At 36.0% G+C, this 144,179-nt stretch overlaps 10 protein-coding genes and 2 non-coding genes across 24 annotated transcripts; 1 reads left to right on the forward strand and 11 right to left on the reverse strand.

The window, feature by feature from the left end:
• Positions 1-2,632: 2,632 nt before the first annotated feature.
• Positions 2,633-7,496, reverse strand: LOC133882238 (uncharacterized). Of its 2 annotated transcripts, none has more exons than XM_062321361.1 (5): positions 7,226-7,493; positions 5,824-6,075; positions 5,146-5,289; positions 4,014-4,754; positions 2,633-3,047 (listed from the first exon to the last, which is right to left on the reverse strand). In XM_062321361.1, the coding sequence occupies exons 1-5, from the start codon at positions 7,334-7,336 to the stop codon at positions 2,817-2,819; spliced, it is 1,479 nt and encodes a 492-aa protein (XP_062177345.1). In that variant the 5' UTR covers positions 7,337-7,493; the 3' UTR covers positions 2,633-2,816. The 2 variants fall into 2 exon arrangements, with proteins under 2 accessions (XP_062177345.1, XP_062177344.1); XM_062321360.1 differs by having other exon boundaries at positions 2,905-3,367; positions 7,226-7,496.
• A 3,620-nt stretch (positions 7,497-11,116) lies between these two features.
• LOC133880825 (pentatricopeptide repeat-containing protein At2g17033) lies at positions 11,117-13,436 on the forward strand. Its single transcript, XM_062319794.1, has 2 exons — positions 11,117-11,479; positions 11,572-13,436. Exons 1-2 carry the CDS (start codon positions 11,129-11,131, stop codon positions 12,634-12,636), a joined length of 1,416 nt encoding a protein of 471 aa, XP_062175778.1. The 5' UTR covers positions 11,117-11,128; the 3' UTR covers positions 12,637-13,436.
• On the reverse strand, positions 13,426-41,101 carry LOC133880823 (serine/threonine-protein kinase ATR). Of its 11 annotated transcripts, XR_009902423.1 has the most exons (18): positions 40,879-41,100; positions 39,695-39,839; positions 39,487-39,599; positions 38,935-39,269; positions 38,653-38,777; positions 32,794-32,938; positions 32,064-32,642; positions 31,906-31,981; positions 31,091-31,406; positions 27,486-28,739; positions 23,662-27,061; positions 22,992-23,561; positions 16,781-17,404; positions 16,101-16,295; positions 15,163-15,371; positions 14,936-14,997; positions 14,051-14,068; positions 13,926-13,978 (listed from the first exon to the last, which is right to left on the reverse strand). XR_009902423.1 is itself a non-coding variant. In XM_062319791.1 (17 exons), exons 1-17 carry the CDS (start codon positions 41,033-41,035, stop codon positions 13,912-13,914), a joined length of 8,181 nt encoding a protein of 2,726 aa, XP_062175775.1. In that variant the 5' UTR covers positions 41,036-41,101; the 3' UTR covers positions 13,426-13,911. The 11 variants fall into 11 exon arrangements, 4 of the variants coding, with proteins under 4 accessions (XP_062175775.1, XP_062175776.1, XP_062175777.1 ...); XR_009902424.1 differs by having other exon boundaries at positions 13,426-14,068; positions 38,653-38,702; XR_009902420.1 differs by having other exon boundaries at positions 13,426-14,068.
• Positions 41,102-43,221: 2,120 nt separating this feature from the next.
• On the reverse strand, positions 43,222-48,011 carry LOC133882447 (mechanosensitive ion channel protein 6-like). The gene is made up of 5 exons (XM_062321633.1): positions 45,987-48,011; positions 45,318-45,441; positions 44,576-44,869; positions 44,296-44,498; positions 43,222-43,750 (listed from the first exon to the last, which is right to left on the reverse strand). Exons 1-5 carry the CDS (start codon positions 47,906-47,908, stop codon positions 43,462-43,464), a joined length of 2,832 nt encoding a protein of 943 aa, XP_062177617.1. The 5' UTR covers positions 47,909-48,011; the 3' UTR covers positions 43,222-43,461.
• A 9,137-nt stretch (positions 48,012-57,148) lies between these two features.
• On the reverse strand, positions 57,149-63,094 carry LOC133881023 (serine/threonine-protein kinase ATR-like). Its single transcript, XM_062319990.1, has 7 exons — positions 63,049-63,094; positions 62,820-62,919; positions 61,931-62,075; positions 61,201-61,779; positions 61,043-61,118; positions 60,369-60,543; positions 57,149-57,352 (listed from the first exon to the last, which is right to left on the reverse strand). Exons 1-6 carry the CDS (start codon positions 63,092-63,094, stop codon positions 60,449-60,451), a joined length of 1,041 nt encoding a protein of 346 aa, XP_062175974.1. The 3' UTR covers positions 57,149-57,352; positions 60,369-60,448.
• Positions 63,095-64,985: 1,891 nt separating this feature from the next.
• LOC133881024 (mechanosensitive ion channel protein 8-like) lies at positions 64,986-69,251 on the reverse strand. The gene is made up of 5 exons (XM_062319991.1): positions 67,759-69,251; positions 67,192-67,315; positions 66,445-66,738; positions 66,165-66,367; positions 64,986-65,461 (listed from the first exon to the last, which is right to left on the reverse strand). Exons 1-5 carry the CDS (start codon positions 69,249-69,251, stop codon positions 65,173-65,175), a joined length of 2,403 nt encoding a protein of 800 aa, XP_062175975.1. The 3' UTR covers positions 64,986-65,172.
• A 7,174-nt stretch (positions 69,252-76,425) lies between these two features.
• Positions 76,426-89,992, reverse strand: LOC133881639 (serine/threonine-protein kinase STY46). Of its 2 annotated transcripts, XM_062320614.1 has the most exons (16): positions 89,537-89,978; positions 88,965-89,079; positions 87,735-87,835; positions 87,409-87,528; positions 84,070-84,124; positions 83,003-83,113; positions 82,629-82,679; positions 82,275-82,450; positions 82,064-82,171; positions 79,402-79,475; positions 79,102-79,277; positions 78,266-78,361; positions 77,608-77,688; positions 77,458-77,511; positions 77,099-77,233; positions 76,426-76,762 (listed from the first exon to the last, which is right to left on the reverse strand). In XM_062320614.1, exons 1-16 carry the CDS (start codon positions 89,734-89,736, stop codon positions 76,682-76,684), a joined length of 1,734 nt encoding a protein of 577 aa, XP_062176598.1. In that variant the 5' UTR covers positions 89,737-89,978; the 3' UTR covers positions 76,426-76,681. The 2 variants fall into 2 exon arrangements, with proteins under 2 accessions (XP_062176598.1, XP_062176599.1); XM_062320615.1 differs by lacking the exons at positions 76,426-76,762; positions 77,099-77,233; positions 77,458-77,511; positions 77,608-77,688 and adding an exon at positions 77,804-77,903 and having other exon boundaries at positions 89,537-89,992.
• Positions 89,993-102,606: 12,614 nt separating this feature from the next.
• LOC133882492 (F-box/LRR-repeat protein 10) lies at positions 102,607-106,226 on the reverse strand. Its single transcript, XM_062321681.1, has 4 exons — positions 105,969-106,226; positions 105,538-105,746; positions 105,201-105,294; positions 102,607-104,214 (listed from the first exon to the last, which is right to left on the reverse strand). The coding sequence occupies exons 1-4, from the start codon at positions 106,197-106,199 to the stop codon at positions 102,751-102,753; spliced, it is 1,998 nt and encodes a 665-aa protein (XP_062177665.1). The 5' UTR covers positions 106,200-106,226; the 3' UTR covers positions 102,607-102,750.
• A 4,664-nt stretch (positions 106,227-110,890) lies between these two features.
• On the reverse strand, positions 110,891-112,944 carry LOC133882551 (heterodimeric geranylgeranyl pyrophosphate synthase small subunit, chloroplastic). Its single transcript, XM_062321752.1, has 2 exons — positions 112,383-112,944; positions 110,891-111,720 (listed from the first exon to the last, which is right to left on the reverse strand). The coding sequence occupies exons 1-2, from the start codon at positions 112,716-112,718 to the stop codon at positions 111,061-111,063; spliced, it is 996 nt and encodes a 331-aa protein (XP_062177736.1). The 5' UTR covers positions 112,719-112,944; the 3' UTR covers positions 110,891-111,060.
• Positions 112,945-120,813: 7,869 nt separating this feature from the next.
• LOC133882944 (U4 spliceosomal RNA) lies at positions 120,814-120,964 on the reverse strand. Its single transcript, XR_009902761.1, has one exon. It is a non-coding gene; the product is annotated as a U4 spliceosomal RNA (small nuclear RNA).
• Positions 120,965-123,915: 2,951 nt separating this feature from the next.
• Positions 123,916-124,060, reverse strand: LOC133882945 (U4 spliceosomal RNA). The gene has a single exon (XR_009902762.1). It is a non-coding gene; the product is annotated as a U4 spliceosomal RNA (small nuclear RNA).
• A 15,345-nt stretch (positions 124,061-139,405) lies between these two features.
• LOC133882708 (acetylserotonin O-methyltransferase-like) lies at positions 139,406-141,384 on the reverse strand. Its single transcript, XM_062321923.1, has 2 exons — positions 140,533-141,384; positions 139,406-139,863 (listed from the first exon to the last, which is right to left on the reverse strand). Exons 1-2 carry the CDS (start codon positions 141,292-141,294, stop codon positions 139,567-139,569), a joined length of 1,059 nt encoding a protein of 352 aa, XP_062177907.1. The 5' UTR covers positions 141,295-141,384; the 3' UTR covers positions 139,406-139,566.
• Between the last annotated feature and the right edge of the window lie 2,795 nt (positions 141,385-144,179).

Here is a 144,179-nt window from a genome sequence, read left to right on the forward strand (position 1 = left end):
TATATAATGAACAATGTAAACTAAAAAATCATCATACCTCATACCAAAAACAACAATTAATGTAAACTCTCTCTCTCCATGGTTTAATTTAGAAAAGGAAAAAAAAAAAAAAAGGGGGGGGGGGGGGGAGGGGGGGAAATACGAACAAAAAAAATATAAATTAGGAAATAGGGACAAAAAAGTTTAAAGAAATAACAAAATCATAGAAAATAAAGTACCAAAAAAAAAAAATTGTAAAATGATAACCCACTAATTATATAATAGAAAAGAGTAATGATTCACTACCACCTTTTAATACAACTTTTTACCACCTTGCTTATGTGGCAAGGTGGTCCCCCACCTTATTTTATTTTTAAAACCTAAAAAATAGTAGGGGACCACCTTGCCACATAAGCAAGGTGGTGAAAAGTTGTATTAAAAGGTGGTAGTGAATCATTACTCAATAGAAAATAACTATTTTTTTAATATACTTTTTCCAATTCTAATGAAATGTATAGGTATAAGAAGAAACTCCAGTCCAATAGATTTTTTTTATTTTGACCATCCTTCTTATATATAGCGTAAAAGAAACTACTTTTTCAATAAAAATAATAAATAATATATAAATTATCAATGCAAAAATAAGGATAGAAAATCAAATCCGAAAAATAGAAGCACATAAAATAAATACAAACAAACATATTATTTACAATTCTATTAAACACAGTCACGACAAACTTGAAAGGCAAACTAAAAAAACAAAGGCTATAGCAGTATTGCAAACAAAAAGGTTCCAACAATGGCAAAAACTTTGTTCTCTTTGCTTTGAGCACCATTCTCCTGTAATGTAACCAACATTGCAGTTTTGCATAGCCACAAATCATTACTTCCCCATATATTTATTTGAGAAAACAAGAGATATTGGAGTGACTTTTGACATTTCCCAAAAAAAAAAAAAAAAAACTGATGTTTGATTGTTTGAGGTTTAGTTCGTAACGGACATTTATTGGGAGGAGAAGCGGTGTTTGAGTAAAAGATTTTACTTAAAGGAAGAGAGGTGGAAATTAGTGAGAATTTAATAGCAACAAAGTTTGACATTTTTATTCATTTCTATTCATTTATCTATGAATTACCAAAGTCAAGTAAGTGAAACCGAAAGTAGCAAAGTACAACATATCAATAAGTAGAACACCTCAGAATAACATGAGTCTGATCTATGAATTATCCTAACAGCATATGCTAACAAATCTGAAAGAAATAAACTTCAAGTAAAGAAATAAATTAGGAAATAGGGACAAAAAAATGTAAAGAAAGAACAAAATCATAGAAAATAAAGTAAAAAAAAAAAAAAAATGTAAAATGATAACCACTAATATAATAGAAAATAACTATTTTTTTTTTTTTTTCAGTTTTACTTTAAGGAAGAGAAAGAAGTAGAAATTAGTAAGAATTTAATGACAAAAAAAAAATTTGACGTTTCTATTCATTTTTTATTCAATAGAAGAGAGTTAATTAGTCATGTTAAATGCACCGTTTATTTTACTTAAATTATCAATTTTTTACTTAAATGACCGATTTAATGTTTAAAAAATATGAATTCATGCCACGTGTTCTAATTCTAGGCCAACTCTAATTTGGAACTCGGCTTTTATACATATATATATATATATATGATATATGATAGGACACATGTTATGACGTGACAAACTATCAGAATGAGTAATTCTAAAAGTTTCCGTTATGTTTCTTTAAAAATTATGTGGCTTTTAAAATTACCATTTGATCATAATCAAATAATAATCTATCACAAATCAAATTGTAATTTTAAAAGTTACATAATTTTTTAGGGACATAAAGAACACTTCTAGCATTACTCTATCGGAATCCATCAAGTTTTTTGACAAAATTTAATAGTAGGTACAAATTTGTTATCTTTGCATACCATAAGCTCTCACAACATTATTATAACTTATGCCACATGGAGCTTATTACAAGTCAGTAAAACCCCGTAAACTGATTTTACATTTTTCCCTTCTTTTTTCTAACTGCTACTTTCTCCTTAGACTTTCTCATTTTCCAGTTATCCTACCAATAACCCCACCCCTTTTCTCACAACCATAGTTGCTCACTCATCGTAATTTGATGGAGAATTACAAGTATTCAGTAGCGACAGGGTACCAAATTGTGGCACTGTAGAATCATGGTGGAGGTTTTTTGTTTTTTCATGAAACAGGGAAATCAAAGCAATCATAATAAGGATTTATGCATTAATAGCCATTAAGGGACTAATACAAGAGGATAGCATTCCTTAAACAAGTCCTTAATGGAGTCTTTATTCCACCACATGTCAAATTATAAGTCATTAATCATTAAGCCAGACATTTATTTCTAGAATAAAATTGAAAACTAAAAATTTTTGAAAGCTCTGGAATGCCATGGCAGGATTCCAATTTCAGCAAAATTCACCAGCAAACAGTTGTTAAATATGACTATGAAATGAAGAAAGAGAGCCATCGGCTACCACACTTGTACAATACCACCCACAACAGAACTACAGAAGTGCCAATGAGCATTGCTTTCAAATAATAATAATAATAATAATAATAAAATTGAAAGGGAATTTACTATCTAGCCCAAAGAAGAAAAAACAAAATTAAAAGAAGGTAAATGTATAAGACCTTAACAATATCGAAGATAAACAAATACAAACCTGTAATATATTGACAAAAAGTAATAAAAACTAAAAGCATTAAGAAGTGGTACAGGAGTTAAATAGAGAACAACCATGGGAATATACAAAATACCATTTCTCATAGCCAAACTATCGCTCCAGCATCTCAACTAAACAAGTCCTCTTGACTGGTGGTATCTCCTGCATCATCTGAAGAAGAGTCACTGTTGGCATTGAATGTCAAAAATAGCTCTAAAAGTTCCCGACCATCAGTTGAGTTTTCACCATTGCGCTCGGGGCTTGTACTGCTAGTCCTTTGCCTATGGAGTTGACGTAGAAGCAACATCAAGTCCTGAGGAGAAAACATACTATCCATCCAGTACCTAGCCTTGGGTTTCTGCTGGACACAAAAAGGGTAAGTTAAAATCATCATCATCATTCATCACAGCCACCAGGAAAATTATCGTTATTGCCATTGTTATCATCAGCATCGTCAACGCAATTGCCATCACCATCACTATTATCATCAACACCACAGTCATCGGTATCACCAACACCATCGTCATTGTCATTTTCGTCATCATTGCTACTATAATCATCATCATCATCAGAAACATCATCATCAGAGAAAAAATCAACGTCTTCATCATCGTCGTCATTGTCGTCATGAACGTCACCAAGGGTAAACCAATGAAGAATTCGATCAGGTATCAGAACCTTTTCAAAACAAGTAACGGCAGAGAAATTAGTTCCTCTGCTGCCCATTTGATTTGTAGCATGGGTAGTATAGCCCTATCCACGTCTACATCCAATTGTTTATCAATATAAAAAATGGCAATACTGGTCTAATATCAGCTTCTACACATCCTGAAAAGTTCCAGGACCACCTGAGTTTTATCCAAGCCTTGGGAGTTCAGGGAGTAAGAAAAGGACCGAAGAGTAGGAAATCTACATAAACAACTAACATGTGGTTTTACTCTGTCTAGCAAACACGAAAATGTGAAAGACCATGTCAGTAGCCAGCAACCTACTTTACCTAAACACCCCCTCACCAAACACACAAACAAAAAAACAAAAGAACTGCCCTCGCAGCAAGGAAAAAGAATCAAAAGTGGATTATGAAGCCACCAATCAGAAAATGACAAAATGAATACCTAGGTCTATCCAACCAAGCTGATTTTTGGTAAAGATATTTGTAAGTCTTTCTAATGTCACGAAGAAACGAAGCAATATACGTTCAAAACCTTAAGTTTAAGTTTCCACTACTTGTTCAAAGTTTCTGGCCAAACCATCAAAGCCAAATACAATGAGAACATATCAAGCTTTCGAATCTGAATAATCAGCACAAGATTACAAGTCATACCTGTTCAATGTTTGTAGGCAGAGTAACTCTCTCAAGCGCCTTTGGAGTCCATATCTTGATGTCATAGTCAATTCCACTGCTTGCAAGCACCATGGTATGGGGATGACACTCAATACAGTTTACAATACTCTTATCTGCTTCCATGACACGAATGAGCTCCCCACCTTTTTTCTTCCATATGAATATCCGGCCACAGTCTGATCCACTCACTACATACTCACTCTTAGGCCCAAAGAAGTTCACACCTTTCACCGTCTCACAATTCCTGTGCCCCCTGTAAACTTGGGGAGTAACTTTATCATCAGATGGATATTCTGTCAATTTATGATCACTTCCTGCTTCACTTGCATCACTGCTCATAGACATTGGAGAGAGTGGAAGTGGATTAGCTCCCAATCCCATATCCTTTGTAAAAAGATAGATGAACTCATCATTGTATGAAACAAGAAGTTCGCTCTGTTCTGAGAAGGCCAAGCCTGTTATTCCAACATGATGATTACCAATCAAGTGTGGAGGGCAAAAGTAGTTTGTGGGTTGACCAAAATCAGATGATCCATCCCACTTATATTTGCGGATATCAAAAAGTCGAGTATACTCATCAGACCCTGCAACTGCAAAGTGATTTGGGTTCCTTGGATCAATTGCAATTGCATTTAGAGGGATAACTGACATGTTTCTCCTTCTTTCATCAATTGGTTGGCATGAGAAAAGTTCAGTGGCAGTCCGAGTTCTCAGATCAAACTGTAACAATAATGACAGCATCACATGACCATATAAACCCAGAAATACTAAACACTACCAAAAAAATCAAAATATGTGAGGAAAAATGAAAGATCCATCACTAGTACGATGCAAGAAGAGTGCCAATGGACTTTTATAACTGGGATCAACTAGTAATGTAACATTGAAAAGTTCAGGATAGTTGGCAAAAGCAATTAAAGCCAAGGAAATGATCAACGGAGTAGAGAATTCATTCTCAATTGTAAGCCTCCAAATGAAGCTCATCAAATAATTATACCTCACCCTGTTTCGCTATGAACAGTTGTTTAGGATTGTCCCAGGGTACTTAAATTCTCCAAATAAATGACCACACAATCAGCAATCAAAGTAGCAAGGGGGAATCATAACTCACATGCTGCACTAATCCATCTTCACCGCAAGTAAAGAATATATATGGGCTCCCAGGCTCAATAGCCAACTTATGAGCCCATCCCTGATGTCTGGCAAGCAATGTAGTTTCCACGTGCCCACGTTCCAGAATCTGAGCAAGTCTCACCTAAAATTGACCAAATTTCTCTAAGAATTAAGATAAAGTGCTGTGGTTACAAAACAAACATAATTCCAGAAGAAGGTGCAAAAGGAGATAAACAAGCAACGGTCATCAAATCATTGAAATTGTAATGCCGAGATCACATAATCCATTAACTTGGAGAATAGGTGACCAGTTCCCTATTCATTCATATGACAAGAATATTAAGAGAAAACCTCCATGTAAGTTATGGAATGGTTCAAGATCACATGAAAAAAATAATTTTGGGTCTATGTGTGCATCTGTGTACATATACATAGGCATAGACAAATATATAAATTGATTGGTGAAGTAACAAGCATCCAGTGAATCTTGAATCCAAGATCTCACTCTTCATCCCATTTCTTATGAGGGGACCAAGACAGGAAGTGTAATTTGAGTCAGAGCCCATTGGTTGTGGCCAATAACATTCTTACATTCTAAGATAAAGCTGGTACATGTTTTAATGAAACAATGATATTTCATTTTCATACAGTAATTGCCTTGGAACAAATGACATACCTGCCCATCCGCGGCGCAGGTGACAATGCTTCGACCATCTGTGCAAGGCATGATCTTTGCTTGAAAAACATTGTTATTATGACCTGACTGAAATGAAAGCTTACTATGCCCAGTTTCCCAATCCCAGAGTATGACCCGCTTGTCATCAGAGCCCGAAACCAGAATGTCACCATCTGTATTGAAGCTTATGGTGTTCACACAACCTCTGTGCTTTTCCAGCTTCCTGAAGATATCAAGTCGGAGCACAAGATCCTGGAACATATAAATTCATTTAATTATACCTTTGTACAATATCAATTTGGCAACAAAATATCAGAAGAGAGACATGTGGAGGAAGGGACGACGACAAGATCAAAATCCCAATAAAAGCTGGTATTTCTGTAAATATTTGAGAACTGTCAGAGCAAACTAATATCTCAAGTGAGAGGCTTACACACAAATAATTCCGTCAAAATGTATCATCCAAAGCTGATTTTAAATGTCACTCTTTCTCTAGATCCCTTTAGAAGAGAAAAGAGGTGGTCATCTCATTGCCATTGATAAATTCCCAACAAGTGCTCCACAATATAAAATATAAATAAATAAATAAAAACTTTTGCACCATATCCCTTACCAGTAAACCCCTCCCCACGCCCTCCCCCGTTACCTATCCCAATGTTAAAAGACAGCATAAGGAGATCAGGGTAGTAATGATCAATCTATCATCGCCTCCTTGTAGGATGAAATATAATACAAGATGCAACTTCCACTTAAATAAGCATGTATATAAATATATATATATATACATATATATATGTGTGTGTGTGTGTGTGTGTGTGTACATACGCACGCACATACACACTACAGAGTGCATAATCATCAGTGAGAAAATTTGCATGCCTATTTACATTATGTCCTAGGATCAAATTTGAGACTTGCCAATGCAACTTAGTTCAAGACTCTTATGGTTCCAAATAAAAAGAATGCAGTCAATTGAGCTTCTAAGCCATTGTCACTAAACCTCTGTTTGGTTCTTACGTAAACATCAGGGAAATAAAAAAGAAAAGTTTTTGAACGAAAGTCAGAAGCCAACAAGATAATAAAAAAAATAAAAAAAATTCAATCTTATGCACATAAATCAGATCAACAGTAACAAATAAAACACCAGGTTTAACCAAACATATAAGATGAAAATCGAATTAGGAATCAAGATATACTAATTCCACGGTGAGGAATAAGCATAACCCAGACGGAGAACAGGAAAATCAACCAACTTATACGGAACCCAAAACAGGAATTAGATAATTCTACTCTAATTCCTTCCCACCAATCCTATACAGCACCCATCTTTCAAGAAAGCACAGAGAACAATCAAAAGAAGAATAAGACAAAACTTGGGATTAAGGTTGTCCAGGATAAAGACCTCAGAGGCGCCTAGTCTGTTCGCAAAGTTTCTGGTGGAGAGCTGGCCGACCTCCCGCTTCCAAACCTCGACCACTGCATTGTCGACGCTGGTTCTCGCTCTCTTACTCATCCTCCTCTTAAAACTTAAACCTCTATTATTATTATAACTATTAATATTAAAAATCGCTCCGATTATGTACGTGAACGACGAATTTATAGGAGAGTGGGTGGGACTTGGAAGCTGATTCGAAGAAACTGTGAGCCTGAGAGAGTTGGTTCCTCTACGGAGTCATCTAGACGAATCGGTGGAGGTATTAGGAAAGAGTAATGCTACACATCATCACCTTGTCCTCCTTTTGTCCTCTCAAAATTGATGTGGGTCTTAAAATCATCATTAAATTTTTGATATATCACTTTTAGATTTTGATCAAATGGTGATTTTAAGAGCCACATCAATTTTGGGAGAACAAAAAGATGACAAGGGGATGATGTGTAGCATTACTCATTAGGAAAAGTACACAACCACCCTTCTCTCACTCGCGCGGCTTTTAGCCGAGTCGCCTATTGCCCATTGGGGATGCCCACGTCCTTTTTTGTCATTCCACATCTCATCAAACTTTTTCTTTTTATTTTATTTTTAGGATGAGTAATGCTACATGTCATACTCATGTTCCTCTTGTGTCCCTCTAAAAATGAGGTGGCTTTTAAAATTACTATTGAGCTTGTGATTGATCAAAATTGAATTTTGATCACATGGTAATTTTAAAAGCAACCTCATTTTTAGAGGGACATGAGTATGACGTTTAGAATTAAAGGATATGTCTTTTTGAGTATTTTTCTCGTATATATAGTCTTATTATGATTGAGATGTTGAAATGTTACCATATCAACATCAACTATTTTGATAAAATCAATATTTATTCTCACTATTTATTGGGTGGGTCGGTTAAATCACAATGATAGAAAAAATGTAGACTTAATTATATAAATTAATATTTTAATATTATTTAAAAAAAAATTGAAATAAATAATTATTTAACATGATACGAGGATAGGATAAATATTGATTTAACCGAGTGAGGAGTTCCTTTCAAAAATGAATGGATATATTATAGATTGAATGGTCTCTCCCCAATCTAGATTAGACCAAGGCAAATTATATTTATCACATAGGAAGAGCAATATACCTTCTTAGAAAGGGAATTGGATTCTATCAATTTCAAATCAAATGGAAATTATTTATTTTACAGTTAATATTTTGGTTTGTTGTATTTAACTGTACGGTGTACTTGGTCCTACATCATTTTAAATTTTAAATTATGTGGCAATATATACATCATTAAATGTATAAAATTTAATCTAGACCATGAAATAGATCCTCTTTATTTCATCCCGATCCCCATAGAAACGGCATGAAAAGAAAGGAAAGAAAAAGTGTTTTAAATGATTGAGACATTGAATTCAATTGCCATACTAGCATTAACTATTTTAATCAATTCAATATTTACTGTCTTAATATTAATATATAATACCTTAACTATTTAGTTTAAAATAAATTTTAGTTGACAATATATCCATAATATAATAGTTGCATACATATAGATGGATTTCACATTGTTGCATTTAATCAACTCAAACGCATGCCATATCTCGTTATATATATATATAGAGTAATGATTAAATACTACCTAAAGATTCAACTTTTCAATCATTACTCATATATATATATAGACAAAATAGACAATTTCGTCAAGGACGGCAAACAAAAAGAAAAAAAAAAAGAAGAGAATGAGCAACACATACATGTTTGGGAGAACTCCACTTAATTACCCTCTCAAATTTATACCTAAATTTCAATGTCCCAACAAACTACTTAATTCTTTCACTTAGCCCCCTCTATAAGGGGTTTTTTGTTAAATCCAAAACAAGGGTAACGTGCGATACACGACCCAAAATGACAATAATATCCCTACATCAAAATAAAAAATAAAAAAGCATAAATAACGATAAGAATAGACCCACAACCAGAAAAGGCATAAGGGTATAATAGATATTTTACGTCACATATAGGTCACCTAAAACCTTTGTCGTTCAAGTTAACAAAAAAATCTAACGACGAAAAGTGAAAGGATTAGATAATTTGAAGATGTTTTACAAGTTTTAAAAATTTCTAAAGGCATTACAACTTGTATGCAAGTTCGAGAGAAGTAAGAATAACTTGTTCTATTTGTTTCATTTAGGGGCAACCCAATGGAATGAGTGCAATAAGAGAGGTGTCAATTTCAAAAGATGCCGGCCCTTTAAAAGTAGTTTATTTGCAAATGGACAAAAGCATATTATAATAGCCAATTGCAAATTGCCAATGGGACATAGGTTCTCCACAAACAAGGCTAATATTTGAAGGATTTGGTTTAGCTGCTGTAAACATTAATTATACTGTAATTTGTTAAGGATTTAGATTTAATTTTACTTTTTATTTCTTTTTCAAGAAACACTTGAAATTAAATTTAAACCCAACATAGATATTTTAGTTTTTTTTTTTTTTTTTTTTTTTCTGTAACATCTAAGCCTAATCCATATTTGAGAAATTTAGAGATTTTTTAGATTATTGTAGTTAGAAGTCAGTTCGGCAAGATTCCATGGTAATTGGGATAGGATAGAGCCATTTTAAGGTTTCCTTCACTCTCTAAAAACATGCCTAGCATCTAGGGAACATTGACATTTCAGTTTGATAGACATTTTCAATTGTTCAACTCCTTATGGCATGTTTGGGTGAAATTTGTTTTTTTAAATATTTTTCAAATACTGTTTTTTAGAATTAAAATTTTACTTAGATTTTATCAAACTTTTTTTAATTTTGTTTCAGGCTTTTTAAACCATCAAAACATAATTTCAAAAAATAAATTTTCTCTATATTCCCAATTTTTCAAAAATATTCGCAATTTTTTAAAAAATAAATTAGGAATTAAAAATGATTCTCCCTTCTATGGTATTTAAGCATTTTTTTTTTTCCCCTCCTTTCCTTCCGTTCTTTTTTAAAAGTTAGAGGGTATGTGATATTGGTGAAAGAATGTTGGAATCCTAAGAGTAGTAGGATTAGATAGGATTGTGTATGCTTAGATAGTTGGCAAGTGAGACTCTAATTCAACTTGGAGTCTCACTGTTGAGTAAGACTCTTTTTCAACTTGAGATTTTTTCGTGGTAAAACTCTTGAAACAGGAGTTAGGGTTGTGAGACTCAACCCTCCCAAGTCCCAACCATATCTTTTACTGCGTGCTTTTTGTTCTTTGTTGATATCTATAGCCTACATCAATTTGGTATCAACTTGATACCAACTCTAATCTGTCTCACCACGAAAATAAAAAAAAATAATAATAAAAAAAATCTAGAGTTGAACCAAAATCTCATTGGACAACAATAAGACTCCAAGTCGAATCGTAGTCTCCATCGCCATCTAGGATCAGGCAATAATTGTTGCTTCTACGTTGTATAGTGGGCATAAGAGTAATGTTATTACTCTTCACACTCATTTAACATCGGTTTATGGAGATGTGCTTTAAAGAGTTTTTTATGTCAGTTACTTTGTATTTTTTTTTACAAAAAAAAAAAAAACTTTAAAACACATCAGGTTAACTAATATAAAATGAGAAATATTAAATATCCAAACACTTTTTTTAAAAATTTGGTTTTAACATAATGTGTCACAATCCTATAACATCTGTCATTTTACAAAATGTGTCACAATTTTATAGGATTGTGACACATTATATTATAACTAAATTCTAAAAAATAGTGTTTAGATGTAAAGTATTTCTCTTAATGGTGAGTGATGTTCATATTGTGTGATCTTACATCCCAGCCCACGAAAAGACCACAGGGCTCTCTCTCTCTCTCTCTCTCTCTCTCTCTCTCTCAATTTAATATGATAGCACCTAAAGAGAATAGGGACCTCACTCACACCACTCACCTGCTGAGCCGAAGAATGATGGTAGTATTAGGAGGCGGTCTTAAACTGCCTCTCCCGTCACCATTACCATGCAACCCTCGCCAAGCACCAACACAAAAACTAACTCCATTGTTGCCCAAATGCGTACTAACCAAACAAGCCCACCGCTTCCTCTCCACCCTGACAGCCACCACCGCCGCCTCAACCACAGACAAGTTAATACGCAAATTTGTGTCAAGTTCACCGAAATCTGTAGCTCTCCACACCCTCTCCCATTTACTCTCCCCCCGCACCTCCCACCCCCACCTCTCCTCTCTCGCCCTCCCCGTAAGTACTACTACTCCTTCTCATTCGTATTCTGCTCTCTTTTTGTCGTGTTCGAACTCCAATCTCTGTAGTGTCGTTTATTTTTGTCGCAGTTGTACACGAGGATCTCCGAAGCCTCTTGGTTCAGTTGGAACCCAAAGCTGGTAGCGGACCTCGTGGCCTTGCTTGATAAACAAGGACATTACAACGAATGGGAAAGGCTGATTTCTGAAGCCGTTTCGAAGTTAGAGCTGCGAGAGCGAGAGCTCGCTCTTTTCTACTGCGACTTGGTGGAGTCTCATTCCAAGCGAAGTTCAAAGCGAGGATTTGAGGTTTCTTACACTCATCTGAATCAGCTTCTTCGTAACTCTGCCTCTGTTTACGTCAAACGTCGATGTTACGAATCAATTGTCGGGGGGTTATGCGAAATGGGTCGGCCTCGCGAGGCCGAAAATGTGTTTGAAGAAATGCACGTGAGAGGGCTGAAAGCGTCGCGGTTTGAGTTCAGGTCTGTTTTGTATGCGTACGGGAGATTGGGATCGTTTGAAGATATGCAGAGAATCGTGCACCAAATGGAGAACGAAGGTTTGGGTATAGACACGGTCTGTTCGAACATGGTTCTTTCGGCGTATGGAGCTCATGACAAGCTGGCAGAAATGGCTTCGAGGCTTCGGAAAATGAAAGCTTCGGGCATTCCCTTCTCGGTCAGGACGTACAACTCGGTCTTGAATTCATGCCCAAGAATCATGGCAATGCTAGAAGTCATCAATGGTCTACCGCTTTCCATTGAGGAGCTTAGTGGGGTTTTGAATGGTGACGAGGCTTTGGTGGTGGAAGAATTGGTTGGATCGTGTTCGGTTTTGGAGGAGGTAATGGAGTGGGATTCTTTGGAGGCCAAGTTGGATTTGCATGGAATGCATTTGGGTTCGGCCTACTTGATAATGTTGCAGTGGGTGGAGGAGTTGCGCCTCCGTTTGATGGATGGGAAGCATGTGATTCCGGAGCAGGTTACCGTGGTCTGTGGGTCGGGAAAGCATAGCAGTGTCAGAGGTAAATCGCCGGTGAAAGGTTTGGTTAGAAACATGTTGGTTCGCATGAAGAGTCCAATGAGGAATGATAGGAAGAACATTGGTTGTTTTGTTTGCAAGGGGAAAGTTGTGAGAGACTGGTTATGTTGATTGATAGGAGAACGGTTCCTGTGATAATAACTACAGATCACGGAGTGCCTCATGAGTGAAAGAGTCGAAACTATTCAGATTTGAGAGCAAGGAAATTGGCTGTGCAATTGACCTTGGGAGGAGGAGCTCGTAAGTGCTCATAAGAGGATCAAAGATGAACATATAAATGACCTTGAAATAGAGAAATGGAATTAAGCATTGATTGCTTCCAAGGGTAATCTGCTGACCACATCATAAGTCTAGGATGCGTAACTAGAATGGAAGATTGGGTTGGGAATTACTAGCTTTAGGGCAAAGTGCTCTTAAACATTTCACCCACATTTGGCTGGGATTTATTTATTTATTTTATTGCGGCCATGTGGTGTCAAGCTACTCAACTTTCTTACCTGAGAAAATTTGAGAAATTCATCTCTCAACCTTCTGTTTACTTTGACAATATATCATCTTGACAAGCATGGCTGCATATTCTCACGATCCTAAACAATATGATTACCGTAAGCTAAGCCGGAATAGTTGGAATCATAAGCTAAAACATCTTAGCAATGACATTGTACCTCACTATATAGGCAAAAGATCATCCTTTACAGCTTGCCGTGAATGCTATCCTTTCTTCCTTTTTGTTTTTCGTGAAGCCTGGCTTTCATTCTTCTGAAGGTAATGAAGCTCTATCCTCTCCATGTAAAGTAAATCTCAAGCACACAGATACCCACCTGCAGCTTTATGGAAAATACTATCATTTGCAACTTCAACACGAAGATAGCAAATGTTTCCAGCTTCAACCAAAGAAAGTGGCATCAAAGTAGCCGACAGTATTATTGGAACAGAAATGTTATGTTACCATGGTACACGAAGGCAGAAATACTACCATTTGCAACTTACAACATGAAGATAGCAAATGTCTCCAGCTTCATCCAAGAAAGTGACATCAACGTAGCTGACAGTACTACAGGCACAGAAATATTATGTATATACAACGGAATAAAAAAAATTTAATTACAAAATACCATTTTACATAATATAACACACAAAAGACCTATGCCTACCCAAATGAATATACAAAAGGAAAATCTCATGTACAGAGGGTCCTTTGAAAGTATCTAGGTGGCAATGCTATTGTAACTGAACATACTGCACATGTTCAGTTACGGCTGCAAAGGGCAGCATACAGTGTACACCACTTCTCCCTTTGACTATCTCCTTAACCAAAAACCTATCCACAGTCCCATGTAGGTGGTCCACTCTTTGAATACTGTCACCTTCAGCTTGTTCAAACCCTCAACAACTTATAGCATGATCCATGATAAGGATATTCCCCCATAGTAAAACGCCATCTTGTAGAAATCTGCCAAAGACACGTTGTCTGTGAATTAAAAGGCTTCTTTCAACACAAAATTGAGTTGCTATTTAGTTTCACCTGTATATCATGTTAACCCTGCACTTGAAACAAAACATTCAATATCAATCATGAGGCCAATCAAAACTCATTTACACTACACAAGCCAAATATGGCTATGTTTGTTAACCATTCCAAAAGGTGTTTTCTCTTCTCAAGCACAAACACACTTTTCAGAAAACAGTTACCAAAAGAAACAAGTTTCAAAACACAAAACACTTCCAAAAAATAAAACACAACACCTTTTTTTTCAAAACACTTTTTTTTTTTTTTTTTTTAAGTAATAATCCAGTCTTATTAAATCACAACACTTTTTCAAATAACAAAATGCAATACACCTTTTAGAAAAGTTCAAGGCTTACAAGAATATTTTGAGAAAACAAAGTGTTTATTTTTTTCAGATGTAGAAAGCCAATTTGTTCATTTTAAAAAAATAAAATAAAAAATAGAGGTGGCCGCATGGCCACCCCCAATTGAGAGAGGGTGGCCACCAACCAAATAGGGGGTGGTTGCCGCCACCCCAACAGGTCATAGGTGGTCACATGGCCACCCCACCAGAACATACGTGGCTATGCAGCCACCCCACCAGAACATGCATGGCTGTGCAACCACCCCTTCTCCTTTGTTGGGTGGCTGTGAGACCACCTCTCTATTTTTTAATTTTTTAAAGGAAGAAATCAACCTCCACACCTGAAAAATAAGCATGTTTTTTCTCAAAATAAGCATGCTCAATGTCTGTTTATTTGAAAACACTAGCACTTTAAAAAAGTTTACCAGACAGTTTTATTTTGTAGACACCACATACAACATTTTTTCAAATGTGGATGCCACTGAGAACACTTCTCAACTCTCTATCACATCAAAAACTTTTTCAAATCAAAAACAATTAACAAACATACCCCTAACCTTATATGTCTTCGAGAGATCTGAGGAAGAAAGCAAACACAGCACTTGAATGTTGCAAAAGACTGTTGATATAGGTAAAAGATCATAATTAGTTCTCCTATTAAGTTAGCCAATCGCATCTATCAACTGTTTTCCACATTTCAAGGTCACAATCAAAGATTCTGTTGTGGAAACAAAGGCCTCGAAATTATATATGCAGAGGAAGAAAATGATGCAGCATATCTGACCTGGACTCAATAGAGGAAAAATCTCTCTATTCATTTAACTCCTAAAACCATGGCATCCACCATATATACATCTTGCCAAGATTTTTGTGAGATACTGCTTCTGCAATTAATCGACGAGCCTGACCTTCTACAGCTAGAGGCAAAGATGGTGCTGCCCCAACACCAACAACAACCCCTTGCAACCTTGCCTCAATATTGCTGATGGCTCGCTGAAAAATTCGAACAGAGCATGCTTAGTTGTTAGTTTTCAACCATATATTTTACCCACAAACTGATCTGTTAAAACCAAAACCAAGCTATCAGGATCATTGGCTTCAATATTTGTTTAGGCAAGCCAACACAGTGATTCAAGTCACTTGAAAACTCTTTTTCTTTGAATAGATGTTGAGCATAGAAAATACATAGAAGAATATATTCTACTGTTTTAAGGTTGAGGATGCTTTAACCATCAACCCACATGTTATTGTAGTGGAAGGTTTACTACTACATCTTCCTATCTCCATTATTTAGCAAGTTTAAAATTTAATGGCTGTAAAAATTGATTAATAAGTTTAAATTTGTTATGCAACTTTTTTAGCCACAACTTTCGATCGCCACAAAATACCCCCTTTCAACTTTCAACTCATTAAATATAAGTTGTTTTTCCATCAGGTTGATTTACATACAGAAGATGCATCAACTTTTTCAGTCAATGTAACAGAGGCGGAGTATTGGTAATTCTTTGCTTACTACAAATGATTTGATATGAAAAGCACTTTTCAATTTTAGTCAAGTTGCAAAAGAATTGATTTGTTTGAGCCTCAGAATATGTGGAATCAGCCAATTATGCAACGATGAACCAATATCATTGTAATTGCTTAATTTTTAAGAAAGAACAGCATAGCTAAACTTGTTACAACAAATAGGCAATGATAAAGGACATCAATGAAGATCCAAACCTGGGCATGTGGATTCTGAACCTCTATGCCACTGGACTTGTGAGACTTTGTCCATTCTACAAGCGGATCATGAATGAAAGTTTCAAGAACACTCTTCAAAGTCTCCCTGTGTGTTCTCAGTACTGATAGCGTGATCTCACAGACCCTCAAGAAAATTCCTTCATACCCAGTGATGCCCAAACCATCAATCATGTTCTGTAGGTTATACAACACTGTCCATCAGTAAAAAAACAAAAAAAACCCAGGTTTTGGGATCGTGTCATAAGAAATAATAATTAGGTAACCATTCAAATATATAGACCATGAACTATTCAGAAACATGGCATATTATTGGAACTATACGAGTGCAGGAAGACACAAACAGGTCAATATAGATAAAATCTTTCAATAAGTTAAATATGAATACCTTGCCACTATAATTTATTTCAAATAATTACTAATTCCACACAAAAATTTTATATAAGGTAATACTTCATTAGAAAATCAAAAAAAATGGAGTGAACCCAAGTACAATGGGTGTAACAAGATTGCAGAACAGATATATTCATTAAATAATTCTCATTAAATTTATATTATATCTGGTTACAGACGCTCAACAAAATGTTGAAAACAATTCAGGACTTCCCAAATAGAAAATATGATCAGAGTCTAAAAGACATGTATTTGTGCACTTAGCTTACCTGGGTTAGCCTGAAAGGCACCAGCTCAGGCTTCTCTAACTGCAAGCCTTTGTCAAATAAGCAACTGAAATCAACATGAACACAATCACCTGTGGTAGAATCAAAAAGAATGTTTTCACCATGTCGGTCACCCAGCCCCACAATATGCCCAACCATGGACCACACTGCAGTAGTATGTGCATAAGCAACCCGAGCCCTAAACCAAGCAGCCGGCTCAGAGAAAGTGGTCAAAAACCATTTATGAAAAACTGGTGGGAACATTGGAAGAATCTTGTTCTTCAGCAACTCATCATCCTGTATTTTACCTTGGCATTGATCATAAATCCGTTTAATTTGAGGATTCGTTTTCTGCCTATCAAATTTTCCACAAGTTACGTAAATGTCTTGAAGTATATGCCGCAATCCACGAGTGTGGGGCACCCACTCTACCATACCACAGTCCTCTGTTAGAGGAATCACTGCAAAGGTGCGAATGTAGAGCTTCCTTCGACGGCTTTCAGGGTATTTCGATAACAAACGATTTATCATTGCGGTGAACTCCATCATACGTGCATCTTTCCTGAGGTCATCCTTGGGTTTACAGAGGAAAGGACGTTCAATGCCATCACTGCCCAACAGAACAATCTGAAATACAACCTATTGTTAAAAGATAATCAAAAGACAAGGGGACAATTGTGTCAGTTAACAGGACATGATAAGAGCAGTGATCCAATTGTATCATCCAAGAAACGCTTCACCTAAATCAACATAATGCCTATTCCCTGAAAGTCATGTCAAGTAACACAAAATACTCCATCCGTCCCATATTGTTTTACCTTCAAAATTCAACTTTTTACATGGACATCTTAAATGCTGTCTTCAAAATAAAAATAAAATTTCCAGTTTTCAAAATTATCCTCAGTTTATTGAGTTTTCAAATAAAGGATAAATTATTAAAATTGTGTCTATTGGCTTTTCAAAGTGGATAATATTGTGGAATATCTCCAAAATGGAAAAGAAGACAAACAATATGAGATGGAGATAGCAACCACCAATCTATATCTAACATAGATATCCTGTGAGGGTTGGTATTAGAACTCTCGCACAAGACCCAAAGTCCCAGCAAGAGTCTTGTGCGGTTCAATATATGGAACTATCCAACCGGGACTCTACTAAGAAGTCTTCTACTGCTATCCAAAAGCCGAGTCCTATTGTAGAGTCCTAATGCAATAGTATCATAGCTAGATAAGATTTCAAGTGTTATAGTTTGAACGTATTTAGAGGTAGAAGCTGGTTGCTAGACTAGAGTTAGTATTTATCTTAAACTCTGTAATGAACTTCTATATATGATCAATGAATGCTCGGTAAAGAGTAAGGTTTCAGCTTCCATAATTTCTATGTTCTATCATGGTATCAGAGCCATATCAAAGACACACGTCTTGATCTATGGCCCATTCTGATTCTGAATCTAGTGCATCTGTCGGTTCGGTGGCTTCTACAGCCACTCAACCTCATCTCCCACCTCCCCAACCGCAGCCCGTTGTTTTTACCATACCCAACATGAATCAAAATCTTCATATCAAACTCTCCAAAGGAAACTTCATGGCATGGAAAACCCAAATCCTCGCCTACATCAAAGGCCAGGACGCCTATGGTTTTCTCGACGGCTCATCTCAGCCTCCTCCTCAAACCATTCCGAATCCATCTACTGATGCTGGAGCCCCTGCCACAATTGTCAACCCAGAATTCCTCGCATGAAATCAACGCAATCAGATGATACTCAGCATCCTTATCTCCACTTTGACAAAACCCTACGTGGTCCATGCAGTTGGTAGTGTCTCTTTTGCCGCTCTCTGGTCGACTATGCTCTCCATGTTTGCATCTCAAGCTCGTGCTAGAGTCATGCAGATCTACTTTCAACTTGCCAAAGTGAAGAAGGGTAGCAACTCCATTACAGAATACTTTCAAACTATCAAGACTGTCAGTGACACTCTCGCTACCACCGGACAGCCTCTCAATGACTTTGAGAGCGTCACTTTCCTACTCAAGGGTCTTGGGTCCGAATATGACCCGTTTGTGACCTCTGTCACAACCAGGGTTGATCCCTTATCCATAGATGAACTTTATGGTCATCTATTGACTCACGAGATGCGCTTGGAACAGCAAACATCTGCCCTTGATCTTCCTCCAGCTACTGCAAATTTTACAAATCGGTCTTTCACACCTAGAGGCAGAGGTTACCGTGGCCATGGAGGACGCCCCTTCAATCGTGGTTGTGGTTCCTTCCCAAACAATCGTGGCCGTGACTCATATTTCTCTCTTGATGCTGCTACTAGTTCCCGTCCTACCTACCAAATTTATGGGAAACCAGGACATACTGCCTTTCGCTGCTACCACCGCCAAGAGTCTCTTCCAGACCAACAACCTCTTACTCCTCCACAGGCCTACTATTCAACACCTACACTACCAGCAAAGGATGTTTGGTACCCGGACACAGGGGCTACACACCATGTTACTAACGAGCTGCAGAACCTCAACCTATCTCATGAGGCCTATCACGGCCAGGATCAGATCCTAGAAGGGGATGGAACAGGTTTGCCTATATCTCATGTTGGTTATGCATTATTCACTTTTTCTCGTCGTCAATTTTTCCTAAGACAACTCTTTCATGTTCCATCCATCTCTAAAAATCTTCTTTCTGTTCAAAAATTCGCCCTTGACAACTCTGTATTTTTTGAATTTCACTCTTATTTTTTGATTAAGGACATTCAAACCAGGGCCATCCTCCATCAAGGGCGCATTAAAGATGGCCTCTATCAACTTCTTCCGTTAACTAGTTCTTCGTCAATAAAACAAGCACTTGTCAGTGAACGCACTTCTGCAGCGTCATGGCACAAGCGCTTAGGCCATCTTGCTTTTCGCACAGTTCAGCGTGTTCTATCTCAGTTCCACCTTCCAATTTCTTCAAATAAGGCTTCATCCCCTTTCTCTGCATGTGCACAAGCCAAGGGTCATCAGCAGCCATTTAGTTCTTCTAGTTCTCAAATTTGTAGTCCTTTACAATTAATTTACTCTGATGTATGGGGACCTTCTCCAACCTTATCAATAAACGTAAGTCGATTTTATGTGTCAATGCATTGATGCCTTTAGTCGTTTTACTTGGGTTTTTCCTATACAAGCCAAATCAGATTTCATGTCTACTTTTCTTAAATTCCAAGTTATGGTTGAACGGCTCGTAAACACAAAAATAATCAGTGTGCAATCTGACTAGGGGGGTGAATACTGCAATCTTCACTCTTATTCAGTCCCACGGCATCATACATCGTCTTTCTTGTCCTCATACACACCAACAACAAGGTTGTGCCAAACGCAAGCATAGGCACTTAATTGACACAACTCTAGCCCTTCTGACCGAGAGTCATCTTTCTCGCAAATTTTGGGAAGATGCCTGCCTTACCCCTTGTTATCTTATAAATAGAATGCCAACTCCATTGCTCAATAATCAATCACCCTTTGAAAAATTATTTCACCAAGTTCCTGATTACAAGTTTCTCAAGGTATTCGGATGTGCATGTTTTCCAAATCCCCGGCCTTACAACACTCATAAATTCTCCCAACACTCAAAAGAATGTGTTTTTCTTGGGTACAGTCAACACCACAAAGGCTACAAATGTCTCCACATCGAATCTGGCCGAATGTACATTTCTCGGGATGTCATATTCCATGAATCCTGATTTCTTTATGCTCCTCATGTTTCTGTACCTCCTATTTCTACTCCTGTTCAAACCACTAGCCTTCCTCTTATTCTGTTACCTTCACCCACTTCACCTTCCCCACAAACTCCTGCAACACCACCTTCACCTGTCCCTCTCAATTCTCCTACCTTGTCCAGTTCCTCTCCTTCCGATTCTACAGCACCACAAGGCTCTTGTTCCGGTCCCTATGAGGAAACTTTTCTTGCCCAGATACACCCCATGCATACCAGGTCTATGAACAACATCATACAGCAACGACAACTCACAGCATACCAGGTCTATGAACATCATCATACAGCAACGACAACTCACAGATTGTACTGTCCGATACCCTGCTCCTCGGGGTTTATTAACACAGCATGCATCAGCCACCCAGGAACCAACCTGTTTCTCAAATGCTGTGAGTATTCCAGAATGGCAAAATGCAATGCAACTTGAGTTTAATGCTCTTCTACATAATCAGACATGGTCACTTGTTCCTCTCCAGGCCTCACAAAATCCAGTGGGATGCAAATGGGTGTTCAAACTGAAAAGGAGAGCCGATGGATTCATTGAGAGACATAAAGCACGGCTGGTAGCTAAAGGATTTCATCAACAAGCCGGTGTGGACTATGGAGAAACTTTTAGTCCGATTGTTAAGCCTACAACAATCCAAACAGTTCTTTCCCTTGCATATTCTACTGGCTGGTCAATGAAACAGATTGATGTTCAGAATGCTTTTCTTCATGATCTTTTATCCGAGGATGTTCATATGGTCCAGCCACTGGGATTTGTCAATCCTAACTTTCCTCATCATGTGTGCAAGCTCCACAAGGCTATATATGGTCTCAAACAGGCCCCTAGAGCCTGGTTTTCCAGGTTAAGTAACAAGCTAATCCAACTTGGTTTTATAGGGTCCAAGGCCGACTCTTCACTTTTTCTTTATAGAACACAATCAATCACCATTTTTATGCTTATTTACGTTGATGACATCATCATCACAGCCTCGGATCCAGCAGCCATCACTAATCTGCTCCAGCTTCTTAATGCTGACTTTGCTGTCAAAGATTTGGGAGATTTACATTATTTTCTTGGTGTTGAAGTGCTCAAACTAAATTCAGGTCTTCTTCTCTCTCAACGGCGCTACATCATGGACCTCTTGAAGAAGACAAACATGCACGAAGCATAGCCTGTCACTTCTCCAATGGCTTCCTCTTCAGTTCTATCTGCATTTTTAGGAGATCCAATAGATGATCCATCTCTCTACCGCAGTACAGTGGGCTCCCTACAATATCTTTCTCTCACAAGACCTGACTTGAGCTTTGCTGTGTGCCAATTTATGCATCGACCTCTTAAACCACATTGGCAGGCAGTTAAACGAATCCTCAAATACTTGCAGCATACAATGTCTCATGGTCTTCTTCTTCATCAAACCTCTTCCAATGAACTCCAAGCATACTCGGATGCTGATTGGGCTGGATGTCCAGACGATCGTCACTCTACCGGTGCCAATTGTGTGTTTCTAGGTTCAAATTTGGTGTCTTGGAGCTCACGCAAACAGCCCATTGTCTCTTGATGGCTACTGAAGCCGAATATAAGGCTATTGCAAACGCCACAGCCGAATTGTTATGGATCCGGGCACTACTTCAAGAACTTAGAGTTCGAATTTCTAACCCACCAACTCTTTGCTATGACAATATTGGTGCCACCTACATGTACGTCAACCCGATGTTCCATGCATGTACCAAGCGTGTGGAAATTGACTTCCACTTTGTTCGAGATCGCGTTGCCGATAAGTCCTTGGTGGTTAGGTTTGTTCCTTGCTCAGATCAGCATGCAGATGTCCTTACGAAACCACTTGTTTCAGTCAAGTTCCAACAACTTTGTTTCAAGCTCAACATACGATCTCCCCCGTTGACCTTGCAGGAGGGTATTAGAACTCTCGCACAAGACTCAAAGTCCCAGCAGGAGTCTTGTGCGGTTCAATCTGTGGAACTATCCAACCGGGACTCTACTAAGAAGTCTTCTACTGCTATCCAAAAGCCGAGTCCTATTGTAGAGTCCTAATGTATTAATATCATAGCTAGATAAGATTTCAAGTGTTATAGTTTGAATGTATTTAGGGGTAGAAACCGGTTGCTAGACTAGAGTTAGTATTTATCTTAAACTCTGTAATGAACTTCTATATATGATCAATGAATGCTCGGTAAAGAGTAAGGTTTCAGCTTCCATAATTTCTATGTTCTATCAGTTGGTGATTCTACTTTTTCATGCAAGTTAGGACTCATGGGATCTGTATCCCCACTGGCAGATGAACCTAAAAATAAATATTTCAAGGCAGAGGAGGGAGGGAGGGAGAGAGATAGAGTAGGCCTCTAGATACCAAAGTTAAGGTGTACTGAGAACGTGAACCAAGCAAACCATAAAATCAATAACTAGAGAAAAAATGAATACAGAGACATGCATTTGCAAAAACCACTATGTATAGAATAACTTACTTTCTTAGGTCGCTGAAGAGATGAGAGAATCTCAGCTTCATCAGCTATTCCTGATATTGTAGGAAGATCTGTGGCAGAAAAGATATTAGAGGTAAGCGAGTCTGAGAGATTCACATCATATGTCGGTAGAGTAACAGTAAGAGATTGTTGAATTGGCATAATAATTCCCAGTGGCATCATCCTCTTCAAGGCACTAAATTCAGTTGAGATATTAATTGTCTTCGATTTTGGCTGACCACCATGGAAGCACAACTTGATTAGATGATCAATCAGGCTAGCAAACTGAACAAACAAATTGTTGCCACTATTTCCTTGGCTGAACCCTTTTCGTGCAGCTTGTATGATTTCAGCAGCTGCCTCCCGCCTTGATGGAACAGTTGATTTTGAAACAGCCGCCATAATCCATAGGGCTTGCTGTGGGTATTGCCGAAGCACTGAAGTGATTACGTGTTTGACCAATCGAACAATTTCTTCATTTTGGTGGCAAATTCTGGAAACTAACTGAGGCAATACTGTTAACCACTGATATGCTGGCAAATCCTTGAGACAGCCGCGCATAATACTCATTACCTGCCAAAATAAAAAAGGAAAGAACAGACAGTAAAATGGAGGAGTCAGAGTCTCAATGTGGTTATAAGAATAAAGTTAATTTTGGAAGTATTAAAGTCACCTTCCCGTGGACACTTTTCAAATCTTTATTGGAAGACGAACCACTTCTTTGATAAATGCTCCCAAAGTCAAACCACAGGGTTAACAACCTTGGAAGTGCTTGAAAGAGATTTTTGTGGCCCCTATGTAGCCCCTTTGCATAAAATAACAGTACATCAGGCACATAAGACCACCAGTGCTTCTCCGTGTTTACATTGGAAGAACCAACAACAGCAGAAGTAGGTGGCACTATCCTGGGACCTAAATCAAAATTCTCTTCCTGACGTTTCCTGGCATCAGCAAGCAGCTCGTCACAATACTTGGCCATATAGAAGTATCCTTTCTCCCACTTAGGCTGTAATTCCCTCACCCTGGAATAAAGACTTATCACATCCTCTTTCTGCTTCTGCCCAGTGTAATGGATCCACCTAGAATAGAGGAGAAGGGTCTTCGCAATATCTCGATTCTCATTCAGCGCCTGAGTATCACAAACCAAAGGCGGTGGGTTCAGTGGAACCAGTGAAAGGCTAGTGATCGATGATATTGCAGCGGAGCCGACAACCTCGACAGGCATGTTCAGGAGAGCTTGTTGAAGCTCCGCAATGGCACCATCAGATCGCCTAGTACTCCACAGAAGCTTAGCCTTCTCCTTGTGGACGTTAGGTGCACCTGAAGCCTGAGCTTCAAGAATTGCTCGGTTTGCTGTTTCATAGTGACCAGCTAAGCGACAGAGCTTTGCATATTGAAGCCAGCAGTTCCCAACTTGAGCACCAAGACCACTGGCACCAAAAACCAATCTTCGGAAAGCTAGAAGTGGATCCCTTGCCCAAAGTGACGGCTGCGTAAATCTGAGACGATTCTCCCAGTTCTCCATCACTTTTGAGAATCCCAGATCACCCAAACGAAATAATTTCTCCAAGAAAGAGTCATCAACAAGAAGACTCTGGAAGTCTTCCAGCTCTCTTAGCAAGTGAAGTTTCACAATGAATGGGTAAGCCCGTGTATAGGAATCCATCCCAGCAGCAGCCAGAGGAGCAATCAGAGCTTGCTTGGACAATGCAATTTTCTCAGCAACTGAGAACTGATCCTTCTTCATCATTGCCTGGAGAATCTTTGCAACATCCATGTCAAAGGAAGCATTACTCTCAGAGCTGCTACAAAGCAAACCTTCTTCATCAGCTTTACTAAGATACTCATCCATCAAATCCCACCTGCCAAGCCTCCATGCAGCTTGCACACCTTGCATGCACCATGTTTTCTTGTATTTGGGAATCCTAGAAATTAAACCATCCACATGAGTTACCATGGCCTGAAGGTGGCACATGTTTAATAAACAGTTAAGTACATCAGAATGTCTCTGAACTGAAGTGGGCTCCATTTGCAGAGCTTGTTCACAAGAAGTCAAAACTTCAGCCCAGTTTCCTGTTTTTTTGTTTATTAAGAGCTGGTCTTGTAACCTTAAAGACTTGCGTAAACATGCCAATCCGGAAAGACCATCAGGCTCATCCAGACAGCTGTATATTTCCATTAGATAGGAAATATCTTCATCCTCAAAAACTCCACTCCTCTCAGCAGCAGGGTTGAAAGAACCCGACTTTTCCCGCACATGAGACTCAAAGTACATTAAAGACCTTGCATAAGCCTGACACCTAAAAGAGGCCCTGGCAAGTGTCACCTTTGGAATTGCAGTCAGAAGCTCTGAAACATATTTACACCGTACAAGGAGTTGGTCTTGATCTGTCAAAGAAGTTGAGCGTCGATCCTTTGACTTGGGTGCTTGTTGCTTAGAAGCTGATGATTGGAAAGAGTGGGAAAGAGCTAGTTCTTGTTCAACGTCATCCACCCATTGCCCAAGATTATCAAGAAGAGTGAACACAGCCTGAATGCAAACTTCAGTTTGCCCACCACTGACTTCATGAACTGTTGCCCCACTGTTTTCTGATGCAGCAGCATCAAGAACAGATAGTATTTCTTCTGTTATGCCACAGCGTGCCTCCTCAGTACCATGACAGACAGCATCTAGGACTAAATAAGGAAGCAGATATATAGCTGTTTGCATATCATGACGAACTATACCTCGACAAGCATTAAAAATAGTAGCACGAGATCCAGTTGCATGCACAGTGAGTTTCTTTATCCAAAAGAAAATCCATCTCCTGAATGACATAGATGGCCGGTAAATTGGGCCTGTGAATGCAGAATCAGCCACATTTGGAAGCTGAAATCTAGAGGTTAAGCAAGGGGCAATTATCTCTTTAACATAGTTAGAGAACCGGTCCCACAGTTTTTGACCCCTCCCATTCATCTCACCACTACCATCTTTGCTCTTAATCCTAGATGCAACGACCTTTAGAGATTCCTTTTCCTTCAGTGTCTGTGAAATAGAAGCAGAAGCATTCACATCCAGTGATGCCTCACAACCTGCAATTTTTAGCAGCTCTTGTATCGCCAATGCAGCCGAGTCTTGAATAATGGTGTCTGGTGCAGCTCTAAAAGCCCTGGCCAGATGCTTGTGGATCAATTCAAAGATAAGGTCGTCATCCGAACATTCAATCTTAAAGCGTTGGCATGAAAAACCCTTAACTTTGGCAGGGTCAACTGCACCCAGTGCTCCAAGGCAATCAGCACAGACCAACTTCAGCCGCTGTCCTACTGCAGTCCTTGATTCTTCTGCACAGCCCCTTAATAAGGATGTGATCAAAGAGCTCAAAACATCTATGTCTGAACCAGCTTCGGCAGTGATCAGAGCTGTAACCTCCTCTCTTCTTAGGTTTAGCAACTTGCTGAACTCGCACACTACCATATACCTCACATTCAAATTCTCATGATTCAAACCATCAACAACATCTCGCAGTTGATCCTTCAAGGTCATTGACCCCCGTGCTTCTTGTATGGCTTTGTTAACTTCTGTTAGAGCTGGAATACTGGGTAATGGAGGGAACTCGCCAATATGCTCTTTTAGGATAACCTTGTTCTTTAAAACAAGTTCTTCCAAAATTTTCACCACTTTATCCAAATTCACTGAAGGTTTTTCTTTCTCTCTCTCCAAGAAAGGAATAAGAGCAGCAAAAACTTGAGAAATTAAATGTTTTGTGCTAGATGGCGATACTTTTGCTAGCTGCTCAATGAAGAAATGCAAGACCGAGAGACCCTCACTCAGGAGCGATTCTTTATCGATAGCATGCATGAGAAGAACCATTAGTTTTGGTACATAAGTACTAAGGTGAGAACCCATCATTTTAATCAGCATCTCAATACGTTTTAATGCTTGTTCCTTCAGCGATAAATCATCAGCATGGAGCATTTTTCTATCGATACTGTTAAGGAGGCCAACAAAATGGTTCCTCAAAAATCCTGGAAGATCTTCACCACCAGTTAGAACTCTAGCAACTTCTTTTATCATCTGAGGTACTCTTGCTAACCTGTAAACAGATACAAAATCACAATGCTTGGCAGATATTGCAACCTAATAAAATTGGAAGTATAATATATTAGCTAAAAGCATTTAACTTTGCTCTGCAGTCACGAGTCAGTGGTCCCAGGAATCTACACAAATTAGTGACTAAAAAAAATTAAGTAAATGCACGGGCAATATATAAATGAATGGTGCAACAGCTTCATAGTTTTCATACACAGGTAGTTATTTAGAATTCCTTCATGGACTAATAAAAGGAGAAACATTATAAGACACCTACAAATGCATAGATACCACCTATGAAAAATCAGTGCGGAAACAAAGGCCAGGAAGTTTAATCGAACAAAAAAGGAAAAAGAATAACCAGATCAACTATAGTAAATTCCATAACTACTTGCTAAGTTCTGGTGAACTTGTGTATAGATTAATACCTTTTGCTTATCTCATCTGAATCACCACCATCCAGAAAGCAAACAAGTTCATCCAAAAGGGCAGGTAATGCAGCTGCAAAAATTTCTTGCTTGTCTGAGCCAGTATGTGTACGGTAAAATTGCAAAGCTGAGAGTAACTCTTGCCCATCTGCTTGATGGAGAGCGAAGGCAAGCACTTTTGGTAGCCAATTAACTATCAGAGGCACCATATCAGTATTCAAACACTTGGCCAACTCATATAAGGTGTCAACTGCATGATCATTATCCTGCTGAGACACTACAAGCTTCGGAAGAACAACAGGAATCATTTTCTTCACAAGTTCTTCAATTTCAACACCAAAAACAGCTTCTGCAAATTCTCTGACCATTTTTGGACGGCTGGCGAGCCTCACAGATAGATAATCAAATAGTTCATTTCGAATATGAACAACTTTTAGTAGGATAAGTTCAAATCCTCCTTTAAGATGAAAGTAGCAAGATTTGTGTATTAACCTCGATGCATTCATTCTCACCGTCACATGTTGATTGTCTAGCTGATCGACCAACAAGATAAGAGAAAACAAAAAGAGTTGGCTGTAAATATCAACTGCAATCATAATTTCTGCTGTAGATTCCAAAAGAGTTTCAAAGATTTGGGGATCTTCAGCTGCTGCTAAGGCATGTTTAATTATATCCAGGAAATTTTGTTCTTTACTTTTATTCGATCTGCCCTCATCAGAAAATAGACAACTCAAAATAGGATCCTCAAGAAAGGAACTAATCTGAGTGCAAAATGCTTCCCTTACAGCCTTCCTTCTGTTAAGGAGCAGAAAATCAATGCATTTAGTCCATTCAGATCTTGTTTTAAGCAGAACATCTGCAGTCCCATGTACAAGGATCCGTCGAATAATTTCCACACAGGCAACTTGAACCTCTTCTGATGACTCATCATAAAGAAGTTCAAAAAAAAGTGACTGCAGATGGATGAAATCACCATCCAAACTAATCTCCATCCTTTGCATATCAGGTGGATATATAATTCTTGAATATAATTCAGCATTGTGCACAACACTTCTGTCACACTTTGAACACCAGAATCCTTGCAGTAAATAATCTACAGTCTGACTATGTTTCTCATTGTTTATATTCAAAAATAATTTGCACACACTTTTATCTAGACCATCTACAGTACAAGATCCATAAAGGCATGACAAAAATCCAAGAGAAAGGGGAATAATTTTCTTAACACTCACATGCTTCTCTCTCCCCAAGGACCTGCAAATTGAAGAAGAAAAAGGTAAACAAAAACAAGAAAAAAATTTAGTTAGAAGTCCATGAATTAATATTTTTAAGCACAAGGAGAACCAAAAAAAAAAAAAAAAGAATCAAGGAACAATGGCTTTAGTGAATCTCACTTTGGCACTTCAAACACCAACAGGACTCTAGAATGTGAAAGTACAAGTACAGAGCAAACACAAACCACAAGATGTCAGCTGACCACTCACACACTCCTCTGACTCATAAAAAAGCATATAGTGTATGTATATATATTTATGTAACTGGATACACATATGTCTATATCCATTTATAATATAAATATTTGTATGTATATATAAAAATAAAACAAAAATTAATCCATATCACAGCAACATAACAAAGATGTTGCTCCCAAAGCCAACGTTATATTGAACATTTGATATATTTTATGTCTACACCCTACACAACTAATTCAAGGCTGAGTAAAGCATATGGAATTTATTATATGGTTATGCTGATATATAAAACATCCAAAACTTTTATATGGAAGGTGATCCTTGCCTACAAATGAATTCAGAAAAAACGATTTAATACTTATGCAAAGGATTTTCAAGATGCCAATACTAAATCTCTGTCTAAACAGAAAAAATTAGAGCATGAGATACAAATGTGACTTGTATGCAACCAAAACTATATCTAGTTCCTTTATCTAGGCCCATAAGCATCACAATCTACAATATCAAGTCCCTAACTTGCACCACGCTACTTCTTATTGACTATCATAAAACCAATTCACAACCAAACAAGACATGGCAACTACATTGTGCACTTGACAAGTGAACCTGGCCAGGCCTGAATAATGTGTGAGCTAGGATGTACACAAACAGAAAAGCGCATGCCACTTAAATGGAGTATTTCAAATAAGCCAAGCTTGAACAGCTGCATAATTAATTGGATTCAGCTCATTCCAATCCTAGTCATCACAAGAACCATCACTTATGAGACCTACATCTTGTTCACTATATGATAGTCACTTCATCTATAACAGACAAGGAGATTTAATGCAAACTCTTTGGGTAGACTGATTATGACCATAAATTCTTAATGTATCAATACAGACCGCAAAAGATCGAGAAAAAGGCATACTAGAAGTCATTCAAAACTTATTTACATGTAAATTTAAGTACATTGACAAATTATCAAAGAAGATCAACCTGCACATGCTATATATGTACATCTATCCAAATAGATATATTTTGTTAAATCGCCAATTATCCCAAAAGCTTAACCTGATAGGAAATGATGAATTTAATCATTTTATTTTTACTTTAACACATCCCACACATGTGGACTCAAACTCCTTCTCAACAAGTGAAACCCAACACGTGGAAGATTTAGTGACATGAGGGTGAATTGCAAAGTCAAGTTCAAACTCGTGACTTCTAGTCTGATAACATGTTAAATTATCATTTATTCCAAAAGCTTAAACTGATAGGAAAAATTGAATTTATTCATTTAATTTATACTTTAACACTCTCCATCACATGTTGGCTCAAACTCCTGCTCACATGTAATTTTCTACGTGATATCGAATTATTCTTAAGCTTTCAAGACAAGTGGTGATTTAAGTGACATCAGAGCAAAGGTCCTTAGCTCAAACCCTGTCTCCGTAATTCACCTCTCATTTCAATTAAATATTCTCCATGTTAGGCCTCACTTGTTGAGGGGGAATTTGAGCCCACACATAAAGGAAAGTGCTAGAATATTACTTAAATGATTAAATTCATCATTTCCTATTAGTTAAACCTTTTGTGATAAATTGTGATTTAACATATTTCATTCCTTTCACATGAGTATGTCATTGTTTCCATGTTAATGCATCCATCAGCAGTATAAAACCCAACAACCTAAGGGTCTAACTCTTGTGCTTATATGCGTATTCTTGAGACCATAGACCTAAACAAGAACCCTAACTTGTAGCATGATTCTTATTTCTAAGTTAATTATGTTTAGCCTTAAAAAGCTTCTCTTAGTTTGACTAAATCAAGCTTGTTGAAATTTAAGCATTCCTTCTTGGTTCTACTTTCCCAGTCAGTCAACAGTATAGTATTTATATTGTGCAATTTTATGGACAAAAAGGACAAAAAGGAAATACTTTCAAGAGAGAAGAAACATGTCATGAATGAATACAATTCCGTCAATGAAGCCTTCAGGCAAAAACTTCACATTGTGTGATCTCCTTAATCTATCCCAAGCCTTATCAATCACAGTCAAGAAATGACAAAACTAATCAAACATATACTGATCATATATGAAAACCATGTAATAACAAAAACAGGTAAAATAAATAACTTCAAAAGTTCACTTACTCCACCCTTCTGAATATATGTGTCAGTACACCAAGACCAGACCAGAACACAATCACTGGCATAGAAACAACAGCTTCAAGTCTAACTTCCTCAACTTCGTCACAAAGACTCAAATCCAAGACTTCAAGACCAATTTCAGTTTTTAAGCTAGAACCAAGCTTGGATGCAACTTGAAGTGAGATACATTTTGTTTTCCATGTATTTTGAGGTTCAGTAATCACAAGAGAATGAGACCAGGGAAGCTTTAGTACCATAGATAAAAGTTCTGCACTATTTTCTGTATTTTTGAAAAGCTTGTTCTCCATAAGCGGGATACCTAGTAGAGAATATATAATTGGCATTAAGTCACAGATGACAGACTAGCAGCAAAGTAGAAACATGTAGCAAATTTCCAGTGGATGAGCAGTAAATGGAAGAGAAGATCTGAAATTTTCACAGCAGTAAATAGTCTTCTCTCTCCAAAACCTATAGAAGAGAACTATCAGATTTTACACTTATCTTACCCTCAAGTTTTTATATAAGATCTATTGTCAAAGCACATCAACATTGTTCAATGAAATGAATTTCATGATTTCAACATTTTTATGATCAACTTTTTGAGCATGTGAAAATTATGAGCTCAGTAAAGCCTTTGTCAACGGCATGTACTAGAAAGCAGCAGATAGTAAAATTAAAAGGAGTTCACTTCCTTCATCTAAGAGATATTTAGAAACTGTCATCAAAATTAAGAATCTTTAAGAACCAGAACTAACATAACATATACATTACAAACAAGGTTGGTGCAGCCTTGATGAAGGTTAAGTTCATTGCCTTACTTTGCAAAAGCAATATGCTGTGAATTCCCTCCAGGTAAATGGAAACATCAAGCGTCATTGAATTCTCTTGCTTTGCCTATTTGATGTAAATCTGAGTTAATAATAGGGCAAACTGTAGTGAGTTTTTGAGAAGAGTTTGCTCATTTAAGCCTACCTACCAGCTCGCATATCCTGGGAATCCATGCATACATCTGTTGAAAAATAAAGATTGATAGATTGGCATCCGGGAATCTAGAGAAGCCAATGCAAAGCATGCTAAGAGCCGTCAACGCAACATGTGGACTTAAAGTATCAGTTCCGACATCAGGAGAGTTTAGATACTTAACAAACGAAATAAGTGATTTATGCATATCATTTGCATATTTGTCTTCCCTTTCACAAGTAACTATGCAAGTGTGCTTGCTCTGCACCTGAACATTAGCATCGGATGCCATAATTTCATCATCTAACTTCTGACGTTTGACCTTAAAAGTTTCCACATCTGGAATAGGCCTCTTTTCTCCAACCCTCAAGTTTTCAATTGATTTATCACTGGAAGTTAAAAAATCTAGAGCACTACAATTTGTTGCTCTCCCTCCAACACTATCAGGACCAAGAATTGACAAAGCTACTCGAAAACAATCTATCAGTAGAAAGCACGGTTCTGGAAAACAAAGTGTGCGAATAAGAGATTCTGGCCTCCAGACATGAGGGGGGCAAATTTTAGCAATCCTTATGTACGCATTACACAATGCAACCTGGATAAAAAAACATAGGTCTAGAATTAGAAATTATTATTAAGTCTCCTGAAATAATTCAATCCCACAGATTTATCAGCTGCCCAAAAATAAGAAAAATGCCTCACAGAATAACTAAGCTTGACTAGTAAGGACATTTTTAAAAGTTAACCTTAAGATCCTGGCTTTTGGTTCTCCACATTGACTGAAGAAAAACATTGACTAAATCTGCAGCTGTTAGCTTGACAATGTCATCAGCGCACCTAGAGTGTAGTGCATGAAGGCAACCACCCAAGGACGAATCATAAGCCACATTTCTGCAATGTAAGCCTTACATTAGGATACTAAGGGAAACTAAAAAAAATAATACAGTTGGAATAACTCTTTTCCTCCTCTTCCAAAAAGATCACATGGAAAGTAATATTTCTCAAGACTAGAAAGAGGTGATAATAGTCAAAAACAGCTGATTTCTAGCACCATATTTAACAGATAAATAAGATGTTTCAAGGAGAACAAGAAAAACAATCCAATGCAGCAGAATTTCAACATTACAAAAATATAGTGGTTGGGGCGCGTCGGTTGGGTATGGTCATGCTAAAGAAGCTTGGCGGTTAGCTCCATTGTGTTTATTGTGGTGTACTTGGCGGGAGCGGAATGCACGGCTCTTTGAAGATGTAGAGACATCAATGGTGGAACTACGAAAGCGTTTGCTTAATATGTTATATATTTGGATAGCATCCCATCATTGCTTGAATGGTTTTTCTTATGTAGAATTTTTAAATTTATTCTCTTCTCGTCCCTTTTAGGGGCTCTCTTGTATACTTCCTGTGTATAAGGGTTGCGCCCCTCTGTGTTTTCAATGAATTGAGTTGTGTTAAAGACATATCATCTACGGCTAAATCTTCTACTCCTATAAGTTCTCAAGATGAAGATAAGACCTAAAAGATAGGAGCTTATGATAAGATCACTAGTTTAAATAGTTTAAATTCAAATCTGTTTGTAACTGATTAAATCACATTGATTAATCAGATTGTAGTCTTCTATTCCTATTATGATTGTACTCTCCTAAACATATGTAACTACCTGCTAGTTCTCTATATATACAAGGAGCCTATACCAACATTTGGTAAGGTAGCACAAATATACTCTTAGTCTTCAAGTTCTTATATGGTATCAGAGCCACTACAGTGACTCACGTCCTTCACATTATTTTTCTCTCTCCCTTTTCACCCTTCGATCATGACTACCTCAACCCAAACTCCTCCGTTGGTCACTTTCCCCAACTTTAACCCAACCAAACTTACCGACGTCAACTACCCAGTCTGGCTGCCACAGATTGTTCCGCATCTTAAAGGCGGAAATATTTTTGGCTATGTTGATGGATCCACGCCATGTCCGCCTCCTACTGTGACTTCCACAAAAGATGGTGTCACAACGACGTCTCCCAACCCAGCCTTTCTTCACTGGAGCATGCAAGATCAGCTGCTGCTTGGTGCTATCAACTCAGCTCTTTCCGAAAAAATGCTGACTCATGTTACCCAGTGTGCCACTTCCCGTGATGCCTGGCTCACCTTGGAAACTCTATTCACGTCTCAGACGAAAGCCCGCACCATGCAAGTACACTATCAGCTGGCAACTCTCAAGAAAGGATCTTCGTCCATTGCTGACTACTACCACACGTTTCAGACGTTGTGCGATTCTCTTGCTGTCGTTGGTCAGCCTCTCAATAGCTTTGAGAAGGTATCCTTCCTCCTAGCTGGCTTAGGTTCGGATTTTGATCCATTCGTTACCTCTGTTACAACCAGAGCCGAACCTCTTTCTGTGGATGAGATCTATGGCCATCTCCTCTCTCATGAGATGCGCTTAGAACAACATCAAGCCTCTCTTGATCTCTCTGTTGCTGGTGCTAACTTTGTCACCCGAGGCAACCTCCACTCACACTCCTCTGGAAACCACCGTGGCAGGGGCAGAGGCAGAGGCCGAGGACCATCTGATTCCAGACCGTTTCGTGGCAGAGGCAGAGGTTCATCTGGCCGTGGTTTCTCCTCCAGCAGCTCTCAGTCTAACCGACCTCTGTGCCAGGTCTGCAATCGTCATGGTCATATTGCTCTAGACTGCTACAACAGGTTTAATGAATCCTACTGCCGTGATCAGCCTTCTCAGGCCCAAGCTTATCTCTCTGCTCCATCCAGCAGTCCCGATCTGAACTGGTACCCTGACTCTGGAGCAACCCACCATCTCACTCCTGATCTAGCCAATCTCAACATCAAGGCAGAGGACTACTTAGGCTCAGATCAAATCCGTGTTGGTAACGGTAAGGGGCTCTCAATCCAACATATCGGTACAACTCGTATCTCTACTCCCTGTAACAATTTTGATCTTCTTAACATTTTGCATGTCCCTCAAATATCCAAGAATCTCATATCAGTTCACAAATTCACTTCAGATACTAATACATTCTTTGAATTTCATCCCTCCTATTTTCTCTTAAAGGACCGCCGCTCGGGGAAACTCCTCCTCCACGGGCTGAATAGGCATGGCCTCTATCAATTTTTCCCTTCCGCAAATAAGCATCCCCGTTATGCCATGGTGGGTGATCGCGTTTCAGCTTTTCAATGGCACTCACGGCTGGGTCACCCCACCTTGAGGATTGTTCGTCGTGTCCTTTCCAGCTTTAAACTTCCAGTTGCTTCTTCAACAGAGTCTCCTGTCTGCCCTGCATGTCTTGGTGCCAAGAGCAAGCAACTTCCTTTTGCTTCAACTTCCAGCTCAGCCACTTGTCCTCTTGCTTTAATCTACACTGATGTATGGGGACCAGCCCCAGTTAGCTCTAGAACTGGTGCAAAATATTATGTTTCCTTTCTTGATGATTATAGCAAATACACATGGCTTTATCCAATTTCAGTAAAGAGTGATGTTATTTCTATTTTCACTACTTTTAAATCTTATGTTGAACGGTTCTTCAATAGCAAAATTAAAGCCATTCAATCCGATTGGGGTGGTGAATATCGCCCTGTTCACACTCTCCTCCAAAAACTTGGTATTCAACATCGGGTTTCTTGCCCTCACACCCACCAACAAAATGGTGCTATTGAACGGAAACATCGACATATTGTCGAAACCGGTCTAGCCCTACTCTCTTATGCTCATCTACCCTTCAAATTTTGGGATGATGCATTTTCCACTGCATGCTATCTAATCAATCGAATGCCAACTTCAGTTCTGCAAAACCTTTCCCCATTTGAAACACTTTTCAAATGCTCCCCGGATTACACATTCCTACGTACTTTTGGATGCCTTTGTTGGCCCAACTTACGCCCTTATAACTCCAACAAGTTTCAACCCCGTTCTGTTCCCTGTTTATTCCTAGGTTATAGCCCTCTTCACAAAGGCTACAAATGCCTCCATTTGCCAACAAATCGGCTCTACATTTCCCGCGATGTCCTATTCACTGAATCTGAATTTCCATACTCATCTTCCTTATTCCCGCCGGAATCAAACACTTCAAATATAGGACAGCAAATCTCCCTACCTATTCTTCTCAGTCCATTAGCTGCTCCTCATTCCCAATCACTCACAGAATCCTCTTCTCCTTCTCCATCTCAGTTTCTGCCATCCTCACCAGTGCAGAACCTATCATCAGCTTCTTCAAGCCCTGTTGAGACACCTATTTCAGCTGCATCTTCGGCTTCCTCCCCTCATCTTTCAGATCCCCTTGTTTCCTTACATCCAATGGTTACTCGTGCAAAGAATAACATTTCCAAACCAAGAGAGTTTACTGATGGTCGGATTCGGTACCCCCTTCCCAGAGCACTTCTTGCTGAGTCTTCACCTCTGGAATTGGAGCCTACTTGTCACTCCACTGCTGTGAAAGACAAACACTGGCGAACAGCCATGAATACAGAATTTGATGCTCTTCTTCATAACCAGACTTGGACTCTTGTTCCACCAGAATCAGCTACCAATATTATTGGGTGCAAATGGGTATTTCGGATCAAAAGAAAATCTGATGGTTCGATTGAACGATACAAAGCACGGTTAGTAGCCAAGGGTTTTCACCAACAACCTGGAATTGATTACGGTGAGACCTATAGTCCAGTCATCAAACCCACTACGGTACGCATTGTTCTCTCCCTTGCCCTCTCAAATGGTTGGCCTATTCATCAAATCGATATCCAGAATGCTTTTCTCCATGGAACAATTTCAGAAGTGGTCTACATGACTCAACCTCCGGGGTTTTCTCATCCTCAATTTCCCACACATGTATGCAAACTTCAAAAGGCCCTATATGGCCTCAAACAAGCTCCAAGGGCATGGTTCTCCAGATTAAGTGGAAAATTACAACAGCTCGGTTTTCATGGCTCCAAATCCGATACTTCTCTCTTCATATACAAGTCGGCTGCCTACACTACACTAGTGTTAATTTATGTGGATGATATACTGATCACCTCTTCCAAGCCATCAGCTGTTCGTGACTTACTCAATACATTACAGCTAGACTTTGCTGTCAAAGACCTTGGTCTTCTTCATTTTTTCCTTGGTATTGAAGTTCTTCCCTGCCGCACTGGTTTTCTGCTCTCTCAGCCTCGTTATATTGTGGATATACTACGCAGAACAAAGATGCTTGAGGCCAAGCCCATCAACAGTCCAATGGCTTCTTCAACACATCTCTCGGCTTTTGAAGGTGATTTATTCCCTGACCCCACACTATATCGCAGCACAGTTGGAGCATTGCAGTACCTTTGCATCACAAGACCGGACATATCCTTTTGTGTTAACAAACTGGCTCAATTCATGCACAAACCTACTGTTCTTCATTGGCAGGCTGTAAAAAGACTTCTCCGATATCTTAAAGAGACAGTTCAATTCGGTCTTCACTTCAACGGTGCGCCTCTGACCTCCATCCAAGCTTACTCCGATGCTGACTGGGCAGGAGATCGTGATGATCGTCGCTCCACAGGTGGCTACTGTATTTTCCTTGGAAACAACTTAATTTCCTGGAGCTGTAGGAAGCAACAAACCGTCGCCCGCTCAAGCACAGAGGCAGAATACAAGGCACTAGCAAATACTGCAGCAGAAATATCCTGGATATTGTCCCTATGTTCTGAAATTGGCCTCCGATTCTCTCTTCCTCCAACACTGTGGTGCGATAACATAGGAGCTACATACTTATCCTCAAATCCCGTCTTCCATGCACGAACCAAGCATGTCGAGATTGACTTCCATTTTGTTCGTGACATGGTTTCTAAGAAGACACTTCGTATTCAGTTCATATGTAGCAAGGATCAACTAGCGGATATATTCACCAAGCCACTCTCATCCGCACGATTTGCTTTTCTTAGAACCAATCTCAACGTTCTCCCTATACCGTTGAAATTGCAGGGGCGTGTTAAAGACATATCATCTACGGCTAAATCTTCTACTCCTATAAGTTCTCAAGATGAAGATAAGACCTAAAAGATAGGAGCTTATGATAAGATCACTAGTTTAAATAGTTTAAATTCAAATCTGTTTGTAACTGATTAAATCACATTGATTAATCAGATTGTAGTCTTCTATTCCTATTATGATTGTACTCTCCTAAACATATGTAACTACCTGCTAGTTCTCTATATATACAAGGAGCCTATACCAACATTTGGTAAGGTAGCACAAATATACTCTTAGTCTTCAAGTTCTTATAAGTTGCAATTACTTATCAAAAAAAAAAAAAAAACTGGTAGCTGAATGGCCTACCAGACAATTACATATACCAGTTCTAGTTATGTATTCTTTAGAGTCCAACCATTGAGATAGTAACAATTTGAATAAATTTGACCTCCTACGAAAGTAAAATATATCAACCCTGGCAAAGCAATTCAGACAATCATATAGAATATTAACTCCTATATACAGTATTATAAATGTTATATAAGCAAAATATTGACTTAGAGGTTCATCCATTTTTAGTGTTTTCACATGCAACATTAAAGCTTAATAATAAGAGTTCTACCAACAAAGATCAACAAGTTTCAAACATCTGAACAAATACCTGAATACAGGAAGCCCCTCTTTGTCCTCATTTAATATGGTGGATACTGACTGGATTAAGTTTTGATGAGAAAGAATATCATAATTTATCACCGATCCAATGATGCGCGCAAAGTCAAAACATGCCTTCCACAGAATTTCAATTGTCAGGCAACTGTATTATAAGGATACCATGAATCACATATATAAATGAAATGAGACAATATTAGACCAACAATTGCATCACAAGCTCACAAGTTGAACGATATACTAACAACAAGAATTCATAGCTCTTGCCACCCACCATTTGCAAATCCGCATCACCATAACATACAAGAGAACATGCAGCAGAAACAAATGACGCATGGATTAGTCCTTCAACATACAAAGTTCCTTCAGTTAAGCATCTACTGAGGAGCTTAATGATCCAGGTCACAAAAGGTCGCCACCTCCTTTTTCCCGTAAGGTTAATCATAATTCCAATGCCATCAGTTGGTTTATTACTTTCCGGAAGATCTCCGAGATGATCAGGATCACTAAAAATTCCCATAAAGGACTCACAGAAACACTTCAAATTCAAACAAGTCGATTCTGTGATGTTCAAACTGTCAGCAGAGAGCGAAGCCACATACAAAAGATCTGTAGGACGCAAAAGGCAAATAAATTAGCTTTGTTGTATACTTTTGGCTATTTTTATACCTAGCAAAAGTTCAATCCAGACTATCATATGATTAGATCACTATGGGAGGCACATACCACAAAATCAATTAAGACCCATAAAACATGTGGAAGGAGCAGTCCTACTAGCATCTTTATAAAGATTAAAAAAAAGAATTCAAAATGAACTTTTTATTACCTTCAACAACTAACATGGAATCAACGAAAAATTGTCGGTAAGCATCCCGTGCTCCACTACGAAGCAAGGATAAAAGGGATCCAATCGTCTCGAAAATTACTCCATGTCGAAAGCTGAAATCAAGAATTCCAAACAGAATGAGCAATACGCAAAGCAACATTATAAAAATTACACACCAAACAGCCGAAACTTCACGAAATTTACTAACCGAAATGCAGGTTCCGCAAAGAAAGGCAGTACTCGACCAACCACAGGTAAAACTGCGCTAGCCTTCCCATGGTAAAAGACTCCAGGAAAATTCCTTGCAGTGTGGGAGATTAGCTTCAATACAGCTATAACTTCTCTCTCATTCGCTGCAATTAAATTAAAATTAATGGTGGAGATACGGAAGCGTTTGCTCAATACATTATATATTTGGACAGCGTCCCATCATTGCTTAAATGTTTTTACTTATATTGCTTAAATGTTTTTACTTATGTAGACTTTTTAAATGTATTCTCTGTTCCATCATTTTAGAGACACTCTTATATACTTGCACCTTTCTGCACTTTTAATGAATTGAATTGAAATTACTTATCAAAAAAAAAAAAAAATCTTCAACCTTGAATTTGAATCTTTTACACAAAACCCTCTCTCTCTCTTATATACTTCTCGTGTATTAGGGTTGCGTCTCTCTGTGCTTTTAATGAATTGAATTGAAATTACTTATAAAAAAAAAAATCTTCAACCTTGAATTTGAATCTTTTACACAACCCCCCCCCCCCCCTTCTCTCTCTCTCTCAGCTTCAATGTAGCTACAACTTCTCTCTCATTCACTGCAAAATAATAAGTTCAAAAATTCTATTGAAAACTTCAACCTTTAATTTAAATCTTTTACACAAAACTGAACTTTGTTTTCATTTTTATTTTTTTGTACGTTTGCCAGTTTCAACTAAAACTCCTTGTAGTGCAAGAGATTAGCTTCATCACAGCTATAACTTCACTCTCATTCGCCGCAAATTTTAAAAAAAAAATAATAATTGAAAAATCAAATTAAAATTTTCAACCTTGATTTGAAACTTTGTACACAAAACTTTGTTTTTTTATCTTTGTTTTTTTTTTTCAACATCTGCTCAGTTTCAACTAAAATTCCTTGCAGTGTGAGCGATGAGCTTCAATACAGCTATAACTTCTCTCTCATCCGCCGCAAATAAAAAATAAAATTTAACTAAAATCCTTGTTCCTTTTTTTCTTTTTCTTTTTTGAGCATTTGCTCAGTTTCAACTAATTAGCTCAAATAGTGAAGCAGATACTTTTTTCGAGTTCATGGAAATGACATTCGTTTTCCTTTCTTTTATTCATTTTCGCGGGAACCAAACAGAGAGAGAAGAAAAGTCGGGAGAGAGAGGGTACCGGAGGGCGAGGGGACAACGTAGGCGTGGAGGAGATTGGGGAGGACGGCGCGGAATCTGGTCTCCAAAGCGACGTCGTCTCCGATGTGTAGAGGAGTCGACGAGGTCGCAGCTATGCGCTCTCGTAGCTCGTGCACCAGGCTCGACAGGTTCGCCATGCCCACTCATGCCCCTCTCTCTCTCTCTCTCTCTCTCTTCCCTCCCAATTTCTTTCGAACGTGCGTGAAACAAGTACAACAGGGGCTAGTGCTTGCCAGGCAACTGAGCCTTGGGCCCAGCTGAGAGCATCGAGCCCATACCCCACTAGTTGGAAAACCAAAACTAAACCATAAATTAAAGGAGTAATCCTAAAGAGAAATGCCTTTTTTTTTTGTCTTTATTTTTTTTTTTTTTTTTTTTTTGGTATTCTCTTATCTTGGCCTATCATCCTATTTGAAAATCACCCATCAAATTTATATGAACCATACGTAGGTCATGTGTGGGTCCTATAAATTTAATATTTATTTTTCAAATTAGGAAGATGAAAGAATAATTAAATGTACTAAATAGCATGTCTCAATTCTAAATGCCACATATATCTCCCTTGTGTCCCCTTAGAACTGATGTATCTTTTAAAATCACAATCAGATCAAAATTCGATAATAATATATTACAAATTCAATGACAATTTTAAAAAGTTACATCAATTTTAGGGGACATAGAGATGACATGCTGCATTACTCAAACTAAAGATAAGAAATATGTTATTTAGCATTCTCTCAACATTCTTCTAGCATTATCATCTGATGTGTCATGGTTAATCCACCATTAGATTAATCTTAATTAAAAATAAAAAAGAAATTCAAAGGTGGATTAAATATGTCGCATCAGTTGAGAATGCTAAATAGCATTTTTACTAAGCTGTTATGGCAACACCCATTAACCCTTAGATAATATTTTTTTTTTAACAAGGATTGATTCAATTGAAGATAAACACTAGCCCATCATCTCATAATCTTAGTATGATAAGAGTGGATGATGGTGTAGTTACGTAGCATTAATCAAACACAAATAAATCCCCTAAACTACAAAACATCTATCAATGAAATATGTGCTTATTTTGATACTTTTTATTACTTAAAAGTTATAACATAAGCACGCATGTTCTTATTCCTTTTTCATTATTAATTTTTGTTTGGTAAGTACAACATAAACAAATTACAGAAAACAACAGCAAAAAAATAAAATAAAAATAATAACAGAACCATATACAAGCAAATTAATAGAACAACCGAATCTACATAGATAACTAGCACCTTTCAGCTGTGAAAGGAAACCTGAAAGGTGAAAGTTGAGAGGAAATACAATCAGTAATGCCCCGACCCATGATGGATATTAATCCTACGACCACTGTTTGATGAACATTTATATTAAATTATGATAAATTCATGTTTAATCACAATTCATGGGCATTAATGATAAGCCATATTTTGTGGTAAATGATTGGATTTGAACTCATTACATTAAAAACTTGACTAAAAAGACAAAAAATAAAAATAAATCTGAACCCATAACAGTATAATACATACTTCATGTTGTTGTCAGACCACACTAATAAGCTAGAGACAGCCTATTTTAGCTAAAATAATTAACCGTCCTTAAAAAAATGATTTCACATTTTTAATGAGAACCAGATAGCGAAAATTAGCTTTCCTGGAAAACATTTTTAACTAAAAACGTTTTAGGTTAGAAACATTTGATGCTTCACAGAAGCCTTAATCACTTGGATACACTTGGATAATCAGCCAAAAGCTGTCATATGATATCTTTTGCATAAAACCTCTTCTGCCCTCTTCAAGTCTACATCCAATGCTTATGCGATATCAAAAAAACCAACAAACACCGATCCCCTTAAGAAAGGTGGAGAGCTTCTCAAACGGCATTTGGATCCTCTTTGAACCGGAGAGGAGCCAGTTAATTTAAGTGAAAGGATAAATTTGTTCAAAAAAAATATAAAAAGACAAATATGCTATTTCCTTTATATTGACTAGCTCTTCTCCGGTTCAACTGAACTGGAAAGGATCCTTGTCCCCTCAAAGGACCTTGCTCATGTATACATTCTCAGGGGCACATTTAAGTTCATGGAAAAGACATTACGAATAGAGTAATGCTACTCTTTACACCCATTTTACATCGTCTGACGTAACGTATTTTAAATAATTTTTTATGTCAGTTACTTAATATACATCACGTAAACCGATGTGAAATGGGTGTGAAGAACAGTATTTCTCTTTGGAATCGTCGGATAGGAGGAAATTATTTTCAGAGAGAGAGCAAATCAAATTATGTTAAAAGCACAGAAATCTGTAAAAGGAAATTGCTATAGTTGCCATTAATTGGATATGGTTTGTGATAAGAGACTCAAGAATAACTTGGAACAAGATTAACCAACTAAAAAGTATTATACACAAAAACGCCTCTCCATTCTCTAGAGGATATTCTACTCTATGAAAACAGTGGCCGCCCAGAGTGCATTACCAAGGGATCATATGCAGCTCATGGATATTAATTCGATTAGTGAGAAAACATTCTCTTGCTTTCTCACTCAACCTGTAGTTTCTGTCCAAGTAGAGGGAAACCGGGTAGTATTCACAGAAGGCATGGCGCGGACATTGATGTCAAGGGGCAGCAGGCGGTACTCAATGTCAAGCTCACGGAAAATCTTAACCATCTCTTCAACCAAAAGAGATCTCCTTGCCCACCTCTCTCCCATGTCCTGGTGGTTCATTGTGTGTGTTAGCCATACGGCTATCCTCACCCTGTTTAATTCTTCCACGTCTTTAAATATAGTCATTGGTGCAGGATACCAATGCTCCTTCTTGCTCTCAATATAACTGCAAAGGCAGCAACAAAAAGTAGAAAATAATCATCCAATTAGATATATATATATATATACACACGCGCGCGAGAAACTTCACTTAACCCCCCCTAAATTATCTTCGCTTTTGTAATTACGCTATAAATTTCAAAAACTTTCAATTTAATGTATCAATCTTTCAATTTTTATTTAATTTTATCCCTCTATTACGATTCTCCGTTAAATCCTATCAATCTTAATTATATATATATATATATATCAAAGATTCAAGTGTGAGTATTTTTGCAAATTTCGTTAAATCTTGACTAACGTCTACATCCTTGTCTTTTTTTTTTCCTACAAAAAAGAAAGGTATTTTGAAAATTTTGACAATCCTCCGTGAAAATCCTAACAAATAGATGAAATTGAAAAAAAATTGAAAGATGGATACACTAAATTGAGAGTTTTTAAAATTTAAGGGACTAATTGCAAAAGTCATGGAAGTTTAAGGGGTTTAAGTGAAGTTTCCTCTACATATATAGCCAATGTCAAGTGAGCTAGAAGTAATCTTCCTAAACATACCTTACAATTCTCTGTTTCATGGTTGCAATCTTATCCGCCGGAGTAGATATATGTACGCAGAACTCAACACCATCTCCCATGTCAGGACTTCGATAGAAGTTATTGACACACTTCGTAGCAAGAAGAGTGTTTGGGTAAATAATCTTTGTGTTATCATATCTCAGAAATATGGTAGTCAAGATGTTCATTTCTTCTACAACCATCTGAAATTTATTTAATGACAGATTAGGCCTGAGATATAAAAAGGCCAAAAATTAACAACTAAGAGCTAGAAAATTACCTGAACTCCTTCAATTTCACACCTATCTCCCACATCAAATGGGTGCATTACAAATAAGAAGATGATTGCTTCAAATACCGTCTTGCAGGTGTTTCCAAAGATAAATGCGGCAAGCACAAGCTGAGAGCTTACAAAGAGCAGAAATTTGGTGGTGGCAATTTCCAGAATCAGGAGCGAAATAACTAATATAACAATGGAAACTATAATGTTCACAACTCGATGAAGTTTGTTCACGGCCGTTTTTGTATCATTCAACGTCAAAGCAAGTGCTCTCCGCTCTCTAAAGGCGTTGACCTGGAACAATCAAATGCATTACATTATCATTTTAAGCACCAGGTAAAACACAATCACATCTCTGTCGGATCATGAAAATTTATAAAAGTGCATCCACACAAAATTGAACATAGACATTATTTGAAGAGTTAAGTCTTTTGCAGTCCTCGATGCCATGTTCATAACAAAATCATAATCAATGTCTGCAACATTGATGCTGTAATCAATTATAGATTGACCAGGCTTCTAAAGATTTAGTATATCCCTATCTAAAACTGATACTTGAGCCTTACTCAAAATATAATCAGTAAGATATTTCTACATACATGCATGCAGAGAACCTGTCTAGGTAAAGCTTAGGCATTGTAAATCATGCCTCTTCTAACTTATCAACTGGGAGATTCACTTCTACTACTGCCAGAGAAGGGGAAAAGTGAAAACATAAAACCATTTGTTGCCCAATGCTTACCACCCAGTTCTTCAAGGATGATTTGCTGATTCTCTTGGTCTCAGAGGCTCCTTCAAAGAGACTCAAGGTTTTCAAAGCCTCATCTTCTTGCAAGAAACGCATCAAGTCCTCCAGGTAGATGTACCTAAGAAAGAAACAGTAAACGGAGATTGATGACAAAGTGAACAAGGATAATTACAACCAAATCATATATGCATCAGATAGGTGATCGGTCAATCAACTTAATGGTACTCCATAGGACAGAGAAATCACAGACCAACAACCAGGACATACTAAAAGCAATATGAAAAATAAGAGTTAAGGTTAAAAGAACAGTGTCAAAAGTCAAGTATATATAGCTCTGAACCGGCTCTCGTAATTCATCTCCCCTCCCCCCCGAACTTTCCAAAAGAATAGCTCTGAACCCCTTCTGCTGAGTTGATTTAGAACTTGTTTAATCCGTTTATTTCTTGACAGTGTGCTACTATTAAGGTATATATATAGACGCATGATGTTCTTTTGAGGAAATAGTTCAAATAACTAACAGGCATAACAAAGTGAGTACAAAAATGATGAAATGAAACAAAAATGATGCAACATTGCAAGAAGTAGTTCCAATCAAACTAATTAAGGGCACACAGACACAAGCACAATAACAAGAAAGATGTCAAAGAAGCGAGGACTAATTACTTGGACCCTTGCCGAGCGACATTCAGAAATATCTTCTTTGCAGCAGTTTTGGCCTCGCATTCATTCCTAATCTGTGTACTAGACTCATCCTCATTAGTGGCACCCAATATCTGCTCATCCAGCGTGGAAAGAGTCCCATACCGAACAATATTCATCAACCTCTTCATATTCCACGCCGACACATTCTTTGGATTCAACCTATGCAGATGATCAATGGTGATCCCCTGATCATCCCCCTTCTTCGACGATGCCCGAGAAAGCTTTCCACTCTTCACTCGGGGACTCCTACTTTGCAACCCTCCACTCCCTATAACCCTTCCACTCCCTATAACCCTTCCACTTATCATTGAAGGGAAAGCAGTGGCCTTGAGATCAGGGGGGATATTAGCACCAGCATTCTGTAGCTTCCTCACCTCATCGGCAAGCTTAATCTCCTCCTCCTCTGCATTCCGCATCTCAATCAATGGCTGCCCAGAAAGCGTCTCGATAACATACTGGTTAAACAGAGACTCCTGGATCCGATCAAAAAACGTACTGACATGAAAAGACGAAGCCAACACCTTCACCATAAGGGTCTTCACCAACCAAACCAAGGTACCCACCAATAAACAAACCAGAGTCTTAGTCACATACTTAAGCTTATCACTCTTGGTCTCCCTCTCAACCTTCTTATCAAACAAAAAGTGCCAAGCTATCAAAACAAGCCCCAGCCACAGGCAATTACGCACCGCCTTTCGAACCCCATAAACGAAATAGAGCACCCTTTTGCGTAAAAGGAAGTTCCTCTCTATAAAGAACACAATGATCCTAATCCCCCACCCGGACACCAACCTCCCACAGATCAAAACCAAGACCAGGACCTCCCATTTCCACAGCTTGAGCTTCCACACATTCTTGTTCCTCAAGTAAGGAATCGAGAGAGCACAAACAAAAGCGGCGATGATCAAAACCAAACTCACGAATTCCAACACAGTCACAGCGCTGAGACTGGTTTTCTTGTACTCGTCCGGCAAGTCATCCTCCCAGAATGGGTCGTCGTCGTCATCGTCCAAGGCCTTGGCCAGCATCCCGGACCGGAGCTGACCCGACTTGGGCACCCGGCCCGACCGCCTATCCGGCTCTCCCGGTGGGTCCATCAGCCTCGACCTGGTCTTCGCTCTCAACAAGCTCGATTTCCTTTGAAACGACCCGTTCGATGTGCACCTCACCACCTCCCCGTCCAAAGCGCCAGACCCACTTACTCTACCGCATTGCTGAGATTGTTGCGGCGGCGAATGTCGTTGTTGTTGTTGTTGATGATTACGGTGTCCCTCTTCTTCGTCCACAGACGGTTCCTTATAACGACGTCGTACCGCGTCGGTCGCCGACTCGAACCCGGCATTGGAGGGCTGGAACGAGACCTTGAGCTCCTTGGACATCTGGGTCGTGGCCTTCACAGGAGACTCGGCCACAGGAGGGAGATTCCGGAGCTCGTCCATCTCGAGATCCATGTCCAAGGATATCTCACCGGAGGCTCTCTGTTTATGCAGAAACTGACCAATCAGCTTTGACGGCGGATCCTCCACCTCCTTCCCGCGTGGCACGAAATCAAAGCCCCCATTTTTCACATTGTTGTTCTTGTTGTCGTCGTCGTCGTTTTTCCAGAAGTCGTAGCTGGACTCTCTCCAAATCTTGTTACTGTTGTTGTTCATGTTGATGGGGTCCGCCGCGTCTTTTTTATCGGAGGAATCTCCGCCGTCGATCTTGACAATGACTTCGCCACGGTCGGAGCGATCAGAGGCCCTCATTGAGTGATGGGATTCGTGGTCGAAGAGAATGGGGAGGTGTTCGTTGCTACGGTCAGTGTCTCCACCAGCGGAGATCTTCCTCAGGTGCTTGTAAGAGCCATGTGATTTAAACGATTTCTTCAGAGAGAATTCCATAATTAATTGATTTGTTTCTGCGAATAAAATAAAAAATATTTGGTACTCAATATAATATCATATCATAATGAGTATTTTTAGTGTGAAAGGTGAATGTTCAGGAAACTTGGTTGACGCGTGTACAGTGAGAGCAATTTAAAAAGTGTCAGATTTTCAATATTCTAAAAGACCGTGAAACTGCGAGAGACTCCGGCTGTCTTTCTGCAACACAGACCAACATACGTGGTGCCGGAGACTACACGAAAGACGGAAAAAGAGAAAAGCAAAGCTTTTAGGTGGCGCACTGTGCATGGGTTGGGTTTTCATAATGACCATGCTGCCACTGAATTATTATTATTATTATTTCTTTTGAATTAGGCTGATACGTAAGGTAACTATAACAAATACAATGTGGTTGGGATAACATTTTTTTTTTAATGAAACTTTATCGAGTTGATTTTTTGAGATTAAATTATTGAGATTTTATTATATTAATATTTAGGATCCGTTTAATTTTGCGATTTCAAAAAGCGTGATTTAAAAATAATACTTTGAAAATGTGATTTTTTAAAATACAGTTAAGCGTTTGACAATGCATATTTAAAAAGGCACTCATTTCTCTACTATTTGAAAATGCAATTCCAAACATTCATGTTTTGCAATTTTGTTTAAAATTATATTTTTTCACTACAAAATCGTAATACCAAACGCAGCCTTACATCCATTTAAGACCGGTTGATGTGCATATTTGAAGTAACTTTTTTTCACTTAAAGAAAATAAAAGAAAAATTATTTAAAACACACAACGTCAGCTAATATAAAATTAAAGTGATAATATGGAGAATAGCATTGCTCTAATATTTATTTACTTTTAAAAAGATTCAAATTCATGCAGTATATTCTATTAACTAAGAGTTAATAATAAATTATAAATAAGTTTAAGCCCAATTGGATTAGAGGTTAATTGAAGTCATTTCATGAATCATTTTATTTCTAATAAATAAGAATGAGAATAGTGTTCATGTTTGTTTGTATCTTTATTTTCTGTTTTTTTTTTTTAAACAATTTAAAATATAAAACATAAAAATAAATAAATTATAAACTGCTTTTCACCCATGAATTAGCTCAAAACACTTTTTCCAAATTAAAAATAAAAAGTATCTCCCAAAACACAATCACAATCACACATTCATAATCTATAAACCAACGCGCAAGGAAATTAAGTTTATGTGAAAAAGGAAAACTGGACAAATTTGGCCACTAGAAGATCTAGGAGATTGTTTAAAAAAAATACTCAATTTAAAAAAATTACCAATTTAACAATTTTTTTTTTTTTTTTTTCATGTATGTCTATTTCTGGAATTGGCTATGAATCTATGATGATTTTTACAACCTTAAAACATTTGTCTTCTTGTACAAGTTTCGTTGGATTCCCACAAGATTGCGTTTGTAGATGTCATAACTCTAAAGTGTAAACAGCTGGAATCAACAAGGAACACGGAGGGGTTTGTTTGGTAAATATTTTTGAAGAGTTTTTGTTTTTTTTTTTTTTTAACGGTAAAATAAAAAGTTTTGTTTAATTGTGAGTTTTTTTTAATTTGAATAATAATAAAAAGTGGATTAGGATTCGTACAATTCTATAAAATCGTAAATTTTTAAATTACAAAATTTATGTCATTTTTAAAAAGGTCATACAGCCAGAAATAATTTTCATATATTAAAAAAGTAGGATGTTATCAAAATTGCCTAAAATAATTTTTCTCCCAATTTTTTTTTTCACTTTTATAGAAATGCTTATTGTTTAAAAAATTAAAATAATACAATTTTTTGCTCAAAGTTGTTTAACAACATAAAAAGTAAAAATATGATGAAAATATACTTAATTATCAATTGTAACGTGTTATCTTTTTAATATGTGATGTTTTTCAAGTATTTTGGTGCTTAGAAATAACTTAAATTTTGTAATTTGAGAATATATTTTTTTTTTTAAATTATAGAGAATTTTGATTTATAAAAAGTGATTGAAGTAATATAATAATGATATAAATTTTTTGAAATCAACTTTTTCGAAGAAATTGAAGGGGAGGGAAATGATGAGATTTGATTCTTACACACCACCATCACAACAACCACACAACTTCTCACATGAGAGTGGGCCCCAGTATGTAGGGCCTACCCTCATGTGAAAAGTTGTTGTGTTGGTATTGTAAAGTTAACATTTTTTGAGAAAAAATTTGCCAAAAAGGCCACAGAGATCAGCTCGCAAAGTGGGTACGTGTCCAAGTCCGAGACGCTACATAAAAAAAGCTTAGGAAGAGATCTAAGCTGACCTGCCAGTGACGCATTCACTGTTCTATACACCATCAAACTGCCTTCAGTGACGCCACGTGGCTAAAAATAGGCTTAATTTGTTTTCTAGAGCTAACCGCAATTTCAGGGTAGAACAATGTGACCGGAATCATGGCGCAATAAATGCCAAATCTACAGGAAAGTTTGCTACGTGTCGTACATGGTAGAAATGGTGAGATTTTGCTTGACTTTTGTTGTCAGACTATTATTGGGCGTGTTTTTTTTTTTTGGCCTTTTCTTTTCTTTTCTTTTCTTTGGATGAATATTATTATTGGGTGTTGACTCTATTTTTAATATTTTATTATTCATTGATATGGATGGTTTTGCGAGCTCGTCCAGTCAACCAAGGTAGAAACCGATCGATGTTTGTGTTTGTGTTTGTTTGATAGAGTCGGCCAAAACAGAATAAGACAAGCGTGTTTGTTTCATTGTCATCGTTGTCTTTGTGAGCCAGGGATTTTCAGTCGGCTTAATTTGTTAGTTGATTAACTTTAAAAAATGTGATTTACCTTACATCAGTCTTTACTTCAAAGGCCATTAATAATATCATAATTAATTATGTGGACAAGAGCCAACGTCTGAGTGAGAGAGGCAATTTTTCCTATGAGAATAAACTAGGGTTTATATATATATATATATATAAAAGAGCTATGTTTATACAATAAAAGGTGACGGGATTTAAGTAAAAGAGAAATATTAGAACTTTTTTTAGTGTGTTTTTAGAGTGTTTTTATGTTAACGTAGTACTTTGTTTATAATAATAATAAAAAAAATACAGTTTGATTTCTCTTTTCTATTTTTATTAAAAAAAAAAAAAATGTCATAACATTATAGAAGAACCACAAAAAAAACACTAAAAAAAAAACTTTAACATTAATTAAAGAAAATACTAAAATCAAAATAAACTCAAGCGGTTCGGAAACCAACATCTCACATACAACTTGACAAAATTGAAGTGCTATGTTGAGTCATTGTTGACCATCCCAAATTGAGCAATTCGGACAAAAGATATTTTACACATGATTATATCTTCTTTTTGTCAAATTTTTCATCTTTTTTTTTTTAAAAAAAAAAAAAAAATTACTATTAGATCTGTAGGGCCACGTAAGAGATTCTCATAAATTTCATGAATTTAATGGTAATTTTTAAAAAATAGGGGATGAGAGAGGGATATGAGAAAGAAATAATTTAAATAAATCATTTCTTAAAATTAATTTCTATAGGAACTAGGCATAAATTATGCATTTTGTACACTCCAATAAAAATGACACATCAGTGTAAAATATCAAAAATATAATAAACTTGAAAATACCAAATTTTTTTCCATTATCTTCAACCCATGGACAAAAGAACAGAAATTTCCTATAAATTGTGTAGGAAATTTTATACATTCCATATATAAAATTGACATGTATTCCTTAGTATGTGAGAAACACATGTTTTTTTAATATTAAATACTTATCGCATGCTTTTTTAATAGTTTTAATAAAAAAATATGTGTTTCTCACATGTTTAAAAGACATATATCTCTCTTATATATGGATTATACGAAATTTTTTAATAAATTAATTTGTAAGAAATTTCTATCTTCCTTGTCATAATACCCCCTTTTAATGAAGCTGTTTGGCAACCGATTGTTAAATTTCCAATTCTCTTTTCACTTCTCTCAAAAAAATCAAATAAAAAATATTATTACTTTTTTACACTTTTTACATCACATCAATAATTTGTTATTACTATTCAAATAAAAAAAATCAACTACAAAACAGAACTTTTTTACTTTTTTATAAAATATTAACAAATTTTATATCACATCAATAACTTTTTATTACTATTTCAAATAAATATTTCATTTCATAATTACTTACAAAATTCTTAATATAATTCTCACTCAAGACAAGACAAGACAAGACAAGACCCAAAAAAAAAGAAGAAGAAACCTAATCCCCATTCAAGACAAAAGTCAAAAGATTCCACTCGAGGTCGTACGCAAAACAGCTATATCGCAAATTCTTATTGTGTCTTTTTATGCTTTACTGCTCTGTCATGCTCTGCCCTTTCAATCTCTGTCCTTTTCGTTTTCAAAAGTCGAGTTTTAGAGCACTCACAGTGGGTTATGTAAAACCCACTGTAAATCTATAATACATAATCAAACCACAAAAGCATCCCTCCATCGGCGTCTCCATCACGCCAGGATAGATTTGCTGAACATTTGTGAACAATGCAACGCCACATGTGGCGTTGCACTGTTTACACATCTATCAATTTTATATGATTATTTCTCTCACTTTCTTCCTCTTTCCAGTCACTTTCTTCCTCTTGCCGGTAGTCTCTCCAGGAAGTATAGGCGAGCTCGTCGTCGCTGGCTTGGGAGTTGGAGATCTCAACAGTGACGACTGCCGGATCACCGAGCTGGTACACGTCCTTGTCCGTCTGGAGCTTCAGAGTCGGCCGGAGCTGGAGCGATCTAGCGAGCTCGTCGTTCGTCGTTACTGGCTCGGGGGTTGGAGATCTCAACGGTGCTGGCTAGAGGAACCGACGAAGCCCCAACGGCGGGTCGATGGAAACCATGGGAAATTTCTGGTATTTCGGTGGAAACCATGGGCTGTCGACAGAGAAGATTCACCGTGGGTTGATCTTGATTTTGATTTTGATTTCCGATGGGTTTGATTTTGATTTTGATTTCCGGTGGGTTGATTTTGATTTTGATTTCCAGTGGGTTTGATTTTGATTTTGATTGCCGGTGGGTTGATATTGATTTTGATCCGGTGGGTTGATTATGGTGTGGTGAATTATTGTTGAGGTGAAGGGCATCAGGATCGTGGAACTCGAAGCCATTATAAATAGTGCTTAAAAAAGCAGAAGAAGAAGAAAAGTATTGGGGAGATATGATGTGGTGAATTATGGTGTCTATGTGATAATTCTGCATTTTCTCTGTATTTGATGTTTTCGGATTTTGAAGCTTGAGTTGGTGAAGGTCGACTGGGTTGAAAGTGGTTGAAAACTTGAGTGCAGGTTGTTTGTTTGATGAAATGGCTGTGAGAGGTGATTTCGGGTTTGTAGATAGGAGTGGGCATGAAGTTTTAACAAAAATAATAAAAAAAAATATTAAAAATGATTATTTTAATAAAATAGATAGAAATGTAGATAATCGGATGGAGGATAGTTTTAGAGGTCATTATCTAAACTAGCAAAAAGTAGATTTTGGTTATGTAAAATAGATTCAAGTTCAGATGATTCAATGGGGATGCTCTTAAGGCGTAAAGGGTATGGGACCTATGGGTAATGCTCAAATTATAAATGAACTATAAATGCAAAACTCTAAGGCACAATTAGAGAACTTATATGTCTGGGTCTCATCTCAATGTGCTTTGAAATTGTGCACTTATAGTGCATGTATCATCTCTCAAAGATGATCGGTTATTTTAGGGCAACCACAACAACTTTTTTAAAGGAGTATGTTTCTTAAGTTTTAGAGAAAATTTTAAGAAAGTTACAAAAATCCCTCCACAGTAGCTTCCCTAAAATTTTTGGTCCCTGGAAAGTGAATAGTACTTCTCAATGCATTGAAAAATACTATTTACTTCCCATTCAATTGTTTATTCACAAAATATATTATCTTTTTCCTACTTTATTTCTATTTCTTACTTTTAATTAAAGTAAAGGTAAAAAAATATGTTATCTTTCTCCTACTTTATCTTATTTTTCCTACTTTTAATTAAAGTAAAAGTAAAAAAATAATACTTTAATGATATAGGAAAAAATGAAGGGAAGCTGTTGTGTGGTGTTTTTTGATAGGAAAGTAAAATGTAGTTTTGTTTCCTATATTTAAGGAAAATAGTTGGGAAACTGCTGAAAATGCTCTTAGAAAATGAAAACCTGGGCTTGAATGAGGAGGTCACATTGAGTAGGGTGTACATGCATGCCGCAATTAATAAAAATCACTGTCTATAAATACGGATGAAGATAACGATTTTAAAATATGTAATATCCGTCAAAAATGTCTCTTGCACAACTGTTGTGCAAGAGACAAGAAACATGAAGTGAGTCCCACATGAGACCCATGTGGTGGGACCCGCCCATGTCTCTTGAATCTTGCACAATAGTTGCACAACTGTTATGCAGGAATCATGTCTCAATATCAATTTTGGCATATCTTTTATATCTATTTTTTTTAATATATTTTTATATATTTCACTTGTGAATGTGTAATTTTTTTTTATGTTATGAATTTGTATTTTTTTATTTTTTTATTTATTTTGAATTTATAATTTATCTTTTTTTTTTTTTCTTTATATATATATATGTTGCTTGATTATTATACTCATTGAATCATGGATAAAAAAATATAAAGGTATTTACTATGAGCATTGATTACCATGAATATTTTGAGGTCGTATCTATCATCCCTTTTTTTTTTTTTTTTTCTTTTTTTTTTTCTTACCTATTTACGGATAGTAAATAATAACCGCAATAAACACATAGATGCGGATAGTAAAACGGATGCAAATATCTAAAAGGTAATACCCGCATTTTACAAATGCGAATGCGGGTATTACAAATAATCCGGCAAATATCCATATGTATACCCGTCATTGAGATTCTTTTCATATAATGATCAAGAAAATGGCATCATAAAAGAGATAGGAAAGGGCTCGTTCGGACAATTTACAAAGGAGCGCTATACAAAGGTAGAAGGCTTGTTGTAATAAAGAGACTAGATTCGAGCAATTGGGAGAACCCACCATGGGAACTTAGTTTGTCATCAGCAAGCCCTTTCATCTTCTCCTAGTCAGAGAACAGATTCATCGCCAAAGCAAAAGTCATGAGCAATCTGAAGGTGGCGGTGGGATTAGGATTTTGTCATGGGTTGATAATAATGTGAAAAATTTTGGTGCTTTTGTGTTATCATGTATGGTGTTCTATATTGATGTGTCGTTAACTTATTAGAACATTTATAGTAGCTTCATTAAATTTTATTAGTCAAAATAGTTAAAAATTACGTTTCTCTATTCTGGTGAGCCGCTTTTTTAAAGCATCTCATCGGCCTCACTATTTTAACTATTCATTATCACTATTCCATTTAAATAATATTTTTTTTCTTCAGATTTCGTTATTCTTTCTCTATTTAATATTTTTTGAATGTTTGTCTTTTCCTAATAGCCATATTTTAGAATATTTGTCTTATTCTAATGGTCATATTTTTAAAAATGTCTTTTCTTAAGGTCATATTTATGAATATTTTTGTCTTTTCCTAACGGTCATATTTTTAAAAATTTGTCTTTTTCTAACGGGTTTGTGCGAAGACCGATTTGTGTAAAAAAAAAAAAAAGAAGAAGAAGAAGAAAAATAACAATTTTTATAGTTTTTTTTTAATGATTTAGTGAGTACTGTTTACTCACCAAATTTTATTGGTTAAACTAATAAGGCCGCTGAGAGTAGTTTTGGGGTGTTTTCACCAAATTGCTTTACTAAAATAACTAAAAAGCTATTTTGATGAGATTACTAAAAATACTATTAAAGGTACAAAGACTTTGGCTTGTGCCAAATTCTTATAGAAGTTATTCTCATAGCCTCCTAATACATAAGAGAAAAAAAGGAGCAAGAAACCTATACTTGTTCGTCCAAGGTATTTGTAACCTCAAGAAGGTAAGTGTAATCGACTTGTGATTGCAGTAAACAATGAATGCTTGTCATTTTCTTACCTTTTTTGCTTTTATTATCATTTGGCAGGAGATCTAGGAAGGCCCAGAGACTTGAGAAGGTCAAATTTTATAGAAATGGGCAACCCAATTGGATATATATAATATGACTCGTAAGATCCTAGGGCTATCTGGATATGTATAATATGACCCCAAAGATTCTAGGTCTAGTCTTTTGACAGTCCCATGTTGATAGGGCTAAGCATGGGGCGGGGGGTGGGGATGGATGTGACGTCCTACATCGTCTGGAAATGATGATGTGTTTATATGTATAAATGCACTCTTTATAATACAACGCGTTTTAAAATTATGATGGCCATTAACTTATCAGAATTCCGCAGTTAAGCGTGCTTCTGCGAGAGCAGTACCAGGATGGGTGACCTCTTGGGAAGTCTGGTTCGGGGGAGCAAAAAACGGACAATATTGTGTCATTGGGGGTGAGTCGTTACAAATGGTATCAGAGCTATTGCCCAGCTTGAGATGGTGGGAGCGTGCACAAGCACTTGAGGGTCGCCAGCAGGGACGCTGGGTCCCAAGAGGGGATGATTGGGACTTCCCACATCGCCTGAGAATGATGATGTGCTTATATGTATAATGCACCATTTATGTACAACGCGTTTTAAAACCGTGATGGCCATGAACCTATCAAAATTTCGCAGTTAAGCGTGCTTCTGCGAGAGCAGTACTAGGATGGGTGACTTCTTGGGAAGTCTGGTTCGGGGGAGTCAAAAGTGGACAAGATTGTATCATTGGGAATAGGTCGTTACAATAGAGATTTTTTGACCCCACTTTGCAGGGGTGCCGGTAAGGGAACCCGCACCCCATGAAAAACCCCATGCACTCACGCGGGGCGAATGGGGATGGGCGGGGATCGATGGGTATGCGGATCCCTGCAGGTTTAGTTCCACCAATAACCAAAAAACCGAAAAACAAGACCCACAATTCAAAATTCCAATTCTTTCCCTTTTCCCACACTTTCCCAGCATCAAAACATAAAACACAACTAAAAATCAATCACAACCAAAAACCTAGATCAATAATCATAAGTAAATTCTGTATATATAATGAGCAAACCATCACATTCAAAGTAACACAAGCTTCTCTTTTACTAAATATGGAGTTTCATCAAAGCAAAAAATAAATGGGTTAAAGTATATATATACATGCTAGGCATCGTCGAATAGGGAAAAAAAAGGAAAAAAACTAAAATTTGAAAGAGCAATTCCTGGAGAAGTAGATAAAGCAGTTCCTTGAGAAGAAGAGAGAGCAGAACCTGGAGAAGGCTTTGGAGAAGAAGAAGAAGCAGAGGGACTAAAACCACGCCCCCTTCTGATTCGCTTGGGAGACCCATTTGGGGAAACACTTCTTGACAAACTTCTCCCTCAGTCAGAAGGTGACCTAGCTCTTCGTGATTCTGTGAAAAAGAAGAGAAGATGAAGGGCTATGGCGCTAGGAAGAAGAATCTAGAAGAAAAGAAAAAGGAAATATGAGGGGGGGTCGGCGTTGGAAGAGAAGAAGAAGAGTTAACAAATTATGGTTTTTTTTTTTTTTTTTTTTTTTTAAAAAAAATTTATACGGGGAGGGGAAGGGCGGGGTGGCGCTGAAAGAGAAGAAGAAGAGTTAACAAATTAGGGTTTTTTTTTTTTTTTTTGTTTTTTAAAAAATTTACGCGGGAGGGGAGGGGGGGGGGGATCGGTGGGGGAAAAAAAAAGAAGCCCCGACTCGCCTCGCACGGGTTAGTTAAAATTCAACCTGTACCTACGAACAAAATGTTTTTAGGAGTGGGGCGGGTGGGGGGTGTGGGTTGGGGCGGGTTTGCGGGTTTTTGCTCTCCCCTACATGTTGGGGATTTGATCTTTATAAATCTTGTTATGTGGGTCTGCATGCCATTTTGATAATTAGTTTTGTATAAGCTATGAATATGTGCAGTAATGTTATTAAGTTACATTAATAAAGTTATGTTATTTCCTGTGCTATGGTACTTTTATAAATATGTGAGTTTGTGCTTTCACATTATAAAAAGAAAGAAGAAAATTCAATAGCATGTTTTTCACTATATATGTTTATCAAAAGGATAGTAGTAGTGCCTCGTGGATAATCGCGACCCATTTTTGCCTTTGTTTGTTGGGACGTTACAATATGTCACAAATCTAGAATGTTGGAAGTAAATAATATTGAAAAGTTTAGAGACAAAATTAACACTTATTTTAATGTCCAATGATGGGGTTTTTTTTTTTTTTTTTTTTTTTTTTTGTTGGTTTTAATAAGAAAAAATATATATATAAATCCAAAAAAATTGTTTTTCTTACACGACCACAATCAGGTATTTGGATCATTTCCAGTTTAAATGAACCGGAGAGTATTAATTATTGTAAAAATAAGGGTATAATTATCCAACAAAATGTAAAAGGATAAGTATGCCCTCACTTTTACAATAACTGAATACTCACTGGTTTATTTGGAGATGATCATTTTCCCACAAACAGACCTATAGTCCCACTAAAGTGCGGCTCCTTGTCACCACCTCATTCCTTAATTTTGAGCATGTTGGTAATATTGGTAGGTTATATATTTGATTTTAGAAAAGAAGCGAGTGTTTTATGTTTGTGTTGAAATTTTGTCGGCCCAGCTTGAGGATTGTCCTACGGACTACGGTTCTTCTAGAGAGTTCAAATAATATATTATATTGTTAATCGACTTTGTCACGAAGGAGTCACCCACATGGATTGGGTCCTCCAAAATTAAGGTGCTCAAATTTTAGGAGGGTTTGTAAACTTTTTAGAACCTTTTTTCTTCTAGACAGCTTGTCAGAGCATTCCCTATAGATTTTTTTATAGTCTTATTCTCTTACCTATATCGGAAAAATGTCAAAAAAAAAACCATCCATTAGATATTCTATCAATTTTTTAAGCATTAAGAATATTATAGTTCTACCTAATGTGTAGAGAACTAAACAAGCTTCATTATCTATTTTTTTAATATAAAATATTTATTTTTCCTCTTTCATCTCATCTCTTTGCATTTTATTGGAGATGTGTGAAAATTTTGTGAAAAAAATGAGGGTAGATATGATATTTGTAAAAAAAGAATAATTAATTGATATAAGGAAATATAAAGATGCTATCGAGTGTATTTGGATAAAGAATAAAAAATAGTTTTATTTCATAAATTTAAGAAAAAGGAAAAGAAAAATAAATTACTATGAATGCTCTTAGCAAATAGGGTTTCTTCTTTGGAGTAGGTGGCTGTTAAACCTCCTCTTACTTAATTCCTCTTACTTAATTTTAGGGATTTTATTGGTCCAAATAAGGACAGAGTCGAATAAATCCAAATAGTGTAAACTCTTTTATCACTCATTGAATATTGCTAAAAAGAATTGGGCCACGTACTTAGATTTTGATCCGAAGTCAATACCTGCTAGTTGCTCATCTAACACAGAGACTAGTATCGCTTTTGGAAATTTTTGATAGGCTCTATAGACCCGATACAAAATTAAAAGGTTAAGGTTAACAAATTTGACCCGTTTAAGTAAATAGATAGAGTTAGAATTAACCTATATAATCTTATACCTAACCTGAATCTGATACGAAATATAATGATAAACAATTTTTAATATGACCTGCGACCCTAACACAAATTCAATATAAAATTAGAGAATTAGAGTTGAGAGGTTTAATCTGTTTAATTAAATGGGTCGAGTTAAAGCTGATTTATATAATCTTATACCCAGGGGCGGAGCCACGTTGAGGCTTGGGGGGGCCTGGGCCCCCCCAAGCCTCAAGGTTCTCCCCAAAAAAAAAAAAAAAAAATTTAAAAAAAATTAAAATTTTACCCTAAAATTTATTATTTTTTCAAATTTTGGCCCCCCCAATTTTTTTTTTTTCAATTTGGCCCCCCCAACTTGGGGGGGCTGGCTCCGCCCCTGCTTATACCCATACTTTGACACAATCTGAACCCAACACACAAACATGGCCTCAAATCGCTTCCAGGCTTGTAGTTAGGGCTTTACCAACTGGGCCTCCATAATAGGAAGCACTACAGCAACAGATGACAAGTCGGTTGTGCTGTCTGTTGAAGAAGCTGGCCAACAATCAACCTGGCTCAGCTTCCTCTATAATGTCCGTAAATCCATATGGACAGCAGAGATATTTTCTTTGTGCCATTGTCTACAGGCAGCTTAATAAGCACATAATTTGGACATTAGTCGAATTTGGGAGTGAGTAAAGGGAAAGAAAGGGAAGGAGGGAAGACAGACTGAAACCTGTCAGGATATACATGATTTGAAAGAGATTTTCTCCAAAAATTCAGTAAATAAGAGAAATAATATTAGGAAAGAAGCAAAAGTCATCAAAAGGTGCTTGTAGTATTTTCTTAATTTTTGAATCATGTACTAGGAACCAATGTCATGCGCATGCATAACGAGAATTTACCTCCTTGGCCGTTTGCTGCAGTATCTCTATAATTTCGGAGAAGTCTGGTCTTAATGCTGGATCTTGCTGCCAGCATTTCTCTAGCAGCTCAACAAGCTTTGGATGAGTATGCTTTGGGAAAGTTCTGCACTATTTTCTGTATTTTTGAAAAGCTTGTTCTCCATAAGCGGGGTACCTAGTAGAGAATATATAATTGGCATTAAGTCACAGATGACAGAATAGCAGCAAAGCAGAAACATGTAGCAAATTTCCAGTGGATGAGCAGTAAATGGAAGAGAAGATCTGAAATTTTCACAGCAGTAAATAGTCTTCTCTCTCCAAAACCTATAGAAGAGAACGATCAAATTTCATACTTATCTTACCCTCAAGTTTTTATATAAGATCTATTGTCAAAGCACATCAACATTGTTCAATGAAATGCATTTCATGATTTCAACATTTTTATGATCAACTTTTTGAGCATGTGAAAATTATGAGCTCAGTAAAGCCTTTGAAAACAGCATGTACTAGAAAGCAGCAGATAGTAAAATTAAAAGAAGTTCACTTCCTTCATCTAAGAGATATTTAGAAACTGTCATCAAAATTAAGAATCTTTAAGAACCAGAACTAACATAACATATACATTACAAACAAGGTTGGTGCAGCCTTGATGAAGGTTAAGTTCATTGCCTTACTTTGCAAAAGCAATATGCTGTGAATTCCCTCCAGGAAAATGGAAACATCACGCGTCATTGAATTCTCTTGCTTTGCCTATGTGATGTAAATCTGAGTTAATAATAGGGCAAACTGTAGTGAGTTTATGAGAAGAGTTTGCTCATTTAAGCCTACCTACCAGCTCGCATATCCTGGGAATCCATGCATACATCTGTTGAAAAATGAAGATTGATAGATTGGCATCCGGGAATCTAGAGAAGCCAATGCAAAGCATGCTAAGAGCCGTCAACGCAACATGTGGACTTAAAGTATCAGTTCCGACATCAGGAGAGTTTAGATACTTTATAAACGAAATAAGTGATTTATGCATATCATTTGCATATTTGTCTTCTCTTTCACAAGTAACTATGCAAGTGTGCTTGCTCTGCACCTGAACATTAGCATCGGATGCCATAATTTCATCATCTAACTTCTGATGTTTGACCATAAAAGTTCCCACATCTGGAATAGGCCTCTTTTCTCCAACCCTCAAGTTTTCAATTGATTTATCACTGGAAGTTAAAAAATCTAGAGCACTACAATTTGTTGCTCTCCCTCCAACACTATCAGGACCAAGAATTGACAAAGCTACTCGAAAACAATCTATCAGTAGAAAGCACGGTTCTGGAAAACAAAGTGTGCGAATAAGAGATTCTGGCCTCCAGACATGAGGGGGGCAAATTTTAGCAATCCTTATGTACGCATTACACAATGCAACCTGGATAAAAAAACATAGGTCTAGAATTAGAAATTATTATTAAGTCTCCTGAAATAATTCAATCCCACAGATTTATCAGCTGCCCAAAAATAAGAAAAATGCCTCACAGAATAACTAAGCTTGACTAGTAAGGACATTTTTCAAAGTTAACCTTAAGATCCTGGCTTTTGGTTCTCCACATTGACTGAAGAAAAACATTGACTAAATCTGCAGCTGTTAGCTTGACAATGTCATAAGCGCACCTAGAGTGTAGTGCATGAAGGCAACCAACCAAGGACGAATCATAAGCCACATTTCTGCAATGTAAGCCTTGCATTAGGATACTAAGGGAAACTAAGCAAATAATACAGTTTGAATAACTCTTTTCCTCCTCTTCCAAAAAGATCACATGGAAAGTAATATTTCTCAAGACTAGAAAGAGGTGATAATAGTAAAAAACAGCTGATTTCTAGCACCATATTTGACAGATAAATAAGATGTTTCAAGGAGAACAAGAAAAACAATCCAATGCAGCAGAATTTCAACATTACAAGAAAATACTGGTAGCTGAATGGCCTACCAGACAATTACATATACCAGTTCTAGTTATGTATTCATTAGAGTCCAACCATTGAGATAGTAACAATTTGAATAAATTTGACCTCCTACGAAAACAAAATATATCAACCCTGGCAAAGCAATTCAGACAATCATATAGAATATATATATTTTTTTATAAGTAAAGTATATTCAAAAGGCGTAAAGGGGCGCAACCCATAGTACACATGACGTATACAAGAAGCTCATAATTCAAAGAAAAAAGAGAGCACCTATCTATAAATTCAAAATAAGAACACTCATACATAAACTGAAATTTTTCTCTCCACATAAACATCGTTTGTAGCATCTTAACTCCTATACACAGTATTATAAATGTTATAAAAGCAAAATATTGACTTAGAGGTTCATCCATTTTTAGTGTTTTCACATGCAACATTAAAGCTTAATAATAAGAGTTCTACCAACAAAGATCAACAAGTTTCAAACATCTGAGCACATACCTGAATACAGGAAGCCCCTCTTTGTCCTCACTTAATATGGTGGATACTGACTGGATTAAGTTTTGATGAGAGAGAATATCATAATTTGTCACTGGAAGTCCTTCAACATACAAAGTTCCTTCAGTTAAGCATCTACTGAGGAGCTTAATGATCCAGGTCGCAAAAGGTCACCACCTCCTTTTTCCCGTAAGGTTAATAATAATTCCAATGCCATCAGTTGGTTTATTACTTTCCGGAAGATCTCCGAGATGATCAGGATCACTAAAAATTCCCATAAAGGACTCACAGAAACACTTCAAATTCAAACAAGTCGATTCTGTGATGTTCAAACTGTCAGCAGAGAGCGAAGCCACATACAAAAGATCTGTAGGACGTGAAAGGCAAATAAATTAGCTTTGTTGTGTACTTTTGGCTATTTTTATGCCTAGCAAAAGTTCAATCCAGACTATCATATGACTTCTCTAAACCCTAAACCCTATAACTTCTCTCTCATTCGCTGCAATTAAATTAAAATTAAAATTAAAATCTTCAACCTTGAATTTGAATCTTTTACACAAAACCCTCTCTCTCTCTCTCCTTTTTTCTTTTCTTGCATATTTTCTCAGTTTTTTTCCTAGCAATATGAGAGATTAGCTTCAAAGTAGCTACAACTTCTCTCTTATTCACTGCAAAATAATAAGAAGTTTAAAAATTCTATTAAAAATTTCAACCTTGAATTTAAATCTTTTACACAAAACTAAACTTTATTTGCATTTTTATTTTTTTTGTAAATTTGCTCAGTTTCAACTAAAACTCCTTGTAGTGCAAGAGATTAGCATCATCATAGCTATAACTTCACTGTCATTCGCTGCAAATAAAAAAAATTAAAAATCAAATTAAAATTTTCAACTTTGAATTTGAAACTTGCACACAAAACTTTGTTTTTTTATCTTTCTTTCTTTTTTTCAACATCTGCTCAGTTTCAACTAAAATTCCTTGCAGTGTGGGCGATGAGCTCCAATACAGATATAACTTCTCTCTCATCCGCCGCAAATAAAAAATTAAATTAAACTAAAATCCTTGTTCTTTTTTTTTTTTTTTTTTTTTTTTTTTTGAACATTTGCTCAGTTTCAACTAATTAGCTCAAATAGTGAAGCAGATACTTTTTTACTAAGCTGTTACGGCAGTGCCATTAACCTTAGATCATTTTTTTTTTTTTTTTAACAAAGGTTAATCCAACGAGAGAAAGACACTACCAAATCATCTCATCATCTCAGTATGATAAGAGTGGGATGATGATGTAGTTATGTAGCATTAATCAAACACAAATAAATCCCCTAAAATACAAAATTCTATCAATGAAATATGTGCTTATTTTGATACTTTCTATTACTTAAAAGTTATAACATAAGCGCACATATTCTTATTTCTTATTCCTTTTTTTTTTTTTTTTTTTTTGGTTAAGTAGAATAAACAAATAAAAAATAAAAATAATAACAGAACCAAATACAAGCAAATCAATAGAACAGCCGAACCTAGATAGACAGCTAGCACCTCACAACCTAATTTAGCAAAAAAACTAACCGTCATTAAAAAAATGATTTCACATTTTTAGTGAGAACCAAATAGCGAAAATTAGTTTTTGTGAAAAACATTTTTAACTAAAAACATTCTATGCTTGACATAAGCCTAATTACATATCATACACTTGGATAATCAGCCAAAAGCTGTCATATCTTCTGCAAAAAACCTCTTATGCCCTCTTCAAGTCTACATTCAATGCTTATGCGATATCAGAAAACCAACAAAAACTGATCCCCTTTAAGAAAGGTTGATAACTCCTCAAAGGACCTTGCTCGGGTCACATTTTGGTCTGAGTGGGCAAATTCAGATCAAAGTTTCCAGCTTTTTCAAACCCCCCACATTTAGGTTCATGGGAAAAACATTTACGAATAGAGTAATGCTCATCTTCACACTCATTTCATATCGCTTGATATAACGTATTGTAAATAACTTTTCATGTTAGTCACTTAATATACATCACGTAAACCGATGTGAAATGAAAGTGAAGAACGACATTACTCTTTGGAATCATCGGATATGAGGAAATTATTTTGAGAGAGAGAGCAATTCAAACTATGTTAAAACCACAGAAATCTGTAAAAGGAAATTGCTATAGTTGCCATTAGTGGGATGTAGTTTGCGATAAAAGACTCAAGAATAACTTGGAACAAGATTAACCAACTAAAAAGCATTATACACAAAAAACGCCTCTCCATTCTCTGGAGGATATTCTACTCTATGAAAACAGTGCCGCCCAGAGTGCAGCTCATGGATATTCGATTAATGAGAAAACATTCTCTTGTTTTCTCACTCAACCTGTAGTTTCTGCCCAAGTAGAGGGAAACCGGGTAGAATTCACAGAAGTCATGGCGCGGACATTGATGTCAAGGGGCAGCAGGCGGTACTCAATGTCAAGCTCACGGAAAATCTTAACCATCTCTTCAACCAAAAGAGATCTCCTTGCCCACCTCTCTCCCATGTCCTGGTGGTTCATTGTGTGTGTCAGCCATACGGCTATCCTCACCCTGTTTAATTCTTCCACGTCCTTGAATATAGTCATTGGCGCAGGATACCAATGCTCCATCTTGCTCTCAATATAACTACAGAGGCAGCAACAAAAAGTAGAAAAGAATCATCCAATTAGATACTTTTCAGCAGAATATATATATAGACACACATGGAAACTTCACTTAACCCCCTAAATTATTTTCGCTTTTGTAGTTACGCCATAAATTTCAAAAACTTTCAATTTAATGTATCAATCTTTCAATTTTTGTTCAATTTCACCCCTCCATTAGGATTCTCCACTAAATCCTGTCGATCCCAATTATATATATATATATATCAAAGATTTTGGTGTGAGTATTTTTGCAAATTTCATTAAATCTTGACTAACGTTTAAATCCTTGTATTTTTTTTTTTTTTCCCTTAAAAAAAATAGGGGTATTTTGAAAATTTTGGCACCCCTACGTTAGGATTTAATTGAAATCCTAACGAACGGGTGAAATTGAAAAAAAAATTGAAAGATGGATACATTAAATTAAAAGTTTTTAAAATTTAAGGTACTAATTGCGAAAGTCATGAAAATTTAAGAGGTTTAAGTGAAGTTTCCTCTACATATATAGCAAATGTCAAGTGAGCTAGAAGTTATCTTCCTAAACATATATATATATATATATATATATATATATATATAGGAAATGTCAAGTGAGGTAGAAGTTATCTTCCTAAACATACATATATATATATATATATATATATAGGAAATGTCAAGTGAGGTAGAAGTTATCTTCCTAAACATACCTTACAATTCTCTGTTTCATGGTTGCAATCTTATCCGCCGGAGTAGATATATGTACACAGAACTCAACACCATCTCCCATGTGAGGACTTCGATAGAAGTTATTGACACACTTCGTGGCAAGAAGAGTGTTTGGGTAAATAATCTTTGTGTTATCATATCTCAGAAATTGGGTAGTCAAGATGTTCATTTTTTCTACAACCATCTGAAATTTATTTAAAAAGAGATTAGGCCTGAGATATAAAAAGGCCAAAAATTAACAACTAAGAGCTGGAAAATTACCTGAACTCCTTCAATTTCACACCTATCTCCCACATCAAATGGGTGCATTACAAATAAGAAGATGATTGCTTCAAATACCGTCTTGCAGGTGTTTCCGAAGATAAATGCGACAAGCACAAACTGAGAGCTTACAAGGAGCAGAAATTTGCTGGTGGCAATTCCCAGAATCAGGAGCGAACTAACTAATATGACAATGAAAACTATAACGTTCACAACTAGACGAAGTTTGTTCACAGCCGTTTTTGTATCATTCAACGTCAAAACAAGTGCTCTCCGCTCTCTGAAGGTGCTGACCTGGAACAATCAGATGCATTACATTACCATTTTAAGCACCGGGTAAAACACAATCACATCTCTTTCGGATCATGAAAATTTATTAAAGTGCATCCACACAAAATTGAACATAGACATTATTTGAAGAGTTAGTCTTTTGCAGTCCTCGATGGCATGCTCACAACAAAATCATAATCAATGTCTGCAACATTGATGCTGTAATCAATTATAGATTGACCAGGCTTCTAAAGATTTAGTGTATCCCTATCTAAAACTGATACTTGAGCCTTACTCAAAGTCAAAATATAATCAGTAAGATATTTGTACATACATGCATGCAGAGAACCTGTCTAGGTAAAGCTTAGACATTCTAAATCATACCTCTTCTAACTTATCAACTAGGAGATTCACTTCTACTACTGCCAGAGAAGGGGAAAAGTGAAAACATAAAACCATTTGTTGCCCAATCCTTACCACCCAGTTCTTCAAGGATGATTTGCTGATTCTCTTGGTCGCAGAGGCTCCTTCAAAGAGACTCAAGGTTTTCAAAGCCTCATCTTCTTCCAAGAAACGCATCAAGTCCTCCCGGTAGATGTACCTGAGATAGAAACAGTAAACGGAGATTGATTACAAAGTGAACAAGGATAATTACAACCAAATCATATATGCATCAGATAGGTGATCGCGCAATCAACTTAATGGCACTCCATAGGACAGAGAAATCACAGACCAACAACCAGGACATCTCCCCCCCGCCCCACCCCAAAAAACTTTCCAAAAGAATAGCTCTGAACCCCTTCTGCTGAGTTGATTTAGAACTTGTTTAATCCGTTTATTTCTTGAGAATGTGTTACTATTAAGGTATATATATAGACGCATGATGTTCTTTTGAGGAAATAGTTCAAATAACTAACAGACATAACAAAGTGAGAACAAAAATGATGCAACATTGCAAGAAGTATTTCCAATCAAACTAATTAAGGGCACACACACACAAGCACAATAACAAGAAAGATGGTCAAAGAAGCAAGGACTAATTACTTGGACCCTTGCCGAGCGACATTCAGAAATATCTTTTTCGCACCAGTTTTGGCCTCGCATTCATTCCTAATCTGTGTACTAGACTCTTCCTCATTAGTGGAACCCAATATCTGCTCATCCAGCGTGGAAAGAGTCCCATACCGAACAATATTCATCAACCTCTTCATATTCCCCGCCGAGACATTCTTCGGATTCAACCTATGCAGATGATCAATGGTGATCCCCTGATCATCCCCCTTCTTCGACGATGCCCGAGAAAGCTTTCCACTCTTCACTCGGGGACTCCTACTCTGCAGCCCTCCACTCCCTATAACCCTTCCACTTATCGTTGAAGGGAAAGCAGTGGCCTTGAGATCAGGGGGGATAGTAGCACCAGCATTCTGTAGCTTCCTCACCTCATCGGCAAACTTAATCTCCTCCTTCTCTGCATTCCGCATCTCAATCAATGGCTGCCCAGAAAGCGTCTCGATAATATACTGGTTAAACAGAGACTCCTGGATTCGATCAAAAAACGTACTGACATGAAAAGACGAAGACAACATCTTCGCCATAAGGGTCTTCACCAACCAAACCAAGGTACCCACCAATAAACAAACCAGAGTCTTAGTCACGTACTTAAGCTTATCACTCTTGATCTCCCTCTCAACCTTCTTATCAAACAAAAAGTGCCAAGCTATCAAGACAAGCCCCAGCCACAGGCAATTACTCACGGCGTTTCGAACCCCATAAACGAAATAGAGCACCCTTCTGCGTAAAAGGAAGCTCCTCTCTATAATGAACACTATGATCCTAGTCCCCCACCCGGACACCAACCTCCCACAGATCAAAATCAGGACCAGGACCTCCCATTTCCACAGCTTGAGCTTCAACAAATTCTTGTTCCTCAGGTAAGGAATCGAGAGAGCACAAATAAAAGCGGCGATGATCAAAACCAAGCTCACGAATTCAAACACAGTCACAGCGCTGAGACTGGTTTTCTTGTACTCGTCCGGCAAGTCATCCTCGCAGAATGGGTCGTCGTCGTCATCGTCCAAGGGCTTGGCCAGCACCCCGGACCGGAGCTGACCCGAGCTGGGCACCCGGCCCGACCGCCTATCCGGCTCTTCCGGTGGGTCCATCAGCCTCGACCTGGACTTCGCTCTCAACAAGCTCGATTTCCTTTGAAACGACCCGCTCGATGTGCACCTCACCACCTCCCCGTTCAAAGCGCCAGACCCACTTACTCTACCGCATTGCTGAGATTGTTGCGGCGGCGAATGTTGTTGTTGTTGATTACGGTGTCCCTCTTCTTCGTCCGATGACGGTTCCTTATAACGACGTCGTACCGCGTCGGTCGCCGACTGGAACCCGGCATTGGAGGGCTGGAACGAGACCTTGAGCTCCTTGGACATCTGGGTCGTAGCCTTCACCGGAGACTCGGCCACAGGTGGGGGATTCCGGAGCCCGTCCATCTCGAGATCCATGTCCAAGGATATCTCACCGGAGAATTCCATAATTAATTGATTTGTTTCTGCGATTAAAATAAAAAATATTTGTTTTAGGAAACTTGGTTGACGCGTGTACAGATTTTCAATTCAGAAAGACCGGGAAAGAAAGTGCGAGAGACTACGGTTGTCTTTCTGCAACACAGTCCAACATACGTGGTGCCGGAGACCACACGAAAGACGGATCGAGAAAAGCTTTAAGCTTAGGTGGCGCACTGTGCATGGGTTGGGTTTTCATAATGACCATGCTGCCACTGAATTATATTATTATTATTATTTGTTTTGAATTTAGGCTGATACGTAAGGTAACTATGACAAATGCAACGTGGTTGGGATAACAATTTTTTTTTAATGAAACTCTATCGAGTTGATTTTTTGAGATTAAATGATATCGATTGAGATTTTATTATATTAATATTTAGGATCCATTTAGTTTTACGATTTCAAAAAGTGTGATTTAAAAATAACAATTTAAAAACATAATTTTTTAAAATGCTGTTAAGCGCTTGACAAAATCTCAGTTTAGCATTTAAATTTATGCATTTTTTAAAAAAACTCACTTTTCTGTTATTTGAAAACGCAATTCCAAACATTCATGTGTTTGCAATTTTGTTACACTCATTTAAGATTGGCTTATGTAAGTATTTTAAGTGACTTTTTTTTTTTTTTTTTTTTTTTTTTTTTTAATTTTTTTGTACGCTGAAGACAAATATATTAAGAAATAACTTAAAATACAAAACATAAAAATAAATAAATTATAAACTGCTTTTCACCCATGAATTAGGTCAAAACAAAACACTTTTTTCAAATTAAAAATAAAAAGTATCTCTCAAAACACAACGACAATCATACATTCATAATCTATCAACGCGCAAGGAAATTAAGTCTATGTAAAAAAAAGGAAAACTGGACAAATTTGGGCACTAGAAGATCTATGAGATTGTTTTAAAAAAAAAATACTCAATTAAAAAGAAATTAATTAATTTACCAATTTAACAAATTTTTGACGTTCAAACAATCATGCAATGTATATCTCTTTCTGGAATTGGCTATGAATCTATGATGATTTTTACGACCTAAAACACTTGTCTTCTTGGGCAAGTTTCGTTGCGTTTCCACAAGATTGCGTTTGTAGATGTCATAACTTGTAAAGTGTAGACGGCTGGAATCAACGAGGGCGTTGTGGAACACCGTCGACGGATGGGTTTGTTTGGTAAACATTTTTGAAGAGTTTTTTTTTTTTTTTTTTTTTTTTTTTTTTTTTTTTTTTTAATGAAAAATAAAAAATTTTCTTTGTGAGCCAGGGATTATCAGTCGACTTTATTTGTTGATTACCTTAAAAACTGTGATTTACCTTACATCAGTCTTTAATTAATTCGAAGGCCATTAATAATATCATAATTAATTATGTGGACAAGAGCCAATGTCCGAGTCAAAGACTGACTAGGGGGAGAGAGGCAATTTTTCCTATGAGAATACACTATTTTTTATATTACGAATATATATATATATATGATTTCTTTTTTTCTTTTTTTGTTTTTATTAAAAAAAAAATATCATATCAGTATAAAAGATCACAAAAGACACTAAAAGAAGTTTTATCATTACTTAAAGAAAATACTAAAATCAAAATAAACTCAAGTGGTTGGTAAACCAGCGGCTCACATACAACTTGACAAAATTGAAGTGCCATGTTGAGTCATTGTTGACGATCCCAAATTGGGCAATTCGGACAAAAGATATTTTACACATGACTATATCTTCTTTTTGTCAATTTTTTCATCTTATCTTTTCTTTTCTTTACTTATCTTTTAAAAAAATTACTATTAGATGAGTAGAGCCACGTAAGAGATTCTCATAAGTTTCATGAATTTAATGGTAACTTTTTTTAAAAAAAATAGAGGATAAAAGAGGGACATGAGAAAGAAATAAACCATTTCTTAAAATTAATTTCTATAGGAACTAGGCATAAATTATGCATTTTGTACACTCTAATAAAAGAACGACACATCAGTATAAAATATCAAAAATATAATAAATTTGAAAACACCAAATTTTTTTCTATTATCTTCCACCCATCGACAAAATGCCCCCTTTCAATTCAAAATTCCTAATATAATTATCATTCAAGACAGAAAAACTAATCCCCATTCAAGACAAAAGTCAAAGATGCCACTCGAATATATTCCTTCTATTCGAATAGTTAGCGGGAAGGATCTTCCTTTCCATTAGTTTTTTCTTGGATATTTTATTTATTATGTCTTTTATTTTGGGTTTGTTTTTGTTAAGCTTTGGTATGTCAATGCTTTATTTTGTAATTCCGTTTTTAAAGTATCTAAAAAAAAAAAAGAAAAAGAAAAAGAAAAAAAATGACACTCGAGGTCATACGCCAAACAGCTATATCACAAAGGGATGCTAAAAACACGACCCTTAACACAACTTTTCATGTTTTACTGCTCTGTCATGCTCCTTTCAATCTCTGTCCTTTTCGTTTTTAAAAGTCGAGTTTTAAGGCATCAAAGGTTGTTAGAAAATGGAAACCTGGGCTTGAATGAGGAGGTCACATTGAGTAGGGTGTAGATGCATGCCGCGGTTAATAAAAATTACTGTCTATAAATACGGATGGAGATAAAGATTTTTTTTTTTTTTTTTTTTTTTTTTTTTTTTTTTTTTTTTAATGTGTAGCATGTGCTGTATCCATTGCTAAACAAAGCCATAAGGCATTACAGAGACAGATAAGAAATACAAAGAGACATCTACATCTTAAGCCAAAACCAAATCTGACTTAAAAGTAGCTGCCTAAATAATACAAAAAAATTACAAGGACAACCTTATGAGCCTCTCTTTACAATTAATTAAGAACACTCTCAAAAGGAAAGAAGGTTGATCTACTTACCACAACCAACAAATAGTCCAGTAAAATGTGTGCATTACATAGACACACTGTGAAAATAAAGATACAAGAGAATATACAAACAACCAAAAGACCAACACTGCCAGCATCAAAGAAGAAGATCACTACCTACTGAGGTGGCGCGTGCATAACACGCGCTGTCCCCTGAGGTTCCCCAAACAGTAAACATCCACCGCCAATTACCAATCACCACTGGCTATGGTCTGAAAAATATGGCGTGACCCACACACACCTATCCATAGATCCCCTTCACGTGCAGACCACGTGCCGGCAGGAACGAGCGGCAAGACCACCAGCTTGAGACGGCCGAATCAGTTGATGACAGTAAACACAACTGGAAAACACATGTCATGAGAAACCTAATAGAAAATTACAGATCTAACACACAAAGAAACGATATGTTGAAGCACGGCTAGAGATCCACCGGAGACACGATGGAGAGCGGCCGATCCTCCAAACCAACGCTGCATGAAGGCCTTTCAGTCAAAAAAGAGAAACAAGAACACAAACTCCTCAACCCATAAGGGTTAAGAGAGCAAAACCTCCACCAGAACAAGTGCGGGAGGAACAAAACTCTCTGCCCTAACGGCAATGAGAAACCTAGCCTCCAATAGAACTAGCCATGGAGGAACAAAAACCTCTTAGAGACTAGGAGGACCAAGGACCTGGAGGAGGAAGGCATGGAAATAACGATTTTAAAGTATGTAATATCCGTATTGGCATATCTTTTATATCTTCTTCTTTATATATATAGATATATATACATTCTTCTTATGAATGTGTAATTTTTTCTTTTTCTTTTTCTTTTTATGTTATGAATTTGTATTTTGTATTTATTTTGAATTTGTTATTTATTTATTTATTGCTGCTTGATTATTATACTCAATAAATCATGGATAAAAAAACATAAAAGTATTTATTGTGAGCATGGATTACCATGAATATTTTGAAGTCGTATTTATAATTTTTTTTTCTTTCAGTTTTACATAATTTTGGTGTTGCATTATATTTTCAAAACAGGTTCAAAAGACTAAAAGTTGATCAAAATTATTTTTAAAAATGCTTAAAATAAGCTCTTACCTATTTACAGATAATAGATAATAACCGCAATAAACACATGAATGCAAATAGCAAAACAGATGTAAATATCTAAAAAATAATATTCGCATTTTACAAATACTGATACGAGTATCACAAATAACCTGACGAACATCCATATGTATACCCGTCATTGAGATTCTTTTCATATAATGATCAAGAAAATGGCTTCATATAAGAGATAGGAAAGGGCTCGTTCAGAGAACAGATTCATCGCCAAAGCAAACGCCATGAGCAATCTGAAGGTGGTGGTGGCTTTTTTTATTGTGGGATTAGGGATTTTGTCTTGAATTGGGATTAGGATTTTGTCATGGGTTGAAAAAAATGTGAAAAAATTTGGTGTTTTCGAGTTTTTTTTATGTACGGTGTTATACATTGATGCGTCGTTCACTTATTAGAGCATTCCTAATAGTCTTACTAAATTTTACTAGTCAAAATATCATTTTTCTCTATTCTGGTGAACTACTTTTTTAAAGCACCCTTACTATTTTAATTATTTACTATTACTATTCCATTTAAATAATACTTTTTTCATATTTCTTTATTCTTTCTCTATTTAATATTTTTTTGAATGTTTGTCTTTTTCTAATAGTCATATTTTATAATATTTGTCTTATTCTAACGGTTATATTTTTAAAAATTTGTCTTTTTTCTAACGGGGCTGTGCTGAGACCGATTTGTGTGAAAAAGAAAAAAGAAAAAAGAGAAATGACAATTTTTATAGTTTTTTAATGATTTGATTAGTACTGTTCACTCATCAAGTTTTTTTTGGTTAAACTGGTGAGGCTGCTGAGAGTGGTTTTTTGATGTTTTTACCAAATTGCCTCACCAAAATAGTTAAAAAAATTATTTTAATGAGACTACTAAAAATACTCTTAAAGGCACAAAGCCTTGTGCTAAATTCTTATAGAAGTTATTCTCATAGCCTACTAATACATAAGAGAAAAAAGGAGCAAGAAACCTATACTTGTTCGTCCAAGGGATTTGTAACCTCAAGAAGGTAAGTGTAATCGACTTGTGATTGCAGTAAACAATGAATGCTTGTCATTTTCTTACCTTTTTTTGTTTTTATTATCATTTGACAGGAGATCTAGGAAGGCCCAGAGACTTGAGAAGGTCAAATTTTATAGAAATGGGCAAGCCAGATGGATATGTATAATATGACTCCGTAAGATTCTAGGGCTAGTCTTTTGAGAGTTCCATATATGTTGGGTGCTTGATCATCATGTTATGTGGGTCTGCGTGCCATTTTGATAATTAGTTTTGTATACGCTATGAATATGTGCAGTAATGTTATTAAGTTACATTAATAAAGTTATGTTATTTCTTGTGCTATGGTACTTTTATAAGTATGTGAGTTTGTGGTTTCACATTATAAAAAGGAAAAGGAAAATTTTATAGCATGTTTTTCACTATAAAATGTTTATCAGAAAGGATAGTAATAATCACCACCATTTTCGCCTTTCTTTGTTGGGGCGGCATTACAATATGTCACAAATCTAGAATGTAGGAAGTAAATAATATTGAAAAATTTAGAGACAAAATTAACACTTATTTCAATGTCCAATGATAGTTTTTTTTTTTTTTTTTTTTTAATTAGATATCCAAAAAAAAATTGTTTTTCTTACACGACCACAAACAGGTATTTGAATCATTTCCAGTTCAAATAATATATTATATTGTTAATCGACTTTGTCACGAAGGAAGTCACCCACGTGGATTGGATCCTCCAAAATTAAGGTGCTCTAATTTTAAGACGGTTTGTAAACTTTGTAGAACCTTTTTCTTCTAGACAGCTTGTCAGAGCATTCCCCACATATTTTTTATAGTCCTATTCTCTTACCTATATCGGAAAAATGTCAAAAAATCACAAAAAAAACCATCCATTAGATATCCTATCAATTTTTTAAGCATTAAGAATATTACAGTTCTACCCAATGTGTAGAGAACTAAATGAGCTTCCTAATCTATTTTTTTAATATAAAATATTTATTTTTCCTCTTTCATCTCATCTCTTTGCATTTTATTAAGAATTATGTTGAAATTTGTGAAAAAAAATGAGGGTAGGTATGATATTTGTAAAAAAAGAATAATTAATTGATATAAGGAAATACAATGATGCTATTGAGTGTATTTGGATAAATAATAAAAAGTAGTTTTGTTTCATAAATTTAAGAAAAAGGAAAAGAAAAAGAAATTTCTATGAATGCTCTTAGAAAATAGGATTTTTTCTTTGGAGTAGGTGGTTGTTAAACCCCCTCTTACCTAATTTTAGGGATTTTATTGGTCCAAATAAGGACGGAACCGAATAAATCTAAATAGTGTAAACTCTTTTATCACTCATTGAATACTGCTAAAAAAATTTGGCCACGTACTTAGATTTTGATCCGAAGTCAATAGCTGCTAGTTACTGATCTAACACAGAGACCAGTATCGTTTTTGAAAATTTTTGATAGGCTCTATAGACCCGATACAAAATTCAAAGGTTAAGGTTAACAAATTTGACTCGTTTAAGTAAATAGATCGAATTAGAATTAACCTATATAATCTTATACCTAACCTGAATCTGACACGAAACATAGTGATGAACAATTTTTATCATGACCTGCGAGCCTAATACAAACTCAATATAAAATTAGAGAATTATAATTGAGAGGTTTAATCTGTTTAATTAAATGGGTTGAGTTAAAGTTGACCTATATAATCTTATATCCACATTTTGACACAATTTGAACCCAACATGCAAACATGGCTCCTAATCGCTTCCAGGCTTCTAGTTAGGGCTTTACCAACTGGGCCTCCATAATAGGAAGCACTACAGCAACAGATGACAAGTCTGTTGTGCTGTCTCTTGAAGAAGCTGGCCAACAATCAACCTGGCTCAGCTTCCTCTATAATGTCCGTAAATCCATATGGACAGCAGAGATATTTTCTTTGTGCCATTGTCTACAGGCAGCTTAATAAGCACATCTAGTGGGAACCTACAAGTGTCACTAGGGGGTGTATAATGTACATGCGCCAGGGTACACGTCCGGTTTTCTTCAATGAATTTTATGCTCAAAATACCTGTATCTCCCATATGAATATTTATACGCTTACTCGTGAAAATCAGGAATTGGTGAAAGCAAAATTCACATCAGTAATTGCTTGTTAATAAAGCCGCAGAAGATCTGTAATAAGTTACAACTCTCAACCAAACCATCATCCATTCTTACAGATTAATTAGTCTTGTAACAACACAAAGTAAGGGAATGGCTGGTTAAAAGAATGGATGCAAGTAATATATATCAGAAGGTATAAAAAGAAAAAGAAAAAAGAAAAACCTGATCACGTAGACAACATACTGTACATACTGATGTAAAAAGTGAAAGGTGGTCTGCACAGTAAATTCTACGTCCATGTTAAGCGACATTATTATCTCTCTTCACTAGTGATGGCCCCGTCTAAGAACAGACAGGAACCCTCCAGTTGACCTCTCCTTGCGCCGTTCCTCTCCTTCGTCCCCAACCTGTTCCACGTACATACAATATTTAATCTTATATATAATGAGTTTAATGCAGACCAAACTTGACTGGGTGGGGGGGCTAGAACCGCACATAATTTGGATATTAGTTGAATTTGAGGCAAATTTGGGAGTGAGTAAAAAGAAAGGGAAGGAGGGAAGACAGACTGAAACCTGTCCATATACATGATTTGAAAGAGATTTTCTCCAAAAATTCAGTAAATAAGAGAAATAATATTAGGAAAGAAGCAAAAAGTCATCAAAAGGTGCTTATAGTAATTTCTTAATTATGGAATCATGCACTAGAAACCATTGTCATGCGCATGCATAACGAGAATTTACCTCCTTCGCCGTTTGCTGCAGTATCTCTATAATTTCGGTGAAGTCTGGTCTTAATGCTGGATCTTGCTGCCAGCATTTCTCTAGCAGCTCAACAAGCTTTGGATGAGTATGCTTTGGGATAGTAGGCCGTAGACCCTGGAACAGAAGTATATGACGAATTTATGTTCACATACCTCATATATCCATTCAATCAACATAGACAGCCTTTTCAGTTAGAGTAAGGCACCAAGCCGGTTCCGTAACCGGTCTTGACCCTTGAACTTTGATGTTTATATTTTGAAAATAGTCCGGATGAGATATAGGCAACGTTATATGGTTCACTAAACTTATTCAACAATGTTGTTGAAAAAATATTGTACCTTTTGAACGACTCCAACAGCTGCTTGCAATGGGGTTAAGTATTCATATGGGAGCTGGAAAGAACAAAAAACGAGATAATTCAATTGAAGGGGGAAAATACAAGTCGCACAAATGCTTTTTTCTAAGATAATGCCACCACCAAGCAATACCTTTCCAGTTAGTAACTCCCATAACACAACTCCGAAACTGAAAACGTCAGCCTTGTGATCATATGGCTTATGTTCTATAACCTTCAATGTAAAAGAACTGTGGTAAGAAAATGACAATAATAGAAGATAGAAAATAACTAATTTATTTTCTAATTTATAACCAATATTTATCAAGTCAAAGAAATTGAGTGCCTTGAAAATCAGTATCATGGTAGGCAAAGAAGTCCAAAATAATGTTCTGCGTGTTACACAGTTTCAAGTGAGCAAACATCCAACATGACCAAATGGCCTAACAACTGCAACACACCGTCAAACCACTGCATCAAATAAATTCATTTTCTATGTGATGGTCAATACAACCAATTACTATTCTACTGTCATACTCTAATGAAATGAAAACTTTTAATAATTTGATACCCGATTAAAATAGCCATAAGTAAATATTAAATAACTAAAAGGCCATATTAATTCCACGGTTATCAAAACTTATAATAAGCTCTTGCAGATTGTAGTAACAACATGAGGCATTATCACAAAATTCCAAATACAATTTATAACATATGTAGGTGTTGGAAAGAAAGATGTAAGTATGCATTGGAACAGATTCAAAAACTTTTTATAATTCAAGGCTCCAAGATTTCATGTAAAAAATATACACCTCAGGAGCCATCCACCGATATGTCCCAGTTTCTGCAGTCATAACTCCAGATTGAGCTTTTACTCTAGCAACCCCAAAATCAGCAACCTTAACAACCTGAAAGGCAAAACATATGATAAAACAAATAAATAAATTTTGCAATCATGCAGAATTATAGTTAGTCATGGCATATATGAAATCTTCATCAAAATTAATTCAGATGCCTCAGTAATGTAAGCCCAGTGAGAAAACATGAGAACTAAGAAAACTTTTAAATGGAGAAGCTATTAGAAATGGATTCGGTACATTTAGGTCTGCAAGAGACATCAGAAGTGCTAAATACAATCGGAGACAGAGCACTGTCAATACCTGGCTATTGATAATTTAGTTCTGGGTTTAGAAGTGAAGAAAATGAAGATAGAAAACAAGAAGGTCGAGTAACTTTTTTAGTGATATGAGATAGGTTCAATCTACCCATAATGCACTTAAGCACAAGAAATATCTTAAAGAAAAAAGTTGTGGTAATATTTTTTTTATCATCTACAGGGTGGACTGAACTATGTAACCACCAGTCATGCCTCGTACATGCTGGAATCTATAAAAATCCAACAGACCATCCTATGAGGAAAAAGACTATGGATTTGACCAGAAAATATGTGATGCTCTAAAACATTTGAAATATACAACTAACTGAGATCCTTCCCAAGACACATAAAGAAAATATGAGGATAGCTGCACTTGCCACCATATATCATGGATTAAAAAAAAAACTTAGCACAGACATAAGACAAGGAAAGCAATTATGATAACATGTTGAAATTGACATGGATAAAATACAGGTTTGAGAAGCCTCTTACCTCGTTTTCATCCATCAAAAGATTAGCAGCCTTCAAATCTCTGTGGATTATATTATTTTGGTGCAAGTAGTTCATTCCCTTGGAAACATCAATTGCTACTTTGAGCAAGGATGGAAGCTTGAAAACACCCCTCTGTTTATGTAAATAGTCATAGACACTTCCACCAGACATAAATTCTGAAAGTTTGAAGCAGAAAACAAATCGTTGAAATGAAGATATCAAATAAAAATAACCAAAAATCTTAAAAGTAACAAGATGCCATTAAAATCAAATAAAATTTGCAAACGTGTTGGAATTCACCTGTTACAATACACAAGCTTGGAGGCTTGGTACATGCACCTATGAATTGTACAACATTCTTATGTCGAACTTTCCTGCAATATTCAAAAGAAGCTTGTTAAAGTATGTTAGGAACCAAGCATTCCAAAGAGAAATTACTGTAGAACAAATATAGAAATCCCCTTCATTTATGTGTCTGAAATCGAACCAATTTCCACTTGGATTTTCTTCGGCAAATGTCATGACCATAAAGTTGCGAATGACCATCATAAACCATATACCCTTCATCACTTCATGTCTTCTCACCAACGATCAAAATCAAAGCCTAGAATTTCATCTTCTGGATTTTGAGGTGTGTCTAAATAACAATTTTGCTTATGGGTGATATTTACTAGTGGGTTTACATGGGTCAACTGCGGTCAAAATGATATGTATGTGGTGGGTTCAGGGATTGGTTAAATGTGGACTGTTGCTGGGACACTCAATTATAATTTTGAATGGTAGGATGGTTAATCTATCAATTACAGTAGGGGAAGTGGAGGTTAGAGTGATGGAGAAGGTCGGGGCATAAAGGTCACGAGCATGGTGGTGTAAATGGCATTTCAGAGACTGATGTAAGGAAGGTTTGATGTAGCATAAAAGGAGAGCTTAAAGGGATTCCCAATTTCAAATATTGGATTCAGTTGGATTTAAGCTTAATTTACGCAAAAATCATAAAAAAGAGTCTGCTAGACTATCAAACTAATTCATCTCAAATGCTAAAATCAAATACATTGCAATCATTTTGGGCAGATGATCTACAATGAAGAACCATCAGATGGTTGCTCTCATTTTTTCTTCATTGTGGTATGGCACGATATCATTTCTAACCTAGTCAACAACTTCAGCTGAACTGAATGTGAGATTGTTAAGAAAGGGTAGGACATAAGGATCAAATCGCAGTTACTTATATATGGCTGAGTGCTATAACTTGAGGGAATCAAACAAGAAATAAACGTAAGTTTAAGATCATGAAATAAACGGAGTTCATCAAAGAATCAATAGAGAGTTGATTGTGGAGAGGTAGATATTGTTGTCATTACGTCATCTATCTATGTAACACTCCAGTCTCACATTGGGAAGATGAATAGCCCACATAAAGTAGGTAGATTATAAAAGCACTCATGGATGCTAGTTCCACGTTGGTTCCTTACTAGGTGAAATTGTGCTTTATAAGTGATTCTAGGGAAGCTTCAAATTGACTCGTTTTCTTGGAGTGATAGGTCATATATGGTAGCTCTTTTTTTGGGTCGCTACAAATGATATCACAGCAACCTAGTAATGTCATGTGGTACTGGAGCACTACATGACGTGGTCCTAATGAGGACGCCAGGGATTTAAGAGAAAGAGATTGTAAAACCCCAGTTCTACATCTGGAAGATGAATAGCCTACATAGAGTGTGTGGATTATAAAGGTACTCATGGGTGCTAGTTCCACATTGGTTCCTTACTAGGTGAGGCTCCACTTTTGAAGTGATTATAAGGAAGCTCCAAATTAACTAGTCATTTTGGAATGATACCACAAATGTGACTAGCACCTTCCCTAGGTTGTTATAGTTCCAGATATGTGAGGCCAAGTTGAGTATTAAAGGGTGGCCAATGAAAATATCAAGGGATTTCCTATAGTTTTTCCAAAACAAAAGGAACCCAATAGGTTGTACAAGTGTAAGTGCACAAACATACTTAGTGCTGACGTTGAACTCAAACCCAGCTACCTCTCAACTTGATAATTCTATATCCATGGTAGAAATATAAGATGAGCTGTCTTTACTTCGTTTTTTAATTTGTATTCTCTCAAATTGAGGTAGGGAGGTGAAGACAAGCTACGTTAGGTCCCTTTCAAGAAAGGGTTGTTTGATGTTAGATATTTCTATAACATCCTTGAACCTCATGAGAGTGCCTCTTACCCTTGGAAGAGTTTTTGGCGACCCAATGTTTCCTTCAGAGTGTCGTATTTTGCTTGGACAGCTACCCTAGGGAAGATCTTCACCATGGATAACCTAAGAATACTGCGCGCCATTATGGTTAACTGGTGTTGTATGTGCAAAAAGAGTGGGGAGACTAGATTATCTTTTTCTCCATTGCGAGATCACCAGTGCATTGTGGAGTGCTATCTTCAGTCGTCTTTGATTAGCTTTGGTTATACCTAGAAGAGTAGAAGACCTTTTCGCTAGTTGGAGAAGGGAAGTAGTCCTTTGTGTGCAGTTGTGTGAAAGATGGTTCTACCCTGCCTTTTGTGGTGTCTTTAGAGGGAAATAAATGATAGATGTTTTGAAGTCTTTCTTCTTCAAAACTCTTTACCACTTGACAGTTGCCTTAGATCTCAATTTGCTTAACACTCACACATAGGCAGCAGGTTCTTCAACAAGTCACTCTTTAAATTCTCATGATTCAAATGAGCACAACTGAGAAAGTAACATCATCTAACTTACAGAAATTTTAAGAAGAACAAGTGTATGGATTTCCTAGCACTATGAAAAAGAATCAGATTCGAGTAAGGCAGAATTAAGTCTTCATAAACAACATACAACACCCACAATAGGAACATGAAGTTTAGTTTAGGACTTGCACAACATCCTCAAACACAAGATGAAGAACAGATATCAAAGGGCCAAATACTGCAAATAGTATGATTCAAACAAACCTCATAATAAAGACTTCCTGTACAAACTCTGTCTGCATATCTGAATTTACACGCTCAGGCTTGAGAACTTTAATAGCCACTTCCTGGCTACAATATGTACCTTTGTACCTGATTCAATTAAACAAGTTAGTTAATTTAACACTAACAGCAATCAGTAGATGCCTGACCAAAAAGAAGAAGGGGAAGGTATGTATAAATAGTATAAACTTACAGATCGCCATACGACCCCGATGCAATTTTGTTTCCAAACTTCAAATGCTTAGGATCAATTTCCCATACGTCAATCCCATCATTAGGTATTGTCAAATGATCAGGTTCACACTTGACCACTGTTTGATCAAGCTCACCTACAGTAGGTGATGATCGAGGATTCGACCAAGCCTGCCTCTGAATAGCAACCCCAAATTCCAAACTAAGTTATGGATGCATTGCTCACATATAATTGAGGAGGGAAAGTAGAATAAGGAATAGGATGGAAAATTGGATTGTTCAGTTGACATGGTAAAAGATCGTGCTTAGTGCCAGCTATCCTACTTGAAAGCAGAAATGAGTAGCAAGATATTACCTCAATTTTTAAAACTTCTCTTTCCAATGCAGTTTGAAGCTGATCTGTGTCCTGTATCAACCCAAAATCCATCAAGCAATGCTTGTGAACATGAAAAGAATTGCTTTTGTAATACAATTCAGAAAACTGAAAACTAATCAAAATTTTCATAGAATTCCATCGGTCCAAAAGTACATTTACCTTTTCAAAAGAATACTTCAAAAAAAATGTGGAATGTGAAAAAAGAAAAAGAAGAACGAAACTATGGTGAAGAAAAGCTATATTGTAGTGGCAGACCAGATGGCCTTGTCTTAATGCCATATAATAGATGTTGGATTCATTTTCATATAGAAGGACTATTCTTTCCAGTTGGGTAATTAAATCGTATAAATTACCTCATAAGGCCAACCATCAACGACAAAGACATCTAAGGAGTAACCATCTATTGTTGAAAAAGCATGTGCCTCTTGGATATTTAGTCCCATCTCAGCAAGCAAGGAAGTCAACTGCAAATTTTGCACAACAGTGACTATGCAGAATGAGAATGCGAATGCTACCATATAACCAGAGACATAATTTCATACTGTATTTAATGTTCAAAAAATTTGAAATTCAGCTGGTTGAATTGAGTTGAGTGCTTCATGGGTAAGTTCATATCAGGAATTCTGTAAGAGCCCATACTTACAAGTAGGGGTGAAAATGTGGATGCGGATGTGGATGCGGTTATTAGCAATATCCACATCCACATCAGCAAAATGCGGTTATCACTTGTAGATATCCGCATCCGCATATATTATTAATATCCGCATCCACGCGGTTATATCTGCTATCCGCATATGAAGTAATACACATTTTGGATTACTATCTAAATATATAGACAAGATTAAATAATACGGTTATTACTATATGCAAGCTTAAATAAATTAAAATTTCACTTGTTACATAATTCACGATTATTAGTCATAGATGGTCATTGTCTCATAGAGTAATTGGGATTTGGATTACCGAAAAAAGAAAAGAAAAGTAAATGCAATGAGTTATGACTTTTAGATGATAGTGAAAAAACTTAACATAACCTAAAGTTCCTACACTAACCAAATCCAAAACGGCGTTGTTTTATTGAATTTAAATATATAAAAAAATATTATATATAAAGAGATTGTGGATGCAGTTAATATTCCCTAATACAGCTATCCGCATTCGCATATGCAGATATTGATTTTTGCTAATCGCATCCGCATGTGCGGATAGTGGATGTGGGCGGTTATTATCCACCGCATTTTTACTCCTACTTACAAGCTCAAAGTATGTTTACTGCCATCAGTCCAGCACGTATGCATATGTATGCACATGTGCACATAAGCATGTGAAGACACACAGACAAAGCACACACACAGTCTGCAAATCAATGAACATCATACAAAGAAATTGATGTGCTTAAATATGAAAACCTATTAAATACCTGACTAAGGAGTTTGGGCTTGTCATTTGATGAGAAGGTGATTTCATGCAGGGGCCTACAGCATTGTCAATCACAAAAATATACTATATCACAATCTCTCTTTGAAAGTATAGCCAGTTTTTTTTTATAAGTAAGAAGACTTTATTAATGAAAGCGTAAGGCGCCCCTAAGTACACAGGCAGTATACATAGGAAAGACCAAAGCTAACCCACAAAAGCCCAAAAAAACCAATAAGAACAACACAACCCATCACCCACCAAAGAACAAACACAACCCACCACCCACACCAAGAAACCCAACTAAGAACAATACAACCCACCACCCACCACAGCGCACAAGCCTACAACAAGTGTGCCTTTCCTTTTCTCCTCCTAGAGTGAACTTCCGCATCACCATAATTAATGGAGCTATGTAGGTTTAAAAGCTCCCTTATTCCTTTAGACTTTTGACGCGCAATCATTTTCTCCCGCTAAAACTCTTCTTCCATGGCATCCCTAATTGCCAAGGCCTCCTCCCCAAAAGCCCCTTCCAAAGCCCAATCCAAGGGCGAACCATCCCAAAAATCATCTTCCTCCTCCTCCCAAACTACCATCTCCCCATTATGAAAAGTATAGCCAGTTCACTTCACTAAATGAATAAAAAATCATCTACTAATATATGATATTGGTACTAATGTTTAAATTCAGTTGAAGCATCAAGCATGACCATATTTTGGCAATATACCTTTTGGATGATGGTGATCATACATCAAAGCATGTCAAAAACTGTATTCGTGGAATCAAAGCTAAATAAATATGTAAAGTTCTTTATATCCTCATATACTAAAAGCACTTAATTGAGAGAGAGAGAGAGAGCTAAGCCTTAGTAGAACTGACGATGGACATATATGGCTTAGATCAATTTTAGCAAGGACAAACTAGCGAATCTCAAAGCCTATAGAAAAGAAAGGGTAACTAAAATTGATATAAAATATTAATTAAAATGCATTTGCTTCGTTCATTTCGCTTATTCCTAAGGCTCCTGATGCCATTTCCTTAAAAGATTTTCGGCCTATTAGTCTTGTGGGAAGCATTTACAAGATTATTGCTAAAGTTCTAGCTAACAGATTTAAGTCGGTGTTGGAGAAAGTCATTTCCAAATCTCAGAGTGCCTTCATCAAAGGGAGGCAAATCCTCGATCCGATCCTTATTGCTAATGAATGCCTTGATAGTAGAATAAGATCGGGAGTCCCAGGTGTTATGTGTAAAATGGATTTGGAGAAAGCATATGATCATGTAAATTGGGATTTTCTATTGTATATGCTGAGACAGTGTGGTTTTGGGGATAAATGGTGTTCCTGGATTGCTCATTGCATTTCTTTTGTGCAGTTTTCGGTGTTAGTTAACGGCTCTCCTTATGGGTTCTTCAGTAGCTCCCGAGGCTTAAGACAAGGGGATCCTCTTTCACCCCTTTTGTTCGTTTTTGTGATGGAGGCTTTAAGCCGTATGATTTCTGCTGCGGTTAGTGTGGGTTTGTTGGAAGGTTTCAAAGTTGGTAATGCCGCTTTTTCGCATCTTCTGTTTGCCGATGATACTCTGATTTTTTGTAGTGCTCATTCTTCTTAGTTGCGTCATTTGCGGGGGCTCTTCCTTCTATTTGAAGCTGCTTCAAGTTTGAAGGTTAACTTGGCTAAGTCAAACTTAATTCCAGTGGGGAATGTTGATCAAGTGTCAAGGTTAGCAGACATTCTAGGGTGTGGGATTGCTTCTTTGCCGGCGAAGTATCTTGGCCTTCCTTTGGGGGCTTCCTATAAGTCCACTCTTATTTGGGACGGGGTTATCGAGAAGATTGAGCATCGACTGGCTAGTTGGAAAAGGTTATACCTATCCAAGGTTGGTAGGGTCACCCTTATTAAGAGTACCCTTGCCAATGTGCCTACTTATTTTTTTTTGTCTCTGTTCCCTATCCCAATGAGTGTTGCTTCTTGCATTGAGAAGTTAAAACGGGATTTTCTATGGGATGGGATGGGTGAAGAATTTAAATATCACCTGGTGAGTTGGTCGAAGGCTTGTACCCCAATTTCAGAAGGGGGGCTGGGATTTCGGAATTTGCTGAAGTTCAACCGCGCTTTGTTAGGCAAATGGTTGTAGCGGTTTGGTATAGAGAGAGAGGCTTGGTGGAGAGTTGCGGTGGATTCCAAGTATGGCAGTTTGTGGGGTGGGTGGTGCTCACGCGAGCCTGTTGGTGCCTTTGGGGTGGGTTTGTGGAAGAATATTAGGAAAGGGTGGGAGACTTTCTCTAGTTTTATAAGATTTGAGGTGGGGGATGGGGTTAGAACAAAATTTTGGCATGATCTGTGGTGCGGGGATATGGTTTTGAAGGAAGCTTTTCCTGTTCTTTTTGGTATTGCTCGGGTGTAGGATGCCTCCGTAGCGGATAATATGGAGATTTTGGGCAGTTCTATTCAGTGGAACATGAGCTTTATTAGAGAGGCGCATGATTGGGAAGTGGGTGTTTTTACCTCCTTTTTTCAGGTGCTACATTCAGTCACAATGAATAGAGATCGTGCAGATAGGCTTTGGTGGGTCCCTTCCAAGAAATGTGTGTTCAAGGTCAAGACATACTTCAACTCCTTGGATGGCTCTGAAGGTAGTTCCTTTCCTTGGAAGAGTGTGTGGCGGACTCAGGCTCCCTCGAGGGCGGCTTTCTTTTCGTGGTCGACAGCCCTAGGCAAGATACTTACGGTGGATAATCTCAGGAAGAAGAATATCATCATGGTGGATAGATGTTGCTTGTGTAAGAGAGATGGAGAAACTGTGGATCACCTTCTTCTTCACTGTGATGTGGCTTCCACTCTGTGGATTCACGTTTTTACTCGGTTTGGTATGCCTTGGGTTATGCCTAAAAGAGTTATCGATTTATTTGCTTGTTGGTGAAAGTCTTGAAGACCAAGGAGTGCTGCGGTTTGGAAGATGTTGCCTATCTGCATTTTCTGGTGTGTTTGGAAATAAATAAATCTTAGGTGTTTCAAAGATCAGGAGAATTCTATGGAGGATATTTTAGCTTCATTTTTTCATACGATGTATCTGTGGACGGTGGCCTGTGTCACCTACGTCGATTAGCTATTCTGATTTTCTTGTTCGTTTTTCTTTTTCTAGTTAGGTGTTTCCTTTTGTATACTTCCAATGTACTAAGGGGCGCCTTACGCTTTCAATAAATCTATTTACTTATCAAAAAAAAAAATGCATTTAGCATATAGAATGGATTTTGATCAATCAAAGTCCAACATCGAAACAAAAGACGTTCTGTAAAATTTTGCCAGTTCTAGCCCTTTGAATGAATTGAGATGTAAGCATTTACCGAGAAAACTGTGCACTGGCATGTACAGACTGTTCATCATCTTGATCATGAGAGTTATTTGCTTCAAGCGCAAGGGCTTCAAGATTAGGAGATGAACCAAAGGCAGGTGGTGGATGTATGCTGACAATTGAAAAGCCAGCTAGAAATGTCAGAATGTTAATTGCAAGCATCAAGCAGTAAAGCGAACAATCAAAAGAAGCAAACGAACAGAAAATAACTTTCATTTGTGGACTATCAATGTGAAACTTACGGGAACTTTTTTTAAAAAAATTAACTAAATATTTTAGGAAATAATAGAAAAAGACAAATAAAATAAATAAATAAACCTCTGTCTGCTTGAGCAGTTTATAGAACTTTGGGCAGCTTCTTCACGAGGAAAATCTGAATGCATGGAATCAACCGAATGCCAATCATAAGTTGAATGAACCTGCAGAAAAGTATGATTGCCGGAATACATTCATTAAACAAAAAGGTTCCCAAAAAATAAAAGAAAAGAAACAAGAAAAGAGAGAACAAATTATAAAAAACAGAAAAGTTTCTTTCCTTAAAACCATTATAAAAAAAAATATACATATAAAAAAGTAGAAGAGCGCAGAAAGGGAGCAAAAACAAAATGAGATTTAATCTGCTTCCTGATGTCAAATAAGATTCACTGTACAACCAGGTTAGGAAGATCGCAATACAGATTGCAATGACTACAATAAATACCATCTCATCTTATTAGCATTTAAGGTGTAACGAGGAATTACAGTTTCATGATAACTAAGCATCAGTGATTCAAATGAGTCTAAATGGCCTTTTCATGGTTCATTAATTGTCTTACAAAGTGAAAAAAAGTATAATTCTATATTATATTTGCACATCTCGCCATTGTTCCACAAGGCAGAAGTCAAGTCGAGATCAGTTCGAATGACTAGTATAGCAGGAAAGCAAAAAATCTGTGAAATACAGAAGAAACCAGTTATGAACAAAGCAGGCCGATTCCATTTCATCAAAATTAACCCAAGTCAAACCAGGTCAAACGTGTGAATCTTTCATAGTTCATAACCGGCACCCAGAAGAGACCTATGTAGTATATTATGGGTGTATCGACCCAGCTGACATTTCAGCACATAAATTAATCTGCTAACCAGACTGATATTTGGCACACGGTCAAGGTTCATGGAATGAGGTGTCCAGGATAGGGCTCTCAAACATCTATATCCTTCTTTGTATATGATCGAGTATGACATAAAAATGGTCCATAAGGTCTTAAAGAGCATGCGGGGCCCGATTAAACCAAAGTTTGGAAGGTAATCGAGAAGGGAATACACTTCATTACTCATGACAATAACCATTCACCACACATGAAAAGAGGTTTCAAATTGTGAGGAAAAATACTCTTTCGATCCACAAGGCCAAGCACATATAGTCTGCATTAATTATAAAACTACAGGAACAAGTACCGAGTACTCGAACAATAATTGAGTAAGAAAGTATTATCCTGCTGGCTAGCTAGCGTATGAGCATCAAGAATGCAACGAGTCTACAATGTACGAGTAAGAAAATCAATTAACCTGCACGAGGCGGACTTCAATCGCAGGACGTCTATCGGGATCGTGAGCCGAATGCAGCAATCTCTTGTGCATAAGAACATCGTCTGGCCTCTGCACATTCACATCCAGCGCATACCTGCAACGCATTTGATCAAATAGCTCAAAAACTCATTCAACGAAACCAAGAACGCCTTTCTTTTTCTGTAAATACGAAAACTTTACCAATAAGCTCACAGTAAAACCATAAAAGTCGTAATCACAATAATCCACGAAGTCACAGAAACTAATAGTCCTATTAAACCTCGAATCATCCAAAAAACAATGTGTAAAAGAAATATCAAATCGAATCCATTCTACTCCGTCTCAATCTGAACAAACTTTATGCAATATGCTTGTCCACTAAACGACATCACGCACCAAAACACAAAAATATAAAAGAAGAGAAAAAGAATTTATCGAAGATCAACCAAAACCTCGATCAGTATAGTACACGTATAGTTATACACACATTTACGCAAGCATACATACAATCCTACATACGTATATACACATACAAATCTATATATGGAGAGGTTTAGGGTAAAGGTAGGGACCGAGTGGGGAGGCGATTGAAGTGAGCCCAAAGCTGGTCTTCGAAGCCAGGCTGAATAGCCTCCTCGTTGTTCGAATCCCTCAGGCGCCGGAGAACCTCATTGTACACCTCCAGCTTCTGCCGCTGATGCGGAGTCCGCACCGGCGACGTCGACGAGTCCTGCGACCTACTCCCGCAGCTCTCCGCGTCCTCCATCACCATCGAAAACGAACCAAAACCATACGAAAAAATGCCAGAAAGTGAGAGAGACCGAGAGAGAGAGAGAGAGAGACAGAGAGGATCTTTTGGTGTTTGGTTTACGTGAAACTGGGGGTTGATTTTGGAGAACCGAAGAAACGACGAGCTCGGTTTATATGGAAAACGCAGATTTGGAGAAAGGCTTAAACAAACTGAATACAAAAATATAAAGATTATCGAATAAAGAGTGTGTGTTTTATACTATGAGTGAATGTTTAGCGGCTAGAGCGCACCACTGAGTCACGAGGAGGTGGATTACCCCAAAGCTGATCCGCTTGCTAATTTCGGATTTTTATTTTATTATTCTTGCTAATTAGCATGTAATTAATGAGATGAGATATGTATCAACTTTTACGGGACTTCCTCTTCACCTTTTACCTTTTTACTCTGCCAAAAATTTTGAACCCACGAGAAGAGCTTCGAATTTGACACTTTAATTATTTTTTTTAATGACCCCTTGATTGAGGGATATGACCCCTTGGATTTAGGGATGTGCTTGTTGTTTAAATGGTAAGAACTAAGAAGATCGTACAAGTGCTTCTTTTGATTTTAATATATAATACAAATATTTTACTTTATTTTCTAAATATTTTAACATAATTGTTTGGTGAATTTGTAAAGGAGATAATTTTCTTCTCAATTGAGTTCAAGTAATTACGAAAAATTTTGTCTATTTTTAAAATCTTAATAATTATTTTTTATTAAATGTTTCAAAAAAATTATCTTAGTAATCTCAAGAGAAATTATCTTTTTACGTCTCTTATACAAATCAACTATTAAATATGTATAACCAACATATAAGTCGTGCCAATTAAATGATTAATTTAAAAAAGAGATTTACATGATATGTATGTGTACATGTAGATGTACAAAAAGAACTAATCTTAATGTTTCATTAGTTCATTAATTTTCTCACTAAAGTAATAAAACTTAAATCATTTTACTAAAAATAATCTAGTAAATCTAGGCGATCATTATTTAATGTATAAAAAAAAAAAAAAAAAAACTTTTATATATAAAGATATACAGATAATATTAACTTTGTTATAATACATTTGACTAAATATTATATTTTCTTAAGTCGACTATCACAATATATGATGGCTAGTGTGATATGCCAAAGTAAACAGTCAAATTGATATATAAAGGTGGTGCATATGCTAAGGTTTATCCCTTCTTCTGTTTTCTTATAATATATATATACATTATAATACGAGAGAATTCATACGTGTGAGTGTGTGACCCATTAAGAATGATAGACTGGCGTTACATCAGATACTCTTTTCTTAATTTATGGGTGTAATTATAATGAACAAATCTGGTTGAAGAATCTCCCATGAGTAAGAATCCATGATGCCCAAACCCCACCTTCCTGTCCAGCCAATGGGAGCTCTCCGTTCTCTCCCACTCCACTTACTACATGGCCAAAAGAGGAACCAAATGGCATATTCTGGGCGCCCCACTGGTTTTGGATAAGCTCGCACTGAAAAGACACTCATGTCCTCACTGACCACTTTTGTTATTATTGTTACACCTTTTTTTTTCCGCCCTATGTGGTGCTAAATCAAAATGATCCGCCTCTGACATTATATAGCCACCTCCTAAATGCTTGGAGCAATGGTCCAAATATATATAAGGCCCATATTTGTAATTTTCAGCCTGAGCATATGAATCTTGGTCACCAAGCAAAAGCTGGGGTATCCTTGTCGTTAATCAATGCCAAGACTCTGATAGAATGGATCGGACGGATGAAAAGGATTGGATTTATCTTAAGTCAGAATTTTATGGTGTTGTATTTGTGTTAAGGTAAGAAGTGAATATTAATGCTAGAAATTATATCTCTCACTCATCTCATGTCTACTAATGTTGTATTTATCAGTTCTTTATTTTTATTTTTATTTTATGATTGATCTAAAAGTTGATAAACACTATTATGACAATCCAGTAACATAAAATGAGATGGAGGTGTGATTTTTATTCTTATAAAATAATGTCTAATTTGGTTCGCAGAATAGACTCCTCCAAAGGTTTCTTCCTTGAAATAATTATTTTTATTGTAATAACTATTCCCTTACAAAGATGAATACTTATTCATTTAAAAAATGAGAACAATAGGAATAGACTACATTTTTCAGGAAAAAAAACAAAAAAAACTAATTATTTTTCATTTTCTTTCATTTTTTTTTTTGTTGAAAAAAAAGGAAAAAAAAAAAAAAAAAAAAAAACCAAAACCCCCCTTATAGTGGCTGGCCGACCACCCATTGGGGTGGTAGGCTAGTCACATATGGAGCCGGGGGTAGTCGCGATGAGTATTTGGGGGCGGCTTGGCCACCTACCAAAGAGCTGGGGGTGGTCTCACCCACCCACTAGTTTTTTTTTAAAAGAATAATGTGGATGTTTTTTTAGTAATTTTGATTGGAGTCCAATTAAGTATACGAATTGTTATCAAACCAAAGAGTATGAATAACCATTCTATTCCACTATCTTTTTATAATTTTATTTTCGATAATAACTATTTTATTTTTTAATAGAATACTCATTACTCAAATCAAACTAGGCCTAAACTTTTCGCTATAAAATAGCTATTCTTTATTTCAAATGCAATAAAAAATATCTCTTAAGAGTACTATTCTTATCTGGTTAGCCAAAATAGCCCAATACATCTGGCTTGGTAAATTGTTATAACGCTCACCAAATACGAAAAAAAAAATTAATAATAATAATTATAAAATCTCTAATATTCTCTTTTTTTGAACAAAATAAAAATAAAAATAAAAAACAAATAAATGAAATAAAGATGGAGCAAAAATATTTAAATGGGAAATCGTCAATGCGGGGTTTGTTGGACTCAGTTCATGATTTAAATGTGAAATACAGGCCAAAGGGAACAACGAAAAGCCGTGACATTGTGGGTGAGTCTGTGTTTGATGTAAGCTTCTGAGGTATACAATGAAGATGAGCGATAAGAAACGTGACACTTCATTCACATGGTACTTTCCTACTGTTTGGAAACATAAATATATATTATCATCGCCCCCGAGCGATATAAGAATCTCAACCGACATTATTCAATTGCTATACTACTTTTTGGGGGCCTTTTTTGCCACCCGGCCAATTCTAGCTCGCAAACTCATCTTTCTTCGGTGCTCAATGGACCACCATATATACTTTCTTGAAAATGCATGCAAATGGGTTATTAGTTTACACCTTACCTTACAGTAAATTCAAAACTATATTAATGTAAGTGCTCTAAATAGTTGAATGTGTATGTGGTTATCTGCACGGCCATTGATATGACAATAAATAATCTAGAGGCCATTCAACAAAAAAGCTGGAAAGGTTTAGGAGCTATATATCTGCCCTTAATTAGATAGTTATTGCACGATTATGTGTTCATTAAGTGACAAATAATTAATTAAGCAACAGCCACCGGCCAGAACCCTTTCAAAGAATCTTGCATAAAAATGGTCATAATTAATGCTCCAAAAAATGGTATATATGACTTCCCATAGTCCAAAAACACTCTCTATTTAGCATTTCCTTCATAATTCAAGCGGGCCAGCATAATGGGTGTGAAGAATTTATAAAAAAAATTACAGACATTGTTGATGGTACGTGTTACCTAACATGTCCTAGCTAGCTACTTAGCTTAGTTATAGTTCAAAATTAATTAGGCACAATGTACTTGTACATTATTATTCATTTATTTAATTATGATGAGTACATGATGCACCTTAATTAATATATATATATTAATACAGCTTGATAATCTAGAACCTCACAAGCTAAACATGCAAATCGTGGATCTGTTTTGTAATAAACTAATCGATAATCATCCATATACAATAAACAAACTTAAATTAATGCATTTTGATTATATATATATATATGGTGCTGTAACCAACGGCGACATTATATAGTGTGCGCAGTAACCACAGAGAAGTAGCGTTTTTTTTTTTTTTTCAATTCTTTTTCTAGTATATAATCTGGGTACAATATGGGCAGTACATGCTAGAAATCCAAAATAATATGAGTAATGCTACATGTCATTTTATGGATACGTTTGAGATTGTAATTTTGTAAACAAAAAAAATGCGATTTTAAATCAAATCACAAAAAATAAATTGTTTGGGAATTACGTTTTTACAAAAACTCTGATTTGAAAATGCAGAAAACTGTTTTTTCAAATCGCAGAAAATTGGATCTTTTTAGAAAACGCATAATTTTAAAGCCTAACTTGCAATTTTAAATGTCAAACTGTGATTTTGCCAAACGTTTAACTGTGTTTTTAAAAATCATTTTTTCAAATCACATATTTTTAAATCGTACTTTTTGAAATCGTAAACCCAAACGGACCATATATTCTCAAAAATGGACGTGTCTTTTAAAATTATTATTGGATTTGAGATAAATCATTATTGAATTTTAATCAAATGATAATTTTAAAAGTCACATCAGTTTTGAAGAACATGGGGTGTCATTTATAATTACATATTCACATAAGACTCAAGTAATACTATACGGCGGACTTATGTCCTTTTATTCTCTAAAAGTGAAGTGACTTTTAAAATCACAATTGAATAAAAATTTAATAATAATAAATCTTAAATTCAATAATAATTTTAAAAGCTGAATTATCTTTGGAGATCGATAACACTTGTACGAATACGTGGTGAGACAATCCAAAATTTAGTTAATTAAGCTTATAAATGGATACTATACGACCTAAATTGGTAGCTAGACGGCAAATTATTGAAAATGTCAATCCATATAATCTACCCAGTAACCGGAGGTCCTGGATAATGGGGGATGATTAGGAAATTTATTGAAAATGTTATCATCACGAACTAACGCATGAATATAGTATTAGCTAGATTAGATAGGAACTAATTACGTGATGGGATGAATTTCCAAAAAATAAAATAAAAAAATAAAAAAATAACGTGATGGGTCTGATGGGATGAGGAAAACCGGCTTCGTGCCACCACGTGGCGAGCCTCGAAGGGCACGAGGAAGAATTTGACCTGCTCGAGAACAAAGCTGGACGGAAATGAGTTGATGACGTGGAAAAGTGACCCTTGGAGGTGGCGAAGGGCCAGCACTCAGGAACGAGAGTGGATGAGATCGAGGTTTGCCAGCGAAGCGGCAAGTCGTCGCCACCGTACGTAATAGCCGTTGGAATAAGTAATATGCTCTGAGACTTGTCCAAGCTAGGTCCAGCTCGATCTGTTCCGATAAAATATGTTATCCAAAACAAATCAGTGTTTGGTGCTTGCCTTTTAAGTCAAAATAGAGAACAGGATAGTGTTGTCGGTGATACTGGACAAGTTATACCGACAGGCTGACACCATAATAGTCATCTCTTTCTTGTACATTTCGAAGGCCTTTGTTTACCCTTTTTAAACCAAATATGAAAGTTTTTCTTTATAAAGCGTGTTAAAAAATAAATAAATTATCTCAGTACTGGCAAATGAGTTGGCTCTCTACGTTAAGGCAGTTCGAATGGTTTAATTTATCCATACGTAAACACACTTAATATTGTAATTAACTTTGACTAGTACTAAGTCGTTGCAATAGTTACTCACGAGTCACGACCATGATTATGAATAAATTACGATCATTATTACGTACCACAAAATAATGAAGTGAAACAATAAGCCAAAATATATCAAAGGCTACGACAGTGAAATTATTGTCCCTACCGATGGTCGATGCTTGACGATTATTATCTGCTATAATTGAAAAGGAAAAAAAGAAAAAGAAAAAGGAGAGAATAAAAATAAAATAAGTTGCTAAAACCAGATCGACCACATGTAACCCGCATGCAGTCGATCGACCATGTTGATGATCGAGTATCTTATAGCACCTTATTCTCACGCTAATGGGTGATTATTATTTTAATAAATCATGTGCTGAAATTAGTCATTAAAGAAATATCAACATGCGCACCTCCTTATATATCCAAAGGAAAAAGGTACGTTATAAGAAAAAAGATAGTTTGAGGTTATGAAAATATGTTGCCTTTTCTAGGCTAGCTAGCTAGAGAATATTGTCAAGTGGGATCGAAAGTACTTAACATGGTTTTCTTTTCTGCGCGCATGTGGTACTTTGATAATTGGCTGTGTTACTTAATGTTGTCCTGTTAAATTAATTAATGTTAATGCATGAATTTGTTTAAGGCCAGGGAACCTGCATGTGCTATATATGAGAGAAACTCCTCGTATAGCTGTTCTCAGGTTTTTGCGTGGCTTAAAAAGCAAAAGGATTGAAAAAGCTAGCTAGCCCAATCACTTGGACATCGTTTTGCTTTTTGTAAAGTGTTTATATATAACTTTGTGAGAAATGCTGCTGAGAGTACTCTTATTCTTATTCTTATTCCTATATTTTTAAGTGTACTTTTTTTATAAAGCAGTAAAAATAATTTTTTGATAAAATATTTAATACTGCTTTGTCCAGTCTAATGATGATTTTTACTGTCACATTAAACACTGTGTACTTGAGACTGTAAAAATGAGAATGTATATAACATTTCTCATAAGGTATTATCATTCGAATACTATATATGTTGATATATATATATGAATAAGGATTTTCAGCAATTTTTCATTCAAATTGTTAATAACTTAGGCAGCACATACACACATAAAATTCCCTTGTCCAAATAAGTAGTCGAGCAGCCCAAAAAATTTATTTGGTCAGTCCCATATATATATATATTCAATTCGATGGAACAACCACTCTCGCTTTTAAAATTAGCCTCGTGCTTTTCGAGAAGCAGAGGTAAGATTGACTGATGATAAATCTCCGATTTCTCTTTTAAGTTATTCGAATTTCTGTAAGACAGACTAATAACAGACCTTCATCCTTGTCGTATAAGAATGTCATAATTGACCACTTAAAAAAAAAAAAAAACAATGTCAGTTTTTGTATGATAAACAATACGCTCTTAATTATTTCACTAATTATTGTAAAAACTAAAGTATGCATGCCTAGCATTTTGCATATGAGATATATTTCTTTAAAATTAAGAAGAAAAAAACACATAATTAGAAAAAGGAACATACAAACTAGGAGGTAGGAACAAGTAATTCTAAAAGTCCCTCATGTGTCACTTTTATGTCCCTTAAAAAATGAGCCAAGTAACTTTTAAAATCAACGTTTGATCAAAATTCAATAGTAATCAATCACAAGCCCAATGGTAATTTTGAAGGCCACCTCATTTTTAAAGGGGCACAAAAGTGATACATGAGGAACTTCTAATATTAATTTTTTTTTTTTTTTTTTTTTTTTTTTTTTTTTTTTTTTTTTTGACATCAAGAGGGGAGAAGAGATGAAAGATTCAAAGTAGTGACTTCCGCTTCATGAGGCTTGATTTCAAGCCGATTAAACTATTCTTTCGGGACGACTTCTAACATTATTCAGTAGCAACAAGTAGGCGTATTCATTGAATACATACAATATCTTGATCCATTGAATGTGGACGTACACAATAATCCATTGAATGTGGACATATTTACCTCCTTTCGTCAACTTTCTTTTTGGCAGTGACGTGTGTATATAAATATACATGATCATATATATATATATACACACACATATTATAATCATTAAAAATAATATGATTTTTTTAGATGTAATTAGTAGTAAATTAATTACTAAATTGAAACCATTACTGCGTGTTAAGTTCAAATATCTTTTCGTAGTTTACAAAAATAAAAAGTAAAGAAAAATATCACAGTAAAAATTGATTACCCTCTCTAGTTAGCTCTATGTCTCTCTTAAAAAAGCACACGCACGGACGCATATATAAATTTCTTAAGCAGTTTAATTGATGATCAAAATGAGTTTAAGGGGAAAATATTATGTGGGAATAAAGATGAAAAGAAAGGGTTGGTTGATTAATTACAAAGGACAAATATTTTAAAAAGATTTAAAACAAAAAAAGTACAGAAATAAAGGTAAAAGATGGAAAAAGAAAAAGATATATCCCACTCAAAAGATTCTTTTAAGAAAATTTTAGAAACAAATTACTGAGTTTATTGGGGTTTTGTAATGCTCTAAAAAGTTAGTCTCGTATTAAGAAAGTAAATTGTCCACATTAAGCGAGTGGATCATAAAGAGATTAGCGAGTGGTAAGTCTCACGGTACATAGTTTATTATTAAATGAGACTGAATTTTATAAATAATTTTAAGTAGCTCTAACTGTAACTTGACCAGTCATTTTAAAATGATAGCAGATATGTGACTAGTTATTTTTTTAAGTCGTTACATATGATATCAGATTAACTTAGTAAAACCGGACACGTGACAATCCTTAAATAAATATAATTAAATTGAATAGCTCCTTAATTCTAGTTATTATTTTGTAACTATCACATATATTTAGGAACCTATATGTTTGTCTTAATTAATCCTTTTTCCACGGTGGGTAAGGCTGGTAAGCAAGCAAGAAAAAGAAAAGAAAAGAAAAAAGAGAAGCGAATTAAGTAGGTTTGCAGATTCTCTTTTCTGAACAGACAGCGTTGGAACCCTGGCCTGTTCTTTTAGATCATTATAATAAATTATCATGTTTTAAGTATATCCTTTTATGCCATCGTAAAAATATGCCCAACCATCTATATTAAAGACTATAAAAGAAATGCTTTGCACGAACAAGAAAGCATGTATGTGAATACTGATTTAATATACAAATTAAACCCTAATTAGGGTTGGATTTAATTTAATTTCTGAAAGAATTGCATTATTTTGTTCCGATCGAGTATTTCATTCACATTTACGTATTCAATATATATATATATATATATATATATATATATATATATATATATATATATATATATATATCATACCAGCTGGCAAACTTTTGTTTGGTTAAGGAGGAAAAAAACAGTACAGCAATAATTAAAGAGGATGTATTGGAATATTATCAAAATATAATGTACAAAGTTACAAACAACATAATGGTCGACTTACAGACAGTGTCGGAACCAGGGCGGCAGGGGGGCCATCCCCCTCTCCGGCCGGCCTCCTCCCAAAGTTTTGAAATTTTTGCATGCCCCCTGGGCCCCTGTTCCCTCTCTGATTACAGATATTTGCTTAATTATTAAAAAAGGAAAAATGATTTGATTGTTTTAATTTGAACCGTGCATTTTTGTGTAAGTCAAGCTCAAATGTTTCTCAATTATTATTTTTTATTTGTTCTAAAGGAATGGCAGAGAGGAGGGCATTCAGTTCAGGCCTCCCATGCCCACGATGTTAGCCACTTGACTGGTTTAAACGTGTTGTAGGCTTTTAATGGAATGATTAAGATTTTATTTTGTTGTATTTAATAATAAATATATTATTATATTATTTAAAAAAATATTAAAAATTTAAATGACATGACATATATAAATACAACCGTAAATATAATAAAATAAAATTTTAACAATGGACAACATAATTAATGAGTACAGCATTTTTCTTAAAAATAGGTAATCAACAATAAATGGACTCTAGGCCTATTTATGCGAGACATTTTTCTTTTTCATGTAGCGCTTTTTTCATTTACGCTCTGTTTTGCTTCGATGTAAAATGTTTTCTTCAATTTTCAAGAGTTAAAATTATTTTTTTGGTGTTTAGCTCATATGAAAAATCGACGACGGCCAGCAACTTCAAGCGAACTCGGGTGGTGGTGGCCAGTGACATCTGACGGCGACAGAGAATGAACTACGATAGAGAGAGTGCATGTGAAAATGAAAAGCTCACACTTACAAAATAGTTTTCGAGAAAAAAAAAAATGAAACCATTTAACGTAACTTAGAGGAAATTTTCCTAATTAACCGAAAAAATGTTTTCGTTTTGACCTAAACTTTTTATCATACTAAAATTGAAAGATATGAGCAACTTTTTTCAAAAAAGTTTTATATCGAAACAAACGGAACTTAATTTTAGATAAACAAAAACTCGCTTTTTGAGAACAATTTTCTTTAAACCGAAAAACAGGCCAAGACTTTGATCAATCCTGACTAAATCATGAAGGCTATAATATATCTGTTAGAGAATTCACATTGGATCGTGTAAAATTTCATCTATAATAGCTAACGAAAACCCACTTTTGCTAGTTTAGCTAATGAATTTTAAAAGATATCATACATCCGATTATCTATTTTTAACTCTATATTATTTTTTTACTCTTATTTTATTCTTTTTATCTTTTTTTCTACTTTTTGTCATTTTACTTTTTTCACTTTTTTGTATGTAGAAAACAATATAATAATGGATAGATTGGTGAATAGTGCAACTCCACATGTAGAGTTGCACTATTCACAAATCTACCAAAACTCTATTTTAAATTTAGGATAGATAATCTAATGGAGAGATGTTTTTGTGAGTTTGTTATCTATTATAGATTTAGAGGGACTTTTACATGATCCAATGTGAATGCTCTTAGGGGATATTTATATTTTGGGGAGTCTTTCAATGAGTTCCAACCACAATATTGCATGTTGGACACCACTACAAATATCTCTATGAGTTCATCTCAACATTTCTACGCTCCCTTCAAACGGAAGCTTTTATCAATCTTGTAGGCCGTCTCCGTGATCACTTGTATGTTACGTGGAATTGTTTGTGCCATGCACCTTTGCCCCTACTCAATCAATGGGCTCTCATTTGTGCTTGTGCTACTCAACCATTGGCAATGAACGGAAGCTTTTACAATATTATAAATGGATTGTCTCCAAGATTATTTGTGCGCTATGTAGGTTAAGTTTGTCCGCGCTATGCACCTTTGCCCTTTAGTCTAGGGACCCTTGTTCGTGCCTATTCCACTCTTTCATTAGCTTTGATACCACTTGTTAGGGAGATTAACATTTTAGAGAGTCTTTCAGTCAGGAACACCACAATATAATATATTGGGACACCACTAAATCTAAATACTTAAGATTATAGGTTTAGACTCAACTATGTTATATTAATCACTAAGACTTTAAAATATTTTCAACTTGAAACTCAAACCTTTCTACAGTACTCATACCTATTTACTCAATGTCAGTATGTCACCCCATCAATTGCCAAACTACCAAAAGATTGTCCTTATCTTTCCAAGGCAGCAAAAAGATAAAAATAACTATAATTTTTTTTAAAAAAAAAGACAAAAAGAAAAAAAAAAGACAAAAATGCCTCTACTAATTCGAAAAAAAAAAGGAAAAAATCTTAAATTCCCACCCCCTGATTTTTTTTTTTTTTATTAATAATTTTTTAGTTTTATTTTATTTTATAATTTGTTATTCACAAATAGTCAAATTCTAGCTCAGCCCACTCTGATTTGGTCTAGTTTCAGGCCCACTCACTGAATTGACCCGACATTCTCTGGTGTTGATGTCAAGCAAATACGCATCAGTTTGTGTCGGCCTGATCGTCTAGGTGTTAAATCTTTGGGGGCTAAGTTGAATACAACGTCTTAATTTTGTAATTTGTAGGGTCATATTAAGTAGGAAAATGTTTGTGATATTTTATAAATTCACAGTAAAATTTATGTAACATTTATCACATCAATCATTAATTAATTAAATTGACAAATTAATTTTTTTTTTAATTATTTAAAAAATAACATAATCAATGTTTAACTTACATAAACTGTTTCTGTCACGTCAGTTTACAACAGACTTGCAGTAAAAGCAATATTATACCTAATAGAATGGGTTAGGGGGAGTCCCACAGGGCCCCCCGTTTAAATTCTGTCCTTGGTTTGAGTTACAATAGAATTGGATAAGAATTAAGCAAAAATTTATAATTTGCTTTGATGGATGAGACAGCCTTCAATTACAATTCACGAACTTGCTGACCTGTCCAAATTAAAGTTGGCATTTCAATTCAATCATTCATAATCTACATCATTAAAGATAGGAATTGGAACAGAATTTTGAAGGAGATGTTGACGATTAATTGTTGCATGAAAAAGCAAGAAGGGCTCACTTTCTGTGGCCACCCAGCGGCAAGAGGTAAGCAAATCACATTGCTCGATCGGGATATTATGAAGAGACGCGAATCCCACCAGGCCACCATCGCTGTCTCCTGGTGAATCGTTGGCAACAATAGTTGGGAGACTGATGTCAAAGAGTCATGGATCATCAGCATATACATGGAACTTGGTCTACCCCATAAACAAAGGTTCATCGCCAACATTATTATCATTATGAAAAGTCGTGGTTTAAAGTTAATACATCTAATGGTTATATGTATAAACTTTATATTTGTTTTAAATGAAATGGAGAAAATTCTATTCTCGGCTTCAAGGGCCTTTATAAGAAAATAACATTCAAGCAAGGACGGGTCTATTTAGGGGCCAAGCCCCTCAAGCTCCAGATTTTTTCCAATTTTTTTTTTTTTTTTTTTTTTTTTTTTTTTTTACTTCCCAAATTATCAATGCGGGCTCGCACTCAAGTATAAATGTAATGACCTAGAAATAGTATTAGTCAAATTTACACCATCGCTTTCAAAAAACTATTTTAATTATTATTAATTTCTTACTAAATGAAACTGAATTTTATAAATGATTCCATAGAGCTTTAATTATAACTTGACTTCTCCCGTTAATTACAATAAATCCTTGTGGGAAGAATGAAAGGAAACTCTTGGGAAGGTTACCAGTACAACGGCCACAAGGCCTGTAGAGTAGGTCAAGCAATTAACCATAAAATTGAAATTCCTGAACAATATGATTTTCAGTTCATTAAAAAAAACCAAAAAATGTTAATTGAATTAGAAAAATAATTGAGGATATACAATTTTTTTTGAGAACTTATGGTAAGAAGTTCTGTAACAGTGCTTTCCAAAGAACATTGAGTGATGTAGTTGAGTCAGGAGGATATCAAATTTTCTGAACTCTAACCACAAGTCATGATAAAAAGAGTTACATCTCTACATATCAACAACACTAGCTAGCGAAATTGTTACAAGCATGTAAAAATACACGATAAAAACATATCTTGCAAGTTACTCTACCAATTCAGCATCTCCCATCTCTTCATCAACAAGCTCGCCCTCACCTTCTAGCAGCCACTGTTCGAGTTCATCCACCTCATCGTAGTCATGCACCTCATCATAGTCATGGACGTATGAACTATCCGAGCAATCCCACTGATCAGTGGCATCAGCCCCCAGCTCCTCACCATGGCATTCCACATGCAAAAATGGTCTACTCCTAGCTAAAGCATCTACCAAATTTCTATTCACATTTCCCGTAACTCCCAACCATCTCAGACTTGGAAAGTGCGGTTTCTTTAACCAACGGAATGCAAGCTGTGTGATGCCACCACAGTCATATAGATCCAACAACCTCAAGCTATTACCAAGCCATCTGCCCTCATCAACCAGCATCGAGGCTAATGCCATGAGAGCAGTGTCACCTATGAGCGGGCAACACCGCATTCGGAGTTCAGAGAATGGAACCCGACTTTTTGCCAGTAACAAAACTCCCTTATCAGAAAGGTTAGGAATATCTGATAGGTCCAATTCTCGCAACTCCGTCTTGTGTGAACCATCAAATAATGCAGAAATGCATTTATCTGTAAGTCTCTTGCACCCTCTAATGGACAATGTAACAATTGAACACATAACTCCCTGTCTTAAGTATGACAATCCCACATCAGTTATATCAGTGTTATCCAACAGTAAAATCTTCAATTGAGGAAGAATGCCGATGGCTCGAAGGGCTTCATTCCCAAGGTTTTTGCAATTTCTAAGGTCAAGAACTCTAAGATCCTTGTTGGATACCAAATTCATTACAGCAAGATTGGTCAAACGATTACAAAATATCAAGCTAACGTGTGTCAAAGTAAGTGAAGTTGCAGAGATGTCATGAAAAACCAGATCAGTTAATTGGGTCCCCTGAAACACCCTAAGCTTGTATAATCTAGAGCATGAATGCAAGATTGTTCTGAAACCTGTGTCTGTAACACGACAAAAGCCACCAAGATATATGCTTTCCATGTTAGTACACTTTTCAGCCATCAAGAGGACTCCAAGATCATTTACTCGTCTAAAATAGGTGATACGGAACTCCTGGCGCCGGACCAGTGATAGATGTTTCAGTCTCCCGTACTGATTAATTTGTTGAAGGCCAAAGTTGGTCAAATCCAGTGCAATTCCTGGTTCCATGAGGGGTGCATCACGAAGGTCCAAATGGGTTAAGGAGGCGAGACCTTCAGATATTGTACTAACCATGGTGTCAGTTATGCAGTCTACTGATAGGCACAATTTCTGAATGCTTGGCAATATGGATGGTCGGATATGATTTGGCGATTGATGGGGTCCCAAATTTGGGCTAAGCATCTCAGTCACTGCTACTGAAGAAATGTAGCCGATCTCAATAGAAGTCAGTTTTTCAGAAGCCAAAGGCCAAACTCGAGCAAAATTATGACCAATAAGTGACGAAACATCAAACATCAGGATCAGTGCCTACCAAAACGATTGCAACACATATTTAGATGACACATGTAAGACAATTATAAAATGGCATGGAAACAACATGCATGAATTAGAAATATAGAAAAAAAGAAAAAGAAAAAAAAAGATCAAGTTTCCGTAGTTAAGCCGCATACAAAAGACCCACAGGGGATCTACAGAAACTTCAGCATATGGCACTATCATAAATGTGCTGACATGCGTGAATGATCTGAACCAGTTTAATTGTTAATCTGGATGCCCCCAAAAAACCTGATGGCCAAGAACATTATGACTGCTGTGCACAGACAATTGCATTGAATCTGACATAATAAATACTACAAGCTTCTGAGTACAAGCCAATCATTGGGCACAAGGCTTCGACGAATATGGAATAAAATAGTTACTGAGATATGATAGGTACCATATCACCCAATGCATTACTAGATGATGGAGTGAGAATCTTATTGAAATGACCAAGCATTACCACATCCAAAATTTCAGCCAGATCAATAACCAAATGGTATTAATTACTCCTATTCACAATTCAATATCCATCAAGATAAATAAGGGCTCTTAAGAACACTAATGAAAGTAAGGCATTGAGCTGATATATGTAAACAATTTTTTATTAATAATTATACCGATCATATGTTACTTTAATCTGCTACAAAATTTTATCTTTAAACAATCATACTTATTATTTATTCAATATTCTTTTTATTGACTACTCTTTTCTTCTTTTTTTTCTTTCTAGGCATTATAGAGATACTTCAAACTAATACTCATATTACACTTGCTTTTCTGGATAAATACTATACTTGTTCCGTTCCTTTTCCAATTACTTATCTTCATTAACCACAGATATCCCATAAAAATGTTACTTCTATGATTCTATCAGACCTGATCTTAGTTGTATTATAGTCATTACACTTGGATTTACTTTTCTTTGTCTTTGTACTAACTATTCTCTATCAATTACTCTTATAGTGAAGCCTTACTTCTAGTTGAGTGCAACCAATGAGCAACTCCTCCAGATCAGAAATATGAATTGCCCGCCCTCTTTTTTCGGCCACTGAACCCAAGCATAGAGACCTGAATAACAGACCAAAGCTATCAACTCCACACACAAATATGAAATCAATTCCAAATCACGGCATTATATATCAAAACATGTCCATGTTCATGATTACGCATGCATACCTTGATTAATTAGGATCGTCTAGATTTTCTTGGGAATTCCAGTAATGGACATCTTAAAATAGAAATTATTAAGTTTACTTAAATGATTCAGATTTTGCCATTTCAGCATGCAAAATTGAGCGAGAGAGTTCGAACCTCAGATCCCGGCATCGCCTGCCGACCTCGGAAAGCAGCTTCCCGCTAAAATCGACGCAATTGAGCAGACAAAGCTCGTGCGCTGGAGGACGAAGCAAGAGCTCTATCGCCGAATCATTGAGCCTATCACAGTCGACCTTCAGGCTCCTCAGGTAAGGGTTCGGCGGCCCCAACAGAGGCCGCAACAAATCCATAGAAGGAGCAATGTCCTGCAACAAGCAAATCCAAAGTTCCATTTTTTCAATCTGATTTCCCCGTTTTCTCAAAATCAAGCAAGATTTCTAGAAAAATTTTCGCACTCAAAGTTTCCAATATGGAAATAACAATAAAATCCAAGATTTTAACTACGGTTTTATGTGTTTTCTTTCTCTTTCGCATTCCCGGCATCCAAACAGAGGCCTAGGTTTTATGAGAAAGAGGAAGTGACTCACGAGGAGGTGGATGGTGGGGAGGAAGGAGAGGAGCTGAGAAGCGCAGGCCCTGAAGGCCGTACACGTGGAGGCGGCGGAGAAGATCGATGCCACGTCAAGCTTCGCCATGATGGTGGCGAGGAGTGCCGGGGGCAGATCATCCAGGCTCTTCGCTCGGGTCTGGCCGGTCGCCATTTCGGGTTTGGGTACGGGTTTCCTCGAATTGCTCCCGACCTCGTCGCCGCTAGTCATTTTCTGTAGGCTATAGGCACCGCCGGACTTGTTGGTTTGAGAGCTGTCGTAGAGTGTGCTTTGGTTTTCCCCACGTGGCAGATTTTTATTGGCAGTATTACATAATTAAAAATATAATCTAAACTATATAATTTTAGAAAATTGGTTAGAGTACTATATATATGCTTGTGATTACCGACAATAATTAATGAAATAATTAAGCTTTTATATCCATGTAGAATGAAGTCTTAAAATTCTTAATCATCTTGTTAATCATGTACTGCTGCGTCGTCAAATTTTTGTAAGAAACTTATAATATAAGCTGAAATACCCTAACAACACTCTTTAATTTTACGTGATAATTAAAATTTCAAATACTTAAAACATCTTAAACCATTTCATTTAAAAGTGACTAAGATTGTAAGGATCTTAATTATCATCAAACTATGGTTAGAGCTTTATAGGATCTTAACTTGCATAAAATTGATCAAAATTTAGTTCAAGTAGCTCATCGGATTGCTATTAAGAGTATCTTCGACAGATGTTCTAAAACTTCTATATTGTGTATATTTAGTTAATATGAGGCAAAAATCATGTTCACCAGCTTGTCTTCTTGTTATCTAAAACACATATTTTACTTTTTTGTTAGCTATTTTTAGGCAAACACTACAACTTGCATATTTTTATTAATTTTAATTATTTCTCTCTCTCTCTTCTTAATTAAATAAGAAAATGGTTGTAGGGAATGATTATTCTCACTCTTGATCGGATAAGGAAGAAAGAGTAGATGATGCTAAAAATGAAAATGGGGTGCGCTCCTCTACAACAAACTCAAGACAAACTAAAACAGTGTAAAAATAATTACAAAACGTAAGAAATGGGTCAACAAACCCCCCCTCTCTCTCTCTCTTTGCTACAATCCTTTATTTCTCTTTTCTCCCTATGGTTTAAGAAAATAAAAAAAAAAAATACTAAAAAGAAAAAAATATTTAGAGAAAATAAAAAATTTATTGGAGTTCGTATTAAAAAAGAAGTAGGTAAAAAAGAAATTATGTTTTTTTATTCACTAAAATGCATAATGTTGTTGGAAATGCCCTAAGAAAAAGTAAATGAATATTTTTTGAAAGTGAAATACAAATATTAGTGATGAGTTCGACACTCCTTCAATTCAACTTCCTCCAGTTTAGTTAACACTTTAGTGGGGGTGGGGGGAAATCATACTCATACATTGTTTGTTTAGTCGCTTATTTTGAATGTCATGTGTAACATATTACGGGCAATTTGTGCTTCTATGAGATCAGGCTCTTGAAACAAACTTAGCCATTCTCATCGATCGTGCCGAATTGTTCGAACAGTTTCTTACGTAACTTGCAAAAACGAAAGAGCTTGTCGTGTGCTGGTGGGGCATCCGATGCTTAAGTTAGCAATATGTTTGAGAAATGTTAAATATTGAATGGTTGTATAAGCAAGAGTTTTGCATAGGCTTAATGGGCTTTATTAAGCCTGTTTGGCCTCTCTTTGTTCCATAGGAAAATGGGCTTCATGGGCTGGTTTTGTGTTGGCCCAATTCCCCAACAAAAAAAAAAAAAAAAAAACAATTTTTGACAACTCTTTGTCTATGTCTATATCTATCTATCTCTGTGATTTCTTATGTGGGATTTGGATGGCGGAAATGTGAGTCAGTCGGTGTCGAAGTTTGGGAACTGGAATTGAAGGTTTAGGTGCCAATACAACGACGGTGAGGTGTGAAATGAGATTAGATTTTTCAGTTGGGGGAAAGGGATAAAGTGGGGATGTGAGACTCATTTGAACGGTGTTCCAACGGTAGATCACTTTTCTTCATTTTCTCTAGTCAATTATTTAGGCCTTATCAATTAGAGAAATACTACACATATTCCTGTGCCCACTCTATAAAAATGTGCTATATTCTGTAGGCCGTACACGTGGAGGCGGCGGATTAGATCGATTCCACGTTGGCCATGATGATGGCAAGGAGTGCCGGAGGGGTTGATGATTTAGGATCTTTGCTCGGTCTTGCCAGTTCCCATTTTGGATTTGGATACGGGTTTCTTGGAACTGCTTCGTGGTCAATGGTCATTTCTTGTAGGCTATATGCATCGCCGGACTTGTTGATGTAGATTGTAGAGCGTGCTTTGATTTTTTTCACGTGGCTGATTTTTATCGACTACTCATATAATTGAAAATAAAATTCACAACTATTTAATTTTGGAAAACGTTTTACTTATAAACTTGAGATGACAATCAATAGTTAGTAAAATGATTAAGCTTTTATATCCATGTGAGGAGTAAAGTGTTGAATGCTTAACGTTGGATCACAAAGGGTGTAAACTTAAGTGTAGGTTTTCGCAAGTAATAAATTACGGTAAGTTTGAGGTCAATCCACAAGGAATGATTAGACACGAGAGAATAATTTTTATTATTATGCAGAAAAGAAAAATAAATAAAAAAAATTAAAAATTTTGGTTTTGGTTTCCACTCGAAAGTGGAGCAGAGAAATATAATTTAAATTAAAAAGTAAACTATAAAACTAAAATAAATAAATTTGATTTGGAAGATAATATTGGAAAAGATTAGGGTTTCAAGGATCCACCTAGTATTTTATTACGTATTCATTAGACATAAATATATATATATATATAGATTAAACATGGGTTGATGGAGAATTTGATTTCAAAAACATGAAACAATAAATTAGACATTAGGCATTCCATATATTTTCGAATCATATCAAATCAAACAAAGTAAGCATTTAATATAAACAAAAATCATGCATAAGGAATCAAAATAAACTTGTCTCATTAGATTATTCTAAAATAAAAATCATTTCCAAAATTTAATCATTCATTCATGAAGAACAAACAATATGGTCTCAAGAACACATAATAAAAATACTAGGCTTCACCTCTAACCTTAGCTAGAAGTTTAGTCACTCATGTTTATGAAAATAAATTAAATAATCAAAGTACTAAACATAAATTAAAAACAAAAAAAAAATAAAAAAATTCAAACTCTGTACCTCCGTGCTCTTTGGCTCTTCTCCCCCGTAGAAATAAAAGAAGGTATATATAGTGCTGAGATTCCTTGCGCTGCACACACGTTTCTTCAGGTAAAAAGATCCTTTCCCTTTTTGTTCTTTTTTTTTTTGTTCTTACTTTCTTAGCATAGCAGGTACGGCTTCTTTCCTTCTTTTCTTTTTTTTTTCTTCTCTCTTCTTTTTGGCAGCTCCTTCAATTCTTTTATTGTTTTTCCTTTCTTGTTTCTTTCTTTTCTTGGTTGAGAATCGGTACTCTCTATTTTATTTATTTTGTTTCCTCCTTTTATTTCTTCTTTTCTTCTCTTTTATTCCCTACAAAAAAATATAATTCACTTGCATTTATATCAATTTAAGCTCAACTTTAATAATTCAACAATACTCTACAATTAAATAAAAAATACAAGAATTAGAATAAAACATAATATGATAATGCTTATTTTAATAGAGAAAATATGCAATTTTAAGCCATTATCACTTAATTTAGACTATTATGTTAAGTATTTAAAGAATTTGTAGTAAAAGTTGTAGTACTCCTAACAGTATTTAGTAATTTTACATTATAACTAAAGCTTTAAAAACTTACATATTGAACCATTTCATTTAAAAATGACTAAGATTGTAAGCATCTTATCATGAAAGTTATCATTAGAGCTTTGTCGGATCTTAATTTTATAAAATTGATCAAAATCAAGTTCAAGCAGCTCATTACTCATCAAATTTGGTTTGCTAGTAAGTGAAAGTAAATGAATCTTCTTTGAGAAATACAACATTAGCAATGGGTTCGACTCTCTTCTAATCTAGTTAACACTTAAGTGTCAAAAAATATGAAAAAGAAATCATGGGACTAAACCCCACTTCAACCAAGGAGCAGGAACTGAGTGTAGAGCGGGAACTGAGTGTGGTCTTAAGCACTATTAGGTCATCTCCGAATTAGCAATTGCCCGGATAAAATACCTTAGTTGTCTAGTAGATCTTACTTATGAGTTATTCGCTCCTCTCTCCTTCTCAATTCTATCAGTGTCATTTCTTCCTTTCTCACTTCCACAATTTTGTGTAGGAAAAAGGAAAAAAAATATACTCATACACAATTTCTTTAGTAGCATGCTTATTTTGAATGTCACGTTTTGATGTATTCGTTCCTCGGGAGTCAAGTAGAAACTAATAATGAGTAAATTTCCATTTATTTATAGCCTTTTATTTCCTAGTCTAATAAGGAAGAGATACTTCCAAATAAGGATGTAGGCTATTCGTAAAGATCTTTTCTTACTAGTTATTGACAGCTAGACATAGTTTAGCCCTTGTAACATGTAGTTTTTATTCCTCTATTTAATAAAAGGACAATGAATAAGTGTGCATGCTTGAATATTATTAAACTTTATACATCTCATTGTGTTTTGGAGGTCAAGACTATCTTGAAATAGCTATTAGAGATCTTTTCAGCTCTCTCAAAATAACCGATTAATCATTTCCTATGTTTTGTTAGGAGTGGGTTTCCATCATGGGCGATTTGTGCTTATATGAGGTTAGGCTCTTGAATTCTCTCCCTCGCTGCCCAAAATATCATCAAGTTCGCCAATCTTAAATTGCTTGCTATCCCGTTATTCTTTATACGATCCATCAAAAATACATTTCACTGTTATCAGCACAAAAACCTCTCTAATGGTAACTCATCATATTCTTGAACAAGAGCTAAATATGAGTGTAAAATCAAAATAAGAAAAGAACGAGTCTTAGAGGCTACACATCAACAATAATCCACCACAAAGTACTGACACAAAATCTTGGACTCCTCATCTAAATCAGAATCATTGGCCATAATTCCATCCATTAATAACTTGCATCACCAACACTAAAACCTCTATCAGCTGCATAATCCACAAAGCTGTAAAGAGGTGCCACACTCTCACCGTACTTCTCAAAGCCATCCAATTCCTGCTTGGCTTTGGCCCTAAGCTCCTCTGCCACCTCCATTGCCTTCTCAACCCCATACACTCCCACATAACTCTTCCCTTTCTTCTTCCTCTCTTCATTTTTACTCATTTTCTCTTCCAAAATATCATCCACAACCTGATACAATACCCCAACAGCTCTCCCATACCTCCTCAATCTCTGTAATTCATCGTCTTCAGCACCAGCTAGTATTCCTCCACACACTGCAGAACACTCACCCATTTCGCCAAACTTCTTTTCTTGCACGAATTCAACAGAATTGGGCCCACCCTCAAGGTCAAGGAACTGCCCAGCAGCCATGCCAGTTGACCCTACAGCTTGGGCAATTTCTGTAATTACAAGAAGGAGACGGGACTCAGGCACGAGGTCGGAAGGCGTGTGGGAGACAATGTGGCGAAAGCCGAGGGGAAAGAGCGCATCGCCAGCCAGGATAGCCATGTCGACACCATAGATTGTGTGATTTGAGGGCTGGCCTCGGCGTGACGGGTCGTCATCCATGCAGGGAAGGTCGTCGTGTATCAGTGAAGCCGAATGAACCTGTTTAAGAACCCAGAGAACTGAATAAACAGTTTGTTTAAATAGCTACACTTACTGTTACACTCAGGAAAAAAAAAATAGCTTTGCAAACTTTAACTTGAATATTTGCTTCACCGTTTCTAAGAATTGTGCCTTAGGCATGCAACTTGCGGACACATTTCCACTTTTTTGTTGCGATTATGTAATAGAAGGCTTTGAGATTGAATTTTGAAGTTCACTGACTCCGAATTTAAATGACTTCCCAGAAGAAGCAAGATTTGCAAGTCCGATCAAATCCGATTCCATAGGAAACAAAGGGATGTTCGTCGAGTTTTATTTATTTTTGTTGGGAATTTTGCCTCTACCAACTGAATCAGCCAAAAACTTGGTATATTAGATTCTTTCTACCAAGATTAGTTTTTTATCCAAATCAGTAGCTAACAAACACAGCCCAATTCTAGTAAGATTCCTAGTACAGATTCTCAGACTAAACTAGCTTGTTTTGGCCAAAACCTTTTTAATTTTCGGATACCCAAAAGAATATTAGAAGAACCTAACTTTTATATTCACATATGAAAAGTAGTTTCTTTGCTTCCAAAAGCAAAAGGCCAAATGCAAATTCTGATCTCAAATAGCAAAAACTGAAGCAAATCAAATGAAAAACAGGAAGGGAAGAGCAGAACCATTTCGAGGGCGCAGGCGGTGGGGAAGGCGGCGAGGCGGTTGCCGCCGAAGAGCTCGCAGGCGGCGACGCACATGACGGGTGGGGCTCGCTTGCCCCCCTTGGCCAGCACCGAGTACCGCATGGCCTCGTAGATCTTCTCCGGGTACTGCACCGGAATAGCCTCCTCCAGCTTCTGGTTAACCTCTCCAATCAAGGTCGCCCAGTACGTCTTCAGATCGAACTGGGTCGAAACCGAAGAAGAAGAGCAGCGAATTGATGGTGGTTTAAGGTTTGTGGGTACTCTTCTCCGCAGGTAGAGATTTGGTGAGGATGATATTACCGCCGAGAAAACCATTGTTTTTTTTACTATCTTGAACAATTCTGTCTCTTTCGGTATCTGTCTATCTCCGTGAATTCTTATGTGGGTTTTGGATGGCGGAAATGTGAGTCGCTCTTGGCCTGGGAATTGGAATTGGAGGTTTAGGTTTCAGTGCAGCGATGGTGGGGGGCGTGAAATGAGATCAGATTTTTTAGGTGGGAAACAGAGTGTGGAGGGATAAAGCAACGTGGCAGTCACTTCGTTGCAGTTGAATTTAAAGTTGATCTATTTAATTGAAAGAGATACGTTACATCTATATCTTTGGATTAAATAATTTAACATCTTTAAAGTTCACACTCATTTGTGATTTGACTGTTAAAGTTTAAAAATTTATAACGTGTCTCCACAAAATATTCTGATTTTTCAATTTAGTTATTCTTTTTCGTCAAATCAGACGAAATTTTGAATACGTGTGATTCACGTGATTTTATTTTATGCAAATTTAACCGTTTTACCCTAGCTCCAAAATCACGTTGTTTTGCCTTTTAAGAGGTGAATTGAAAATTCTAAAAACTTTGCAGGGGCAAATTACAAATTTTTAATTTTTAATTTTTCTTTTTTTAAAAAAAAATACTGAAAGGGTGGTTGCCAGTGGCTTGGCCACCCCCCCTTGGAGAGGTTGCGCCACCCACAGAGGTGGTCGGGGGTGGCGCAAGCAGGGACGGAGCCAAACATTTTAATAGGAGGGGGCCAAATAAATTTTTTTCTTAAGTAGGGGTAAAGTATGAATATATATTAAGGCAAATTTTAAGTAAATTAAACATAACTCAGTTTTGATATTTTTATTATTCCCTTCAAATTAAAAATTAATTAATAAGCAAAATTGAAAAAGAGTTTTTTGGAAAAAAAAAAAAAAAAAAAAGTAAAGAAAACCGCTATCTAAAGATTCAGAAAATGAAATATATATATATATATATATATATATATATATATATATATATATATATATATATATATATATATATATATATATATAAGATCTCAGTTTTTGTACTAAAATTGATAAATTTGAGCTAGATGAATTGTGTATATCTCGACATTCTCACAAGACTTTATTTGAATGACATGACTCTTGAAACTAACATTCTCTTACTCCTTTTGTTAGAACAACCCACTTTAACTAACACACTAACACAATAGCCCACTAACGGTTATACAAAACACACTATATTCTACATAAAACACATTATGTAAAACGCAACACAACAAATGAAATACATATCTTTTAGACTTTTCTAATGCCATCCAGTTATATTGAAATGAATTTCCATTTCACGTTATCTTTGGCCGCACATCCTTAAGAAATTGAACTTTGTCAGGCGTACGACTCATCGAATCCACATCTGTCTTCTTCCAATGCACTGATTTACTACACCATTTTCATTTAATTCGAACAAAATTTCTATAACTTTGTAAAGCTCTTTCCATTGTTACCATTCTCAGACATGTATGTCCGTTGCTACCCGTGAAATATTAAAGGAAATTTTTTTGACAATGAAGCTATCGTTCCAAATGAGATAAAACTAGTTGAAGAGATGATAAAAGGGAAGGAGCCAAGGAGCCACAAAAATCTCTTATTATGAGCCAATAGGCAAAAAAAACCTTAATTTTTTTTTCTCAAGAGTTGGGGGGGCCGGTGGGGACCTCCCCCCCCCCCCCCCCCCCCTCTCCGTCATTGGGCACAAAGCCACTCCCAAAGGGGTGGCTGCCCAATTGCCAGCCACCCCTTCAGTACTCTCTCTCTCTTTTCTTTTCTTTTTTAAACAAATATTTTTGTCTTATATATTTATATTTTTATTAGATTTTATAATTTTTTATTTTAATAAGCACATGACGGCTTCTTATTATGTGTGACGTGGTTGAGTAAAGGACAAAACAACGTTGTTTTGGAGCAAGGGTAAAATGAACAAATTTACATTAAAAAAGTCACGTGACACGCACGTGTTCAAGTTCCGTTTAGTTTGACGGATAAGCTAGATGAAATGGCAAAACTGACAATTTTGGAAACTTGGTGTGGTACATTGCAAATTTTTAAACTTTTGTAGCCGAATGGAAAATGGGTGACAACTTTGGAAGGGTTAAATTGTATTTAACCCTATATCTTTTATATCTGTCATACATCTCTTTTCTAAATCAATCATTATATTTGTAGAATTCACATATGGGTTATTGTAGGTCTTACAGATCTAATGGTTAATTTAGAAAAGAGATGTATGAGAGATGTACAAGAGACGTACATGTAACATGTTTAGATCGAACGCAAAATGAACTTTTTTATTGAATTTTGATGGATCACGCCCATAAATCTAGACTGACTGCAAAGTAAAGAATGTACACTTGATAGTATGGGAGTTAAGAGTGTGTGCAAGAATGGAATTGGGGTTTTCTATCTGAAGGGGTCAAAGTATGAATGAGGTGTCAAATTTATTTTTCGTAGGAGCTAACCTAATTTTTAAACCTAAAAATACTTATATATTTACTTAATAAAAAATATTAAAATAAAATTTGAAAACCAGCCCCCTTTGTCTATACATGGGTTCGTCCCTTAGTGAGGGTAACATTTTTAAACTGTTAAATACATAAACTTTAAATCTTAATGATGAAATGAATAGTATTTTTTATTATTATTATTATTCTAATGAGTAATGTTAAATATAAGATTTATGTTCTTTTAAAATTGATACGACTTTTAAAATTATTATTAAATTTGTGATAAATTACTTCTAAATATTTATTTAATAATAATAGTTAAAAAAGCCACTTTATTTATTAACACAAAAAGGCATGGCATGAAATTTAGCATTACTATTTTCTAATATTGATTTCAGTCGAAATGACGAGGATGGTACTCCCACCGAATCCCACGTGTGAACGGTGGACCAACGGCGGCTCACTTTTTCTAATTTTCTTCATTTCCTCTGGTCAATTATTTTGAAAAAATAAAAGAAAAAGCGTAATATTTCTTATATTAGGTCTTATCAATTATTGTCCTTCGAGGCAAACTCAAATACGCTAGTATAATTCTTTTGAAAAAATAAAAGAAAAGGAAAAAGCGTTAATAATACACATGATTTTCATTCTATTGTGTATTAGTTGTGTTAAAGTTGTTTTTTTAGCATTTTCTTAATATAAGAGTAATATTTCTTGTATAATAATTGTACATATTTTATAAAATAAAGCTGATATGAAAATGATAGTCACAATAATTATATGTACTTTTTTAACTTTCACGAAAAAAAAAATAAAATTATTTTTATATTAATTTTATTGTATAAAATATGTATAATTGTTGTGCAAGAAACATTATTTTTAGTATAAAGATCCAAAAATTAGAGGGGTCAAGGTGGGTCCTTGGTACAACAAAGGGAGAAGCTTTGTAGATTGTGGCCGAGAGGAAAAAAAAAAAAAAAAAAACGTGAGGATATGGTCGTTAACGTGTTTTGTAAGGTATATTTTTTTTTTTTGATTTGAAAAAGTATTATGATATTATATAAATATAAAAATAATTTTTTTGTTTTCAAATGTTTTTTTTAGGCTTTGGTTTGTTTGTTAATATTCTTGACCTGAAAAAAAAAAGTTAAAAAAACAAAAAGAAGAGGAATTTCCGTTAAATTGGATTTTAGGAAAATTTCTCTAATTATATCTCTAAAAGTATCATATGTTGAGAAATACGTACTTGTTCTTCTAATAGCATATATTTACTTTTCACGTTCTTTTTTAATAGCATTAATAAAAAAATACATATTTTTTACATGTTCAAAAGATATATGACACTTTTTGAAATTGGGTTGAAAAAGTTTTTTAGGGTATGTTTGAGATTGTGATTTCGTTGACAATAAGTGTGATTTTTTGAGTTTTCAAATAGCAGATAAGATAGTTCTTTTTTGAAAATGCAGAATTTTAAAGGCTAATTTGCTATTTTAAAGGGTAAACTACGATTTTGCCAAATGCTTAATTGCGTTTTTAAAAATTTATTTTTTTCAAATCCCACATTTTAAAATCGTTATTCTAAATCGCACTTTTTGAAATCGCAAACTCAAACAGACCCTTACTACCCAATTTATAGAAAATTTATATCCAAAAATAAGTTGTTGACAAACATAACCTTTGATGTGTTTGGATTATCCACGCTTCTAATTGAAGATCGAGAATTAAAAGTTTTAATTTTGATGAGTCTTTTTGTGAATATTTTTCTCACTTTTTGTTTCGTTTTTTTTTTCTTTAAAATTTTTGTCATTTTTTTTTTTTTTCGTTTATCAATTTTTTACTAAATTGACTTCTATCGTCAATACTTTTAGTGTCTCATGCAATCATAATGAAAAATTGAGAGTTGCTCAAGCTACTGATTGCTCATATGAATGAAATTGATGAGCTTGAGGTGGAAAAAGGCTCAATCAAATTGGTACGTACTTTACAACGGAATAGAGATACTTGTTGGAGTTTTCACTTGAGTCAGTTTCTAGTTTGATCAAAATGTTCCGTCCAACATGCATGTGTAGTTCTTCTTAAAAATTTAAAATAAGTGATGATGAAACTACTTCCCAATGAGTAGAAACATGCTCAATTTATTAGGCGATTTATTTGAATTTATCTTCGTCTTGTATTTCATAAAAGAAACTATGTAGATGATCTATGTCAAGTGTTGGTACAGTTTCCGGTATGGTAACGTGTTGCCTGGTGATTCGCTGCTGGGTTCTAATCTATTACTTCAATCCTGCAAAAAGAACAAACAACTCGTCGGGGGTGCCGACTACGCCCACTCCGATGCCTAAGTCAGTTTAAATCAATTTTCTGAAGAGTAATTTCAATCTCAATCTCAATCTCAAGAGCTCAGAGAATTCGTAATCTCATACCTGGTGTGACGGTCTTATTTATAGGCCAGACTTGCGGTCTCACCAGACTTCTTGACGCCTAGTTGGATTAGGAGTTTGAGTCCTAACTTGGTTGAACTTTAACCATATTTTCAGGGAATTCGAATGGGATTGTAGAGTCCGAAGTTGATTGCGTTTGTACATCTTTAAACTTGATTCCGTATCAATAACTATCTTATCCCATTAATTATGGAATTGTGGTTTATCCCTGATCTTCTGAGATTCTATCCTTATCGCATTCTAAGACGACTGCGGCACACTTCAGCCAACCTCCGAGGTGATGATACCCGAGATATGTTCGCTCCGACTTGGAGATCTCGGGGTATCGCCGCACCATAACAGGGTTGTGTAAGGCCGAGATGTAGTTACTCTGAGACGTAGACGTTGTCACACCGAATTGATATCACCCCCGAAGCGATATCACACGGACTCGACATCACCCCCGAGACGTTATTACTCTCGAGGTGTTATTACCCCGAGACTCAAATATCCGAGATATGTTCGCTCCGATCAGACTAGGAGATCTCGGAATATTTTATATACCGTAACCTGGAATGTTAAGACCGAGATGTCTTTATACCTAGACGATCTTTTCTTTGCTGGGTCGGAACGAGTATTCGAGACTTAACTCCGAGATGTTTCTGAATCCACGTGTCTCTAGGGTTAATTTTATCCCTAACATAAAGAATTCATTAATACAAAAATCAAGACATTTTACATGCTATGCATATTGTCTCATTCACTAATTAAAGCATTTTTCTAACAATATAGAGATGATAAATGGGATGCTTTACTTACCAATTTGAAATTAGTTTGTGAGGAACGCAACATAAATGTTCCAGATATGAATGTTCATTATGTTGAGAGACGAGGTCAAACTCACCATCAACAAACTGACTTTACAATTAAGCATCATTATCTAGTAGATTTTTATTTTTTTTTATTTTTTTGTGCCGCAATAAATTCTTAATTGCAAAAATTAAATCGTAGGTTTAGTGAGAATGATGTTGAATTGCTAGCTAATTCTCACTTAAGCTATTGATCATTGAGTTTCACATGAATCTTTTAGAATCCATGACATTTGTCAGTTGATAAACAAGTTTTATATGCAAGACTATACAAATCTTGAAAAAAAAAAAAACAATTGAAAATAAAACTTCACTATTATGAGCATAATGTAGTTCAAGATTCAAATTTATCGAAATTGATAAATATTTAAGGCCATCTCCAGCAGAATTGCTACTTTAGCTAAAATGGTTAAATTTAACTTTTTTTTGCTCTTTTCTCCTCTTTAGCAGAATAGCCAAAGTAAACTTTTTCATCTAACATTGAACAGTGAATAGGCAGAGTTGCCTATTAATTGTTCACACAAGCCAAAATTTTTTATCAATTTTTTCTCTCTCCCCCCTCTCCCTCTTCGTCCCTCTGTCCCTCTCCATCGATCTCTCTTCGTCATCCCCATCTCTCGGCGATCGGAGATCCAGATGTTAGACTTCTTGCCGAGGTAGGAGCTTCTTGCTGAAGCGGCGCAAAACGGCGGCGTCGAGGACGTCGATGTTGTCAGGGGGAGGGGGGAGGCGAGAGGCGCATCTAGGCATGGCCAGGTGGAGCACCAGGTGCTCCCGCTGCACGTTGTCATTTTGGAAGTCGAAGAAGAGGGCCAGCCAGTCCAGGAGGTCCATGTGGGGTGCCCATTGCCTGTATGGCGGCTTTCTCAGGTCCCCCACCACTCAGAGGGCGCTCATCACTACGCGGACCTCAGGAAACCGCAGGGACGGGTGGTCTGCCAGCAGGTTGTGGATAGGTATGATGTTGTACGGCTCCGATTCCGCCGGCGTGGGCCGCAGCTGGGCTGAAGAAGGGTCTTGGGTGTGGGTGGGCAAGGGTGGTTTTACTGGTTTGGTTGTGGGTTTGATAGGGTTGGCCGGTTATTGGGGATGGGGACGGAACAGAGAGAAAGAAAATAAAACAATAAAAAAAGAATGGAAAATAATATTTTAAGGAAATGAAGAGTAGAATAAAGAGTATTGTTGGAGTGTTTTTAACTGTTGGAGTAACTAAAATAAATATTTGTAGTTTTTGAGTAGCTACTTTAATTTTACCTGCTGGAGATGGCCTTATGAATTGTACCAATGGTTGGTAAGTACTAGCAGATCAACTATTTATCAACTTTTTTTTTAGTTGTTGTACTTGTGCTTACTCTTCATGTTTATACCGCAACTATAGAACAAGCCTTTTCAACTATGTATATTATTAAAACTAGGTTTTACAACAAAATTGATCGAATATGCGTTTTTGACCAATTATTTGATGTTGTACATTCAAATATAAATTGCTGTGAAATTTAGTACAGATACAGCTATAGACGATTTTTGGAATATAAAAAGAATACGATAAGATAAATGCAGGTGATCTTTAGCTTTGACCATGGGTTCATTGCAAGGAATCTGAAGTTGGAATATTAGAATAACAATAACTGCTGGTTTTACCACCTGTTTACTCAGTCACGTAGGTCTTCAAATAATCATGTCACTCCGATTTTGGTACAGTTTCCTTGCTATAGCGTTAATTGTAGTTCACAATTATTAGTTAAATGATTAAATTTAATTTTTAAAGTCGTAATTTAACACGATTAACATTATCTTTTTGCAAGGAGTAGCAAGTAGGCGTCTACATAATTTAGTGGAAAGTGATTGTATGCAATATTTTATTTAACCCCTTACCTATATTGTATCTAACTTTATATCATAATTGTTCTGCTGTACACTTCTGTGTTACAAGCTGCATTTTGGTTTGGGCTCGTTGTCCATTTTAGAATCTACCCTATCATCTATGTTCTCTCTAGCCTTCTGATTCTCTATCATTTCAACCGATCTGGTGGGAGACTTGCTCTTCGAAGTTTGAGTTGTAGCCGTTACTCATTTGGATCGACTTTTTATAGTGATTCTAATGTAACTACATTCATGTCACATTCTAGAGTGGAACCCCACGATGGCCTAGATTTAAGCATTATTTATCCTTTAAATTAGGAATACATCCTATGCCATGGCTCTCATTACGTCGTGTTTTATTGGCAGCCTTGCCTTAAGAGAATGCCAATTCCTGCTTATTTCCTTGGCAGATGTTTGGCAGATAAGAAAATCAAATCAGACTTATCATTCAAATAATAGTTTAATAAAATTTTGATGTGGCAATTGTAGGGCTTTAACCCGAAGGAAGCCCTTCCAGAAATTCTCGAAGGCCAGGGTTGACCCCAGGCCTAAGAGGGGGGTTGGAAATAGTTTTCAACCAGCAATAGACGCGCCTCGGTTAGAACCTCACTAGCTGCGTCATTGCCCCAAGCGCAAAGATGCTCTTACAAGGTAGCTTCGCTCTACTTTTATATTCGTGTGTATAGCGCAGTTTGTCTTCGCAAGGCGATGTGGGACTGCAAGTCTGCAACTCTCCTTCACTTATATAGAACATTATTATTTGGTTTTTCCCTTATTTGCAGCATTTGAGCCGGTTTCCAAACCAATAAACAGCTATATTTGTTTAATCTTTTTATTTATTTATTTTTATGTGAAAGGAGTTTGAGAAGTATTTTTGGTGAGGTTTACGTTTGAAAAGTGTTTTCTCTGTTGGTGGCCGCCCTTTTCTATCTAGGGATGGCTATTCCGCCATCTTTTTATTTTTTATTTATAATAATTTTTTAAAATAATAAGTTAGCTTCCATCTCTATAAAAATAAAAACATGTTTTTCAAAATATTTCTCTAAGAATGTGTGAAAATTAAATAACTTGAAGTGTTATTACTAACTCTTGGGATAACTTCACAAAAGAGTATCGAATTATTGGCCGTTTTGAAAAAAGAGTATTGAACTATTAGACGTTTCAAACTGGGGTAAGAAGTTTCCAAACGTCTCACTTAAGAGTACTCCATTAGGATTTGTTGTTAAATCATGCCAAAATTTTCAAAATACTCCTATTTTTTTAGGAAAAAAAAGAAAAAAAAATGCTAGAATTTAGGTGTTGATTAGAATTTAATGGATTTTGCAAAAATACTCATGCTTGAATATTTGAAATTTTTATATATATATTTTTTAAAATAAACACATGGGTATTTTGGATTTTTTGCAGGATTTAATAACAAATTTTAACGGAGTACCCTTAAGTGAGATGTTTGAAAACATTTTACTCTAGTTTGAGACGTTTAATAGTTCAATACCTTTTTTGTTTTTTTTTTTTCCTCAAAACAACCGATAGTTCGATGCCATTTTATGAAGTTATCCCCTAACTCTTTATCACCCGTGTCTTGAGACACTATCTTTTCTTTATTTACAACCACATAGATCGAAACAATACTAAATCACAAGTGTAGACCAGCAACAACTAACTACTAAACCATAAATAATTTACAAGTAGCATAATTGCAACTTAAATGCATCACACCACAAATCTAACGTCACAATTAACCGTCATACTCCACAAGTTATACTAAGTCATCAAGGCAATACAATTATAAGCTAAATCATCAAAACTATAAAATAAGTCCTCAAGGGTGCTGGTGGAATGCGAATTACCACCGCCAGTACTTAAACGTTAGCACAAAACACCCCTCCCCCGATGATGTGCCGGCCTCCAGATAGGCCTCGAGCACCAGGTTCTGACCAATATTCAGCCATATCGACTAGGTCATCAAGCGTCAACCTCCGATTTGAGTCCGGATCCCTCCTCACCATGATTCATAAAGGGATCAGATGCAACACATGGTTGTTTTACAGGTGATAAAAATATAATGGAAGTCTAGGTACAGCCAGATTATGTAGGTTCTGACCAATATTCAGCCAGATTGACTAGGTCATCAAGCGTCAACCTCTGATTTGAGTCCCTCCTCACCATGATTCATAAGGGGATCAGATGTAACATATGGCTGTTTTACAGGTGAAAAACTATAATGCAAGTCTACAGCTTAGAGATTGAGTAGTTACGCGTGAAACATGTTAGTGTGCACTGTGAACTCAATTGTTTGTAAAACATATATGAATAACACATAGCATCATGCAGCAAGATTTCCAACAGCTAAATAAGGCAGAAAATTATGCTGATGCATTATATAAACATATAATATATTAATATCACATGCACTCCATAGTTGTAGAAATCTTTAACAAATTCCCCATCGAAAGTGTCTCGGTTCATTCATTTGCGAAATACTTTATTATTAGTTGGATTCTTTAATTAAGGTCTAGCCTTAATCTAGCACTTAAGTTACAATTTTTCTGCATTATGACTGATATCGATAGAATAGTACCCATGTGTTTGGTTTGTAGGCATTGATATATCAATACCCGAACACCGTTCGGTCGGTCTACATTGTCACAAAGGTACTCGACCATCAACCGATCGGTATTGAATAATTTTTAAAACCTAAGCATAAAGCTCCACACTTTCTATCTCTACCATTTTCCTTTCACCAAAAGCTCCCTAGCTATGACAGCCTAGATCTACAAGTCACAGAGTCTAAGGCTCAGATTTGGTCCTATCAAGTTTGTTTAGAAAGTAAATTACCATAAAGTTAGGATTTTTAACAAAATGTAATGGTTGTCTTAGAAATGAAAATAACTGAAAAGGTTACCACTTGGTGCCTTGAACACTTCAAGAAATTCCATGAAAAGGCCCTCATTTCTCTCTCTCTCTCTCTCTCTCTCTCTCTGGTGGTTCTAGACGATCAAAGGTTGTTAGGGCTTCGAAAATGTGCTTATATAACAGCTCCACTACTATAACTTTTTGGACTTATCTGAATCGCATGCAGTTGGTGCTCGTGCCGTTCGATTGTTAGGATTTTTCAATTTATCCAACGTTGTTTCGCGTCTTACCGTTCGATCGGTATTAACCGATCGAACAATTACTTTTCTCTAGCTATAACCCACGTGGTACTTTCACCAAAACGTTCGAATGTTTTTAACCATCGACCAAACGGTAGGAGTTTTGCTGACTCATACCGTTTGATCGCTACCTACCCACCGATAGGATAGTCTCAAACAGATTTTCACCAAGTGTTTTTCGAACCCATTTTTTCTAATTTTCACCTTGTTCATTGCTGACCTCATTAAGGTTTTCTTAACCTTGGTTTGGAGTACAAGACCCAAAACCCCACCTGCCCCTGGCAAATGCCAATTCTTGCTTGTTTCCTTGCCAGATGTTTATTAGATAGGAAAATCAAATCAGACAGTTTATTAGATAGGAATATCAAATCAGACAAGAATATTTTCATCCAAATAATAGTTTAATAAAATTTTGATTTAGTAATTGTAGGGCTTTAACCCGAAGGAAGTCCTTTCAGAAATTCTCAAAGGCCAGGGTTGATCCCAGGCCTAAGAGGGGGGTTGGAAATAGTTTTCAACCAGCAATAGACGCGCCTCGGTTAGAACCTCACTAGCTGCGTCATTGCCCCAAGCGCAAAGATGTCTTTTGGATTTGGCTTCGCTCTACTTTTATATTCATATGGATAGCGCAATTTTGTCTTCGCAAGGCAATGTGGGACTGCAAGTCTCCTTTACCTATAACATTAATATTTGGGTTTTTTTCCCTTATTTGCAGCATCTGAGTCGGTTTCCAAACTCATATTTGTTAAACCTTTGAAAGAAATCTTAGAAGTATTTTTTGTGGGATTTACATGGCGCGGTTATAACTTTAAATAATTGCTAACCGGCATGATAAGATGACCGTGGCCACCTCTGTTATGTTGGATGACTGCACTCTCTTCCCCGGGAATGGTCATGTGGCCACCTTTTTAATTTTTATTTATTATAATTTTTTAAAGTAATAAATCACCCCCTATCCCTACAAAAAAATAAACACAATTTTCTCAAAACATTCCTCTAGCTTCTAAGCAAGTGTGAAAAGTTTTCTTAAAAGTCTAATGTACGTATTTTGATTTTTGAAAAGTGTTTTGTGTTATAATTTTTTAAAAATATTTTATGTTTTGAAGAGTGAATTGTTTGTTAAATATTTTTATTTGTTTTTGAAAACAGAAAAAGTGCTTTGGAAAAGTTAACAAAAATACGTACCAACATTTCTACGTGCAGAAAGTTTTCGTTTTCACAAATGCATTTCGATACTAATTAAGTTTGGTTGCAGTGGAGTGCGGATGGAAAAGAAAATAAAAACAAAGAGAGGTTTCCATAATTTTAGATTCATAAAGACAAAGTAAACTATGGGTGTATTTGGCATTGCAATTTTATAGATAAAATATGTGATTTTAAACTAAATCATAAAAAATGAACCGTTTTGGAATGAAAGTATATAAAAGAAAACAATTTGATTCACTTTTACTGAATGAATTGATACAGAGGACGCATGGTATTATATACAAGTACCTATTTGTACGTGCAAGGCAAGCAAAATCAAATAAATTGGGAAACAGAAAATATATTGACGTACAGCCATTAATCAAAGAATATTTTCATATGAGATTGATTCCATATTGAGCCGATTGTGGTCTCTTTCCTTTTTGAGGATCTGGCTTCAGTGCTGTTTACACTACAACACATCTGCTGTAGAAAAATAGAGGGCCAAGATTAGTTTTCTAAAAACACCGTCGTTTCACTTAAGTGAAACACAACTGAAGGCTGACGGGCAAGAAAACGTCCGTTGAGAAATGATCCACCTGTAATTTTTGTTGAACTGTTTGATTTTAGCGATTTCAGTGACTCCCAGATTCTATATCGGTCTTATCTTTTTTGTTGTTGATTCGGATGGCTTCGGCGATGCTTTCTGTAGCTTCAGCTTGCCCATCTGCGTCTCTTTCACATAATACCATTTCAAAAAGAAATCTATTTTGCTTTCAAAAACAAAAAGAAATTCCAAAATGATAAACCCAATACACAAAACATAAACTAACCTGTCATGGGAGTCTGAGAAGACCTCTGTAGTTGAAAAACAGAGGGTCCATTTTAGCACGTATTGATCAGCTTGATTCTGCAGATTCAAAAAGAAAGCATGCCCATGAAGTCTCCAATACCATTGATGCTGAATAGTCTCCAAGCACGTCCAGAGTCTTGTGTTTTTCTTTGAAGCTGAATAGTCCTCCTCATTCCCGCACGGTCAAGCAAAACTGTCGGTACCTTGAGATTCTCATACGCCGAAAGAGACACAGATGGGCAGGTTGAACCTACAGAATACATCGCCGAATCCATCTGAATCAACAACAAAAAATGATAAAACCAATATAGAATCTGAGAAAGAGAAAATTTTCTAAGATTGAGAAAGAGAAAAATTAGTCTCGAGAGAGAGAAAGCTGACCACAATTTTTACAGCCTACATAATGAGCTCTATTGGCGCAGAAGCACTGGGAACAGTAGTAAATGTTGTCGTCGTCGAACACGAACCCAAACCCAAAAAACCCTCCACTTTTCTCGCAATCGTTGCAGTTGGCGGCCTTCCATTTCAGCCAAAACCCATTTTCCAGGACCCCTCTAATTACATCACTCTCACCCCAGCTTCAACGAGTGCTACCACCCGAGTCGTGCAGTCCTTTGATACGTCCTCCAGCTTCGGGTTGTCTTCAGACAGGTCCACAATGTTTTCCCCATCACAACCGGCATAACTGTAAATAACTGTGAAACAGCAAAGAATTGCTACAATTATAAAGCAGATTTAGATTGCTTTGTCTTGGCACTCGCTCAAATCGGACAAGAGAGATGGAAGAGGAGGGTATGTTTTTTATTAAAGGAAAGAAACCGGCGTTCAACGAAAATTACAGCTGGATCCTTTCTCAAACGGACGTTTTCTTCGACATCAGCCTTCAGTTGTGTTTCACTTAAGTGAAACGACGGTGTTTTGAGAAAAATAATCTTGGCCCTCTATTTTTCTACGGCAAATGTGCTGTAGTTTTAAATTACAGCACTGAAGCCGGATCCCCTTTTTGATATGCGTAAATTGTCAAACATATATTACCTTGACCTGAGTTATTATATGTGACTCCATGATCTGCGTGATTGTGAAGAGAAATATAATCTGGGCTAATTTGATTCTCATTAGTTGGCTAGGTTGCATGAATCACGACATGATCGAGGTGATATCTAGCAATAGGGATTTCTACGTGATTCTCAAACATATGAGGTATGATCTGTGTGATTCTCAGCATCTTTGGGACATATATATATGTTAACATGGAAGATCGATGGTGATTTTTTGAAAACATACAATTTTAAAAGCGGAGTATAAGCTTAGTCTCAGGTATATTAGTCCATTTGATATTTTGGAAAAGACTAGTTTGGTTGACCGACGCTCCAGCTACATTTATAAATTTGATGAATAGAGTATTATGTGATTATTTGGATTTTTTTTTTTTTTAGAAACAAGTGACATAAACCAAAACATGGTAAAAAACCGTGGTAGTGGTACATGAATTTAAAGTAAGTAGAATTGATTAATCATGAATTTTATGAAAATAATACGCCCAAAAGTAAAGATTTTCAAAATAAAATGCATGTTGGTGTATATACATGTGGATATGTTTTATTGTCATTAATTCTCAAAGTATATGATAAATTATTAATAAACCGTGCAAATAGTGAGATTAACTATATTTTGATACTAATGATGCACAATATTATATTTGATATATTTGTGTCATTGTGGAATTTTATAAATGCGAATTGCATTGATTGATTTGGAAAGGCATTAGGTCACCAATGTGACAGACGAGAATTTTATATAAAGAAATCACTACAAAAATTTCCCCATTTTGACGCGTGTCTACAGTACCGGTTACTGTAGACACGCGTCCAAATTGACACGTGTCCTTGGAGACACGTGTCAAATTGTCATATCTGCACAATTGGACGCGTGTATTTATTACACGCGTCCAATTGGACACGCGTATTAAATACACGCGTCCAATTGGACACGTGTATTTAATCACTACAAAAATTTAAGTAATTAGTGACCAATGTTTAGTGGCCTTTCAGGCACCCTGAAAGGCCACTAAACATTAGTGACATAGGGTTAGTGACCTTTTTAGAAGGTCACAAATGAGTCAGTCAGTATTTCTAACTTAGTGGCGTGTCATTGGCTGACACGCCACTAATTGTGGTATTTTTTTAAAAAAAAAAACCTAAAATCCTGCAATCCAAAAAACCTAAAATCCTGTAATCCGAAATTTGATATTGGCTTACAACAATTCTATCAATCCATAATCAACACAATTGCAACAATTTGAATTTTTATCAACAATCACAACAAAAAAAAAATTATTCCAAAAGTTTCACTAAACATATATACATAACATAGATTCATAATACTCAAACTAAAACTTACAACAAACAAAATATACAATATTATCAATCTTAGTCCTAAATTAATCCCAAAAAGTCATTCCAAAAGTTTCAATAAAAATATGTCTTAAATTCATAACAATCAAAACAAAGGTTTCAATAAACAAAATATATAATCAATCTTTGTCATAGATTGATAACAAAACCGGAACAAAAAAAGGCAAGTACATATTTGCCAACTAAAATAAACCTAAATGTTACCCAATATCAATCGTTGGCAAGATTTTCATGATCGGGTAACTGCATAGCATTTTCCGTAGGATCTGTGAATGATAAAACAAATATAGTATGTTAGCAAACAATATGATCAAATTATATAAAGTCCTAAGCATTTAACAAAGTGTGAATTTAAATAGACGTAATCATACCACGAAAAAAAAAAACCCATTAATTATTACCTGATCTGCTATCAATAGATGACACATTCATATGATGTGCATAATTTTTGTCTGGCACTATATTATCATGAGAGACTCCAGGCACGGATACTGATTGGCGCCACAATGACTCCATTTGGCTAAAACGGGACATAATATGAGATTGTGCTGCCAACACCTCATCCATTTGTAACTTGTGTCGTGCCCGCTCACCCTCAAGTACTCTCTCGATCTCAGAAGCTTGTCTTGCCCGCTCAGCCTCGAGTGCTCTCTCCATCTCAGAACTGTGTCGTGCCCTCTCAACCTCGAGTGCTCTCTCCATCTCAGAAACAAACATTTCTTGCGAAAAGACGGCGTGCCCTTGATTTTGTGAATGCGGCTGTAATGGTGTATGGTAAGAGCGTATGGACCCTCGCATAGGCCAAATATTTGGTCCAACCTGTCTAACTCTGCCGGCGTACTCCGGCTTGTTGCCAAGCGCTTGGGCATACGCATCGTCATGTCTCCAACGTACCGTTCCTTGTGTTACGCTTGACGATTCGGCAGAGTCGGTTGGCATTAGCATCGCCATCCTTTCCTGCATGTAGTATTAAATGTTGGTGTGTCAAACTAATGTGCATCGTAAATAAATAACTACACATAAGTAAAACAATATATGAAAGATGAATAACATACACATCTCTCTTTTACTATATCATTTGGATAGCTTCCATCCTTCTTCGTGTGAGTTTTTATGTACGCTTGTGCTCTTGTAGGAGGAGTGCCATTCTTGACAGTCTGCCAAAAGAATAAATCATTATAACACATGTTTATATATATAAAATGTTTACATTTATATGTATGGAATAAATTGGTGCACATACTTCTTCGTGTGACAACCTCGCATAGCTTTTGGTCCCCGTGCAATGAGGAGTATTTTGCAATGCTCGTAATTGCTTCATATGGTCAGCATACTCCTACACAATTAACATTCTTATTATGTAAACACTAACACAACTAAATGAAATTAATGAAAGTACACCAAATAGTAATATAATTCATGACTAACCTGATACTCTTCGTCACACCATTTATTCAACAACGCATCCTCCTCCTCAGGGCGGTAGTTGGAGAGTCTTCTTGCCCCTACTCTTGCTCGTACCGTCTCAGGAGTATCGCCCCGTTGAATGCCTAATTTAACTTTTGTGCTGTGTCTCCAATTCTTGAGCTTTACACCTATATCCCGAAACGCATCTCGTTTTACTTTTTGTAAATCATAATTTGGTGGGATGTAAAAGTCCACCTACACAAGTTGGAAGATGATAAATAATTTTTTTTTTAAAAAAAAGTTTGACAGTACGTAAAAGTCTACTTACCATCAGGGCTTCCCATATATCCTCCTTTGTACGAGCTGGTACATGCGCCCAATCGTCCCGTAAATGCACATAGTTTCCGCTCCTTATTAGCTTCCCGGTTTGCCGTCTAAATTTATTGGCGCTAAATCCTACGGGTTGCCAGCCTGGATTATAATCCATCATGACCCTCTTTCCCGCGGGGATCTCCCATGCCTTGTGCGGGTCCATAATGGTCATAACTTCAAAACAAGTGCTGCCATCCGGATTAGTACCTATAACATTAATAGATATTGATGTTAATTATTTCGAAACGAATATAAAGTGCAAAACAATAAATACGTATATATCCTTTAAATTTATAAAAATATGTACTTACTTATCGTCCAGATCTGATTCACGTTCAGCACTTGTGTAGCAAGCTCATCCTCAGGCTGTGCATCATGTAGGCCCTCCGCGGACTGTGCATCATGTAGGCCCTCCGGAGCTTGTGTCTCATTATAGTCTGAAAGATGTGTCTCAGTATCATGAGAACCCGACATGCTGTAGTCGAACAGCCGCGCCACGTGACCAGGGGAACACGCCTCTAATTGGCTCACTGTCTGCTGCATTTGAGGTAGATGACCAAATGTATTATCTTCGATGTTGTATTGGTATCCTGAGTGATCATCTGCGAATACTGGTCTATACCCTGCCTCTGTATGCGTAAGGTCGCTCTCTGTGTGCGTAGGCTCGCTAGATCTCGATCCTTGGCCCTTATTCCTCTTCATAACATGTGGGATTCTATAACTCATTGTACTCTGCAAAATAAATCACGTATTTATACAAATATATATCAACTATATGCACCACAGTATTTAAATGAGTCACATATTTAACAATCAATCAATGTAGAAATAAATATTTTAAAATATCAAATAGATTTTTTTTTTTTTTACACATACACTAGGACCGGATCTAAGTCAGGTCGGATGTGATCGAAGTCATCTCGTAGATCATGATCATTATTACTGGTCAATAGGAGCGGCTCGCACTCGTGGTAGTTAGCACATGCATCATCATGCCCTTCATCACCAACATCGTATACGTTCCTAGGTTTAGTTCTTACAGCGCAAGCCAACCTGGGTCCCGTTCATCTTCAACATAAAAAACTTGGTCAACTTGTGTGGTTAGCACGTACGGCTCATCGGTAACAATGTTTTTTACCGTGTTTTAACCGTTTAGACTGTATTGAATGCAAACAGCAAGGACATGCATACTCACCCTTGTTAGGCCATCCGGACAAATATGCGTACGCCGGGAAGACATTTATTGTCCACATCAACTGCGCTCGCATCACAAAATTATTTTTCTTCGAGACATCAAATGTACGTACCCCTACATTCCAGAGTTCTTGTAACTCCTCAATCAATGGCTGAAGGTAGACATCTATATCCATTCCAGGTGAACTTAGGCCTGGGATAATCAGAGATAATATGAATGATGTTTGTTTCATGCACATCCAAGGAGGCAAGTTGTATGGAACAAGCAGTACTGGCCAAGTGCTATGGGAAGTGCTCATGTTCCCAAATGGATTAAATCCATCTGAGGTTAGACCAAGTCTGATGTTCCTGCTGTTGGCTGAAAATTCTGGATGTAAGAGATCGAATGATTTCCATGCTTCATCGTCAGCTGGATGCCCCAGCACGCCATCTTTAGTGCCGCCTTCTACATGCCATCTCATGTGGGGCGCTGTATGTTCCGACATAAAAAGCCGCTGTAGCCGGGGGATGAGTGGAAACCACCGCAATACTTTCACCGGACGTTTTTTTCTCGACGATATGGGTTGACCATCCTCGTCCAAATGAATTTCATCCTTCCACTTAGATTCTCCACAAACGATGCATGATTCTAATTCTTGATTGTTCTTCCAGAATAACATACAATCATTACGACATGCAGAAATCTTCTCATAACCAAGCCCTATGTCACTAAGAAATTTTTTCGCCTCATATGTATTAGCTGGCAAAGTGTCATCACATGCAGGCAGCAACTGGATGATGAACTCAAGGAAATTTGAGAAAATCTTGTTGCTAAGTCCACCAACGCATTTCAAGTTGTACAAATGTACAGTAGCACTCAGCTTGCTATGTTTAGTACCCCCATGAAGTGGTTTCTCCGACTTTTTGAGCATGTCGTAGTACTTCTGAGCGTTTCCTTCAGCTGATTCTCCATTCCACCTAATTTCTTCACCTCCCTGAGCCACGACCTCAGGCTCACAATTTTCTTCTCTAACTTCGTGCATGCCGAATGCATCATGCAACATTGAGTGCATGTCGCCACCCTGTTCTGTGCTTCCACTAGCCACATCTGCGGCTGAGCGATTCAAGTAAGAACCTGCAACAGGACCCCGAACTTGCTTCTCACCGTGCCAAAACCATGTAGTGTATGTAGTCATTATTCCCTTACCCCCTGTCAAGTGGGCAAGTACGACATCGGGCTGGTGACACTGGTTATTTCGACACGACTTACAAGGGCAGTGTATATTTCCACTAGGGATTCTACAGTTACTCACTGCGAAGTTAACAAACAATCTACACCCATCTCTATATTCCCTCGTACCCCTAGACTTTGTCATCCAAGTCTTGTCCATCTTCTTCTCTACGTACAATACAAAATAGTAACAAAATAAAGTAAACAACATATAAATTTTCAAATGGTAATTTTGAAGATTATAATTAACTTTTCTAAAATTTTACATATAAATTTTGATAAAAATAAAAATTTCAACAAAAAAGCTATTTAATATTTTAAAATATTTATAGAAGTTATTAAAATATTTAATAAAATAAAAATAAGTTGTATGGACACCATGCGCATGGACATAAGACTATATAGGTCAACCATTACTCGACCCAAATAATTAAATCGGTTAGACTCTCAATCCTAACCGGCTAATTTCATGTTAAATTTGTGTCAAATTCGCAAATCATGCATGTAAAATATTGCTAGTCGTATAGCTACTTACAAACAAAGTTTTCTTTCGAATTATGTTGGAAAATTTTTCTCTAGTCCAATCCATTAAATTGTTACGTATCTAATATGCATGTCAGAATCACATATTTTATTAAAATGAATTTTATATTACATACATTTTGGACACATGTTAGTATAGCGGAAGAAAAAATTCAAAGAACTTTGTCCCCTTGCTTAATTAGAATTGTGTAATAATCATTGTGGTGTTTTCATCTCGATATTCTTAGATTTGGTGCAGTGTAAGAAGAAAAAGTGCTTTCTCGTGGGTGACTGAATACATATAAAAAAAAAAACTGTACAAGTAAACAACTGCTACCATTAGATTTTGAACACTTACATGTTCAATTATTTGACTACATATTTTATAAATTCTAACTGATTGCAGAAATTGGAGCTTATTAAAATGTTTTCGAGAAGAAAGAAAAATAAAAGGAAGTTGTTCTTAAACAAATTGTTTGGATTGTTTGAATTGGTGGTAAGAGAAGGCAAATGGCTTAAGCTCGGGGCAATGCAAATGCATCTACTTGGAAGTGCATGTAATATACTGAACAAGAGTAACAAGCTGCTATTTTCTCTTTTCACAATGAATATCGTGCATATTTATCTTTTCCTTCTCTCTTACCAAAGAATAAAGACGAGGCTTCTATCAAAATAATGCATATCAGAACTTGGCTTTATGCTAGGGTTTAATTATAAAACCCCATAATACCAAATTCCAAACTAAAATCCTAAGTTGGTAGTTTCCAATCGGTGAGACTCTTGAGAAACACCATAAAAGAACATGGGATACTTTCTCCTATTGGATAAATTATTTGTTAAAACAATGTAAGAGAAGAACCAAACAATTGGGACATTTCCCCAGTAAAACAAACAAATTTTGACAAAAAGAAAAAAAAATAAAAATAGGAAAATCATTTTACCTTACACGGCGTCGGAGGTCGGGGGCGGCTGGGTTGCTGGTGGCCGGCGTCGGAGGTCGGGGGCGGCAGGGGTTGCTGGTGGCCGGCGTCTGAGCTGGCCGGAGAGCTACAGATGAGAGAGAGAGCTAGAGGGAGAGAGAGCTAAAGAGAGAGAGAGCTAAATAGAGAGAGAGCAAAAGAGAGAGCTAGAGAGAGAGAGAGAGAGAGAGAGAGAGAGAGAGAGAGAGAAGGAGATGCATACCGGTCGGAGCTGAAGTGGCCGGCGTCCGGCGATAGAGAGACGGAGACACAGAGAGAGAGAGAGAGAGTAGAGTGAGAGAGGGACACAGGAGAGAGAGAGAGAGTACAGTGAGAGAGGGAGAAACAAAGGAGAGGGGAAGAACCGCACGGGACTGCGCGGTTATAGGAAACTTAGTGGCGTGTCATAAATGACACGCCACAATTTTACTGGCGTGTCGGTCAGACACGCCACAATTTTGTGGTGTGTCAGTCCGACACGCCACAAAATTGTGGCGTGTCAGTCCAACACGCCACACAATTTTACTGGCGTGCTAAATCAAACACGTCACTAATAATTTTAGTGAGGTGTTTTAATTCAACACGCCACTAATTAGTGAGGTGTCAAAAAATAATTTACTGCAGACACGCCATTAAATGTCCTATTTTTTGTAGTGAATACACGTGTCAAACTGTTATTTTTCCCAAAAAAATAAAAATAAAATTGTGTTGTGTTAATTTTTTGAAACAAAAAAAAAAATGCTATATGCTATATGTAAATTATATGCTTGGAATTTATACTTTTTAGGTTCCTTATTTATATATATATAGTATACTAATAAGTACGTAAACCCTAACCTAATTTACATATTATACTATATGCATAATTAAACAAAATTGGTACTATATATATAATTAAACCAAATAGTTCAAATTAGGGTTTAGTTTTGTACACCATCTACGTTTAGAAACAAAAAAAAAAAATTAAAACATAACAAAGTTGAAAAACCTATAATTAATACTATATATATATAGATATGCATGCATGTAAACGGTTTATAAACTATATACAGTAACCTTGCTATTTATGGCTATATATAGTAAATGCAACTATTTTGAGGGTTTCCTGCTACATAATGAATTAAATACTTATGGTTTAGTTCCTTATATAATACATACACTTAAGGTTATGGTTAGAATTTATAATTATATATAGTATATACACTTAGGGCTAGGGTTTATACCTATATATAGTATATATACTTAGGATTATGGTTTATCAATATATATAGTATATACACTTAGGATTAAGGTTTATAACTATATATAATATTTACACATAGGGTTTATAGCTATATATAGTATATACACTTAATTAGGTCAATAGCTATATATAGTACATACACTTAGGGTTAGGGTTTATGGCTATATATAGTATATACACTTAGGGTTATGATTTATAGCTATATATATATATATATATATATATATAAAATATATATATACTTAGGGTTAGAGTTTATCGATATATATAATATATACACTTAGGGTTAGAGTTTATAGCTATATATAACATACATACTTATGATTAGGGTTTATCGCTATATATAGTATACACACTTATGGTTAGGGGTTTTAGGGTTTATAGGTATATATAATGTATACACTTAGGGCTATGGGTTATAATTTAATTCATTTTACATTTTATGAATAATAATGTCAATATATTTTCACGTGTCATTGTTGTACACTTTTAAATATAACATTAAATCGTAGATTGATTATAGTTAGATTGTAACGATATATTTATAGCCATATACACTTAGGATTAGAGTTTATGGCTATATCAAGTATATGCACTTAGGATTAGGGTTTATAACTATATATAGTACATACACTTATGGTTACGGTTTATAGATATATATAGTACATACACTTTGGGTTAGGGTTTATAACTATATATAGTACATACACTTACGGTTTATGCACATATATAATACATACACCTAGGGTTAGGGTTTATGTTCATATATAGTACATACACTTACGGTTAGGGTTTATATCTATATATAGTACATACACTTAGGTATAAGGTTTATGTACATATATATATACTATATATATACTTATATATATATATATAGTATATACTTATATATATAAAAGTAGTATATACTTTTAGGGTTAGGGGTTAGGGTTTATGACTATATAGTACGTACTCATAAGGTTATAGTTTATAGCTATATATAGTATATACACTTAGGGTTAGAGTTTAATTTTTTGATTATGTTATAGTTTTTATTTATGGTTTAATATAGTATATATACTCAGTATTAGAGTTTAATTTTAGGGTTAGGGTTTAGTTTTAATTTATAGTTTATGGTTTAGTTTTAGCGCTTAGGGGTTTAGTTATCACAGTGGTACATACATTTAGGGCTGCATGGGTTTGTATTTTTTTTTTTTTTACGTTGTTAAATTATATATATATATATATATATATAAAATTATTTTTTTAAAAATTAAATACAATTTCTACTATGGGGGACGTGTATTTTAAATACACGTCTCCCGCGCGCCACCATTTTAAAATTCAAAATAATATAGAGTACATACACTTAGGGTTAGAGTTAGGGTTAGGATTTTTTGCTATATATAGTACATGCACTTAGGGTTATGGTTTTTTGCTATATAAAATACATACACTTATGATTAGGGTTTATATGATGAGTTATATATATATATATATATATATATATAAGTACGTAAACCCTAACCCTAAATTGACATATTGTACTATATGCATAATTAAACCAAATTTCTGCTATATATATGTAGACCCAAAAAAAAAATAAAAATAAAAAATTGCAACATGAGTTTATGTTTTAGTTTTAGGGCTTAGGATTTATCAATGTGTACATGCAGTGCATAAACTTAGGGTTGCATGGGTTTATATAAAATAGATATAATATATATATATATATATATATATATAAATATAAAATATATTTTATATATAATTATAATATTAGAAAAATCGCATAAGGAGACGTGTATTTATATACACGTCTCCAATTGGGCACGTGTACGAATTGTTTGGCCAGGTGCTGCGCGGGAGTTCTCCCGCGCGCCACCTGGCCAAACGTAATAACATATATATCTTATATAATTTTTAAAAATATAATAATTTTGAAATAAAATATATTATTTAAATTATATATATATATATATATATATATATATATATATATATATATATATATATATATATATATTTATATATAAGAAATTGGAAGCTACCCATTTCTGCACTCTCACTCTCTCTCTCTCTCTCTCTCTCTCTCTCTCTCTCTCTCTCCGGCGAGCTCAGCCGGCCGGCGTGGTGATCGAGCTCTCTGCCGTGTCTCCGGCGTCGTCACCTCTCCCTCTCACCGACTGTCTCTCTCTCACCGACCCTCCCTCTCTCTCGCTCTCCCTCTCTCACAGCCCGGCCGGCTCTCTCTCTCTATGTTCAGTGGCCGGTTGATATATGTTATATATATATATATATACACATTTGCTAACTTATATATTGTTTCTTCACAATATATTCTGAATATGCAGGTATATATATAAGGAGCCCTAAATCCACAAACTGGCAGTGAGTATTTTGCCCCTTAAATTTGTATTTCATTTTTTGTTCCACATGTAAATTTGTACTAACTATATAAATATATTGTAATAATTTTTATTTGTTCTTGATTGATAATTGTAATAATTTTTGGACTGTGTTCTATTTTTTTATCGCAATGTTGATTTGTATGCTTATATTTCTGTTTTTTTTTTTTTTTTGGGTTTTCATGGACTAGGTATTTCATTTTTGCTATAGTTTGTGTTTTTGTTTTTAACAATGCTGCATGTATTTTTGTGTTAGTACACATTTGATAATTTTTTTTTTGTAGGCGTTTGTATTTTTGTGTCATTTAATGTTATATGTATTTTTGTTTTTTTGGAAGCCATGTTCTTTTTTGCCATGTTGTGTTTTTATTGTTTTTAATTTTTTCTGTCCTAATTTTTTATTTGAGAGGTTATATATATATATATTTGAATGTGTTATTATGGATTACAATGTTTTTTTGTTAGTTAAACAAAATCAAACAATGTCCGATATTAGTTTAGCGTTATAAACCAACGATAACACTTTTGAAAATAATAAATGGGAAAAAAAAAAAAATGGGTTTGAATAAAAAAAGAAAAAATTAAAATTGACCGTCTACTTTTTAAGAAATACTTAAACTCCAACCCTAAACTTTATATCCTAAAATCATAACCATAAAACCAACACAATAATAAACCCTTAAATAAACTCTGAATCCTACACGTTCTAAAAAAAAACCCTTACCCTAAACCCCAAACCCTAAACCTTAAACCCTAAAAAAAAAATCCTACACTTTCAAACCCTAAAAACCCTAACCCTAAACCTTAAACCCTAAACCCTAAACCCTAAAAAAAAAATATCCTACACTTTCTAAAAAAAGAAACCCTAACACTAAAAACAAAAATCCTAACCTTAAACCCTAAACCCTAAAAAACTAAAACCCTAAACCCTAAACCCTAATCCTAGATCCTTAAAAAAAAAAAAAAAAAATCCTACACTTTCTAAATAAAAACCCTAACCCTAAACCATAACGAACCCTAAACCCTAAACCCTAAAAAAAAAATATCCTACACTTTCTAAAAAAAGAAACCCTAACACTAAAAACAAAAATCCTAACCTTAAACCCTAAACCCTAAAAAAAAAAATATCCTACACTTTCTAAAAAAAGAAATCCTAACACTAAAAACAAAAATCCTAACCTTAAACCCTAAACCCTAAGAAACTAAAACCCTAAACCCTATTCCTAGATCCTTAAAAAAAAAAAAAAATCCTACACTTTCTAAATAAAAACCCTAACCCTAAACCATAACGAACCCTAAACCCTAAAAAAAAAAATCCTACACTTTCTAAAAAAAGAAACCCTAACACTAAAAACAAAAATCCTAACCTTAAACCCTAAACCCTAAAAAGAAAATATCCTACACTTTCTAAAAAAAGAGATCCTAACACTAAAAACAAAAATCCTAACTTTAAACCCTAAACCCTAAGAAACTAAAACCCTAAACCCTAAACCCTATTCCTAGATCCTTAAAAAAAAAAAAAAAATCCTACACTTTCTAAATAAAAACCCTAACCCTAAACTATAACGAACCCTAAACCCTAAACCCCCCAAAAAAAATATCCTACACTTTCTAAAAAAAGAAACCCTAACAATAAAAACAAAAATCCTAACCTTAAACCCTAAACCCTAAGAAACTAAAACCCTAAACCCTAACAAACCCTAATCCTAGATCCTAAAAAAAAAAAAATCCTACACTTTCTAAATTTATACCCTAACCCTAAACCCTTAAGGAAAAAAAAAATTAAATTAAAAATTTATTTAAATGAAAAATTCAATTTGGAATTTTTTTTTTAAAAAAATAACCGGTTTGACACGTGTATTGTGATACACGTTTTGACATGAGTATTTTAAATACACGTGTCAAACCGGTTTGACACGTGTATTTTCATACACGTGTCAAATTTGACACGTGTATATCAATACACGTGTCAAATTGTGCAGTTAATGACGTGCACATTTGACACGCGTCTCACGCGTGTCAAAATGCACGTGTCTAACTGTTTGACACGTGTACGACACTGTACACGTGTCAAAATGCTTATATTTTTGTAGTGAATATATGCTTTATCTATCCATTGTAGAATCGAGGTGTTATAAGTATATGATTTTTAAGAATAATTTTTTAAATCGCACATATTAAAATTAAATCACACTTATTAAAATAGCAACCCAAACAAAACAATAGGAAAAAAAAAAAAAATTACATCAAACAACCGGTCACGCACAACAGAAAGAAAATTAGAAGGACTAGATCGAAATCCACGCACAATCCTTAAACTACTATATATATATAGAAATTAAGGAAATGCCTCAATAACAGACTGCGGAGCAGGAATGGGTTTCACTGTGTATCTGCTAAATCCAGCCTTTTCAAGAACAAATCCCCACTCCTTGAAGGTCCTCTCTTTGCCAGTATTAGTATGAGCCATCATGATCATGTCTAGCGCCAACCTCACATCAGTTAGCTTGTCCGTTTCTGCTTCTTCAATCACCGCCTCAACAATTATTACCTTCCCTTTGTCCCCCGGAATGGCCTCTCTGCATTTCTTAAGGATTTGGATGCATTCGTTGTCTCCCCAATCATGGAGAACCCACTGCAATTGATCACAAGCCAAATTGATTAATTAAGCCAAAAGAGCTAGCTGGACATGCATCCTTAGGGGTGTCCTGCAACTCCAGAAAGAAAAACTTTTCTTGGGCTATATTATGTACTCCTAGAGAGTAGTGGCTTAATTGTGTTTCAATTAACAGTAGGATGGTAAATGAACAAGTTTATTCGACAATCTACTTGTATAAACTTTATTTGAATTCGGTTCGTTTAATAAGTGAGCCGATCGTAAAAACAAAATTAAGCTAGATTATTAAATGAGTTATACTCGTATAACTTCGTTTTTATATTTTTATAGTATTATTTTAATTTTATAATTAGACCATTTTAAGTAAAGTGGAATTTTATTCTTAATATAATAGATATATTAACTTGAATTATTGTTGTTGTGAGTCTTGATATATATATATATATATATTGGATAAGTCCGAGCTCCACTCTTGTTTAAAATAAAATTAAATAAAAGATTTTTAACATTGAATACTACGCTACACTATAAGTCTATATGTCTATATGTATTCTATAAGTATGAAAAGATTGAAACGAATGTTGCAGCTGGTTTAACCACATGCAGGCCTTTCTCTTTTGAAATCGCTTCCTAATCACATAAATGATCTACATTGATGAGACCAATTTCATTGCGGGTCATAGTTACCTGTAGGAAAGCAGCATCAGCCTTTGGAACACTTGAAAACATGTCACCCCCGACATGTTCAACTCCAATGGACTCTGCCGCAACAGAAACAACATGAGGAAGATCAAAGTTGATGCCTTGAAGTGATGGGAATGCCTTCACCAACATCTGCAAAGTCGTTCCATTGCCCCCACCAACATCCACCAAACTGCTAAGCCCATCAAACACCTCTGGACAACCGTGAATCATGGCAGGCACCACCTTCCTGGCACCACAAGCCATTGCTTCATTGATAAGCTTGCTGTGAGCGGGATTTTCCGCAGCATAGCTCCATACATCTTCGCCATGAGCCACATCAAATGGTGCAGTCTCATTGGCTAGAACACGGGCGCTTAAACTATGCCATGGTGCTAGCATCACCGGGCTGCTTTCTAGCAAAATCAAAGCAGCCATGCTACGCTCTCCATTTCTGATTAGACGGCGGGATAGACTCGTTTGTGCGTAACCTGGGAAGCCATGGGTGGTGAGTTCCTCTTTGAATATTCCGCGGTGCATTAGGAACCTCATTATGCGGTAGAGGGGGGACGGAGCGCATGTTAGAGCTGATGACAACTCGGAGAGTGTCATAGGGCTTCCGTGGCTTTCAATGGCATCGGCTATCCCAAGCTCAATGGCACACTTGACTACCGCCATTTCTGTGAACCCGAATGCGTATTTCCAGATAGCCACTTCTGCTTGTTCTTCTTCCTCGTGCCACGCTGCCTCTCTTTGTGTCTCTTCCATCTCTCTGATTGAGAAATCTATTTTAGCCTTGCTAAGACATTTCAGATCAGAGCTTCATATATACAAGAAAGAATAATTGACGCGCATTTGGAAATGAAGCTATCACTATCACAGAGATTCTTCAAGGATTTCACTCCTCTTTTTTTTCTTTCAACTTTTATGATAATGGAGCAACAACTTTTTTAGATTAGTGGATGTAGGCGCCCACTGCATATAGAATCCTATGTCAGATATGGATAGATATATATATAATAAGTATTTGGCCGACAAAGATACAAAATGCTCAATATAAAATGGACCAATCTAGCTATCTGTCAATTATCACATGCAATAAATCTGCTCAATAGCTAGCCAGCAATTTCCAAGCTAGGGTCCCGAGGAGCTGCGGCGTTTGTAATTGTTGGCTATTAATTTGGCAGATCGATTTTGATGATGTAAGGAAATTGTAAGTGTTGTGGTCATTCCCACCTTTAATTACTTTTATTAGAAGTGAAAATTTTTAATTAGTTGTTGACATTTGAAGAAAGAAAACCCAGACGATCATTTTCTTATGGCATTAAACAAATATTTTTTTTATTTTCTAGGCAATCAAACATCTTAATTGATAGAGCTGGCACTACTTGTAATACCTGGTTGCCATTATTACAAAAAGAAAAATAATACATATATATGGTTCCTTTAAATTGTACATAATTTAGGGAAATGCCTCAATAACAGATTGCACAGCATGAATGGATTTGACGTTGTATCTTGTAAATCCAGCCTTCCGAAGAAGAAATTCCCACTCCTTGAAGGTCCTTTAATTTCTTTGCCCGCATTTGTATGAGCCATCATCGCCATGTCTAGCATCAACCTTGCATCACTAATTAGCTTGTCCATTTTCGCTTCTTCAATAACAGCCTCAACAATTATTACCTTTCCTTTGTCTTCTGAAATTGCTTCTAAGCAGTTCTTAAGGATTTGGATGCACTCGTCGTCTCCCCAACCATGCAGAATCCACTGCAATTCACAAAGGTGACTTATTCAAGCAAAACAAATATGTATATATAAAAAGGTTATTCAATCGGTGTGAAGCCCGCCAGATACAATTATTTTTTTTTTAAAAAAAATAAAAAATAAAGAAGAATGAACATAAAATTGTAGTGATATAAAATAAGATGAGGTAAAATTGTAATTTAAAAAAAATTGAAGCTAATAATAAAAGGGGTTTGATTCCTACACTTCACCGGTATAATAATTGTACAACACCCCCTCATATGGGAGGGGCTCCACACACTGGGCGCCACCTCCATGTGAGGGGGTGTTGTATAATTATTGTGGTGGTGTTGTAAATCCATCATTTTTCATAATAAAATAATATTATGCTTGGTCTTTATCTACATGCACGTGTGTAGCTGTGGATTATTTTGGTTTTTTGGGAGATATTTTTTTCCCTGACTCACGCCTCTCCCCTTTTCCTTTTATTTCTCTTTTTTGTTTTTTTTTTTTTTTCTTCTTCTTCTTATCTCCTTTGACGCCTCTCCTCTTTTCCTTTTATTTCTCTTTTCTTTTTTTCCTCTTTTATTTATTCTTTTTATCTCCTTTGACTCCTGTCACGCCTCTCCCCTTTTCCTTTTATTTTTCTTTGATTTTTTCCTTTCCTTTGTTTCTTCTTCTTATCTCCTTCTCCGTTCTCCCGTCACGTGCACGCCAGATTGAGCAAGAGAGAATGGATCAGAGAGAGAGAGAGCTGATTCGTGACTCCGTGAGAGAGACGCAGAAATTAGAAGAAGAAGAAGAGAAAAGTATGGGTTTTCAGCGATGGGTTTTCAGCAGAGATTAAGAAAGAAGAGGCTGGAGCTAGCTAATGCCCTCTTGTCTCCGATGGCCGATCTATGTAACCTTATTCCGTTTGTTTCTTTTTTCTTTTACAAGGGCAATATTTTTCTTATTGATTTTTGTTGTTGCAGATTTGATATTTTTGTTTTTAATTTAATAGTTTTTTTTTGTGAATAACACTTCATTTTTTTGTCATTTCGTCTAAGATTTTATGTTTCCTTATTTTTTTTTCCCTTTCTATTGCAATATTGCTCTCATTTACAGCCCTGTTTCTTGCAAAATGGTAGTCCAGCTTTATTTTTTTTGCCATGAATAATGAAGTTGTTGTTCATTTGAGTCTTAGAAGTCTAAACGGGTCGTGACGACCCGTTATGCTAAATGGGTTTCACGGGTCGTGTGGGGTGACCCGTGAAATTGTCATGTCGTGTCATGTCTGGAGCCCTGACCCGTTAATATAAACGGGTCGTGCTGAATCTAGCTTAAACGGGTCGCGAGTCGTAAACGGGTCATGTTAGATACCTGTTTTGCCGACCCTTACTAATCCATGGGCGTTTGCCACGTGCTCATAATTTGATTGGGCAGCAACTAGAAATCTAGATGCATGCATATATGGTTCAAACTTGGCCTAGTGGCCTGAATCAGGTCCAATATTAAATTTGGCCTTGTTAGGTTCTGCGCTTGATACTCTACAACTTGGCCTAGAACGTACCCAGCTTAAATATTGGCTTTCGCCGCTGGGTTACAACGTACTTGCGCGCTACAAGTTTTTTTAAGTCTTCTACTGGCAATCGATATAGCTAGCACATATTTAGTTTGGATGTACTATTTATTTGATTGTATCAGAAAATTCAATAAATTGGGATTTTCTTGTTGGGGAATATACGCAGGTGATCATTTCAGGGCAAACACGTGACCATGCATGAGCTTCGAGAGGGATAGGATGTGCTACAAGTTTGTTGAGGGTTACGAAAAAGAGGGTGTATATGTTACTTGGCGTTTTACTTGCCATTTTTACTGCTCCACTACAGATCATGTTACACATCATTCAAATTGTACACTATAAAAAA

Source organism: Alnus glutinosa, chromosome 11, assembly GCF_958979055.1.
Source record: "Alnus glutinosa chromosome 11, dhAlnGlut1.1, whole genome shotgun sequence".
Taxonomy (NCBI): domain Eukaryota; kingdom Viridiplantae; phylum Streptophyta; class Magnoliopsida; order Fagales; family Betulaceae; genus Alnus; species Alnus glutinosa.

What these genes read in the sequence shown, in the direction of transcription:
- LOC133882447 (XM_062321633.1), bottom strand. Translation starts at nt 47,908, where the DNA reads ATGGAATTCTCTCTGAAGAAATCGTTTAAATCACATGGCTCTTACAAG. An exon ending in CATCCTTGAAGAACTGGGTG is followed by an intron (nt 44,870 to 45,317) that starts GTAAGCATTGGG and finishes TGATTGTTCCAG; the next exon opens with GTCAACGCCTTTAGAGAGCG. An exon ending in GTGAAATTGAAGGAGTTCAG is followed by an intron (nt 44,499 to 44,575) that starts GTAATTTTCTAG and finishes AATAAATTTCAG; the next exon opens with ATGGTTGTAGAAGAAATGAA.
- LOC133880823 (XM_062319790.1), bottom strand. Translation starts at nt 41,035, where the DNA reads ATGGCGAACCTGTCGAGCCTGGTGCACGAGCTACGAGAGCGCATAGCT. An exon ending in TTCCATGTTAGTTGTTGAAG is followed by an intron (nt 39,270 to 39,486) that starts GTAATAAAAAGT and finishes TGCGTCCTACAG; the next exon opens with ATCTTTTGTATGTGGCTTCG. An exon ending in TCAGATGAGATAAGCAAAAG is followed by an intron (nt 27,062 to 27,485) that starts GTATTAATCTAT and finishes ATCTGTTTACAG; the next exon opens with GTTAGCAAGAGTACCTCAGA.
- LOC133882238 (XM_062321360.1), bottom strand. Translation starts at nt 7,336, where the DNA reads ATGAGTAAGAGAGCGAGAACCAGCGTCGACAATGCAGTGGTCGAGGTT. An exon ending in AAGATGGATTAGTGCAGCAT is followed by an intron (nt 4,755 to 5,145) that starts GTGAGTTATGAT and finishes TTATTGTTACAG; the next exon opens with TTTGATCTGAGAACTCGGAC. An exon ending in TGCCTACAAACATTGAACAG is followed by an intron (nt 3,368 to 4,013) that starts GTATGACTTGTA and finishes TGTTTTGAAAAG; the next exon opens with GTTCTGATACCTGATCGAAT.
- LOC133881639 (XM_062320614.1), bottom strand. Translation starts at nt 89,736, where the DNA reads ATGGTGATGGAGGACGCGGAGAGCTGCGGGAGTAGGTCGCAGGACTCG. An exon ending in AACTGCTCAAGCAGACAGAG is followed by an intron (nt 87,529 to 87,734) that starts GTTTATTTATTT and finishes TTCAATTGTCAG; the next exon opens with CATACATCCACCACCTGCCT. An exon ending in GAGAAGTTTTAAAAATTGAG is followed by an intron (nt 82,451 to 82,628) that starts GTAATATCTTGC and finishes GTTGCTATTCAG; the next exon opens with AGGCAGGCTTGGTCGAATCC.
- LOC133882708 (XM_062321923.1), bottom strand. Translation starts at nt 141,294, where the DNA reads ATGGAAGAGACACAAAGAGAGGCAGCGTGGCACGAGGAAGAAGAACAA. An exon ending in CTGATGCTGCTTTCCTACAG is followed by an intron (nt 139,864 to 140,532) that starts GTAACTATGACC and finishes GATCAATTGCAG; the next exon opens with TGGGTTCTCCATGATTGGGG.
- LOC133881023 (XM_062319990.1), bottom strand. Translation starts at nt 63,094, where the DNA reads ATGGGAATTTTTAGTGATCCTGATCATCTCGGAGATCTTCCGGAAA. An exon ending in CCAAAAGCCAGGATCTTAAG is followed by an intron (nt 61,780 to 61,930) that starts GTTAACTTTGAA and finishes TTTTTTATCCAG; the next exon opens with GTTGCATTGTGTAATGCGTA. An exon ending in CAGCATATTGCTTTTGCAAA is followed by an intron (nt 60,544 to 61,042) that starts GTAAGGCAATGA and finishes ATTCTCTACTAG; the next exon opens with GTACCCCGCTTATGGAGAAC.
- LOC133882492 (XM_062321681.1), bottom strand. Translation starts at nt 106,199, where the DNA reads ATGACTAGCGGCGACGAGGTCGGGAGCAATTCGAGGAAACCCGTACCC. An exon ending in TCCCCACCATCCACCTCCTC is followed by an intron (nt 105,747 to 105,968) that starts GTGAGTCACTTC and finishes TGCTTGTTGCAG; the next exon opens with GACATTGCTCCTTCTATGGA. An exon ending in TTGGTTGCACTCAACTAGAA is followed by an intron (nt 104,215 to 105,200) that starts GTAAGGCTTCAC and finishes TCGTTTTGGTAG; the next exon opens with GCACTGATCCTGATGTTTGA.
- LOC133880825 (XM_062319794.1), top strand. Translation starts at nt 11,129, where the DNA reads ATGATAGCACCTAAAGAGAATAGGGACCTCACTCACACCACTCACCTG. An exon ending in TCTCCTCTCTCGCCCTCCCC is followed by an intron (nt 11,480 to 11,571) that starts GTAAGTACTACT and finishes TTTTTGTCGCAG; the next exon opens with TTGTACACGAGGATCTCCGA.
- LOC133882551 (XM_062321752.1), bottom strand. Translation starts at nt 112,718, where the DNA reads ATGGTTTTCTCGGCGGTAATATCATCCTCACCAAATCTCTACCTGCGG. An exon ending in CCGCCTGCGCCCTCGAAATG is followed by an intron (nt 111,721 to 112,382) that starts GTTCTGCTCTTC and finishes GTTCTTAAACAG; the next exon opens with GTTCATTCGGCTTCACTGAT.
- LOC133881024 (XM_062319991.1), bottom strand. Translation starts at nt 69,251, where the DNA reads ATGGAATTCTCCGGTGAGATATCCTTGGACATGGATCTCGAGATGGAC. An exon ending in CATCCTTGAAGAACTGGGTG is followed by an intron (nt 66,739 to 67,191) that starts GTAAGGATTGGG and finishes TGATTGTTCCAG; the next exon opens with GTCAGCACCTTCAGAGAGCG. An exon ending in ATGAAACAGAGAATTGTAAG is followed by an intron (nt 65,462 to 66,164) that starts GTATGTTTAGGA and finishes CTGCCTCTGTAG; the next exon opens with TTATATTGAGAGCAAGATGG.